The sequence below is a fragment of the Orcinus orca genome, chromosome 12 (genome assembly GCF_937001465.1).
Source record: "Orcinus orca chromosome 12, mOrcOrc1.1, whole genome shotgun sequence".
NCBI classification, from domain to species: domain Eukaryota; kingdom Metazoa; phylum Chordata; class Mammalia; order Artiodactyla; family Delphinidae; genus Orcinus; species Orcinus orca.
In genome coordinates this window covers 30,438,702-30,560,597 of record NC_064570.1, presented here as the reverse complement: position 1 = coordinate 30,560,597, position 121,896 = coordinate 30,438,702, and the positions used below count along the sequence as shown (strand labels likewise).

General features: G+C 38.2%; 2 protein-coding genes across 2 annotated transcripts; one reads left to right on the top strand and one right to left on the bottom strand.

Annotated features, from left to right (window-relative positions):
• Positions 1 to 356: 356 nt before the first annotated feature.
• Positions 357 to 67,921, top strand: ENPP1 (ectonucleotide pyrophosphatase/phosphodiesterase 1). Its single transcript, XM_004263822.4, has 25 exons — positions 357 to 606; positions 32,728 to 32,800; positions 35,028 to 35,144; positions 35,876 to 36,001; positions 36,905 to 36,965; positions 39,129 to 39,226; positions 41,106 to 41,185; positions 42,087 to 42,206; positions 43,736 to 43,845; positions 45,223 to 45,288; positions 45,596 to 45,668; positions 46,820 to 46,928; positions 47,908 to 48,039; positions 50,153 to 50,184; positions 50,940 to 51,067; positions 52,321 to 52,390; positions 53,259 to 53,346; positions 54,811 to 54,980; positions 55,816 to 55,867; positions 57,236 to 57,390; positions 58,923 to 59,052; positions 60,125 to 60,205; positions 61,044 to 61,176; positions 62,783 to 62,945; positions 64,534 to 67,921. The coding sequence occupies exons 1-25, from the start codon at positions 367 to 369 to the stop codon at positions 64,702 to 64,704; spliced, it is 2,778 nt and encodes a 925-aa protein (XP_004263870.1). The 5' UTR covers positions 357 to 366; the 3' UTR covers positions 64,705 to 67,921.
• Positions 67,922 to 109,313: 41,392 nt separating this feature from the next.
• On the bottom strand, positions 109,314 to 112,533 carry CCN2 (cellular communication network factor 2). The gene is made up of 5 exons (XM_004263821.3): positions 112,242 to 112,533; positions 111,911 to 112,133; positions 111,401 to 111,652; positions 111,058 to 111,269; positions 109,314 to 110,659 (listed from the first exon to the last, which is right to left on the bottom strand). Exons 1-5 carry the CDS (start codon positions 112,305 to 112,307, stop codon positions 110,363 to 110,365), a joined length of 1,050 nt encoding a protein of 349 aa, XP_004263869.2. The 5' UTR covers positions 112,308 to 112,533; the 3' UTR covers positions 109,314 to 110,362.
• Positions 112,534 to 121,896: the final 9,363 nt, after the last annotated feature.

The window sequence follows — 121,896 nt, the reverse complement described above, 5'->3', positions numbered from 1 at the left end:
CTCTGAAGTTCCAGTCCAGCCCGCGCCGCGAGACCATGCAGGGCGATTCCTCCAAGTGTTCGGCTGGTGGCCGGGGCGCGAGGCGGGTAAGGCTGGGGGGTGGGAGGTGGGGAGTTAAAGACGCGCCCACGTAAAGGACCCAAAATAACCCACACGCAGAGCGACCGCCATCAGACAGGAAGCCAAATAATCCGGGGCGTTGAGCTGCTTTCCCCTCATTCGCAGCGCCGGGCTGCGGGGGCCGAGCCAAGGGTCTGGCGGCGAGGGGCGGGCGCGGCGGTCGGGGCGGGGCGGGGTGAGGCGGGGCTCGTGCGGAGCCTATTAAAGGAGCGGCGGGGCAGTGAGAGCCGAGTGCCCAGCGCCACGATGGAGCGTGACGGCTGCGTTGGGGTTGGGAACCGCGGCGGCGAGGGCGGGCGCGGCTCCCGGGAGGGCCCTGCGGGGAACGGCCGCCACCCGGGCCGTGGCTCTACAGCCGAGGCGCCCGGGGAGCCGCCGGCGGCCTCGTCCCTGCTGGCCCCCATGGACCTGGGGGAGGAGCCGCTGGAGAAGGCGGTGCGCGCCCGCACGGCCAAGGACCCCAACACCTATAAAGTGCTCTCGCTGGTAGGTCCCGGCCGGCCCGGCGCGCGGGAGGGCGGGGAGGGCGGCACCCGCTTCTGCGCTCCGAGCGGGCGCGGTCAGCACCCGGGGCCCGGAGAGAGACAGCTTTTGTGCCGCTCCTCTTCGCCTTCTCGCTCTCCTCTACCGGCTTTATTGGTGCTCATCACCGCCGAGCCTTCTCTTCCCCCCGGGGGAATAGTTCACTCTCACTTGTATTACTGATGCTCAGAAGGGCCTGTTTATGAAACCAGGCTGTTAAAAATCGAGATCTTTAGAAATCCCATCTCTCCCCCGCCCCAAGAGAGCACAAGGTTTTTCGTGGGGAAAACTGACCAGCCCGAAAATTGTTGGTCTTAGGAAGGACGGACAAGGTGTTTTTGTTTCGTTTTGTTTTTTTAATTTCATTTTTTAATTTAATTTTTTACCTCTTTTGGGGGAATCTGGGTGCAATATTGATGACTTTCCTTGCATTAACCGATTCCACTTGAAAAGATTTAACAGAGCTCTTTAAGTTGTATCAGGAACTCTAGAAAATACTTTTTCTCTTGGCTCTGTGTAGGAATTTCCATGCAGCTGTTCAGAAATTCCGTCAATATTCATGTTATGTGAATGTGAAGAAAAGTTAATGATTCTTCGTCTACTCTTTCAATCATAGGTTACACGGTTTTCGTTGCTAAAAGAAGTACTCACTCTCCCTCTGCTATTTTGTCGTGACAGTTGCAGGATCCACAGTCAATTTTATGAAGTGTGGGGTGGCTTTTCATTCTACATGTATGGTAGGAAGTGCTGGGCTGAGAGTCAGAAGCCTGGGTTCTTGCTTTCATGGCCGCTATTAATTGCTGGGGCCTCCTATAACTCTCCCCAAACCTCAATTTATTCTATGTTAAAATGAGGACAACATCACTTCTATGTGCATCAGATAAGATTATTGTGAGGGTCACTGTGCAACATTGCATGTGGAGGAGTAAATTCGAAAACTACAAGGAGATACAATCATTTTACTGTATTATATGCAAGTGACAGTTCTATGTATAGTGTACCTTAAAGCATATAATCACTTACATATTATGATTAAACAATGCAGTGTAGAGGATATCTTTTCTGATTTTTGAAATCTTTCCTTTCATAAGCATTTCCATTTTCACTACGTCTTGGGTATCGTGGAGATGATACAGTGCTCTGAGGAACCAACATTCCTAGACTAAAGAGATGGTGTCATATAATTAGTACTTAAAAATAAGCCTAAGATTCAAAGGGTAAGTGTCCCAAAGCACATACTGTTTGTATCTCAAGATACATTTCTGCATCATATATCACTGTTTAAGAACACCTGATATTGATGAGAACTTAGTTTTAGTCTTTTGAGTCACCTTTTTTGTTTTTGTCAATGGAAGACCTTAGCTTTTGTAACACTATCACTTAACTTAGTATCAGTACTTTTCAGTGTTTGGCAGGCATTCAATAATTGTACGTCGAATCTGTAACTCCCGTGTGAAATCACTTCAACGTGCCAATCTACAGTCTTGAAAGTTTGGTAAATTGCCAGTTGCTAAATTCCATTTTAAAATCTTTCCTATTCATTTACCCATAAATCCACAATAGGTATCAGCAGAGATCTGCCTTTGGAACATGCATTTCAGTCTTTGACACCTGCAGTCAGCTGGTCAAAAAGCATTTCTTTATGCTCTGATGATGCAACTCTGGGCTTTGACATGGAAGTGTCTTTAGTACTTTTACAAGTAGGACAATCATGAATATTTTTTATGCCATTAGGAGTGGGTCTCTTGCTGTAACACACGTTGAGTTGGACAGAATTCTTACTTCATGACTTTTGATGAAATACAGTGGGCCATTAATGTACACCAAAACTCATTGCTGTATTTTTGAAACTCTTAATTAATGGTTTCAGGTGAAAGTGAAACCTCTTACCCATTCTTCTTTCCCTTCCCTACTTCAATACCCTTCTTCCCTCTAGACTTTCCCAAATGATGCATTTCTAAAGGGAAAAGTCTCCAAGAGGAGCCTGACAGTTGTCATCAAAGAGCTCTGGGACATGTCTTCTAGAAAGAAGCTGTAATTATGGGATTCCTTTTTCAGGTGAAACATCAGCACACTTTTCATAAACCTGAAGAAATGGGTTGACTAGTTGCATCTGGGATTGGGATTACAAGAGCCCAACCACTGAGGTGGTCCTCAGCCACACGGTTGTTATCTAGTAGGATAAACACAAGAGTTGCCTTCTGGAGAGATAGGCAGTGGTGACACGACTGTTGCATTTTTCTGAAAATGTTTCGGATAAACTTAAATGCCGGAGGTATGTGAGAGTAGATGCAGAAGGGACGATCCCGCCCTACGCTGGCTTCTCCCCATTTGATCCCTAGGAAGACCACAGGCTCTGCTCTGGAGGCTTTGGCCCTGGGCTCTGGAAGTACTCATGCCTAGGCACTAAGCCAGACTGTGGAAAACCCCAGAAGGGCAAATAAGTACATGCTTCAGTAGATATGTTAGATCTGGATGCCTTTACTGGTTCCAAGTTAAGTTTTGAACTGAAATGTCAGCTTCCACTGAGGTTGGCCACGGACATTTATTTGAAATAACTTTCCTGTTCCCTGGCAGGTATTTTCAACCACGTTGCAGTACACTTCTCCACTGTACAGTAAGCTCTTCCACGGCATAATTTTGTGTTTGTGACCTTCTGCTGTCCTTATGAATACATATACCTGTGTGTGTGTTCATAAGGGGCCTTGTGTGTGGGTGGCTGTGAGTGAAGACAACTTTCACCTTTTGATGAAACAGTTCTTTGTAAGTGGCAGAAGTTGCCTTGTTTTTTAGAAATTTGAGTGTGAAAGTTATTAATTCTGTTAGCTTTTCTCTCCCTCTTGCATCATATCATCTTATTTCTAGAATACAGCATGGGGAATATTCAAGACAGTCCTCTGCTCTTAATCTGACTCAGAATTGACATTGCTTTTTGGTTTGTAAAATTTTATATCTGTCCAGCTATAGTTGAGCATTTTATTTCAAAAATGACCAGAACATCTTAGGGGCCAGAGACATCTCCTGTTTTCCCTTATGGTGTTTGTTGCACGTGTTCTAATAAAATGTACCCAAGGTTTTTAGGAACCCAGCAAGACTGTTGTGTTTACTTCTGGGCCTAAGATGGTACCTCACACTCAGTGTCAGCTTTTGGTCGAATGAATGAAGTGCACTTTTACTTAGACTGAGTAACACTTTGACTTGGAAAAGGACAAGATGGGAAGACTGAATACACAACCACATACCCATATGGCCAGTTGAAAGTCAGGAATCCAAATACAGATGCATTAATAGAGATGACATTGGGTATCAATTCAGGGATAAGATCAAACTGAAGTATCATTTGTTTAGCACATAGGGAGACGGAAGAGGCAGTGAATGAATGATAAACAAACGTTCCCAACTAAGGCCAGCATACTGAAGAGGCCAGCAGGGCCTCCATGATAACTTGGATTCAGAATCAAGATCTAGCTACTGGGCACGCCCTCAGAAAGAAACAAGGCAGGTGCAGCCGTTTGGCAGGTACAAACAAGGCCATCCTTCAGGTACAAATGGGTCTCCCTTGCTTATACCAAGGCATCTTCTGTTTTGGTGACTTTGCTGTCACACCCCAAATGCAGTCCTTGTGGCTCTTGTGGGGAACTGTTTTCTTCAGCATTGCTTTCTGTGACTTCCTTTCTTCTGCTTTGAGTCATATTCTGGTCTTTCTCTCTCTCACCATTTATATTTCAGCGGTTTCTACTTCATGCAGCCTCTTAGGAATACACAGGCACCCTTTCAACCCCCTTTTTTTTTTCCATTCTATTCCACTTTTTCAGTTACCTCTGGGCACTCAGTTTTGCTGTCTCCTGCCCCATCATATCCTAATCATGACTGTGACTCATGACTCTCGCTAGAGCCATGTTGAGAGACCTTATGCATTTTGTATAATAAAGATCTTGGGACCATTAGCCTTTTTAGAATATTTATAGGAATTTTTTTATCAGCTTCTTATCTTCCTCCAGGCAACTCTTTTTCTCAGATATCAGTATTAAAGGCAAATGAAAGTAGTTTTAAATTCAGTTTTGTTTTTGAGTTTGATCATTTCCATTGCAAAATATCTGTGTTACTCTTAAGACATAGCAAACGTATTTCATCTATATTATGGACATTTTAGACAAACCAAAGAACTTAATCATGATTCATAACTTTGGGGGAGGGTAGGTAGGGGGAAAGCCACTTCAAGTTTCAAACAACATAGGAACAAAAACCTTTTGGAATACAACTTGTAATTAGAGATCTGCCTCTGGTTAAAATAAACATGCCTCCACCAACCATGAAATATCCCCCAAACAACAAAAATAAACAAGAAACCTTTTAGCAGATGAGCCCAAGGCAGAACATAGGTTACTCTTCTAAGTTGTGTGCAACAAGAACTGATACTCAGAGTGCTGACCCAATATGAAAACCCTTTGGCATCAAACGAGAGCTAAGTTATGTATTTACCAAGGAAAGAAAGTATAATAATATATTTAAAAGGGCTTCTCAAAAGAATGACCCGAATGTTCAGCTAAATATTAACTGGAACATTCTGTTTCCTGAGTGTTTTAATTGTATGAGGTTTGATTACAAGAATTAAGATATTATTGCTATCATTACAGAAATCAAATAATGTGACATTTGTCTAAACTATGAAGTATACTAGAAGAAATAACTTAATAGTTAGTGAAAGAATACCACTATTAAAATCTAACATTTCTCTTTTTTTAAATTTCATCTCATAAGGTGAGATACTAATTTTACCTTGATCTTGAGCAAATTCAGAGATGAGAAAAATATTATCAAGCTGTGCATCCGTAGGTAGGGGAGCGTGGGAAGATGTAACCGTCTCATCTTTAAGCAAGTATAAGGTCAGTGACGTAGAAATCAGTTCTGAAAATCCTTTCTAGTTCCATCTAAGTCAGTCTGTCTTGTGCTGGGCCCCCTCCCACCTCCCTGAGAGTCTTCATTAACAAACAAACAAACAAACAAAAATATATTATCGATAGTATTTTTCATTTTATCCTCCCACTTTTGGTTTTTAGAATAACGTTTGGTGGAAAAGTAGGCGGTAAAAGTTCAGATGATTATTACATAGCACTTTGCACTTTCAGAAGCATTTTCTCATATATTTTTAATTGATCCTTGGCATATCAGCAACTCTGAAATAGGAAAGTATGGTGACAGTCAATCCTAGTTTACAGATAAGGAAACTGAGGCTCGCAGAGGTGTTTCTTAAACATTAGGGCGCATAGGAACCAGCTGGGAACTGTTAAAAGACCATAGATTCCAGGACTCCAATCCCAGAGATTGTGATTTAGAAGATCTGAAATTCTTATGGACTGGAGGTTTGTTTCCCTCCCAAATTCTTATGTTGAAGTCCCAACCCACCAATGTGATGATATATGGCAGTGGAGCCTTTCAGAGGTAATTAGATTTAGATGAGGTCATGAGGATGGAACTCTCATGATGGGATTTGTGGCCTTGTAAAAAGGGGAAGAGAGAGAGGAGATCTGAGCACACACACCCATCCATAGAGGAAAGACCATGTGAAGACATAGTGAGAAGGCAGCCATCTGCCAGCCAGGGAAAGAGCCCTCACCAGGAAGCAAATTGGTCAATTCCTTCATCTTGGACTTCTGAGCCTCTAGAACTGTGAGAAATACATTTCTGTTATTTAAGCCACCCAGTCTATGGCGTTTTGTTATAGCAACTTGAGCAGACTAAGGTAGGAATGGATCTAAAGAATCTGTATTTTTTAAACAAGTACCCCAAGTTGTTCAGATGTAGTTGGTTCAGTTATTCCACTTCTAGAAACAGTGGGTTAAATTTATAGGCATAAGTCACATCATTTGTAAGTAGTGAACTGTGATAACTGAAAGGACTTTTAACTACAGACTTTTATTCTGGACTAATGGCTAACCCCCCCTCCCCCATTTATTTCCCTTTTATCAGTGTGAAGTCAATAATCATGTTATCGTGAGCTTCCAAAGTATACAGATTTGGGGAAAAGTGACTTCCTTCTTAATCTGAGTTTCCTTCTTAATATATCTTTAGGTGTACTACAACAGGAAAATAGAGTCATGATAGTCGTTTTGGAGTGAGTGAATTTTCGCAAGCATATCTCATTTGTGGGTCAGTCATTTTCTCACCATACCTTAGGACTTTACACAGATTTAGGTGGCAAATATCCTGTCACTGATGTGGTTTGAGACCCTTAAAGATCACTCTATCTTGGTTTTCAGGGAATAGTCCTGAGAAAGTATTGGGCTGGCCAGAAAGTTTGTTCGGTTAATGAATATGTTGTTCAATAAAGTTCTTGGTGAAAATGAAAAATGTCTTTTATGTTTACTTAAAACCGAAGGAACTTTTGGGCCAACCCAATAGTTTATTCCTAGAGCTGACTTCTTTCCCTTGATAAGTTTTTTGGCATTAGCAAGCATCTGGAGCCTTTGGTCTCTCATGGAGAGAGAGAACTGAAAAACTCAACAGTTTTTTTATGATGCTATTATACAATAAAATAAATTTAGCTATTATTATGTGATTTTTTTTTTTTCCAAATAGAGTTTCATATTACTCCAGAGTACCTGTAAGTGATTTTGGATAAATATGTTTAGAAGCAAAAGGCAAGACAGGTAGAACAAAGCTTCAGCCAGAGTATTTCAAGCAACAGTTCTCAAAGTGTGGTCTGTAAATCCCTGAGGGGTCCCTAAGAGCCTTCCAAGGGGACTGTGAAGTCTAAACCATTTGAACATTGATAGACATTATTCACCCTTCTCACTGTGCTGCCGTTTACACTGCCGGAAAACTGCTTGCCCCTCAGCAGGAATCAGGGCAGTGGCACCAATTGTACAGGTCCTCATGCATCTGCAGTTAAAACCAAAAAAGCCAGTTTCACTTAATGAAGAAGTGAAAATGTCCTCAATGAAGCAGATTTTATTAAATTTGAACCTAAATTACCTTCCTTTCTAATATTCTGTGCGACGACATTGGAAGTCTGCCTTTAGCACGTCTGCTGCAGCCTGAAGTACTGTCGTTTTCTGGAGGGAAAGCAGTCGAGCTGCTGTTTGAGTTGTGAGCTGAGCTAGCTGCCTTTTTCATGGAACACCATTTTTATTGGAAAGAGCAACTGACAAACCAGTGATTCAGACTTGGGTATTCGGCACATACTTTCGCAAAAATGAAAAGCATTAGCTTGTCACTTCCAGGAAAACAAAATGAGGTACCTGCTTCCTGTGATAAAATTCGATCTTTTAGGTAAAAATTGAAATTTTGGAGAACTTGTTTCTGCCACTGTAAGCTTGACAGCGTCCCAATCCTTAAAGATTTTTTGGACGAAATAGATGGAGATAGTAAGGAATGTGATTTTTTTCATCTGGTACAATGACATGTGTCAACATTTGAAAGAAATACGTAGCTCAGTGAACCAATATTTTCCAAAGGACCAATGGATGATTTACAAAATTATGCATGGGTGTAAGTTCCAATCAAACTGCAAGATAGACTAATGAATTTTAATATAATTGCATTTGCCCCTTTCCTACCTTGAACTTAAGAGGCACATTGATTAAAGTAGCCCCACCGCTTTTGTGTCTACAGGACATTTCATACACAGTCTGTTTGTTTCTTTAATTGCCTTTCCTTACCCTGCCTTGGCTTGTCCTTTAATTGCTCTTTATTGCTGTCCACTGTGCCAGTCTTCTGCCTTTGCTGTTATCTGATAACACTCCAATGTTCTTTCCAATTCAACCATCCATCTATCAGAATATCAAGTAGATTTCACTTTACATTGCTCCATCAATAGAACTCTTCAATTCAAAGTTTCCACTTCAGTACATTCTCAACAATCTACAATATGCTTGACATAATACCAAAACAAAGGAGTCTTAGACCAGGGCTTTTTCAAGTGGTGTTGATGTATTGAGTCAGGTTTGATGTGTTTGGCACAGAGTTTACTCCATAATACTTCATCGTCCAAACACACTGGCTTCCTGTAAAGTGCCACCCCGCACCATTTAGATTAGAAACTTCCGAGACCAGGAGAAATAGGTGAATGCAGTATATCAGGTGGGAAGGGTGTAGGTTAGGAGCACTGTGAATAGACTGTTGATCTTATCTCCTTTTGGATTAACCAGAGAAACAGTACAGAACAGCTCTGCTTGTACACTAATTAAATACCTTACTGATCAGCTCACAGGAAGTAAATGTGAAGAACGTTGACATAGGAAAGTATTTATGCCTTTGTCATTTCTTGGAAACTTTCAAAGGAAAAGAGAACATTGATTTTTCTGGGAAGCTTCAAAGATCTTGAGAGACGGGTCATGTGAAGGGTACTAAACCTGGAGTCACAATAATTATTTGCTGTGTGACCTTTGAGCAGTTGTTTCACTTTCTGTGACCATAATATGAGAGTTTTGGATTAGGTGGATTTCTTCTAGGTTTTAAATCTTTGTATAGCGAGCTTATAATATTTTCCCCTTGTTATAAAGATACTATGTATTGCAGAAATTTCAGAAAGTATAAAGGAGAAAATAAAGATTGTGTACTTGTTATTATCTGTTATTAATATTTTGGTTTTTTCTCTCAGGACTTTTCTATGTGCATGTATCACTTTTTTTTTTTTTAACAAAAATGGGATCATGCTGCATATACTGTTCTATTTTCTTTTTTAACTTATATTTCCATTATGAGATTTTCCCATTGCTAGATGGCTTTTTTTTTTTTTTTTTTAATTTTTGGCTGTGTCGGATCTTAGTTGTGGCACGCAGGATCTTCGTTGATGGTCGTGGGATCTTTCATTGCAGCGTGTGTGCTCTTCCTTGCGGTGCGCAGGCTTCTCTAGTTGTGGCGTGCAGGTTTTCTCTTCTCTATTTGTGGCGCGTGGCTCCAGAGTGCCTGAGCTCTGTAGTTTGTGGCACGCAGGTTCTCTAGTTGAGGCGCATGGGTTCAGTATTTGTGGCACTCGGGCTTAGTTGTCCTGCGGCATGGGGGATCTTAGTTCCCCGATCAGGGATTGAACCCGCGTCCCCTGCATTGGAAGGCGGATTCTTTACACTGGACCACCAGGGAAGTCCTGCTAGACAGCTTTTTAATGCACATTTCATGAATGGGATTTTGAGACTTTTATCAACTTTAGTTCATGGGGTAATCTTTGAAAGCATCTCTACTCATACCTCAGACATAATCATTCCCCAAGAATTTAAATATTTTTTAGGACACAGTTTTTGTTTTATTCATCCCTCAACTCCATCTCCATTGCCTATGTTTCTTCTTATGGTTCAATTATTAGTTTTCTGAAAATAATTACTTCCTTGCACTTTGTTTCCGCTCAGAATTTCTCAGAGACTGCCACAACACATGTGGGAAATTGTGTACTCCTAAATGCACTCTTCTTTTCAGCCTTATTTCTCGTCACTCAGGTAACAGTGTTACCACTGAGGGCTTAACACTTACAGCTTCATCCATTCATAGCAATCCTGCAGGCCTGGGACATATATGTGTAGCCATTTATTAGTCCATATTTGTTAAGCACTCAGAGCAGACCCATCACATAGTAAGTGCTGTGTGTTTGTTGAATTCCCATATGCCTCTATTGAGTTTACTATATGTCAGACCCTATGTTAAGCCCTTTATCTGCTTAATTGGCACAGTTGTGTGAGGCAGAAGGGAGCAAACGTGTTGGCTGGTGAGCGAGTCTGGTACGGAGCCCACACCTCAGGGGACTCTATGTCCCATATGTTATAGGGGACTCACACGTGTTATATGCATAACTTGGATTTAGAAGTTCAAAGGGTTCAGGTTATTTTTCAGCTTCTGCTCTGGTGGTACTTTCCAATTTAGAGGGTCAGAAAGGGTCTCAAGATGCCTATCTCACGAAAGTTCCAGCTGTGTTGAAACACACCTTCCATTACAGCTCAGATTTTTACTGTTCCCCAGATACACTTTACAGGGACCATTTCTTTTCTCTACCCCAGAAGTGGTCTTTCACCTCCTTTTTTCTCACCCAACACCAGGTACCCCCTGGAATCCAACTGAATTTATCCTCCCAAAGGAAACGCTCCTTTACTGCTCTTTGGCTTGTATCCCCTGTCCCTGGATCACTTAACCGCAGTTGCCACTTAATCATATAAAGGCCGTAGAGCTTAGAGGTTAAGGGCCAGACTGCTGGAGTTGAATCCTGTCTCTGCCCATAACTGTTGTGTGTCCTTGGGCAAGTCCCTTAACTTCTCTATGCCTCTGTCTCCTCACCTATGAAATGGAGATAATGATAGTAGCTACCTCACAGGTTTGTGGTTTTTTTGGGTTTTTTTTTTGCGGAACGTGGGCCTCTCACTGTTGTGGCCTCTCCTGTTGCGGAGCACAGGCTCCGGACACGCAGGCTCAGCGGCCATGGCTCACGGGCCCAGCCGCTACGCGGCATGTGGGATCTTCCCAGACCAGGGCACGAACCCGTGTCCCCTGCATCAGCAGGCAGACTCTCTACCACTGCGCCACCAGGGAAGCCCTCACAGGTTTGTTTTGAGGGTTATATGAATTAATCTATGTAAACTAATTAGAAAAGTGCCTGAAAGATAGTAGAGACTAGATTAGGGGTTATGGTTATTATTATGGTTATGGTTAGTAACTTTTTCAACAAATATTTAGAGTTCCTATTGTGCGGGCAGTAATGGTTAAGAGGCTGGGGGCTAAATGGTGGTGAGGGGAGAGGAAACACTTACCATGTTCTCATGGTCCATCCCCACAGGACTGGATGTTTATCAAAAAATCCTGCAAGAGTGTCTCTCACTGCAGCTGTGATTGGTGTTGCCTAGAAATTATACGCAGGGCTGTGAGAGAGGGTAGTGAGGGGGAGTTGGCCTAGTCAGAGAGGTCTAAGAAGGTGTCCAGGAGGAAGTGACAGGCGAGCAGAAGAGGATTCTGAAGGGAGGCAGCAGCACATACAAAGGGCCTGGGGTAGCAGTTAACATGGTGTGACCCAGAATTGGGAGGGAGGCAGCAGCACATACAAAGGGACTGGGGTAGCAGTTAGCATGGTGTGACCCAGAATTGGGAGATGACCAGGTAGCTGGTAGGCAGAGAGATGTGTGATGGGTGATGAGGCAGGAAAGGTAGTCAGGGGCCAGGTCCAGGCAGGGCCTTGCAGACCATCTTAGGACTTTTGGGTTTTGTTTTAAGAGCAATTGAAAATCACTGACATATTTTTCTGTTTGCTTGGTTTTGTTTCCACTTTTGTTCATAGTGACAAAGTCTCATTTACATTTTGGAAAGGTCATTTTAGCTTTAGCGGCAAGAACAAATTAAAGAGAGCATGTTGGGTGTAGAAAGAGAACTGTCTTATTTTTTTACTTGGCTATTTCATAACTACTTGTCTTTTCTACTAGATTTTTAAGTTTCACATGTGACTATGCAAATTAAAATTTGCATGAATTAAAGTTCAAAAGCATAAAAAGGAATTCAGTTCCTCATCATGCTGGCCACTTTTCAAGTGCTCAGCAGTGATGTGCTGGTACCACCCTGTAGGGCAGCACAGACAGAGGGAACATTTTATCATCTTAAAAACTTGAATTGAATCATGCCAAAGATGGTGACATCATAGGGTTTTTTACTTTTATGTTTTTTTCCAGCAAGTAATAATGAAAATGTGCATAAAACAAATGTTGTTTGTTGAAGAAACATTTGTTAGAAGAAAAGGAGTTGCTTAAGAGAGCTAAGTTGTGAATGCTTTTACAAATATAATTTTAAGATTCCTTATCCAAATGAATGCATGTAATTTTGTTGACTTAAGCCTAAATATACACATTAAATGGTGACACTTCTCTAAAATTATGGTTCCCTCCTAAATTATAAACCTCTGTATCCATTACCAGATTTTAAGTTCTGTCTTTAAGTTGTGACTGTAATTGTGATTGAGTGTAATTGTGATTGAGTACCTAACCACTGGATCTTTGAAGAAAGTAAATGGTCATTTTAATCTCCCTGTTAATCCCATTCTGTCCTCAGGGAGAATACCAAAAATCCTCTGGAAGTTTTTTTTTTTTTTTTTAAAGTGAATCATGCTGTATGGACACAGCAGGGTTTTGTTTGTTTGTTTGTTTGTTTTTAAGAAGATGTTGGGGGTAGGAGTTTATTTATTTATTTATTTTTGCTGTGTTGGGTCTTCGTTTCTGTGCGAGGGCTTTCTCTAGTTGTGGCAAATGGGGACCACTCTTCATCACGGTGCGTGGGCCTCTCACCATCGCGGCCTCTCTTGTTGCGGAGCACAGGCTCCAGATGCGCAGGCTCAGTAGTTGTGGCTCACGGACCCAGTTGCTCCGCGGCATGTGGGATCCTCCCAGACCAGGGCTCAAACCTGTATCCCCTGCATCGGCAGGCGGACTCTCAACCACTGCGCCACCAGGGAAGCCCCTGGAAGTTATCTTTTTGTTGTCTATTTCCACTGAGCTCATTTTTCAAGAATAAATGCAAGGTGCTCTAGTCATTATGTTCCAAAAATTGTTTCAGAAAAAACTAGAAATCAATCACATAAACTTAACTGAATATGATATTCTTTCTCTTTTTGTGTTTCTTTGTCTCTGACGTACCACCTGCATAGGCAGGAAACCTGCCTAGGCAAGAAAAACAATGTCGTTCAGACAAAGCCCATAGCCCTTTACCTCTTAGTCCATCTGTTTCATCCTCTGCGTGAGGGTGGCAAGGGCTGTCCTGTACCGTTAATAAACTGGTTTCCTCTCTTTCCTGTCTTATGAGCTAAAACAAAACTTAAAACATTTTTTCCTAAAATGACTTAATACTCCTTTTATTTAGTGAGTCATGTCTTTCTTGATTGTAGCTTCTAATGAAACAAACTGTTTTCAGGATTATTTTGGCAGTGCTTTTGTTGTTTCCCCTTGAGATCCAACTGAAGCAAGATCTAATTAAAATATGTTTTGCATCTAGGAGACTGAGAATTAAAAACAAGTAAACTCTCAGAATGAAAAGTTCTTTGCCTATATTTAATTTAGCTTCGTTTATGCCTTGGGGTATGTGTATGTGTATATCTGATGTCTGATCATTTGCTGTACGGCCAATTAGAAAAAGAAAAGTCCATACCTGGTAATTTAATCAAGAGAATTTAATATAAGAAACCAGTTACAAAGGTGTTGGAAGAGCTGAAAGTCAAATATTGGAAGAGCCGAAAGCCAAACGGGATGGTATGGCAATGAGGCAACCCAGGGAATAGTACCAGAAAGAAGCTTGTACTACCTTGAGGGCAGGAAAGGCAAAGGGAAAAGCTGATGAAACCCAGAGCTGGCAGCCAGGACTTCCCTGTAGGAGCTGGGACTCTGGAGAGGTGCAGCCCCTGCCAGGGGTCCTGTCTGAGGCTAGAACAGGGAAGATGTATTCTGACTTCTCCCGCCCTCCCACCCTCCGATCTTCTGTCAGTGTTTCCCATTGGCTTATCCTGGTCTGATGCTGGAGCCAGGGAACCTGGGCAATATACTGATATTTACTAAGAGGTCCTTTCTCTGAGATAGAAGCTCAGGAGAAAGACAGTGTCAGAGTTTGGGTTTCTCAGGAAACTGACTCTGAGATGGAGACTGGCATCCCAGGGGTTTTATCAGGTGTGCCCTTGAGATCAGCTCCTATGGAAGGAAAAGGACTGCGGGGAGGGTGAGGTGAGCTGTGAGGCAGTCTCTCAGTGGAGGCCTCCCTCCGACTCCGTGAACTCTTCCTCCTAGCATGACCATTTAGAGCTGTCCAGGAGGGAGCTGTCTTTCCTGGGAAGGGGTGTGGCATTGGGCAAGTGCGCTCTTCAGTTTGAGGCAGGCCCTGCCGGCTGGCACCCCCAGCAGCCAGGGGAGTAATTCCTTCCTTCCCGAAGGCAAATCCAGGCAGCTTATCACAGTCTCCATCACTGACGGCAGCAGATGTGAAAGCAGCATCTGCACATTGTTTAGTTTTAAAAATCATATAGCACTGCAATATATAAAGCGGAGGTTCAGCTTTTTCACTTAACAATACCATGTATTGTTTAAATGGGTCCATATCCCAACCTATGGCTCTACCTAAATTTAATAATATATATATATTTTAAAGAATTTATTGATAAAATAAGAAATGCTTATGAAATAGTATTACATGCAAAAAAGAAACAAAATTATGTATAGAATAATTTCTTGATTAAAAAATGCATATAGAAAAACTTGTGTACATTTACGTGTGTGCATTTTTTTAAAAATTAAAAGTAGCCAACGTTTTTAAATAGTGGACATTTTGTGGTGGAATAATATGGATTCATGCCTATTTCTTTTTTTCCTTCCCTTTTTAAATAAACTTTATTTATAGAATGGTTTTAGATTTACTGAAAATTTGCAAAGCTAGTACAGAGAGTGTCGATATACCACACACCCAGTTTCCCTGTCACTAACATCTTATATTAGTATAGTACATTTGTCACAGCTAGTGAACCAATGCTGGTACAGCCTTATTAACTAACGTCCAAACTTCATTCATATTTCCTTAATTTTTTCCTGAGGTCCTTTTTGTTTGTTGTTTTGGTATCCAACCCAGGAATACCATGTTACATTCCAATGTCACGTCTCGTTAGGTTCGTCTTGGCTGAGTTTCTCAGACATTCTCAGACTTTCCTTGTTTTTGGTGACCTGGACAGTTTTGAGGAGGCCTGGTCATGTATATTTGTGGAATGTCTGATGTTTTCCTCATGCTGAGACGGGTATGAGGAGAGGTCTGGGAGACAGACCACAGAGGTAAAGTGTCGTTCTCAACATACCATATCAAGAGTCTATGCTATTAATGTGACTTAATCATCGATGATGTTAACTTTAATTACCTGGCTGAGGTAGTGTTTATCAGGATTCTCCGCCTCAAAGATATTGTCTTTTGTGCCTTTCCATTCTGTACTCTTTGGCAGGAAGTCACTGTGTTCAGCCCACACTTAAAGAGGAGAGAGTTCTGTTTCACCTTGAGAGTGGGGTATCTACATAGATTGTTTGGAATTCTTCTGTACTGGAGAGTTGTCTACTCTTATTAATTTATTCAATCATTTATTTATATCAGTATTAACTCATTGATATTTATTTTACACTTTGGATTATAACCTAATAATATGTTGTTCATATTTTTGCTCAAAATTATTCCAGCTTTGGCCATTGGGAGTTGGCTCCTGTGTCCCTTTGACATACCCCCATCATTGTGTATATGTGTTTAGTACTCCCTTACTTTCTGGTGCTAGAAGATGAATCTGAAAGTCTAAAACGTCATCACACATGGTTACAGTTTTTTGTCTTGTGATGACAAATTTTAAGTTCTACTCTCTTAGCAACTTTCAAATATACACTACAGTATTAGTAATTATAGTCACGATACTGTATATTTCATCTCCAGCACTTTATCACTTATTTATTATATAACTGGGAGTTTATACCTTTTGACATACCCCATCATTGTGTGGGCCTGTGTGTGTGTCTGTGTGTGAGTGTATGTGTGCCTCCCCTTATTTTCTGGGATAGGATTTTTAGGCTCCTCTTGTCCTATTTTTTCTCCCCTAAATGTTTACTAACATTCTTGCTGCTATAAAGCTAGTGAGTGTAACCAAAAGTCCACTTCTCCACCTGAAAATTAGAAGTGGACTTATGTAAACATATATGCCTAAACTCTCTGTGCATTTACCAAAGGGAGAAAAGTACACATCACACCACTCACATCCCTTTATCACTCTGTGGAATAGTTTCCAGACATTTCCCTTCTCTGTGAAGTGATGAAGAACCAGGTGGTTACCTCTGAATGAAGCTGGCCAGCTGTGCACTTTCAGCAGAATCAGCTATTAGATTCCTTTGTTTACCATTTTGCTGTGGAAATGGTTTAGGCATAAAGTCTGGGAGAAAGAAAAGCAAGCATGTTCTCTCATGTGGTCAGGAAGCCATGTTGGTTAGTACTACCAGCTTGATAAATTCATCTCTGTTCAGCATCTGGTCATCAGCTCTGTAGACTCAAAAGCCCCTAGTGGTTTTTGATGGGTCAGGGATTCAGGAAAGGCTTGGCTGGGCAGGTGTGGCTCAGGGTCTGTCATGCAGTTGCAGTCAGATGGTGGCTGGAGTTGCAACAGGGAATGGAGCATCTAGATGCTGGCCAGGCATCTCTCTCCCACTTCATGTAGTTTCAGGACTTCCCCACTGGTCTCTGTGCCTGGGATAGTCTGGGCTTACTCACAACATGATGGCCTCAGAGTAGACTGCCGGCAAGGGGGCTGAAGGCTTTAAGAGTAAGTATTTCAGTATGGATTTACATAATTTTAAAGTAATTGGATAGTATTTTATATTGTTTGCGTTTACCATAATGCATTATATTAACTCAGTTGTTTATTAACAGAAATTTAGGTTATTTGCGTGTCTTTGGTATTACAAATAATGCTGCAATAAATAAATATCTCTATGCATATCCTCATCTGCTTATGTGAACCTTTCTATCAGATAAGAGATTTGGAATTGCAAGAGTGGAGGATATGTACATTTTGAATTTAGATAGATTCATCTAAATGACCTTTGAGAAAGACACTTATGCTTCTATGAAGACAGTGTGAAAGTGCCTGTCTCTCCTTATATCCTTGCCAGCACTTGTAATTATCAATCTTTTTAACATTTGTCAATTTCATTGGGTAAAAAAGGGACTCTTTGATTTATACTTCTTTGATTTTTAATGAAGGCGTATGACATATTTTTATTAGCTGTTTTATTTCCTGAAATATCTGGTTTATTACTTTCGGTATTTTACAATTGTGAGTTATCTTTTTCTACTTAACTTTTATACACTCATAATCTATCATGGAAATTAACTTTTTGTCACATGTTGGAAAGTTTTACCTTAGTTTCTCCCACCCTGATTTTTCTTGTGTTAGGGGTTCTTTTTTTTGGGAATTTTTACAGAAATTCCTAATTTTTATGAAATCAAATATATCAGCTTTTCCATTATAATTTTTGGATTTTGTGCCATGCTTGTAAAGGTATTTATCATCCTAAAAAATAAAAATATTTGCCTATATTTTCTTCTAGTGGTTTCATGTTATACCTTTAAATATTTATTTCAGATGTTATTTTGTTGTAAGGCAAGAGATAGAAATCCAGTTTACTATATACTTCCCTCAAGATCTCTTTTCTCAATAGATTGCTTTTCTTAAAAAGCTAAGGTAATTCTGAAGATTAGATAAAGAGAGGCCACAAAAATGTATTTTTCAATACTAACAGTCCTGTTGAAGACAGAAGACAGTTAAATAAGCCATCAGACTAAGAACAGTGTTGATATTTAATAATTCTGTGATCCCTTGTGGGCATTACCCATTGGTGGGTGTAAGTAGAAATTCTAGGGGCAGGAGGCTATATCTGAGGAGTTACCCACCAGCTTTTTAAGAGGATCCTGCTTTGTGTTGAGGTGTTTGCTGTTACTGATCTTGTTGATTAGGTGCTTGCATCTCAAGATTCAGTGAGGGTGTGGGAGTCATGGAAGGAAGCTTGCCATCAAAGCTGAATCTCTGCTGAGACCATTACTTTAAACTACCAAATGGACTTTTATCCTTTGACCTTTAACTTCAGAGGGAAACAGAGGGAAAAGTATGAAGGAAAGTCTTCAGAGGGAAATGTCTGTGAAAGCAGTCCCTGCGATCTGGGAGAAGTGATTTGCTCACTCAAGCAGAAGTTATAAGTACTGGATGTTTTTTCCTTTGAAAATGTTTGGTACTTTTGGAAACAAAAATAAATGATCATGTTTTTCTTTTTATTGTACCTGTATGAGATGATGAATGTTAGCTGAGCCTGTTGTGGTAATCATTTCACTATATATTTAAATCAAACCATCATACTGTGCGTCTGAAACTTATACAGTGATATATGTTAATTATTTCTTAATAAAACTGGGGGGAAAAAATGAACACTATAGGAAAGGAGAATTACTGGCCTAGATAAAGCAGTTCTCTGGAGGCCTTGCAGGGTCCCCAGGAAAAGTTCTGATACGGAGGATACGGCTCAGGTGAGTTTCTGACCCCCTTTCTGCTTCACCTGGGAAAGTAAGGCTTGCAGGCTAGTGTTTCAGGTACTTCTCATGACAGGCCTAATAGTTTATTCCAACGGCCTGTGTTCAACAAGATATCTTAATACATGTATATATTTGGGGTAATATTCCTTAAGAGAGGAATGTGGGGTTAGGGGTGATCCAAATAAAGGTAAGATCAAATGTCAGGGGAAAGTAGATTCATAGATATTTTAGATTTATTAGGGAGAAGAGAAAATACCCAGTCCAACCCAATAAAGGGGCTGTAGATAACGTGCTTTTCTCAGTATCACAGAGCTCCAGAAGTAACTCACATCTTAATTTGGATATAAAGGCATGAGAGTTATTGGTCTCTTTGAGATTAGGGCTACAATTCTGCCAGACTTATATTTTTAATCAAAAATGGATAGAATTTAAATAATTTACTTACAGTTTATGGTAAAGTTCTAACATTGTTTCTGTTTTCTTAAGCTAGAGTTTTAATTTGATATTCCATTTTAACCTGTTCTCCTAAAAAAATATTTTCCAATTATCATTACTAGCTCCCATGGGCCACTAATTTGAGCTTTCTTTGAGACTTTTCTTCAAATGCTTATTTTACCAGGATAATTCATTGAAAATTAGGGAAATGATGACATGACTATTTGGTTGAATATTAGAAGTGCCAAAACCCTTCTCTGGACTATTAGAGTTTAGACAAGACCCTCATAGTTTTATCTGCCCGGGAGACTGGTTCAACCAAGTGTGTACAGCACTGTGCTTATTCAAGATAATTGTTTTGAACTGCACTTTCTATTATCAGCGACTCCTAACAGATTTATGTTTGATTGAGGGCATTATCTTCTCTATCTTTCATGTACATAGTGTCATATCTGAATGGTAAAAAATATGTCTGCCATTATCTTTCTTTCTCACTTAGGAAAGGGTTAAAAGCTCAGAGCTGCTCAGTGACAGATGGGGGGAGCCTTTAAGAGCCAGTGTTAAAAATAATAATAATATAAATATTACATTAAATATTTAAATATTAATTTAATGATATTTTGTACCTCATAAAACTGCTCTACTGCCTTCTAAGTTTATTTCTCCTGTGTTCTTTTTTAAAAGGATATGAGAAAAAAGAATACCAAGGAAGAGTGTGTAGTTTCTCAATGTGAATATATTTCTTTTTACTCATGACTAGAATTCACTTTGGTAAAGTCTATTAAACTCAGCCTGCTACTGATTTCCCCCATTCACTAAATATGAGAAGTAGTTTGTATCTTAAGAAATGTGCCAGATTTCATGGCAATATTTCTGACATAAATTGGAAGAAGTACTGTTGGAAATGATGGTATACATCCAGCAATTCTGTTAATCATTATTGTAAAAAATTGTGTCAATGATGAATTCTTAGAAAGTCAACCAAATTTTCTGTGATACGTCTTTGAAGCTTGTTTTTGTGGACTCCTGTCTTAGCATCTCTCATTTTAAAGGTAATATTTTCCCTTTTATAAAGTTTGTGGAAAATATAGTATCCTCAGAGCAGAGGTTCCTTCTATCCGTAGAAGTAAGAGTCTCTCTGAGGGGGAGTGCTACGGCTTGTGATCTTAGCTTGCTTATAACTCATACAGAGGTCCTAGAAGTGCTTTAGCAGCTGGGCTTGCGCAGGTAGTGACACGTTCTTCCCCACATGTATGGATCTGTCCAGAGTCAAAGGAACCCACCATGGTGTTCCTCTCCGTTATGTTGTCATTAGCCTTGTGACTGGTCCTTCTAGTTACTCTTATAAGCAGTGGTTTGATAGATGGCCTTGATCACCAAGACCCTGGATATTTTTGGGGTTTTGTTGTCATTCTTTGTGTGTGTGTGTGTGTGTGTGTGTGTGTATTATAGTTTAAGAAATTGCTAGTTATTGCTTGAACCTTCATAAAATGACTCCCCCATTACACTTTTATTTTAGCACCTTTTCTTCCCTCTGTCATTGTAATCTTCAACCTATGCTAGTCATAAGTTGGTATTGTGATAATGATTTCTGTGACTCCTAATTGAGACCTGTCAATAAGAGAATAAATATTATCATTATTTTCTTAATTGCCAATGCTGATGTAATTGTGAGGGTAAAGGACATTCAGCTTAATACAGTTGTCGTGTGAGATATTTCCTGGAATAGTACTGGCAGGGACTAATATTTCTTAAATTGAAATTGAAGAGGTTGAGCATGGGCCAGAGAGACAGAGATATAAAAGATATATTTTTGGAAACTATCAGAAATCAGAAATTGAGATATGGTTTTGAAGTCATAATTTCATTTTATGAAGAAATTGTGCACGCTTATATACCTTATAAGCTATGTATTATATTATAAGTGAATTATCTTATATATGTAATATGTTGTATGAAGTTGGAACATCCTGTGGAGGACATAGGTATTGTGTAATTTATGGCGTATCCTCCATATATAAAGATATATGCAAGCTGATCTCACTTTATCTACCTCAAGTTGTGAAGGTGGTCTCAAACTTGAAATTTCCCCAATGTTTTTGGCAGAAGCAAAACATAAATCCTTTTTGGAGGAAAACACCATCATCCTCAGCTTCAAAGAATCCTGAGAATTTTTAACATCAATGAACAGAACACAGTTAAAAACAACTAAGCACACAAAGGAAAATGGCAACATGAGCAAAACCCAGCAGAAGTATCACACAGCAGGAGCAAACAAACAGTGGCTTCAGATGGTAGCGTTATCAGACACAGATTATAAAATTCTTGTCCTTTTTAAAGAAAATATGGAAGAAATAATAGTGAATTGAATTAGAAGGATAATTTCTTGTGACCTTTCTTTGTGATACATGCTAGATAATGTCTTCCGATCTATTTTTCAGCTCACAAATTCTGTCTTCCACTACTCTACATCTCTTCTGATGTGAAGCCTAATCACTTAATTAATTTTGTTCATTTTATTTTTCATTTTATTTCTAAAAATTTTATTTGGTTCTTTAAAAAACTGTCTAGGTTTCCTGATTACTGATAGTATTATCCCTTTTACCTTTTATTTTGGACACTATTTGAAGAGATGACAATTTTCTAGAACTGATGAAAGACATCAGTCCTTAGATTCAAGTAGCTCATTGAATCATAAGCAGAATAAATAAAAGAAATATATGTCAAAAAACAACAGAATAACATTGCAGAATACAAAGGTAAAAATAAAAATCATTGGAGGCATAGGAGAAAAATGACAAATTTTCTTCAAGTGTGACGGACTGACAGCTGAATTCTCATAGTATAATGAGATCTTCACTGTGCTGAAAGAAAACAATTGCCAGACTGGAATTGTATCCCCTGCAGAAATACCATTCAAGAACGAGAATAAAATAAAGACATGTATATACTAACACACACTGACAGAATCTGCCATGAGGAAAATTTTTAAAGATTTCTTTATGCAGAAGGAAGCTGATTCCAGATGTTTCCAGATGAAAAGTGTAAAGGAAAAAATGCATTAAAATGCATAAACTTGTAAATATTTGGGTAAACCTAAATGTACTTATAAAACAACAATGTCTTAGGGGTTTAAAAGTTAGAATAAAAGTAATATTAAAAGAGAATAAAGTCTAAAAAAGCTAAAACCTAAGCGTCCATATCAACAACTTAATAAAAGAAAACCCAGAAGATTAGACCTGGGATATGGAAGGAAAGAAAAAAATAAAGATAAGACCAGAAATCAGTAAAATAAAAAAGAGACTGACAAAGTAAAAAGCAGATTCTTTGAAAAGGTATGATCCCCCATGGTGAGCCTGATTACCCCAAAAAAGAGAGAAGGCACAAATTACATCAGGAATGAAAAAAAGGAACACAAATTCAGTGCTACAGACACTGAAAAAATAACAAGTGATTATTGTAAATCACTTTATACCAATGTAGTTGAAAATGCAGGTGAAGTGAAAAATTCCAAGAAAAACTGAGTCAAGAAAAATGAGAGGATCTAAGTAATTCTATAATCAATGAAGAGATTGAACCAGAAGTCAATAAACTTCTTGCACAGACCTTTCCAGGCCCAGAGAGCTTCCACAGTTAGTTCTGTCCTTCAAGGAAAAACTAACTCTGATCTTATACTTCTTTACTGCTTATTGTGAAGTGAAGTTGGCATAGCCCTTCACTTGAAGATCTTTTTATTGTTAGTGTTCTGGTATTTTATAGTGATGTGAATAAGTATGAGCCTTTGATTTATTATTCTGGTTACTTGATATTAGTAGTATGAGCCTTTTGATTTCAAGATTTGTATGTAACTTCTTGAATCCTATTGAGAATACTATTTAGATGGGTTTGTTTTAAATGTTTATCTCTCTTCTCCTTCCTGTTTTTCCTTTGTGTTGATCTTAGGCCTTTTCTTTTTGTTGATCTCATATTGTAGGCTTACCTCAAATGACTGGTGAATCATGGTGATTCATTGATATTTAAGAATGAGGGATTAGGTAGGTTAAATGGAGGCAGAATTTGTTGATTAGAGTTTGCTTAGAGTAAGTGGGCAGGGAGGACTTCTTGTTATGCTGAAGATCACTAAAATGCCAGAATGAGGTAAACTTTACTCTGGGTCATTAGTATCCATGCTAGCCCCCTGGGTTCTCCAGTATACTGATTCTAAAAGTATATGGGTTCATTGTGGAAACTGGAAAATAAAGGTAAGTACCAAGAATCACTGTGAGCCCATCAGCCAGAGATAAGACTATTTGTAAACTATGTATTATGTGTAACATAAAATTAGCACCATATTGCCTATTCTGTTTTATAGTTTGCAGTTCATACTCAACGGTGTCTTTCCCCAGGTCATTAAATATTCTTCTAAATCATAACTGTTAATGGCTGTATAATACTCATATACATAGTCCATATTTTCTTTAGCCATTTTCCTATTATTAGACATTGTACATATGTCTATTTTTGTTATAAATAGTACTGCATGTATATATTTGTATCTAAATATTTGTACATAATTTTTTTGCCTTAGGATGAAGTGTAGGAAGTGTAGTTTTTGAGAAGTATGTATACTTTAAGGTGTTTGTTTCAGACTTTTTCTAGAGATTTTTATATGCACAGTGCTTGGATCAATCCACAGCTAATCTTTGTTAAGTGTGCAGATATGAATCTGTAGTAATCTCTAATACACAAATTGGTGTTTACATGGATCCCTTTTTCAGTGGCAGGGGTTGGAGAGCTGCTGTATAGGTACAACTAAAGTTACCAGAACAGCCATTCCCTGCAAAATAATAATTTGCTTTTCTTCTCTATTATACCTTTTTGACATATTTTCTTTACCAGTGCATGGTCTTCAACCACTGTTAAACAGATTACTGCAGAATTAACCACCCCCCCAAGAAAAAGGGAAATATTAGTATACTAGTTTATGGCATTTCTTTTAACAGCAAATAAGAAAGAATGCCCTGAAGTTTGATTAAACATTGATAAGGTTATATCGTTCCTGTGGAAGAATCTGTAATGTCTCAGTGCTCTAAGTGAGTTGGATATTCCTAGTAGGAACTGTCATTTATGGAGTACCTCAGTGCCCCAGTCACCAATCTGGGTACTTTCTGTAAATTATGTCCAAGGCTTGTGCCAATTTTTTTTTTTTTTTTTTGCGGTACGCGGGCCTCTCACTGTTGTGGCCTCTCCTGTTGCGGAGCACAGGCTCCGGATGTGCAGGCTCAGCGGCCATGGCTCACGGGCCCAGCCGCTCCGCGGCATGTGGGATCTTCCTAGACCGGGGCACGAAGCCGTGTCCCCTGCATCGGCAGGCGGACTCTCAACCACTGCGCCACCAGGGAAGCCCTGTGCCAATTTTTTGAGGTGTGTGTTATCACTACTTCATAGATAAAAAATAATGTTTAGCAAGGATATGAAACATTTCTAAGTCACATAGTTGGTGGTTGTCTATAAGTCACAAGAAGGTAAGCTCCATGAAAACACTGAAATGTTTCCATTTCCTGGTGTATACCCAGCACGAGACTCTTCTTTTTTTTTTTGGTACGTGGGCCTCTCGCTGCTGTGGCCTCTCCCGTCGCGGAGCACAGGCTCCGGACGCGCAGGCCTAGCGGCCATGGCTCACGGGCCTAGCCGCTCCGCGGCATGTGGGATCCTCCCGGATCGGGGCACGAACCCGCGTCCCCTGCATCGGCAGGCAGACTCCCAACCACTGCGCCACCAGGGAAGCCCACGAGACTCTTCTTAACACGTGGTAGCCTCTCAGGAAATATTTGTTGAATGCTGAAAAAAAGGAATGAACGGAGGTGGGATTTGAACCCTCACCATTTTGAAAGAGAACCCCTTTCTGCCAGGTAGATGTCAACTTCTTCAGCGTGTTCAGGTTTCACTGAGAGGTTGAGCGTGAGGTTTGCCTCTAAGTGATGTGCTTGTCCAGTGCGTAGTATCTCCTTCCCCCTTTTCATTTGACCAGTTATATAAATTGCTTCACATAAAATTTCACTGCCGTTTGGGAGAATCTTCAGTTAAGTCAAGTGTAACTAAAACGATACTGAGTATATAAGAGGCCAAGCAAAAGTTAGAACCTTGTCTTTAAAAAACTTCTCAATACACTCAAGCAGTTGTTCTAACTTCTACACTGAACTTTGTAACACTTCAAAGTTCTTCAAAAACAAGACATTATCTTTGAGCGTGACATCCCTCTGAGCTGCCGGTGGGAGTTTCTTGGCCCTGGGCTCGTTGCATTAGGATCTAATCCTTATCCTCTAGGAAAGGAAATCCCCCGAAGACTCCAGCAACGCATAGGTCTGAGTTCCCACAGAGTCGTTTCCAGAAAGCATGCTGCTTGAGTAAAAGGTCAGAGGACTGACTGATAGGCCATGTGGTCAGCTAATTCATCTTCAAATTGGAGAGGCATCTGTCACATTTGAATACCAAATCCAGCAGTTGTCCATTTCCTAAAAAAATGCTTTTCCCCTATATTTATTATAGGCACCCTTTATATAAAGGCACTTAACAAACTGACTTTGTCAACTCAGATGAAGAAAAGGGGGAGATTTATAGTTTCCCCCCAAGTTGTTTAATTAAATCAGTTTATTGATTTTTCAGGCCAACAGTTATTTTGAATGTCTATGCGCTAGGCACTCTGCTAGACCTAGAAAATACAGAGATGAGTCAATAAATCCACGCCTCCCTGGAGCTCACAGTCCAGTCAAAGACAGACAGATAAACAAATCTCCCAGAGCATGGTCAGGGCTGCAGTAATTGGAAAGACCCAGAGGAGGACAGAGCATCTCCTGAGAGAAGACAGGCAGGTGAGTGGCTTATGGCACAGCCTTTCACAGTGTCACCAAAGGATCTTTCTAGAATTTATAAATCCAGTCATGTCACTTTCATGTTTAAATCCGCAGCAGCTCCACACTGACCGCCCCGAAGGCCACAGCCACCTTTCAGCCACTCCCGTGTCCACCCTCCTGCCCCACTCCCTTTACAATCTGACTGCTTCTGACTGCTTAAGTCCTAATCTTGCCCATGTCGCTTATCAACTCTGTGAATCTTGGCAAGTTGCTAACCTCTCTGCGGCTAAGTTTCCTTAAACTGGGTAAATACAATAATCTGTGTCACAGTGTTATTGTGAGGATTAAATGATTTGATAGAAAACTCTTAGAAAAGTGCCTAGCACATAGGAAGTACTACAGAAGGGATGGTTGCTGTTGTTCTGTAGAAGTGATGGCTACTACTCTAATCACTGTTATTCTCTCTTTCCCAGACTGGTGTTATTTTCTATACTTCCCTGGCTTTGCACAAAGCACCATTGCATAGATTTGTTACTGAATTAGACACCAGGCCCCTCTCTTGGGGCGCTAGCTGAACTGAGGCCCCCTGGCTGGATCAGGGAGTTCTTTCCCGCGCTCAGGTTCACGCTGCCAATAACGAAACTGAGTTTGGTGCAAGCAAGACAGGCTTTTATTCAATGGCCAGAAAATGGAGAAGGAGAGCTCATGCTCTAAAGGCACCATCTCCTCTAAGGGAGGGGAGTGAGGGAATCTTAAGGGTCAGGAGGCAGACAGGTCATCAGGGCACTAGGAAAGGGGTGGAGATTTCCAGGGGAACCCCAGGCATGCGCGGTCTTCCACACTCCTTTGCACACGGCACCAGTTGTGCGAGCAGAGTACCAATCCCCCCATTGGGCAAAGATCTTAGCATGGTGATGAAGCAAATGTAACTCTTGGACTCCTCCAGGTTTCATCTGCACAGATGCGGTCCTGTGGTCAAGTCAGGGCTGGGTTCTGAGCGATTGACCACTGTGTATCTCTCAAAGCATGTATCTCTCCCAGTAGAGCTGAAAACCATCGGCCCAACACCAGGTACTTTTGAAACAAACACAGAGATAAATCAGGGCAAGTGTCCTTCAGCTCTCAGGGGTTGATATGGAAACACAGAGATAAATCAACTCAAGGAAAATGGTGACCATTAGCATACTTTGTCTGCCATCTTGGATCTAGCTGGTTCAGTCTGGTTTTGCTGCAGGCCTTTGTGGCATCTTGTTGATAAAACACAGCTAGCCTGTACAGTTAAAAAATAGTTTCTGTACCTATGCATGGGTGCATGGGTGACACATTGTCACTATGTAGTTTAATTCTTAGGTTACTTCTCACTGTCTCTTGTCTTTATCATCAACAAATTCTAGAGTTGTTGCCCTGAATAGATTATCAACTCAGATTAGGGATTTCACCACAAATTCTTTTTGTTTTAATTTTGTGCTTCTCCACAGAATCGAAGTCCAGTGCATATTGCAGGCACGCCAACATTTGTTTATTGATTGAAGGGGAAATTCCTTTTTTCCCCCCTTTCTCTTTGTGAAGCCTTTTGTAACCATTCTCTCCTTTTCTTCTCTCCACTGTGCTGGTAGCATGTTAACATTTTTTACATATTTCAACTGTAGCTCTTTTCCAGTTCCATTGTAATCATTCATTTTAATGTCCACATGCTTTCTCTGTCAGGGGAGGAATTGCTTTCATTTGCATCTCTGGCCTTTAGCAAAGGCCAGTAGACACATTTGTATGAATACTTGATAAAGAAAGAATAATACTCATTATGTTAACGCCACTGTGTTTGAGGGAATTTGTGAGAAAAAAAATTGAGTGATTTCTTTATATCTGTTTTGGTTCACTAAATGTCCAAGAAATGATTCAGGGACTCTAACTACACAAGCAGGAAACTCCAAATAAATATTGTTCTAACATAGAGGCAAAACATTCCAACAACTTTACTTTTGCTTATATGTCTCCAAGCTTCATGTTTTCTAAGATAAACTATTTTGTCTATAGCTTCTAAGAAAATATCAAAACTTGAAAACTACCTAAATTGTTATAGAGATATGAAAGGATGGTGGATTTTGACATTGTTGGATTAAACTACTTTGAGAAGAAAATTCAAATTGAATTAGATTTCACAGCTCTGATAATCGTTGGAGAGAAATTTCCTACTAAAAACTATTATGATTGGGTGTTGTGTAACAAAGTAGTAGGTAATTTAAATTTCATCATTTTTTTTTTTTTTTTTTTTTTTTTTGCGGTACGTGGGCCTCTCACCGCTGTGGCCTCTCCCGCTGCGGAGCACAGGCTCCGGACGCGCAGGCTCAGCAGCCATGGCCCACGGGCCCAGCCGCTCCGCGGCATGTGGGATCCTCCCGGACCGGGGCACGAACCCGTGTCCCCTGCATCGGCAGGCGGACTCTCAACCACTGTGCCACCAGGGAAGCCCTAAATTTCATCTTTTACAGAGGTGAAATGATTGTTTCTATGGTCATGTTTCAGTTTCATGCTATGCATTATCTAAAAGGTAAATCTAAATAATATATTTTAGTAACAAAGAGGTGATTAAAAAAATCAGCATGCCTCTTCTGTAGCTTAACAAGAGGGCAAAGATTTTCATATATCATGTATGCTTTAAACTCATGGTTGCAATTTAAATGCTTGCTTACCACTAAATCTTTTCATAGTTTTTTTCAAGATGAGACTTATTTGTAGCAGAACTGTTCACAAGTTTTGTTTTATATTTAGTTAGAACAGTAAGGTTATTGGTAATACATCTTCATGACTGAATTTCTTCAGCAGTGAGGGAATATGTATTGTAAGTCAATAAATTTGAGAATATAAATAACTTCTCTTATCATGATTTTCATTCATTGTCAAAAGGTTAACTCCGATTACTAGTAAAAGTAGTAGAACTTTTTCGTCTTCTTACTTCCAGCAAGTACCTTATGCCAATTTCAGGTTTGTACTTTTGGGTTCACCTCCACTCCAAACCGTCCCACTTCTGAGAACTCAGACTCTGAAATTCTCTTCAGAGTCCATAACTTCTGTTCTTCTTCCTTCCTCACTCCCTCCCTCATTCCCACTCCTTCATTCGCTCGATCCTTCACTTCTCACGGTTCTCCAGGCAAATACCCATGTTCACATGGTCCTAACCCTCCCTGTTCAGCTGTTGCAGTCACACCTTGACTCTCGTTCCCTTTTCTGTTTCCCCTCCCTTCCTATCTCCCCATGCCATGTTATCTTTTTACCCCACTCCCCCACTCCCACTCCTGGAATTCCAGGCCTCTGGGTCTTATTACAAACAATTCATAATCTCAGTTAAGCTGGGCCCCCAGAGCTGGAGGGTCTGTTCACTCTTCCATTATTGACTCCATCTCTGTTGTCCCTACTGATTTGCTGCCATCCTTCACGTGGGGTCTCCTAAGCCCCCTTCATCACTTCAGAGCCCCACCTTGGCTTCCTCACTCTCCACAGATGCTTCTTACTTACAGAGAAGGATTGAAGGGCTGCTTCCAACTTCCTATGGCTACCCCTCAGCTTTTTTTGGTTTTTGTATCTTTAAGCCTTCTTCTCACCCACCTATCTCTGAGGCTAATCCCCTGAGAGTATTTTATTGTATGATTAACCTGACTGTTTAAACCAGTTTCTTATAATGAACTTAGGTTGTTTCTGGTTGTTTTTTTTTTCAAATACAAACAGTTCTGAATTAAACATCCTTGGATATATATATTATTATGTTACATACTATATTACTGCCCACTTATGAGAGTACAGGCAGTGCTAGCTTTGCATGGTTCTCTGACATGTACAATTTCAGTTCCCACAGTTTAATTAAATAACACCAGTCTCCCAACAACATGGTTCAAATTTCAGTAACTAAGATTTATGGACCATGAGTAATTGCAAAGTACAATCTTTGCTACTAGCTTTTTCAGTCCACAAAACACTATGCAAATAGCAGATGCATATCATGGTCAGTGACCAATGTCACTTCTTTTAAAGTGTGTCAGTGATTGGTTACTATGCATCTGTTGGTCAGTTCAGCACAGACAGAAAAACAAGTACTTGTGTTGCTTTTTTATCTGCCAGTGGTAGACCTACATCACATTTTATAGAAATGAGTAATTGAAAGAGGGAATTGGCTGATAAAGTGCAGTTAAAAAAAGAAAAGTGATGGGCTTCCCTGGTGGCACAGTGGTTGAGAGTCTGCCTGCCGATGCGGGGGACACAGGTTCGTGCCCCGGTCCGGGAAGATCCCACATGCCGCGGAGTGGCTGGGCCCGTGAGCCATGGCCGCTGAGCCTGCGCGTCCGGAGCCTGTGCTCCGCAACGGGAGAGGCCACAGCAGAGAGGCCCACACACCACAAAAAAAGAAAAGAAAAGAAAAGAAAAGTGATAATGCTGGAAATGAAATTCAGATCAAATGTGGATGGGGTTACGGAAGAGATAGCTGACTGTGGGTAGGCTAACACTGCCGCTGTTCAACAGACTCTACATATGCAGCCAAAGGAACGTAGTGACAGCGAATTTATTGACATGAGAAGCATGGTTGTGATGGAAAGGATGAAGATGTCCCAGAGGAAGCGACAGTGATACAAAGGTTCATATTAATGGAATTTTTGGAGCTATTTCATGATATTAAAAGTACAAAGGTTAAAACGTTGGAAACTTATCTAAACTTAGAAAGGAATGTGACAATTTGCCAAGGCATATAAAAGATTCTCACTCTGTATTGTGAGAAGTGGATAAAACACTGTTCAAACTATTCTTGATAGGTTTATTACAAAGAAATAAAACTTTAATTTTCCATGGTTTAAATTACAGGATACTAAATACAGATTAGTTTTACTATTTTTTCATTTCCCTATATATTTATAATTGACAGTAAGAGAGTTTTTATTGTTTTTGATAGATTCTTTAGAATTACTCTTCCATAAGTTTGTGTTAGTTTACACCACCATTAAAGGCTTAGGAGAATCCATTAGTACTCTTACGACATTGTTCTATTTGCCATTCTTTACTTATTTGTTCAAGCTCTTCTTCTGATGCCTCTTTATTTTAATGGACATATATACATTTGGGTTTTTGATTTCCTAAAAAAAGAACCTGACCTAGACCCTGTTGTATTTTAGACCCACTGTACTTTCACTCTTTTTTCCTTTACCTTCGTTTTCTTTTGAAATGAGTTAGACCTGCTTCCTCAGTTTATTTGCCATTCACTTCCTCTTTAGTTCTGCAGTCCCTTGACAGTAGGCATGCTGAGGACAGAGGTCATGTCTCTTTTATTACTGAGTACCCAGTACCTAAACTACAGATCAGCATACAGTCAATACTCAGTATGTTTTATTGGAGGGAATGAGTTCAGAAAACATAAAAACGCCTCTACCCACCACCCACCCTGTCCCATTCACCCATCCCTCCTGTCTTTAGTATCTCTTCATCTTGGCTTTGGGGAAATGCCACGCCACCTTTCCGTACTGTGTCCATTCCCCTTTTTCATATTCTGGGTTCCAGCCAAAGTAGGCTGTTCATCATTCATCTGCCACCTCCCATATGCCTTCCTTCCTGCAAGCCTTTCCTTATACCGGCTTTTCTCTGCTCTGCCCTCTCTTCCCTTCCATCAGCTCTGCCTGGCAATATCATGCCATCATTTCCCCTCTTCAGAGTCCAGCCCAGAGGCTTCCTCTATGAAGTCTTTTCTGATCTCTTTCTCACCGGCCACCGCAGCCTTTCTTCTTTAAACAGCTATAGAACTCTGCAACTAGAGTCTACCAAATATGAACCATTTGTGCTGTTGCTTTTGCCTTTTCCCAAAAAATAGAAGCTCCTTGGGGGGTCTCTTATTCTTTCCTTCAGTGCATAATATAGTCTTTACACATAGTTCGTGCTCAATGAATATTTTATTGAATTGTCCTGAAATGTGACATTCCAGAGAGCCGCTCCATTCCACTGAAAAATATTGAGGACTATTTTGTAGATTATTCTGCTTTTTTTTTTTCTAACTTATAAATAAACTTCTGTCATTGTTCTTGGGAGTTATATGGTGTAATCGCTTACACCATATTCACCAAATGATCTAGTTAAAGTCAAATGTCAAAGTCCAGAATAGTGGAGAATGAGGAAGTTGCAAAATGTTAGAGCTGGAAAGATTTTTAGGGATCCAAGGAGTCCAGCCCTTTAATTTTATAAGTGAGTCAACTGATGTCTGGAATGTTAAAGTGACCTGCTCCAAATCTCTACACACCCAGTTTGTGGTAACATTTGGGTCCGGGATGTAGTCGTCCAACCCTGTCTGTTGCTCATTCCCACAAGCTGTCACAGTGAATATGAGAATAGTGTTTAGGTTTGTGTAATTAAACTGTTAAAAGAGGCATCTGATATTCTGATATTGCCTTTTATGGATTAACAAGTAGAGAATTGTTAGGTTTTCTTTTCTCCCTACCTTAATTATTATAAGTTTTTGGACTGGATTCATTTACATCAACTGGGAAATTTCTGGCAACATTAACCTAGGAAGGCATAGATTTGTTTGCTAATATTTAAGTAAACTTTGTTGAAGTATGACGTACATACAGAAAAGTACCTGAAGCAAAAATGTGCAGTTTGAATTTTTCCAAGGTGCACACATCATGTGACCAGCACCAGATCAGGAAACAGAGCAGCACCAACAAGTTTAGAAGTATTTAAATAAATAAAACATTTGAAGAAATAAAAGGGCTTGGAAACTACATCTTTTTTTTTTTTCTCTCCACAGGTATTGTCAGTCTGTGTGTTAACGACAATCCTTGGTTGTATATTTGGGTTGAAACCAAGCTGTGCCAAAGAAGGTAATTAGTACAGTAATTTGTGTGTGTGTGTGTGTGTGTGTGTGTGTGTGTGTGTGTGTGTGTGTGTGTGTGTGTAGGGGTACTAGTCAGCCTTTTTCAGAATATGATTGAGATAAGCGTTATGTCCTAATCCCTTGAGTACTCCATAGATAGTGCAAATTTGATGCTGGTTTGAGCCTTTTTCTTGAAGCTCTTTTATTATTTTAGCCATATACTATTTTATTTACTTGCAGAACTTCATCCCATAATGATGAAGAGGGGCTATGACCAAAAAACCAACCAACCAATCAAACAAACAGAAAAACCTCAAAACAGCAAAAAATAAAGAACAAAGACACAAACAAGCAGCTGGCTGACAGGTTCTGGTGCTGTGCTCCTGGAGCCTGTCTCCCTGACTTCCTCCAGTGACTCCCAAACACTTTTTCTCCCTAAGGAGTTAGCCCTGGAGGTTACTAGGTAACCAGTTAGCATCCCTGGGCAACCAGAAACTTATCCTTACATGCTTTTAAGTCTTTTAAAATTGCAGACATTTCAAAGCAACAGTGATATTTTTAAGCTTATATATATATATATATATATATATATATATTTTATTGAGTGCAGAAATCTAGCCAACACTGACAAGATTACTATGAATAATAAAACTCTGAATCACAGTACACTGTAGCAGTCATTATTTTGGCTCTGAGGTAGTTTTTATTTTTTCCCCGTTAAAATCACTGATGGTCTTCCTAGGGAATTTGGTTTTGAAAATTGAACAAATCCTTCTGTTCAACTATTCTGTAATTGTAATATTAGTCATTTAAAAAATTTTAGTGATTGTTAAGCTGTCATTTATTGTTGAAATGAATGAAATGTAATTTTATATATTTAGTCAGCAACTATTCAGAGCAAACTGTCAATGTTTAATAAAATTAAAAAGCTATAGACTTTAGTGTTCACCTGTGTAGCCTTTAGACACAAAGTAATTCCCCTTGAGTTCAGTTTGGCATGTAAAAATAAAACCGAATGATTGAAAACAGTAATTTTAATCTAAACTCAACATGGAATGCATATTATTTTTTAAATGACTAGGAACATATTAGTGAGCTCCAAGTAATAGCTATTATTATAATAGCTTTTTCCCCTTGGGTCAGGAAAGTTAATATTTTTGACCCTAGAAATTATTATTGTCATTTCATCTCCTTAAAATTGCCTAGTTTCCCGGTGTTAAATGAGAGTTAAACTCTGTGGCAGTGACTTCTTGGGTCAGGAGACCATTGCAGTCAAGAGCTAGGATTATTCATTTTTTTCTTTTGGACTTCCATTATTTTATAAGTGGTTTTTTTTTTCTTACCACCCTGAATTTTTAGTAATCCAATAAAAACCTAACTTATTCTAGGTAACTAGTAAAGAGTTACAATGTAAAATTGTTTCTAATGAAAAGTATTTTCCTTCCATATCTGCCATTTATCCATTTAACAAAAACTTATTAGTACCAGCTATAGTCAAGGCTCTTGCTAGGCACCAGGGATACAGTGTAGTGGGTAACTTCCAGATGTGGTCTTTGTTCCTAAGAAGTTTGTGCTCTAGGGTGAGACTGGGATATTAACCAAATGATCTAGTTACAAATGGAAGTAAGTGACTGAGATGAAGGGTAAGGTTTTATGCAAACTTAAGAAAAGGAAAAAGGACCTCGACTGGGAGTTTGGGAAAGTTTCTCAAAGGGAGCAGGCTGGATCTGAAGGTGCAATGGATGTTTTAGGTGATGGTGGGAGATGGGTCCCACAGAACATGTTCTGTACAAACACATTACTTCTCCTTTACACCAGACTGAGAATGATGTAAGTCAGGTATTCTCTGTCTTTCTGAAATATTCATAGATTATCACTTTTTAGAGAACTCTGCATAAAATCTTCAGAACAAGCTCTTCTTATTTTTCTTTTCTTTATTATTCAAAAGTATTTAAGTTTTATTACCCCCAGTAGGGTTTATAACATATAAAAGAAAAAAGTCATCTTTTTTTCCTATGGCAAGAGATAAAATTGCAAACTCTGTAAGGTTACTGCCTTCTGTTTGTGTCACTTTCTACATGTATTTGTGAAAAGATTATTGGTTAACTTCATTGCCCACCCCATCTGTGTTTTCTAAAACAATATTTGAACCTGACTATAACTAGCTTAGGTGTATTAATTGATGTTTGCTTTGTAATTATATAATGATTAGAAACATCTTTCAATATTTTCAGTTAAAAGTTGCAAAGGTCGCTGTTTTGAGAGAACATTTGGGAACTGTCGCTGTGATGTTGCCTGCGTTGACCTTGGAAACTGCTGTCTAGATTACCAGGAGACGTGTATAGAACCAGGTAAAAATATGCAGGGGAAAAGATGGAGTCATGGGCCTTGGTAAAAGAGCAAAGAAAAGTTCTGCATCTTTTAGGTATGTGATTTACCTAACCCATTTGAGATTTTTAAAAATTTGGCCTTTATATTTTCTGAGAGAAAAAATTTACATATTTTGCCTTGTTAAAAGTTTTATGGATAGCAAAACTGCCTGTTTTTAATGTATGCTGACAGCCTATGTAGTCTAATTTGCATTTCACCTAAGTTCAAAAAGGCTGCTTAAAATGTATGAATATTTCTATGGGCTTATTAAAGCAAGAGTTCTTAAGATGTCCACTTAAACTTCAAAGTAAAACCATCAGACTATGGAAATTTTCTGTCTGATTTGGTCTTCTCTACGTATGACATGGAATAACATTTAAATGAGAGCGAGCCAGGTTTAGATTAAATTTTGAGAACTCTGACAATGACTGGTGGAGGAAGCCAAGATGGACCTGGGAGTTGTATAATAAGAATTATGTTTGTTTACATTTTAAAATGATGAGATTCTGGCTTTTTAGTGAATAATAATTACTGCCTGAATATTTTCTCTCAGTTCAGATTGACCACTGTGGTGGCAGGTTCTGTGACTGACTAAGGGTTAGAAAATGGTCCATTGTCTCTTCATGGATCATGTTCCAGAGACATTTCTGTATTCACTTTGGACATGTTGAATTTGGACCATGAAATGTATTATGTTGATATTTGTTTCTAGAACGGATATGGACTTGCAGCAAATTCAGGTGTGGTGAGAAAAGGTTGTCCCGAAGCCTCTGCTCCTGTTCGGATGACTGCAAGGACAAGGGCGACTGCTGCATCAACCATGGCTCCCTGTGCCGAGGTCAGGAGGTCATGCCCTCGCCGGGTTCAGAGGCAGGCTTACATCTTCCTAGGTCCTAGCAGGGTTTAGCACAGATGTATTTTTTACATTAAAAGTCATAGTTATTGACCCACCATATTAGCTGAAAAAATATTTAAAAAACATTGTATTAAGGAAAATTTCAAACATATGTACCTGAATAGAGAGAATATGTGATGAAGCTTGCATCACCCAGCTTAATAATTACCATTATCTAACATGGCCAGTGTTGTTTTATCTGTAGTCCTCACTCTTCTGCTACAACCCCCTCATGTTATTTTGATATTAGCTGCATATTTAACGCTGTACTTGTGGAAAGATCACTTTTGCAGTCCTGGCTGACTATATAACAGGTTCCTTTATAGTAAGTGAGGGCGATGTCTGCTGTGCATTGAGAGAATGGACGTGAAGTTAGGGCATAAGATTCTGTATAAACTGATGTTATGATGATGTCTCGTCTAGGTGTTACAGGGTTCCTTGAAATTCTTTGACAGAACCTGGCTCTGTATGAGAGGAACTAAGACATCAAGGATTTAATACCAGAAGATTTTGTTGGGTGGATAGAAGGAGGGTTGTAAATTTTGGCTGAAAATATTAACAATTTGAAAATGGAGAAGGTGCCTTCAAGTTCTCCCAAATACAGTAGTATGTTTTCGTCTTGCAATTATACATTCATTTTTTAATTCCTGATATCAGCTAACTTTTATTTTGAAACAGAATAACTCCCTTTATTTGTTTTGTTTCCCTAGAATCACGTCCCATATTATCTATGTATCTGTTAACATATTTTGTTTTTGGAATCTGTCCTAATGTGTCTCACAGGCATCACAATCATTGTTTCTATTGAGTATGTTTAACTCATTGTACTTCTTGAAAATGTTTTAGGTGAGAAAAGTTGGGCAGAAGAAACATGTGAGAGCATTAATGGTCCACAGTGTCCAGCAGGGTAAGATTATATTCTGAGATACTAATTTTTTTTAGGAGTACCATTTTTTTCTCTTTCCAAATAAAAATAATAATTATTCATTGCTTCAGTAAATATTATTTTTAGTTAAGCCTTCTTTTGGCACTGGTGGTATAGAGATGATTATGGCATGACTCCCCACTGTGGAAGCTAGTGGAAAAAAGAGAGGTCATAAATATTTCGTATTCATGAGTGTTGGGTGAAAGTATTTGTGTTTTCCTTCTTAGGAAGGAAGGATCTTTACATTCATTTGAAGTTTTTCAAGTTGAACTTACAGCAAATTACAGCTTCTTCTTATTTTTTTTGTGTGTTTTGGTTCATTTATATATTTTTGGGATAACATGTCTGTGAGAAGATGTTACATAATTTTTATAATTTATACTTGTTATTTTTGTATTTAGAGTATTTTTATAATACCTTATGTTTACAAGGTCATCAAAAAAAATTTGTGTGGAATTCAGAAGGTAGAAATTTGGTGACAGTATTAAACATAATCATCTTTGCTTCACTTGAACAAAGATATATGAATTCAAATTCATATAATTTGAATTACTAATCTTCAGAAATATATTTTTATGTCTTTAAAATAATGATTTTTCCAGACTGTTAAACATTTTAAAGCTGTATTTTAGCTTACTTATGTATATAATTTATTTTTGTTTTTTAAATATGTATTTTTGTTTTCTGTTGGATGGAAGAGTTCTTTTCTGTTTAAAACAACAGTAATAGCAGCAAAAACTAAACCCAAAAAATTCCAACAGAAGAGACTTTTTTCAAAGAGGACTTCTCATATATCCTAAGATGTCTGTTAAGTCCAAGGTATATTGGAAATTTTACACTTAATGAATTTTGAATCTTCCTTTTCCTTCTAAACATTGACTATTATTTTCCAATTGTAATGTTGACTCTGTTAGTGGAAAATATAAGTCCTTCTTTCTTTACAAGAAGACCATAATTTAGGACACATTTTATTATATTTTTTATACCCGTATATTTATTTTACCCGTATTATACCCGTATATTTACCTGGAGGCCCAGCAAACTGTTTTTATGTTTTCTGTTGATTGAATAGAAATAATTTTATACAGACATGGACCATTGAGACTATATGCAGCTGATTCTGCAGTCTCCCAGCAGAACTCTGGTACAAATACTAGTTAGTGGAAATTATACACAAATTTCCTCCTTTTTCCATTTGTGTTTGGGTATGAGAGTAAGCTGGGGAGGCAGTAGGGTTGGAAAAGGCAAGGTAAGGTAAATCTTTGTGCTCAGATTTTTAAATTACTGAGTAAACTTTCAGTAGAAAGTTTTTTCATGGTTATCCAATGATAAACGACTTTCCTACTGTCTGTCTATCAGATGTCATTAGAAGCTGCAAAATTTCTGAACCATGCCTGTTTTGCTGTAGCCATGGAATGGTTGTCCATAGTTATTCTCTTTTGTTGGGAATATCATTATACATTTTTTTTTTGCTTCCCTCTTTGGATTTCCATACCACACATGTAAATCTGTGTGTGTGTGTGTGTGTGTGTGTGTGTGTGTGTGTATGTGTACCTTCATTGTTTGTTCATTTCTAGCTTTGGATCATTTCTTTGTTGTTTATATATTTAAATGTAGTAAATACCTCACCAACTTCTCTATTAAATATTAATATCTTTTAAATATGGTAAACTTAAAAGCTAAATATTGTATATAATTTATGTGATATGAGATACTATCTACTAGTTTCAAGTAGAGACAATATCAGAAAATGCTTTTACAGAAAAAAAATAGTGGAAACAAGAAACATAATTTAGAACATGCTATTTGTTAACATTTATTCTCTTGCAAGTTGGGAAAATATGATTACATTTTAGTTGCCTTTGGTCTAGCTTTTGGAATAGCAGGAATCATAAATGATGGTCTCTGTGTGGTGGCTCAGAATGGTATGAGTGCTTAATCAGTACTATTTGATGATATATGTGATAAAATATAAAAGCATATATGTGAATATAGATGCTTACAAAATATTCTTTATGAGGATGTTTGCTGAGCTTGTTAGTTTACCTAAGATTACATACCAACCTCAGTGGAAAATCTTCACTGAATCTGTGTCTTCTTTCTTCTTCTTTAAACAATTTTTTTTCTTTCTTTCTCATTATCCAGGTTTGAAATGCCTCCTACCCTCTTATTTTCTTTGGATGGTTTCAGGGCAGAATATTTACACACTTGGGGTGGACTTCTTCCTGTTATTAGCAAGCTGAGTGAGTAACTTCAGAGTTTACTATTGGAGTGCCACAGTTTCAGTGAGATAGACTAAGGAAGGAGTCTTTTTTTCGAAAAATACTGGCAGAATCTGTTTTACTAAACTCCTCTATTGAAAAAGAGTTAAACCTAATGATAAGGAACTAGTGTTTAATATTGTAATTGTTCTGAAACTGCCTTTTAAATAATTCTGAGATAATAGTAGTTATTTTAGGATTTTTATGCCTTGGTGATAGATGTAGATATAAGGATGAGATAAGATATACTTTTTTTTTTTTAGACTTGGATTCCTTTTATGGACAAATTATTTATATATTTATCTAATATGTATTACATCTTAAAATAGCATTTCAAAAACTGAAGATATTTCTGCTATGTTTCTAGTAGGGTAGATATAGAATATTTGTTATTTATCTTATAGTATCATGTAGCATCCTTCCAACTTCTTTATCTCAATAAAGCCTTAATTGAATGATTATTGTATAAGTTACTAATGCAATAGTAAAATTGTCTTTTCTTAGTATTAATGCCAAAGTTTTAAATCACATTAACCACCAATAATATGGGCATCACTTGTATCATCATGGTTACTGAAAAAAGAAAAAATTAAATATGGGTATAAAAACTGTAGAACATTGCTTATCAGTGATCAGTATTTAAGTAGCCACAGTGTAATGCTGGACTGAACTAGAAGTAAGTAAATACACTGTTTTGGTGTTCTTCTGGAGTTCTGAAACATTATTTACTAGACTTGAGTATATGAGGTTGGTTTAAACATCAAAGTCACTCTCAGTAAATACATAGGTACATTTATTGTACTTCTTTTATGACAAACCAAAATAATATTTGGAGAACTTTTAAAAACTTCAGTTTCCAATTTCTCCTGGGAAGAAAATAGTTTTTATAAATAATCATTTGACATAAAAAAGTCTTTAGCAGAGAGCTTGCATGGGCAAGGAAGGCTCTGTTCTTACCAGCCAGGCTCATGAGCTTTGAGGTTTGAATATGGCCCTTTGTTATCATCAGGAGGAAAGTTTGTTTCCATAGCACCAAATATGAGTTCAGAACCTGAGTTCAGAATTAAGGAGCTGTAGGTACCTATATATGAAGTTGAAAGGAAATCAATACACAGTTAGACTAAGTCCTCTCTTTGGGTAGTTGGGGAATGTAGCTTGTAATTCTGAACTATTTGGAAGGCAGTGAGATAGACAGACACATGCCAATCTGAGGAATATTTTCAGGCAATGGGGTATTGATATGCTAGAATCGTTAGTTATGTATTCCCTCTTCAGTGGTAGAGGCAGAAGACGAATGTGACACTAGGGCTAAATCAGCAACAGTTTGACTTCTGTCCTTTCTTGTACTTGAAGCCAGAAGATGCTTTTTATCTTTAGAGCAGTGTTGAACTTGTCTAGAGTTAGCTAGATTGGATTTTTGGGGTGGGACACTGTCATCCCAGCTACTGCTTCATTCTTGTTTTAATTTTGCAGATTTAGCTACTAGTGCAGTTTTTTGTTGTTAAAATATAACTACTTCCTATAATTTGGTATGTTACCACCAAGTAGTAGCAGACAAAGATCTAGCAAGAATCATTATGGTCCATCTGGAACTTAATGTTATTGATAAGTATGGGATAATTATTTCATTGGCTTAACTATTTTGTTTAATGATTTTCTAAGTAAGAGAAAAACTAATTCTTAACATTGAATTCGAATCCAAAATGTTGCTTTGTAATTCACCCTGAATTTTTATATGGTTGTAAATCCCTTCTAGGTTCACTTTTTAGTACTATTTAGAAGTCTGTGGTATCAAAGCTAAATGAGGGAAACAGATTGTTAGTTGTATTTAATAACAATATTTAATTTTTTTCCCTTGTAGAAACCTGTGGAACATATGCTAAAAACCTGAGACCAGTATATCCAACAAAAACTTTCCCCAATCACTACAGCATTGTCACAGTAAGCTCTGCATTTCAACTGTTATATGTTCACAGAAGTGAGATGTAAATGTAATATTTTTCAAGAGAATAAGTAGATTTCAGATCAGAAAAAAATAACTTCTTTTTCATTGTGTAGTTAAGCAAGGAAACCTAGGATCTGGTCTTAGCTTTTCTACTAACTAGTTGTGGCCTTGGGCAGGTCACTTTACTTTCTGGATCTCCATTTCCCATCTGTGAAAAGAGGTGACTAAAGACTCCAAGAAATGATTTCTTGGTTCCCTTTCAATTTAAGAGTCTCTGATTCTTGGGTCCTGTTTTTTCTCATTAGTTTTTATCTTACTTTATTTGAGCCCCAGACTGTCTGCACTCACATGTTCTCAGCTGTCTTTCCAGTCATCTTGATGCATGAGTTCTAAGCAAGCCACTTTGCCTGACTTTAGGTAGGATTACAGCTCTATTTTTGTTTCACTCAAAGTTTGGAGATTTAATTTGAATCCAGAAAAAAAAAAGTAGAATTCATTAGGCCTTAGGGTTGAAGCCAGAGAATTAATACTTTAGCTTGTGTTGGTACAAGCTATTCTTGGACCCAACCAAAAAGGAGTTTGTTCTGAAGAAATGTTTCACTGAGCAATGCAAAAGGACAACACAGTACATTTTTCAAAATTAGGCTGCTTCTTTATATAGAACTTCATCCATATCATTCCTAATTTATTTTCTCCTATTACATAAATTAAAACACAAATACTCCATAAAATCTCGAGTGGTTGGTTGTGTTTTAACAATACCCATTGTTTTTTTCTCCTCTCCTTAAGCTGGATTAAGTTCTGTGTAGCTAAAGTTGTCTTTTTCTCTTTGATGATTTTGTTCTGTAACTTTAAAAACTTAAAACTTGCATAAAACTTCTATTTTATATTTTTTAGGGACTTTATCCAGAATCCCATGGCCTCATTGACAATAAAATGTATGATCCCCAAAGGAATGCTTACTTTGCACTTAAAAGTAAAGAGAAATTTAATCCTGAGTGGTACAAAGGAGAACCAGTGAGTTGTTTGTTTTATCTATTAAAATTATTTTTATTATTCTCATCTGTTTCTATCAGAGTAAAATCCCAGATTCCCTGGAGCTTTTAATAACTCATTTCATTTACTATGTTTTTTGCCATCCTTATGCAAACAGAGATGAATTCAGGTAACTCTAAATATAGCTTGTATCATTATGTAGTTTATTCCAGAGTGGGGTTTGGGTTATGCTGAGCCAGTTCTCTTTTCTGCTTGATCTTACCTTTTTGTCCTAGTAGCGAAGAGCAGTAGTCTGGGGGTAATATTTTGATCTACACAAAGCTAACTGTTTCTACAGGTGTAAACTTTGACTTTGTTTGCATTTGCTAACTTAGAAGATTCTCTCTGATTGTGATTTAGATGTGCTCTCCTTTTGAGTTTTTATAAATTGCCATGACAATTCTATAAGGTCTATTTGGATAGTCTTGCTATTCCTCTTGGAAGGAGAAGAGCATTTGCAAGTTATAAATTCAGATTTTAGCTCTGACATTTAAAGCTGTGTGACTGTGGGTAAATTATTCTTCCTGTGCCTCAATTTTCTCATATCTGTACTGTAAATAATACTGTAAATACTGTTAACTACCTCATAGAGTTATTGTGATGATTAGTTGAATTGATAATCTAGGATGCCATTAGTTGAATTAATTCATTGATTAGTTGAATTAATAATCTAGAATACTATTTAGAACTGTAATTGGCAATAATAAGTGCTTAATAAATGTTAGTTACATAAGCGAAAATGTCAATAAGTTAAAGATATGTATATTTGTAAATTTTTCTTTTCTTTTTCCTTTCATGAATTTTTCTTCTTTTAAGAAGGAACCTATTCTAGTGGGAAGCAGCCGCATAGCACAGGGATATCAGCTCGGTGCTTTGTGACCACCGGGAGGGTGGGAGGAAGGGAGATGCAAGAGGGAAGAGATATGGGAACATATGTATATGTTTAACTGATTCACTTTGTTATAAAGCAGAAACTAACACACCATTGTAAAGCAATTATACCCCAATAAAGATGCTAAAAAAAAAAAGGGGCTTCCCTGGTGGCGCAGTGGTTGAGAGTCCGCCTGCCGATGCAGGGGACACGGCTTCGTGCCCCGGTCCGGGAAGATCCTGCGTGCCGCGGAGCGGCTGGGCCCGTGAGCCGTGGCCGCTGAGCCTGCGCGTCCGGAGCCTGTGCTCCGCAACGGGAGGGGCCACAGCAGTGAGCGGCCCGCGTACCAAAAAAAAAAAAAAAAAAAAGAAGGAACCTATTAAGTAGAAGTATGACTATAAAAGTTGCAGGAGTTATCAACTGTTCATATTTTTTAGGTTAATTTCTGATTATTTAATTTCTCTTTGCTGCTGTTCACAGTCATATTACATTGTTATTTTGTAGTCTAACTGCTGGAGCTTATTAATGTCAAAAACACTCTAGCATTTGGGAGGAAAGCATTGGGGTTGCGTGAACAGATGTTTTCCTAAGAAATGAATGCTTGCATAATTTCCTAACTTTCCTTCACTGGCTTCCCCAGATTTGGCTTACAGCTAAATATCAAGGCCTGAAGACGGGCACATTTTTTTGGCCAGGATCAGATGTGAAAATTAATGGAATTTTCCCAGACATCTATAAGGTGTATAATGGGTATGTATAGCTGTACTTTTTCTAGGACCTATAACATAGAATTTTTTATTTTCTTATCATAGCCTGAGTTCTCGCATTTGAATGATATGTTGTTTGAAAAATGAGACCTGTCAGAATAAGAACTCTGTCTCAAAGAGTTTTAGATGGATGATAGATAGACAGTAAAACTATGACGAGTTTTTTCCTGGAGGTTTTCTAGAAAGCACTGGTAACATGTTAGAGTTTGCATTCAGATCTTTGGGCAGGAATAAGATAAGTCCTGGTGAAAGTAGAAGTCCTGCACATTTTCACTCTAGGGAGAAAGAACGAGGAGAAGGAGGTGAAAGTATTAAAGGGACACAGGTAGGAGTGACTCTCTGGTATCTGGAAATATTATTTAAAAGAAGATATTAATGGTACCCCTGGATTTGCATTTTCAAATTACTTTGTTAAACGTTCCATTTAATGTGAGAAGTGATTGAAGTAACCTCCCTGTGATATTCAAAATCCATGAGGTACCACGAAAAAACCAGAAACTTCTTTTCTGGAAAACTCTCTTTGGATCATTTTAGGGAGACTAGCAAAATAGTTTCGTCTCTCACTTGGGAAATTATGTCATAAAATCAATACGATAATGTATTTGAGGGACGAAAGGAAAAGTTCATAAATTCCAAACAAGAAATGCATAATGATTTTCTATGGTGACCTTATGCTGTTGTTTATTCCTTAGGGTACACACGGGCACCTTGTTATTTGCCGTTAGTTTCATTCCATAGATGGTTATTGAGATTCTATGTGACAGGCACTGTCCTAGGCCTGGGGGATTTGAAGAGTAGTGATATATGTTCTCTGGCTTCTCAAGGTCTGATAGAGACCTTCTCAAGGTACAACTAAGTGTACTTGAGGTTGGGCAAGCACTCTGATGGAGACGTGTAAGCAAAATCCTGTGCCCACAGGAAGGTGTCGTTAATTCTGCCCAGAAATTGTTGCCTGGAGAACTGTCTGCTCATTAGGTGTCCACTTCCCAATTTTACTAAGAGTCGTCAATGAGTGAGTTCTTCATGAGGTCCTCTTTGAAGAGTGTATTGACGCATGGGTTATTCATGCCATAGCAATTGCTATTCTCAGGTCCAGGAGTAAGATCCTGAGGTAGAGTATAGGAAGCAAATCTTTTAAACCTGGCTACAACTTCCATATGTGTAAAATTTAATGTTCGTTTCTTTGTCGAGAAAACAATTTTAAGTTTTCAGATGAAACTCTTACATTGCTTGGAACACATTTGATGCCTTGAATTGTTTTAGTCTCTCTGAATGCAATTTTCAGTGAGACACACATTTATACCTTAAACCCAAACAGTTGTCACAGATTTGTTTTCATTTTGTTTATCTTTCATATTAGTTCAGTACCATTTGAAGAAAGAATTTTAGCTGTTCTTAAGTGGCTGCAGCTTCCTAAAGATGAAAGGTATGTAGACGATTAATTTCTGTCATAAAATACTCCTTTGTTTTATAAAAACGTCAGAATATTTTAAATAGATGACAGGAAAACTTTGCTATTGGCTATGATGTTTTATATCCAAATGAACTCTTCAGTGTCCTATTACAGCCACATTTTGAAGAACTCTAAACATGTAAATCATTTCTCAGCAATTTTAGAAATGTTACCCCAGTGTTGTATTAACTTTTATTCACTATCAGTTGTTGAATTATTCTTTCTATTCTGTTTTACAATGTGTTCGTAAAATATTACATTTTGATACTGTTTGATTTAGACCACACTTTTACACTCTGTATTTAGAAGAACCAGATTCTTCAGGTCACTCTTATGGACCAGTCAGCAGTGAAGTAAGTACATTTTTATCAGTGACTACTTCATTAAACCTGGTAATATCTAACTGAACCTTGCTTTGAAGCAGGTTTCTAGACCATTCTGTAAGAATCCATGATTTCTGGAAAGAGTGAGTATTAAGCACATTTTTATTAAACCAAAAGATGCACTTTAATCAAAAAGAGTTGGGAGCATTGTTTTACGCTATCTACAGTGTTAAATTGAACCAGTGATGAGTTAAATTCTATATTTTCAATTTCAAATGAGACTTGTCACACTCCACCCTTTGTACTCTTTCCATCAAAACCTATCTCCAGTAATTTCAGTGTAGTTAACAACCCACATGCCCTTGCTTTGATTCTGTCCTTCAGCTAAGTAGAAATGCTCCTTCTTAGGGGTGGGAGATGTGTGGCCGTCAGTGCGGCCATGTCATAATTAGACAAATGGAAGTTTCCTGTAGTTCTTATCTTGGTTTGAACAATTGGCCAGATGCTAGTATAATTTTTATTCTTTCACTATTAAGACCTGTGTCTAGGTCAGTTTGGCTACAAGAAGTCTAAGGATCATTTTGTAATTGATTATCAGATCACATAAGTTTTAAGACCAGTGCTATTTTTTCTATTCACTAAAGATTTCCCAAAGTACCTGCTTTTCTGTTTCATCTTCAGTCAAGGTCGAGCCCCTCGCTTTTCAAATCATATTCATCAATTTATAAACTCAGTTAAACGCTAGTATTATTGGCTCATCGAAACCCACTTTATCTTCATACTTAAAAATTCCAGTCCATGTTGCTTGGATATCTTTGAGTGAAAGAAAGACCATGTTGAAAGAGGTTGTTTCATAATACAGTGAAATACACAGACTATAGATAAAGGTTAGACTGTTTTGATACAGTACCGAAGACACAGGCAAAACTGCACAAGAATTTGCCTCCCGTGGTTTTGCCCGGAGAGAGGAGGAGAGAAGAGCCAGAGGTAATTTGCCAAAATCATACACCATTCTGTGTCCTTGTGATATTCATATGCAAAATAATACAGTTTGTATGGAAACAATGGGCTGTATTCCTAGAATTTTAATTTTAATTTTAAAAAATTAAGTACATAGAACTATAAGAAGCATTTCATGAATACTTTTAACTGCATGACCTGAGGTTATTTCCCTTTCTTAGGTCATCAGAGCTTTGCAGAGGGTTGACAACATGGTTGGCATGCTGATGGATGGTCTAAAAGAGTTGAACTTGCATAGATGTTTGAACCTCATCCTTATCTCAGATCACGGTAACCTGAATTTGCATCATTTTTCCTTCAGGTTAAATGGTGCCCCCAGAAGTTTACTTGATTGATTATTGTTTTATTATTTCCTCTGACTTTTGTAGTTAATTCTTTCTTTTAAATGTGATTTCTTGTAGAAAGCCTTTAGAAAATACTACATTAAATATAAATCACAAGTGAAACGTAGAATTCACAGAAACCTAAGAGCCTATTAACCACAATGCACTCATCTCCTGATTTGGGGTGGGCATACACCAGGAACTTGGAGAGTTAAAACAATTTTTTTAATATTAAATTTTGGTAAATCTACTCTAAAAATTTTAGGTGTAATTTGAATAGATTATTATGTGCTGCTTCTGTTTTCTCTAGCATGATAAAGCTGACTTTTAAAAGCAGTATGTATTAATTTTGGCAATATTTTAAGTTAACTTTTACTTACTGTGACCTTTAGAACATGTATGTGTATAGCCTTGGGACTGTAAAAGCAATGTATATACAAGAAAATAGGAAAGACGTTCTTTTTGTTTGTTTGTTTTTGTTGTTATTATTGTTTACTTCAGAAATAATTACTGAAAACTATTTCTAGAAACAGTCCTAAGAAGCTGTATCCTAAAGAAGCCCCCAGTCCTGGAATGAGGTTGAGAGTTTTATACTCATAGTTAATATGCTAGGTGATTCTGAGAAAGTAACTACGCTTTCATATTCAGTCTAAAACTGTGATATTCCTCATCACTCACATAAAGATACTGTAATATATAAATAAGAAGAAACACTAATTTTGGATGAAGGAAAGGGAAATTTTTTTTTTTAAGTGACGTGGTAGATATACATGAAATTCTGTGTCTTACCTATTAGATGTTCAGCTGTCATGAGTGCTGACCTCATGTTTATTGATTTAAATTCTGGAAGGGAAAGAAATTCTGTCCTACATGTTAAATGTTTTTTATTAAAGTTGTAACATGTTTGGGGATTTTTTTTCTCCTAGGCATGGAACAAGGCAGTTGTAAGAAATATGTGTATCTGAGTAAATATCTGGGGGATATTAAAAATGTTAAAGTTATATATGGACCTGCAGCTCGATTGAGACCCTCTGATGTACCAGATAAATACTATTCATGTAAGTATATCTCTATGCTAATTTTGAATATGATTATATTCACAATACATTCCTCAGAATCATTATGTCTCTAAATTAAAGAGGATCAGTTAATTTCCTTTTCATGATTAAATCTCCAGGGCTGATCTTCTGGGATTTTATGGAACTAGATGTGAGGGCACAAGTCTAACCGCTTATCTGTTATTCATGGCTAAGAATATTATTTGATGAACTTGGTACAATTTTATGTTATCGATGTATCTTTTGCTTGTGTTGGGTTCAAGATTACTTGTACTAGAAAAATAAAAACTTAAGAGAAAAGTTCGACTACATTTATTCAACTTTAATTAATGTCATTTCATTAAAATAATTTACCGATGTTATAGGATAATATTCCATTATGAGGAGGAATGCTGGCAGAGATGATTAATTCTATAAGCAACTAATTTCTATTCTCAGGAATGACTTTCTTAAAGTGTTCCAAAAAACAATGAGAATGTGTTTTTTGAATAGAGAAGAAGAAATTTCACATTCTCTCTTGACCCCATGTTGTACTCAAACTAAACTACCAAGAAATTTTAAATATTCATTCTTTTGAAAGTCAAGCCTATTTCAGAACTGATTGCACCTCTATTATACCCCTCTTTTTGATTACCATCCTTGGTAATTCGCAAATACTAAGGGCAGTTTTGTTTATCTTTTTGTTACAATTACCTTTGAAATGGAAAGAGAAAAGAGCTTTTCTGGCAGTCGTCAGCATTGGATTAGGTTTGGGTATATGCAGTGCTATATGTTTCAGTAGATACTGTTGAATATTCATGAGAAGAAGTAGATTTCCCTGCAGGAAAATAGTTATGCAAATATATTAACATAGTAACCCAAAGCACAGACACTAACTTGTACAATAACAAGTTTTAATTAGTGTTTAAAAAATTTATTAAAGTAGTACATGATTGTTAGAAAACCTGTTATAAAACTATACGGGCAATGGCAGTCCCCAGAGATGTTTAGGATAGAATGGCTAAGCTTAGCCACACCCTTATCTCAATTAGGCCCCTAAGTTTCCCAATTTCAAGTAAAAATTACATATCTCTGTATCTACATTCACACATTAAAATATATATACAGTACATATTCTTTTATCTGGATAATTTTCTCAAACTTATGTAAAGTATAGCTAAAAGAATCGTAGGGAGCTACGCAGTTACTGTTTACATCACAGAATACACTAAGTAAGTACACTGTGGGCTTGCTGTGAAAATTCAGTTTCAGAGCTCTTCTACCTGCCCTCACTTCTAAATCCCCCTATGTCCTTATTTGGAAATTCTGGAATTATCCTTGAATATCAAGGTATGTAAAAAGTAACAGTTTTCCACCCTAGATCCCCCTAATTCACAGCTCAGTTCCTCTCTCTAGAGATAAATACTTAGATTTGGGATGTATCTTCCCAGGTATTTGCTATGTATATGTAAAACACATTCATTTTTATTTTTACAAAGTGACATTATACAGGATCTAGATGGGTGGATGGAAGGATGGATAGATATTTGGATGCATGGACAGATAGATGGATGGATGGATAGGCAGATGGACAGGCAGATGGATGAATGGACACACATATGAATGACAGATGGGTGAACTGATGTTCTATGACTTGCCTTTTCACTTAACAATAGGACATAATTTCACAGGCATGGTGGTAGTGGAGGTTGGGTGGTTTCTAAAGATCTGTCTTATTCCTGTCAATGGCTAATATATAATTGAAATCAGTGGTCCCCAACCTTTTTGGCACCAGGGACTGGTTTCGTGGAAGACAATTTTTCCACGGATGGGGAGGGGGGAGAGTTCAGGCAGTAATGCGAGCAGTGGGGAGCGATGGGGAGCGGCAGATGAAGCTTTGTTCACTAGCCCGCTGCTCACCTCTTGCTGTGTGGCCCAGTTCCTAACAGGCCGCAGACCGGTACCGGTACGTGGCCTGGGGGTTGGGGACCCCTGATTTAAATGATCTGTTTGAAACCAGCTTTGGTATTTAAATATAGGGTTTGAGTCTGACATTATATATTTTTTGTATTATTTTTATTTCTAATGGTAGCATACCATTCAACTATTAATTCTTACCTTTGCCCCCCTTCAGTTAATTATGAAGGCATTGCCAAAAACCTTTCTGTGAGTATCTTTTTTCCCCCATTACTTTGTTATTACTAGTTTTGTATAAAATATATTTAGAAGAAAGTTTCAGTATTTGTTCTTGGGATTGTAGAATTTAATCTAATTTTTTGAGTATCTGGGCCAACATTTAAATGCTCTGTAGTTTTTAAAGATCTTTAAGGACATACCCCAATAATGTAGGTTTCTAAAATTTTAAGAATTTATTTATTGGCATTGTTAAATTTATATGACAGTACAAGAAATAACTGAAAACAATAGAAGGGAAAGCCCTAGAGCTGTACTACCATAAACACTGTTAGCATTATGAGGTATTTTCTACCAGTCTTTCTTATGCCTATTTTTTAAAATAAGCTTTTGTCCTAGTGCTGATTTATCTATACTACATGTTTTTACTTGATAGAAAATTCTTACAGTTTTAAAGAAAATTCTTAAAATTGTTATAAGTGTGTTTGAAAATATGATCATCAGTAGTAACACAAAGGTAAACGAGTGACTCAATCTAAGCATCCTGGGACTCTTATGTAATAATTATGATTTTTCTAGAAAAATAAGAATATTCAGTAGTTGGGAATATTCAACTTGTACTTTATATCGCTAGTAAGAACTCAGGTTATTTGCATCTGACTTGTTGGGCATACTGATTAAATGTTTGTGAGAAAAAATTCATATGGAGTTAGGAAGCAATTTCAAGGGAAGTTTACACTTAAGAAAATATGGAAATAATGGTTTTTCTTTGCCTTCTACAATTTCAGTGCCAGGAACCAAACCAGCACTTCAAACCTTACCTGAAACATTTCTTACCCAAGCGTTTGCACTTTGCCAAAAGTGACAGGATTGAGCCCTTGACATTCTATTTGGACCCTCAGTGGCAACTTGCATTGTAAGTTCTGACAATCTCCCAGGCAAACTTAGCTTGATCTTGTCGTAATTCAAGGTAACGATTGGGCCCTTTCCAATGATGTCGTTATATGAAAACTACAAATATGATTCTCTTCACTCTATCCCAGGGTCTCTCAACCTTGGCCTATTGACATTTTGGATCAGATAATTCTTTGTGGTTGGGGAGTTGTCCTGTCTGTTGTGGGATATTTGAAAACATCCCTGGCTTCTACTCACTAGATGAAAAAACACCTTTTCTGTAGTTGTGACAACCAAAAATATCTGCAGACATTGCCTGAAGTCCCCTGGGGAGGGGAGTCACCTCCAGCTGAGAACCACTGCTCTGTCCCCTCACATCCGTCTTGATTATTTCTTATCTCCACATTTGTGTAACCACTTGCCATTGTATCTCTTCTGCATGTTACAGTTGTGCCTAATAATACCTTCAGAGTCTGACAAATAATTGGCAAAACTCTTTATAATAATGAGCCATTACCTTCTTCATTAGACAAAGCTGTTTTTTCATTCCTGTTATACTAGTCCATTAATAAACCTCAGTTTATTGGTGTGTTCAGCAAATTATTTGGATGGTTCGTATTGTTAATATCTCAAAACTTGATCATTAACTCTGTATGGTTGCCAGGAAGCCAGGGATGATAAATACCCCTGTCCAGCAAAACCTAAGCAGGGAACCAGAATTCAGTCAACAGAACTGCACTGTCTCTGCTTTATTAGAGAGCTGTGCTTTCAGTGTTTAGAAAAAGAATATGAAAGAAGAGGAGGTCCTTACCTTCATGGGAGAACTAATATTAGTGAGCATCTACTGTGTTCTAAGCACTTCTTTAGTACAAACCGTTTAATTTTTATAAACCCAGCATGACAAATTGAAACCACGAGAAGATAATTAAATCGCCAAAGTCACAGCTGAGTAAATAGTACGGTTAGGGTTCAAAACCATGCTAATGGTTTTCTCCTTTATACCATATTGCTTATAATTGATTCGTCTACAAAATGAAAGATAAAGGTGGCTGTCCCTTAATGCTTTTCAAAGACAAGTGGTTTTACTTACTTTTTTTTTGATTCGCTTAACAATAGTTACTTATTTTTTATCAAAGAATATTAAAAAATGTACAAAAATATTAAAGAAATATATTAAGGAATAGTTACTCTTTATTAATGGAAATAATGTCATGATTGTCAGTTTTGCTTTATGAATGGACTTTACATTGTTAATTTATATTATGTGAAAATTAGGAATCCTTCAGAAAGGAAATATTGTGGAGGTGGATTTCACGGCTCTGACAATGCATTTTCAAATATGCAAGTGAGTAAACCTATTATACAGTAAAAATTATGGTTTACATCTGAAGAAAAAAACTGATATATAAAGTTTTAGACTTAAAATCATAGACTGTCATTATATGTCTTGAATGAGAATTAATGAAGCTTATAATTTCATGTAGCTGTTTTACTTTGGACATTAAATAAATTAATAGAATTTTGTTAAATATTTATATTCATGTTTTATGAATGTGACTTATACCTCATACTAAATTTCTAGTAATTATTTTGTATGTATTTGTGCTTCATTAAGAATGTTGCTCCACAGTAAATGAAAGCCAGTAATTTAATAGGTGAAAAGATATCATAGTTATGTTTCAAATAAAGATAATGCTGGGAATTCCCTGATGGTCCAGTGGTTAGGACTCCGTGCTCTCACTGTTGAGGGCCTGGGTTCAGTCTCTGGTCAGGAAAGTAAAATCCCACAAGCTACGCAGCACGGCCGCCCCCAAGATAATAATGCCTTCCATTTACCTGGCACTTTAAAAATTTCAAAATATACTCATAATAATTTTCTGATTTGATCCCTACGGCACTGTGTGTGGTGGGAAGAATGAGATTTAGATCCCATTTCACCATTGAAAAAAGATTTCATCATCATTCTGTTCTGATTGTCACGTTAGGAATTATAATGCAGTTAAGAAAAATAACCTAGATGTCCTTGGATTAAAAGTGCAATAGGGGTTAAAATAATATCCTAGAAAGTCCACTGGGCACAGTATTTTTCCACTTACCGTAATATAACCAGTTTATATATGTACAATGGGGAAGATATAAAATACCTCTTTGGTGACCAACTCCATACATAACTGAAATGAGTAGATAAACTGTTTCTTTTCTGGCCAACGTAGGCCCTCTTTATTGGCTACGGACCTGGATTCAAGCATGGCATTGAAGTTGACTCCTTTGAAAATATTGAAGTCTATAACTTAATGTGTGGTAAGTGTGAACAGGCATCTTTTCTCCCTTCTGAACACAGAGCTGGAATAGGATTATCAAAAGTAGGTCACATGTTGGGCACCTTTCTGGAAGTGATGATACGGCAAGACAGACCCTTATATTTCCACCTTTCTTCTTCCTGACCTAGAGTCATTGAAAAAATGTGCAGAACATAATCATCTGATGACTGACCTGTTCCTTGCACTAGACTGCACAGTGGTAAAGTACAACACTCAGAGTAGGGAGGTCTGTACATCCCAAGCGCCCAGTACTTTGCCAGGCCCTGGACTTCATTAAATGACAGTTGAACCAGATCAGGGTGGAAGCCAGAGAAAAGAGTTTGGGGTTGTGAAAGGTAGACAAAACAGGTGGATCCTCTGGTAGCAATAATAGTTGAATGGATGGCAATGTCAAGGTTATAGAAATGGAGGAGGACATATGGAATATGTTCTTAGTTGACTCTGTACCTTCCAAATTAGTACTTTTATGGTTGAGTATTGCATTTTAAATATTACTTCCTTTTTCTGATAACAATACTGGGCATTTGTAAAACCTTAAATATGTTCTAAGTATAATTATTTTAGTGAGAGCCTGTATACTTAAATGAGTTAGTATATCCTAAAGCACTTAAACAGTGCCTGGCATATAATAAGCGCTTTAGTGTATAAGTGTTTGCCATCATTATTTTCAAGAGCGTGAGTCTTAGACTTGGACAGAGCTGGTTTTGAATCCTAGGTCTACTACATTAGTAGCTTGAAATCTTGAGCTAAGCACTCTGGTTACAGGCACACCTTAGAGAAATCGCAGGTTCAGTTCTACACCACCGCAGTAAAGTGAATACTGTAATAAAGCAAGTCACGTGATTTTTTGGCTTCCCAGTGCATATAAAAGTTACATTTATATTATACTGTAGTCTATTAAGTGTGCAATAGCTTCTGCCTAAAGAAACAATGTACATACCTTAATTAAAAAGTACTTTATTATTAAAACATGCTGGCCATCATCTGACAATGTGGGGTTGCCACAAACCAATTTGTAAAAAATGCAGTGTCTCTGAAGTGCAGTAAAATGAAGTACAGTGAAATGAGGGCTGCCTGTACTCATCTACCAGGTATTGACAATAACTTATTAAATTGTTTTGAGGATTAAGTAAGAAAAATATATTAGCATACTGATCGGCATGTAATAAGCATTTAACAGGAGATAACTATATTTATTGTATACATTAAAATTTAGAAATTTTTATAGAGAAGTACAGCATGCGTATCAGTATTTCCATTGAGAATAGCATGGTCATAAATACAACCTAAGAGAGAGAGAGTTATAGTTTTATTTTAGGTAAAAAGTTAAGGACTCTTAAATAGATTTGGCTTTAAAAGATAAAATTCATAGTGCAAGTCTACTATTTATTTAGTTTTGAAATTTCTAAGTAAATCTTTATTTACCATTCTTGAAATTATGCAGATTTACTGAATTTGACACCAGCTCCTAATAATGGAACTCATGGAAGCCTTAACCACCTTCTAAAGAATCCTGTTTATACCCCAAAGCATCCCAAAGAATTCCGCTCCTTGGTCCAGTGCCCCTTCACAAGAGCCCCCAGGGAGAGCCTTGATTGCTCGTGTGATCCCTCGGTAAGTAGTCCCAAGTTTAGCCCAGTGGGTATGATTTTTTAACACCCTCTGCATAGCATATGTTGTAGAAATACATAATGATTAAATTAAAATTTATGAGTGGGAGTAAACATATATTTATTTTCAATTCCAGTGACACGTGCCGACCGTCTTATTATTTATTTTTCCTGCTCCGGGTGTTTGCACTCTCGCTCTATTTTTATTCCCCTGTGTCGAGACTTGAATTGGCTGCAGGCTGGGAGAGGTCTAGCCGAGTCCTGTAATGTCCTGAATCCCAGAATCCGTGCTGATATCCTAGCAGTGAGGTCTTTTATGAACCAATCACAATATTCCTTTTCTAAAATACATCCCAACCTATTTTAAATTTAGAGGGAAAATATCAGTTTTTGGCACGAAATGGATTTATGACACTTTTCCTTTTTTACTCCTATCATAATATACAGTTGTTGTAAGGAGATGAAAATATATGACAAGTTATGAACAAAATTGATAGTGTCCATAAAAATAGACATTTGAGTAGTTCATCTTATGCTTTCCATTTTGTTTTAGGTTTAATTTTAGGTTTAATTATAAAGACTGTTAGAGTAGATATAAGAATTATAAAGCAGCAAGTACATTCTTGTTTTCGATGACTTGTGTTATGCTATGCTAACAATTTTGTCTTTTTGCAACTGTTATCCCTATTCTTTTATCTCTTCTTCAAAAAAAAAACTTTCACTTGCACAAAATGATTTTAAATTTATCTTTGTTCTATGGCGGAATACTGTAAAATTCATTTATTACAAAATGAAAGCATGTTTCTCAGTCCTTAAAAATTGTATCATTAATTTTTTAGATTTTGCCAATTGTGGATTTTCAGACACAGTTGAATCTGACAATGGCAGAAGGTAAGGCATGCTTAGTCTTGAGCCTGGGGTGTGGAAGCAAGCTTTTTCTCAACAATGTGAACCACAGAATTAGTTTTGGGTCATTGTTTGCGAATAACCAACAAAATAAGGTGGTAATGGAGGACCACCTGATGAACCGGAGAGATTTCTTTGCTTGCTAGTCTAGACTATTAGTCATAAGGAAAGAAGGCGTGTTTACAGTGGAAACAGCATGTAATATAATTAGTGGAAGCTGAATCACTCTTTATGAACTTAGTGGAGTGTTTTGAGATTTTGAAGATATTTATAGGTTTATACACTATTATAATAATAGATCCTCAGATTTCCATTTAAAATACCCATTAGCTTTCTATCTTACCTAATTCTTAGTTAATTATAAGGGAGTATAAATTGATTTATTTATCTAAAGTTATTTCTTCATAACTTTTGAATGAAAATTAAGAATATGCAGGCAGCTGACGAAATGTGGATATTAAGTATCACTTTGACACAGTCTCTGACCCTTAAGTTACTTGGCTCACAGCTTTTTCTTGCTGGAATAAAAAGGTGAATTATGCATTCATATATGCAGAATGAATGAGGTTCTGCATTCATTTATATGAATGAAGTTCTGTTCATATAGAACTTCTCTATATAAAATCTCTGTAAATGTTCAGATTAGAGAAATCTCTGACGGCCCCATGGTGGCAAAGTTTTGTGGTGAAAAGTGACACCTTGGAACTGAGCAGATATGGGTTTGAATATGAGCTTAGGAACCGTATGTCCATTGAAAAAGCATTTACTCCCTATAAATTGCTGTTTTCTCATCTATAAAATGGGCATATAACCTCAATTCTTAGGGCTCTATAAGAATTAAATTCAATGATGTATCCAAAGAACTCTAAAAAAGCATCTGATGCTTGGAAAAAGGGGCAGTAAACGGTATACATACTATTGTTGTTTCATTCAGTGTAGTCTCATCATTTCTGTTTTGAACTTTTGCTTTCCAGGTACACACATCATCCAGAAAATTTTCCTTCTGTAGTGTATCCTGGAAAATAAGTAATAAAGACAATGTTAAAGTATTTTAGTAATATAATTTAAGTCCTAATTGCTGAAATTCCTAGCAATTTCATGTAGTGTCTTGTGATATCTTAGTATTACAGTGATCTTTCAGAATCTTCATAGGCAAAAACTGCAGTGAACTCCTTTTATTGTAAATTGTTTATAGTTCTGCTCTTTGTAATTAGTTTAATTTTATAATTACAAATAATTTTTCAATAGGGTTAAGTAGAGGAAAGAATTAGATCAGTGTATCATTATGTATTATCATATCATGCACACTAAGTATATTTGAATGGTGGTTTCATTTTCCCCCTATGACCCAAGAGAAGGCCATTAAGCGTGGCACTCTACCTTATGGAAGACCCAGAGTTCTCTGGAAGAACAGCACTGTCTGTCTGCTTTACCAGCACCAGTTTGTGAGTGGTTACAGCCATGACATCCTGATGCCCCTTTGGACAGCCTACACCGTCGACAGAAATGCAAGTATTTGTCACCTCTTTATCTCTGTGTGGTTATTTTATATTATCATTAAGCAAAACATTGAAAGCATAGTTTCTCACTGTCAATCTTGGCTCTGTAATCAGTTCCCAAATTAGAAGATCACTGAACTGAGAGTCAGAAAAATTAGATTCTGGTTCTAGCTCTGCTGCTAACTAGCTATGTGACTTTTACACTCAGAGCAAACTTCTTTTGTGAAATGAGGGTGTGCAGTGAAGATTTCTCCCTTGCTTTTGTTTTTTCTCAGTTTTAATATTTGATGATTCTAATTTCTAATTTAACGAACTCAGTTTTACAATCAATTTATCTCAAAATACATAGCTGTGTAAGTACAAGGATCTCCCTTGGCTGCCCAAATCGTAGGGGGTCCTCAGTGATGGAGAAGGCCATTAAAGTTTACTTACCTCACTGTGTATACCACCTATAGGAAGACACCCACACCAGACCAGGGAAAGGTCAGGGATCCTGTCTACCACCCCGACTAGAAGAGTTTGGCTTTGAAAGAAGTAGGGGAAAATACCCCAGAATAAGACCACCATTCCCCCTCACTCTCATCCCTTGGGTGCAGTGGTAGAAAGATAAATGATGAAGGAAATAGGCCTTGAGAAAGAGAATGGGGGGAGGAGATGAGATTTAGATCTTATCTGGAAGTGAAGTTTTAAACTAGGCTGACCAGATTTTCAAAAACTGAAAATGTCTGGCAAGCTATAGGATGCCCTTAAGGGATGGAAAGGGGATTTGAGAGAGCTTAGTTGACTGTAGCAGTTAGATTTTAAAAACAGAGCTTTTGTTACTACTCACTAAGACTGCTAAATAAAAAGATAGGGAGACGTGTATATATATGTAATTTCGGTATATTGAATACACACAGACATTTCACATATTAACATGTTTTTACCTTTAATTTTTAAAGAGCATCTTCAAACACTTTAAACACATTTTACTTGACTTTGTAGTATATAGCAGTTTACCCAGTGTTTTGTAGGTCCCCATCCTATTTATTATTGTTTAATACCTTAATTATGGTGTTCTTGGACTCTGAATTTTCAGTCTTCTTATATAATGAAAGCTGCAAAAATTCAGAGTTATCACTACTCCTGAGATTTTCATATCGAATTGCTGTTCAGTGGCTTTTCTCCACCCCCTAAGCCCCACTACTTTTGTTGTTGTGGCTGTGTTGGATATGAAAGAGTCTGATCTCTAAAAATCAGCAATTCACTACACAGAAGTTTGAAACTGAGTAGACAAAAACATTATAAACAAAATTAGCACAACATAGTAGGAAAATATTTGCACATATATGATTAATACCCTAATATTTTAAAGAGTTCTTACACTTCGGTTAGAAGTAAGATGAATACTCTCGCAGAAAAATGGAAAATGGTGAAGGACATGAACCGACAGCCAGAACTCCATGATTTTATGTTGTGGTTCACCTTTAACTATTTATAAAACTCTCTCTTTTTCTTCCGTATGCCTGATCCCTGATGGTCCTTTTCATTTTGTTCTTCAGGATAGTTTCTCTACAGAAGACTTTTCCAATTGTCTTTACCAGGATCTCCGAATTCCTCTTAGACCTGTCCATAAATGTTCGTTTTATAAAAATAACACTAAACTGAGTTATGGGTTCCTTTCCCCACCACGTAAGTCTCTTCCTCTTTGGCCTTCCCTTTCCCTTATCTTCTCTCTCTCTTGCATTTCCTTTTCTTTCTTATGGGGCAGTGTACGTCTTGTTTATTTATTGGTGAAAACTGTGAATGGGAGATAGAACTATTAGGGAAAATTGTCAAGTGTCTAAAACTTGAGTTTTGGAAACCTTTTTACTTTTGTTTGGAGGGTGATGGATTTAGTGCAGGCACTGTAGGTAGAACATTCTTCACTTTTCTGCATTTCTTTTCAACAGAATTTGGGAAAACTCAGGTCAGAAGGCTGCATCAGGGTTCTTAGGAAGGAGATATCATTTTGTTGTTTGAAAAGAAGAATGTGACTTGTCAAAGAATTAGGTAAAGGGAGAGCCTAAGTGTGCTTGTTCTTTCACTGATACAAGGCCCGCAGGGAATGGCTTTTTTGGAAGTTAAGTGTTCTGTGTTTTCAAGTGGCAGACTTGTATGTGAATGAGAAGACAATTTGAATCTGTCCTAAAAAGGCAAAACTCAGACGTCTCCAGGTGCTCAAATACACTCAATATCCAATCGAGTCCCCAGAGCAAGCTTCTGAAGTCAGAACTTGGCTATTGCATTATAAAAATAGACAGGTCTAAGCCAGAAGTCCATACAAAGAAGCCTTGTACGGCATTTTGGGGCAGACATCCTGTGATGTTTTTTCTAGTTAGTAGGTGTTGTTCTGAAGCCAGATATTCTCTTTTTTTCTTTTCACTCTGAGAGAGTTTAAGGAAAGAAGATTGTTAACACTATATACTTTAGTTGAAATAAGGCAAATGAGGTAAAATTTGAATATGTTTAATTTGGGACCTTCATATTAAAGATTCTGTTTCATTGATAAATTCATCTTGAAGAAGAAAAGATCCAAATATTTTGTTTTTTTTAAGGGACTTGACCAAACACATTGCATTTCCCCTTGACCCAGTACCTGGGAAAGTTTTACAAGTTTAAGATGATACTCAGCTGATGTTTTTAAATGCCTCCCATGAGAAAGTATAATTCCTGGTGTTATTTGTGAAGAATGAAATAGTTGACCTTGTTATTTTCTTTGTAGAATTAAATAAAGGTTCAAGTCAAGTATATTCTGAAGCATTGCTTACTACTAATATAGTGCCCATGTACCAGAGTTTTCAAGGTAAAAAATTTTAATCTTATATCTCATAATTTCAATGAATTTCCCTAAATTATAGGTATGATTTATATGTAATAAGACTGATGCTGTAAATTAAATGACTAAACATCAGATATGTTCTTATAGGTTTGTTTAACTTTGAGAATACCAGTACATAAAAAATTCTACAAGTATTAGAATTATGATATATTCCTATAGTTATTATTATGCTTTGTACTTAAGTGTTTACAAGCATTTCTGGTGGAAAAAGTATGTAATGTTCTTCCTAAGTTATGTAGCTAATACGGTCTACTAACATATATTAAATTTCAGTCTATTGTACTATTTAACTATTTGGAAGTTCTTGATAGTTGTTTTTTATTTTAAAAGGAATAGATTTTACATCATTATTAATTATTGCAATACTTGACTCTTATAAGAATAAGTACACATTTATACTTTGTGACATATAGAATTTCAAAATATAGAGCATACAAGGAAATTTTTACTCTAATTTACATCTAGAATGCTTTTGAATATTTCAGAAAAATTCAGATATTAACAATAAATTTGAATAACCTGCCTTGTTTGTGTTCATGATTTTTTTTTTATGCTTAATGATGATGTGTGATCACAGCTTCATAATAATGCACATGTTTAAGGATGGCTGAAATAGAGTTGAATTCAGCATTTGCTGGTTAGTCCTTCCAAGGGCCAAAGCTGAACAATGTATTTTTGGCCAAACTTGACTTTATCCCTAATTATGACAGACGCTAATTTGGAATCATGGTGTTGATTTATTTCACATGACAACATGGCGCCTTGTTCTTTTGAAACTATACTGTCCTCCTCCTTGTTTCAGTTACATGGCACTACTTTCATGGCACCCTACTGCAAAGGTATGCTGAAGAAAGAAATGGTCTCAATGTTGTCAGTGGTCCCGTCTTTGATTTTGATTATGACGGACATTATGATTCCCTGGAGACTCTGAAACAGTAAGAACGTATTTCATTTCCTCTTAAAAACAGCTCTCAAGTGAGATTACCATCCAGCTGAGTCAGCAGAACCTTTTCTATCTGATACTGTTCATATTTATGTACATGACATTCCTGATTACGCTGGAAGCCCCTTGAAATATCTGATTAATTTTGATGTTTTGCTCAGTGTTAAATATTTTTTAGATGAAAGTAGTGTTTATCGCCCACTCAGCTCAGATGAATAATTCTGTAGTTCCTATTAAATACTGAACTCTGCCTTTGTTAAGAAGATAACATCAGTGTTGAAAATCTCTCTGTGTGGCTGTTGTTAAGATACTGTCTCAACTTGCATACTGCCAATTAGAAGATGAAGAATGATATAGTGTGGCTGGAGGCACCCCGAGTCAAGGAAGCAGAAGGCTTATAAAGCGGTAGTGCCCCAGGGTTGCCCCTGGTCTAATGTCACAGCTTTTACCCAACTCTGCCGGGAGGGGAATGATACAGTGACCTTCTTGAGAAGCCATCAGTGGTGCTGTTTTTATAAAGGAGAGGGGAAGAACATTTTAGACACTAGTTAATCTTTATTAAAACAATAATTAACAATATTTTTGGGAGCAATTTTGTTGCTATTCAGACTGTAAGAAAAAGAGAGTGAAACATCCACTGAGATTCAGCCCCTTTCTGAGAACCACTCTCTCAGGCAGATTTAGGGATTACTGTTACACACATACACCTGTGACCACTTTAGTTTGTAAAATTACATTTTTCTTGTTGTTGTTTTTACTATATCCCTTGAGGCATAAGGGTCCCACGTAAATGCCTCAGAGATGACAGCAGGAGAACGGGTAAAGAAGAGAACTTATACCTTTCCCATTCACAGCTTCAACCAGCGCGCTGTTTCCATCTATTTTATGTATCATGGTTCCACATACGATTATGTTTAAAAACAATGATACCACTACCTTAAATTTTGAAAGATGCTAAAATACCACCCAAACAAATCTAGGTTGTCTTTTTTTAAAATTTCAAACAAGTCTAGTTTTGAGACCAAAGGAAATGGCAGAATTAAGATGAGGTAAAAGTGTCACTTGGGACACCTTTGAGAATATGCTTCAATTTAAAAAAAAAAAAGTTATGGGATAGGAAAGAAGATCCAGGTAAAACATAGGAGAATTCATAGGTTCTCTGAAGGATCTAGAATAAAAAAGTCCCAGACCAGTTCTCTTTCACTCTCTGTTCATAACTGCCTAGAATATAAAAGACTATCAGTAATGCTTTAGAGTCTTGGTTGTACATATTCAAAATTGATATTTTTCTCTTTAGTGTCTCAATTTCAGTTTGTTAATGTAGAATTACGCCCCCAAAAATCCAAAGTTTAATAAATTTCTATAGAAATCACATTATTTGGATTGTGTTTAGCTGTCTTCTAATTCTTATTCTTTCTCTATCTGGCAGAAAATGTTGAGGTATGATAATTATGATAACTAGCTTCTTACAGTATGTTTAATTATTTGACTGAATTTTATTTTGGGATGTATTATATTAACAATATACTTGAGTGAAATATTCAATAAGAGGAAGATAGTTATTTCTTTCTTAAAGTGAATATCACCATATTTTACAGAAACAGCAGAATCATCCGTAATCAAGAAATTCTGATTCCAACTCACTTCTTCATTGTGCTCACAAGTTGTAAAGATACATCTCAGACTCCATCACAGTGTGAAAATCTAGATACCTTGGCTTTCATTTTGCCTCACAGGACCGATAACAGTGAGAGCTGTGCTGTAAGTAACCTTTTTCAATTTACCTTAAACATTGATACATAAATATGTTTGTGTGTGTCATATCTAACATAACTGGTACATACATGTACTTCGAAATTATAGGGTGGTTTTAAATTTGACCCTCTAAGATGACATATCTTCAGAGAAGATCATTCTTGTCTCTTAAAAGCACTAACAGTAAGATCAAAATGTCAAAACTTAGTGACTTCGTATGGCTTAGCCATTAAATCCATGTATGAATTCTGGGCCCTTCCCTGCAAAAAAAGGCAGCAATAGACTTATGCTTACATTTCACTGACCACAGTGATGTTAAGTGCCATGAATTAGTCACTGCGTTTCTTTTCCATCTGTACATTCCAAAAGCTATGGTACCGATATCTTAAATACAAGCGTTTAACAAATTCTATAACGGCAGTGTAATTAGAAGACACTAAATATTGAACGTGATCCAGAAGGAGGATTATTTGAAGGTGTATCACACATACTTACAGAAATGGTGACTAAGGATTAGCTGGATATTGGCCTGAGAGAACAGATCCCTTGTGTGTACTTTTTATTTATTCCTGTAAATATTGGAACAGATGGCAGATATCTACTGGCCAAGTAGTCTATTGAGTCAGAGAGTGAGGACTGCTGCAGAGGAGGAGACCGAGTGGAGCAGCAGTTTTGGGTAGTGGATGATTGGAGGCTAATGGGAAAGTGGAAATTATTGGTCTGTTCCTCTTTATGTGAAACGTCTATATTTGCCATTTCCAACTAACTATCTTAAGGGTACATGAACCTTTATTGAAGTATGCCTTTAAAGTATAATCATAGCACACCAACCAGTGGATATATTCTTCATCTGACTTTCTCCAGTAGCCATTTTCAGAAAAATGTATACCAACACATGGATGTATGATTTCCATCCCTGTTACCTGCCTTAGCTACCATCTCTGCTTCCATGTGCCAGAGCCTAAGGCTTTAATTCTTTTTCGATCTCGTATTAGCTAAAACTTCACTACCTCACCAGAAATGAAAGTGCGTTTTACCACTTCCCCTAATCCTTTCTTCATCACAACCACATAGATAACTGAGTCGGATAAGAACTAGCGTTTGTACAGTGCATTTGCACACATCATTACATTTGATCTTCAGAGTAACCCAGTAAGGAGGGTGCAGGTAAGAGAATTAGGATTCAGATGTTAAATAACTTGCCTCAGTTTACCTGGTAGGATAATGGTAGAAACAGGACTTGAATCCAAGTTTCTTTATGGTAATTTCCATATTCTTTCTACATGGCATGTTGCTTCTGTTTTCTAACATTTTTTAACCCCGTACTGTTGACGTTTCTTGCACCAAAGTAATAGAGGAACATCTGTTCCACATATACTTTTCCCAGATTTGATACATCTATTAAACAAGCATGCATGGTACATATTAGATAGCGAGCTACTCAAGAGCAGGGATTATGCCTAACAACTCTCGTGGTATATGCCATTTAAAAGCCAAGGTGTCACGGCTGATTAAAATGGGGGAGATGGAAAGTTCATAGGGAAGGTTAATTGACTGCTCTCCAGTGACTTTTCTTCCTTTCCCACGCTCATAGCATGGGAAGCATGAATCCTCATGGGTTGAAGAGTTGTTGAGGCGACACAGAGCTCGAATCACAGATGTTGAACACATCACTGGACTCAGCTTCTATCAAGAAAGAAAAGAGCCAATTTCAGACATTTTAAAGTTGAAAACACATTTGCCAACCTTTAACCAAGAAGGCTGATGTTTTTTATTCCGGAACCACGCCATAAATCTTTTTGAAAGAACCTTCTATTTTATACATCCTCTATTTACACTATTGCATTGTTTGGAGACTGTTGACCAGAGTTAGAACTGGGAATCCTCTTGTGATACACAACCATCTCAGGGAAACTTGTGGCCTCCGCATAACAGTAGGAAAGTGTTCCTATTGAGTCACGCACGTGTCTGAATGTGTAAGAATTGTTCAGATTTGGGAATAAAGACAGACCATACCTAAAACTGCTCTTCTACTTCTCTTAAGGGCAGAAGTAGCTGTGAACATTCTCTGGACACCAGATGTTTGAATCTTACTATCATTAATAAACTTCTATGTTGCTGGCAAACACTACACTAATGAGTAGGATTGGAATAGGCCATGTTTCATTCGTTTCTTCATAAGAATTGAAAAGTGATTCTGGATTCTTTTTAACTTGGAGTTTATTTTAATTTTAATCATAAAAGTTAATGGAAGCAACAATATTTGAGGCCCTATTTCTATCTTTTCTGTACAGCCCCTCAAAAGCCAAAGTATGTAATCCTGTGTTGTTTTTTAACTGTGACTGGGCTTCTTCAGATTTAATGATTCTTTCAAGTTAAACTTTGAGGGAAGACCTGTATTGAGTACATCTTTTTTACAAAATTTTACTCAACATGTGTACCAAAGAAGAAAAATATTCCCATCCTTCTCACTGGTATTTAACATAGGTTGAAAATAACTCCCCAAATGGTGGTTTTAGACTGTTAAAAGTGTGTCTTGTCTTAGTGAAGTTTCACAGAGCTTGTCAACTCATGCAAGGTGGCATTTTTCATCCAGATAGTAGGAATGTTTTCCTCTGTGCACAAAAAACGATGCTACCAGCAGCAGAGCTATACTGTTCTGAGCTGTTCAGTTTGAAGTTCCATTGATTTGAAGAGAATGTGTTACCATCATTTTATATCTTCTCGGTAGTCATGATAAATGAACTTGATTTCTCTGCTTCATAGACTATACCCTTTAGTACCAACCTGTGGACTTTCAAAAGCTACATTCACTTTTAGGCTACTTGGGTCTGATATAAGTGCTATATTAATTCAACAAAGATCTGTATTTGTCCTTCATATGATACTTGTTCTTCAAAAGCATAGGGGCCACAAAGACCTAATTTAGATAATACAATTTGCATCTGAAAATTATTTACTAATTTAGAAAGTCTCATTGGTTTTGTTTTAGTCCCACAGATCCCTGAGTTTCTGTACATTTTTTTTCCCCAGTCTGTTTTTTTCTTTGTTGTTCAGATTGGGTAATTTCTATTTTTCTATCTACAAGTTCACGGATTCTTTCCTCTGTCTAATCCATTCTGCTGTTGAGCCCACCCACTGATTTTTATATTTCAGCTATTGTGTTTTTTTATTTCTAAAATTTCCGTTTGATTCTTCTTTGTAGCTTTTATTTCTTTGCTGAGAAATTTTATCTCTTTGCTGAGACTTTCCATTTTTGCATTTGTTTCAAACATGTTCATAATTGCTTCCTGAAGATTTTTATGATGGCTGTTGTAAAATCCTTGTCAGATAATTTCTACGTGTGTCATCTTTGTGTTCGCATCTATTGTCTTTTTTCATTCAAAAAGATTTTTCTGGTTCTTGTTGTAGTGAATGATTTTCAGCTGAAACCTGGATATTTTAGGGATTATGTATGAAACTAGGGATCTTATTTAAACCTTCTGTTTTAGCTGACTTTCTCTGTCATCACCCTAGCAGGGGAATTGGGGGCACTGTTTCATTATTGCCAGGTTCCTTACTCAGCCTCTATTGACATGGGGTAAGAGGGGACCCTTGTTACTAGGCAGGGTGAGAATTCAGCTTCCCACTGGGTCTCCATTGATGCTTCCCTGGCTGAGATGTGCAGGGCACCTTGTTACTGCCCCCATGTGGTCTCCACTGATGTTGTGGACAGGGGTGGCAGGGAAGACTTTATTGTCACTAAGTTGGAATGAAATTACCAGTTTCCTACTCAGTCTTCTCTGATGCTATGCTGGCAGAGGACTTGGGGCACCTTTTCACAACCTGGCAAACCACTGTCTTTGCTGGCATGGGCGGGATCATGGTCTTTTATGTGGTGTGTAGTTCGAGTGGAGCAGTTACTGTTTTCTCCCTTGCTAGGCCACTCCTCTTCTGGTCCTTTGGCTGGTGAGATAGCAGGCCTTTCTTGGGACTTCTTTTTGTCCGTACTCGTTGACATTTCCAGGTTGCTGACTTCTTCAGCAACAAGTCTGGCATATATGAACTAAAAGAAAACCCAGCAGAACTCATTACAGTGTTGTTCCTTGGGTCCCGAGATCCCTAGCCTGTCTGCCTTCTCCTCTCCACCTTTCAGAATCTTCCTATGTTTGTTTTATATATAATAACGAAGATTTTTATCTGCACTTAGCAGAAGGATATCTACTTCTTTATAGAAGTGTCTCATTGATTTTTATATATTTTTCAAAACACATGCAGACACAGTTACCTCTACATAGAGCATCTTAGCAGATCTTAATCAAATGGATAGATGCCTTTCTCCGTTGCCAGACAGTGAGAATACAGAGAAAAGCGAGTTACGATCCTTCCAGTCTTGGTGAGAGAGAGGAGGCAGCAGAAGTGTAAAGGATCCCTAAAAGATGGTAAATGTTACAATGGAGCCATGGGCAGGGTGCCAGGGAGTACAGAGCAGGCACTGGGTCCTGCTTGGCAGTATCAGCAGTGGCTTCCCAGAGGTGGTAATGATTGGGCTAGGACTTGAAGGACGCATTGGAGCTCTGCAGGTGAATAGGTGAAAAAACGGCATTCTAGCCTCCCTTGGGTGGATACATTTGGGGCATTTTTCCCTTGACTGCTACTTCCGATACTTTCTAGAAGTGTCACTGTGACCAACTTACAATATACAACTATTTCATTTTTCTTACTTTGTTAATCTCCCGTTCTTAAAGGAAATGTCAGACTATAAATTCTGGGCTGATTCTTTAAAGGAAAAGGCATCCACATCTGTTCCTGCTTAGCTTTCAGTTGCTCTTATACAATATGCTTTTTTTTCCCTCTTGTCTTGAAAGAGACCCTTTCTTGCACTCTTTCATCTACTTAAGACATGTGACTAGTCCCCAGTTTGAATGGTAAATTCACATGATCATATATGGAAATGTATGTATCCTACTTTTTTCAATAAAGGCTATTCTTTCCTTTTCAAATGCACAGCAAAACCTTTATTTATCCCTAATTTTGCTGCCATGCCTCCAGTCAGTACTTCTTAAATGAGGTAAGTAACTCTCATGCATAATTTTCTAGCTGGTTAGTTTATTCATGGCAGAGCAAAAAATCAGGTGAAACCTAAAGATATTTCCAAGAATCAGAGAAAAGAGGGCAAACCTTAGGGGGAAGAAGGCGAATGTTCAGGTTCTAGCAGGGTAAGGAGGTATGCAGAGCATGGTTAGGCCAGTTGGCCTGGTTGGTCCTGTTTAAGGAGATAAGACCCACCGGGATAGAGCTGAACCACTGAGTCCTCCAGGATAGGCTACGGCCACCCCCCCTTGACTATTTTCTGCCACTAGCTGCAATAACTGTCCAGCCCGGATCTGTGGGTATGTGTTTATCTGTAATTGAAACTGTTGTTTGAACTTCGAAACTAAATGTGATTATACTTCACGCTGAAGCCTGTCACAGGAATTTGGTGTGTGGGTGCTTTCATAAGCACCAAGTTAAATTTTATCATGGCTGTAGTCCAAGGGCATTTTCCCTGATTTTTTGGCCAGTCTAAATATTGTAAGGTAGGGAAAAAAAACCAAAAACCAAAAACCAAAAACTTCTATAGAATAAGTGTCTCTAAGCTAAGAAATGTGAATTTACAAATAAAAGTTGTATATACAGAATCTTGGCTGCTTTCCTGCCTGGACGTGGGTGTGTGTTTGGAGGGTGGGGTCAGGAAGGGCGGGTGGTGGTGTTTCTCCAGGGATTGGTGCTCAGTACAAGGGTTGTAGACAAATAACTCCAGCTGTGTTGTCAGGAGGAGGAAAAAAGATCTGAAGTTCATTTCAGGTTCACAGAGTTAACCATTTCTGATTTGTGACCTATATCCTTGTTTGTGTTATTTTAATTACATTTAGTCGTACTTCTAAGTAACAGCGAGTGACAGGCATATATAAATATCTTTCCAGTATTTCAAATGGTCTGAAACCAGGAGGAAAGTCTCCAACTTGTAACTTCCATAGATTTTTTTTCAACATAAAATTTTTGCATTTATCCTTTCTGTGATAGATAAATAATGAGTGAAAGAAAAGATATTTGCTAGAAATCATATCTGTACCAGAAACCGTAGAGGTATGAAATACGTTTTAGTGTACTAGAAATGAAAGAATCTCTGGAATAGGTATTATACCCATGGGATGGCAAAAGGAAGCAATGTAATCCTACCCCAACGTGGTTGTTTTAAATTTAACTTCATACTTTCACTCAAATCCTCAATTCAAGGGACTATTTGAGGATTTTAATAAAGATATCTAACACATTACTTTAAAAACTCATATCCAATTTCATTATATATCAGAAATTCAGAACTCAGAATCAACTTTGGCTTTCACAGAATAGAGATACAAAACAATTCAATAAACATCCAGGAAATGAGATTTTTACATCTCTTGATAATTTTGTCCCGTGATGTCCAGGTATTTTTCACTATCAAAAATCATTTATGCCTACACTTAGATGGCATTGCGCTGGGTTTAAATAAAGGAAGCAAAACAGGTCTCAGAACTGAACGTTTATAAGCTAATAAAAACTTGAAACAATTTTAAATAAATGAGAACAAAATTTTCTCAGTCCAATGAGTAGATCTCATTGCTCAAATTTTCACAATTTAAAACTCAAAATTCTCAATCATAAACTATTCTATACCTTGACACAATTTCACTCTTTTGAAGAGTTACTCACTTTTATTAAGGTCAAAACAGAAACAGGCTGGTAGATCTATGGGGCTTTTATTTGTGGACTTGTTTGTTTTTAAGATAACGCCACTTTTTAACTTAATAGCACACTTTAAGACACTGCAACTAGATTAGATTCAATTAGATCAAGATTAACAATAAATTTCAAAGCTGTGCTTACTCTGTTTCAAGGAATTAGGCATTAGAGATAAATTGGGGAATAGGACAGATGGGATGCCTGCACCCCTGGTACTTACTTATCAACTTCTTAAGTTCTAGCCCAATGCACATGTCCTTTTGAAACCTCGTCTCTATCCCGCTAAGGGATCGATCATGGGATCATACCCTCCTAGACTTTGGAGATTATAAATAGCACATGCCCTCAAGGCTAGACATTCTTAGGTAATTGCACCCAGCTGCCCATGTTCCATAACCTGGGCACAGTGTTGCTAGATGGCATTGAGACCTACTAAGAGATTGTCCCCAACCCCTCTCTTCCCCACCGCCCCGCCCCCCCCCCCCACCCCATGCTAGGTCTAAATACATGGCTTGCTAAAGGCAACCTGCAACCATAAAAGGAAATAAAATGATTTTAAGGTGATGTGGTTATAGGTATAAGAGGATTGTTGGCTTCTACTTGGGGCTTCCAGGGAGGGACCTGGCAGGATTGTCTCCTAAAGAGAACACATTACCACAAACCATACAAGGAAAATGAAAAGTCCCAAGAAGCTGCATCATCTATACTTTTCCCAGCCTGTGATCTTCTGTTAAATTTGCTAAGATTGTATCCTTTGAGCTTATCTCCAAAAGCTATAACTTTGATGAGATATATGTTGAGTGATGTTGAATGTGCTCTTTCGCCAGGAGTGCAACTCTATACTGTGAGATTTCTTTCCTCCCAGTGGTTGTAACCGTCAAAGAAAATTAATCAGTCAATCTAAGAAAGAATTGGAACATTTTATTGGAGCCAAATTTGAGGATTATAACCCGGGAAGAGCATCTCAGAAAGCCATGAGAACTCTTCTGCCTGTTAAAAGTCAAGACACAGTTTATATAAGTTTTTTGAGACAGATGGCTGTACATTAAATGATGCATTATTGACAGTTTACATAATCCAGATTTAAGTGCCATGATGGTGGGTCATGTGATCCTTTACAAGATTAAGAAGGAATGTTATCTTCTAAGGACTTGTCTTGTTGATGCTAGGAGAATGTTGTTGTTTATGGTTGAGCAGGTATTCCTGCTGAAGGGGAAGGTTTGGTAAATGCATAATGCTGATACACAATGCACAGTGGGGGGAGAGGGGAGGACAAAGGGCAGAAAAGAATTTTTATGTTTAAATTTTTCCTGTCTTGCCATAAATATGAATTTTATTTCACATAACTCTCATTTGGTATTTAGCATGTTTCTTAAATTGATATATTCCTTTCATGTATTTATTGTCTTGTCTGCAAAGTCATCTGTCACTGAGAACAGAAATAATCTTTATATCCTGTGTTTCTAGCACAATGCCTGGCACATAGTAGTTGCTCAATTTAAAAAATGCCCAGGTGAATAAAAACCAATGAGATGATCCTAGCAAAATATCCATTTAAGATAGCCAAGGAATCACAGGTTACAGAAATGCAGCTGGAGGACAATCACACTGAAATTAATTATTCTTTGCATCCCTAGTTTTTAAGCACCAGATGGAATTTTCAATGGGATATTTTTTAAAAAGAGTTCATCTATAGATACGTTTCTAGTGCACAACGCAGATTTTTTTAAAAAATAATAAAAGATCAAGAATGCCTTTCAAGGGTCGTTCACAGTTGTTTCATTGACTACATCCTGTGGAAAGTATGATGTCTGGTGAACTGAAAACAAAACAAGGAACTCTTCAGAGTTTTGACATGTCAAACGAAAAACCTCTCCGTAAAGCACACAGCGTTTCTCCAGTAACAAGCTGCTGTCATAAACATTCAATGGCAAAGGTGAAGGTGCACAGGAGTGTCATCCATGCTATGTAGCCCAGGCCCCAGGAGCAAAAACTGTTTTTTTAACCATACAGGCTAGTTGTGTTTTATCAACAGGCTGCCACAAAGGCCTGGGGCAAACCAGACTGAACTGGCTTGATCCAAGATGGTGGACAAAGTAGGCTAAATGTCACCACTTTCCTTGCCTTGATTTAGCTCTGTGTTTCCATACCAACACCTGAAAGCTGAAAGACACTTCCCCTGACTCATCTCTGCTTGTTTCAAAAGTACCTGGTGTTGGGCAGAGGTGCTTTGCAGCTGTACTAGGAGAGATACATGCTTTGAGAGATACACAGCAGTCAGCTGCTCCAGACCTGGCCCTGACTTGACCACAGGACCACACCTGTGCAGATGAAACCTGGAGGAGTCTAAGAGTTACCTTTGCTTCATCCCCATGCTAAGATCTTCGCCCGATGACGGGGGGATTTGTACTCTGCTTGCACAATTGGTGCCGTGTGCAAAGGAGTGTGGAAGACCGCGCATGCCTGGGGTTCCCCTGGAAATCTCCACTCCTTTCCTAGTGCCTTGATGACCTGTCTGACCCTTAAAATTCCCTTACTCCCCTCCCTTAGAGGAGATGGTGCCTTTAGAGCATGAGCTCTCCTTCTCCATTCTCTGGCCATTGAATAAAAGCCTGTCTTGCTTGCACCAAACTCAGTTTCATTATTGGCAGCGCGAACCTGAGTGGGAAAGAAGCCCCTGACGGAGCTCGGGGGTGGCGGTGGGGGGGACCTTGGTTCAGCTAGGGCCCCAAGAGGGAGCCTCACATCTCATACAGGAGAATATCTTAGTTCTCATGTTCATCAACTCCAGGTAACACCTTCTGCTGTGGGGGAAGGCAAATCAGCCTGGAAGAAATAGGTAGGTGGCAGCAACCACACGAGAGCTTCTGGAACAGACAGACTTCAGGCAACGTCCCTTTACCAAAGAGGAGAGATTTTCCTCTTTCCCACACCTTCCTCCTATCTTTGAAATTTAGGGCAATGGAATCTAGCATTGGCTAAGATAGTAGTGAACCAAGAAGTGTGAGAGGCGGGTGAAATCATCCCATCCATCTCTGATGGAAGGTTGACAAATGATTAAACTTAAGTTTAATTTAAATTCAAATAACCAATGAATCAGTAATATTATTACGATAACAAAGATCTTGAGATCAATCAAATATGATGTTAATTATAATAAATACCCATTACTGGGTACTTATTTTGTTCCAGACATTGTGATAAATGATTTACATATATATTCTCAACAATCCTGTAATGTGAAAATACTCATCTAACCGTAGCTAGTGGGTTATCCCTGGCAGGGATTTGAACCCAGGTCCTGGCAAAGTTCATACATTTAAGGAGTATGTCATATCGCCTTCTTAATAAACACAATGAAAATGTTCAAGTTCATCAAGTTGTACTCCATCAGTAATTGAACTCTGAAACAGTTCTTGAAATAAATTTATTAATAGTGTATTAATAGTACGACATCACCAATTTAAAAAAAAAGCACTTAAAATAAAACAAAGATACGTTAACCCTCAATTGAAAAATGGGCAAAAGTCTGGATTAAGACATGCACAGGAAAGAAATGAAAAGGGCAAACATAAATTCATTAATTAATGTATTTTTGTGCTTACCACGTGGGAAAAAGATTTAAAAGATGCAGATCTCCAGTGTTTCAAAGTTATAGGCAGTCAGACCTTGAGGAGGGCAGCACAACATAAGATGCTATGACATCTCTGACAGCAATTTGATAACTCTGTTCTGAAAGTCTAAAAATTGTCCACGAACACTTCAGTCTTCGGTATGAAGAACTTTTAGTTCTTCAAATTTGTTCTGAAGAAGCCATGATTCAACTGCTGGAAGATACAAAGTAATGCTCAGTCTAAATGGTTGACTATTACTAGAGAAACAGTAATGGTGTAGTATATTCATATAATAGAATAAACTCTTAAAAAGTGATGCTTATCTAAATTTACTAAAGTGGAAAACTTCACACCATAGGAATTCAAAATGACAGCTTCTAAAATAGCATATGATAATTTATCGATTCTGGTGAAAGGAAAAATAAAATCCCTTTTCCTCCTCTTTCCCCTTCTTCTTTCTTCTCTTCCTTTTCTTCTCTTTCTCTCCTCTTCAGTGTCACCCCTCTCATTGTTCCCTCTGGAAGTTAATGCCCTAAAATATTAACAATATTTGTATCTGAGTGGTGGGATATGGGGTGATCATCAGTTTCTTGTTCCCCTATAATGCATTAATTTTATAATCTGGAAAAAAACAGTAAAATTCATTTAGGCAAAAAATATTTTGAAAATTCATAAAGTATTTGAAGTGTCTTTACCCATGTCTATATAGGTGGTAATAAATGTCTGAACAGCAGAAAGGATCCAGTACCAAAGGATATTGACTAGGTACAGATTAATAGTGTGTATGTGCCATTCCCTCATTACATTGCTGTCTGCCATGGCGATGCTAACGCAATTCCAAGAGGCCCATTCTGACTTGAATTCTGCCATACTGCACAAGACATGTGTCTTTTATCATCTTCCTTCCTGTTTTCTGTGTGCACACCTGGTCCAACTTCCTTCTAATCCATCATAGAAGAAGTGTGATTCTTTTTTTTTTTTCCCCAGACCTGACTCCTCACTTCCTCCAGGGCTTTGTTTTCTTAATGGTTAATTCTTCTTTCTCACACACACATCTGTGATTCCTGCCTCTGAACTGATTCCACATCTCTGTTTTGACTATGCATGTGTCCTTCTTCTATTTTTCTAAAGTATTTACCCTGTGGCATCTGTTCCCTCTGGCTCCCTCAATCTTCTCCTCTCACTGTAGGAAAGGACAGATAAGTGATTGGTTTTTATTTCCTGTTATTTCTTCACCAACCTCTCCCCTTTTTTGGAAACTCCAATAAATTGGTTTCAGACCACCTCTCCAAACTTCACTACTTCTTATAACCTCTCTTAAAAAAAATAACAATTTCCTAATTGACAGATTTTATTTTTATTTTGGCAATTTAAAAAATATATTGTAAAGTATAAGGAGGAAAATAACAATCATCCAATGCAGCCACGCACTGTTAACATCCTTTCTAGTTTATTATTGATAATTGCATTAATCTTTTTGTTTTATATTTTCAAACACTATGATTATCTTAAGCCTCCTTACATGGCCCAGATTCCATTTTTCAGTAATGTTTATTTTCTTCTTTCTTATTTGTAATTTATTATTTCTATATTATTACTTCTTTGAGCCTACTATCCCCTCTTTTAAAATCTCCTCCTATTGTTTTATTATACCTTCCTTAAGTTTATTTTTATTTTTTGGATTCACATTTCTGTTAACCTGTTCTGTAATGGGAAACATTTCTTTTGACCTATGTGTTTTTCTTCTAGATGGGATTGATGTAATGAGCTCTTCCTTTCTTCCCTCCTTCCTTCCTTCGTTCCTTCCTTCCTCCCTCCCTCCCTTCTTTCCTTCCTCTCTCCCACCCTTCCTTCCAGCCTTCCACCTTTTATATCCTGTAGTAATTTGCTGAGCTTAATGCCATTTCTTTTCATATTACTCATCCTATTTTGTTCTGAGATGAAGCAATCATCTTCCAGTGGTATCTGAGAGTTGTTTGTGTTTTCCTTTAAACTGTGTCAGGGAGGAATATTTTATGTCCTATCCAATTTTCTGAAGTCCAAGGGGAGTGTAGGGATGGGAGGAAAGATGGACTGAGGTTGTCTTAGACTTTCTAGGATATTTGAGATCTTTCCTTCTTCAGAGATTGTGTCTCAGAGAAAGGTACAATGCACCTTAGGTTAAAAAATCCTATGTTGGATAATTTTAGACTTTGACTTATTTCTCCAATTTAGTGCATACCAAAGAGATTTCACATATCTGTCAACCGTATTTTCTCTTTCTCTGTTTCACTGGTTTTCCTCCCATTATGTCCCTATTTAACCATTATAATAGATGGTTGGCTCTTTCCATTCCGAATGCCTCTTTGCTATGTGACTTTGCTGCTCCATCCCTTGAATGTGGGTTAGCCTTGTGACTTACTTTGACCAACAGAATGTGGCAGAAGTGACACTTCTCCACTGATGAGGTTGTCCACCAATGAGGTCACCTTGCCACTTATGCTTCTGGCTCTGAAAATGCTCCTACTACCATGTAAGGAAGTCAGTGCTTAACTACTGAATGATGAGTAACTATGTAGGAAAGAGGCTCAGCTCACAGTCTGTTCCAAGGGCCCAAATGAGAGGATGGCCTCTAGCCCCAATGGAGCTGCCAGATGACTGCAGGTGTATGAGTGGCCCCAAAGGAAACCATCAGAAGAACCACCCAGCTGATCACAGTCACAGAATCATGAGAAATATTAAATCATTATTTTAAGCTACTATGTCTTAGGGAGGTTTTTATGCAAAAATATATAATTGATACCTGAACATGGATGGTATCATAAGGCCAACTTGAGACATGTGACATTGGCTTTGGGACCAGGCAGTGGGCAGAGGTTGGAAATGGTAGAGACTGTTGAAGGTAGAAGAAAGGACTACTTGTGTTATACGATGTTGCTGTTCTTCAAAATCTGTCTCCAGTTGTTTGTGAAACACTCTGAAGGGGACAAGGCTGAGTGAAAATTGAGACATAAGGCATTTGTGTGCGAGTGTTGATTCCATATTTGAAAGGACACATTGCTGCACATCAGTGTTCATTGAAGCATTATTCACGATAGCTGAGAGCAGCCCCAATGTCCATGGACAGATGAATAGATAAGCAAAATGTTGTCGATACATACAATAAAATATTACTCAGCCTTAAAAGGAAAGAAAATCTGTTACATGCTCCAACATATAGGAACCTGGAGGACATAGGCGAATAAGTCAGTCAACAAAAGACAGTATTGTATGGTTCCACTTATACGGGGCTTCTAAAGTGTCAAATTCACAGAAACAGAAAGTAGAATGGTGGTTACCAGGGGTGTGTAGGTGGGGGAAATAGGGAAATGTTAAATGGGCATCTGTTTTGCAAGACAAAAAAGTTCTGGAGATCTGTTGCACAACAGTGCAAATATATTCACCACTACTGAACTGTACACTTAAAAATGGTTAACACGGTATTTTTTCTTTTTTTTGTGGTATGCGGGCCTCTCACTATTGTGGCCTCTCCCGTTGCGGAGCACAGGCTCCGAACGCGCAGGCCCAGCGGCCATGGCTCACGGGTCCAGCCGCTCCGCGGCATGTGGGATCTTCCCGGACCGGGGCACGAACCCGTGTCCCCTGCATCGGCAGGCGGACTCTCAACCACTGCGCCACCAGGGAAGCCCAACACAGTATATTTTAAGTAAGGTGGTTTTTGTTTGTTTGACCACATTTTTTTTTTTTTTTTCAATCGAGGGGTGAGGAAGGACATGGTGACAAGATAGGTGGTAAACCCTGATTGTAGATGGGGAATTTGCAAGTTTACAGTTATGCTTCACAGCAAAAATAAATATAGCAGGAGCAAAAATAACAAAAAAAATTGTCATTTTAGAAACATTGTTAGCTCTGTAAATGTAAACATGGGATAAAACTGAATATAGGAAACTCCTGTAGCCACGGTACTTGGTAGATTTCAGCACTAAACTAAGGAGCAGTTCGCCTCCTGCTGGCCATCTTGGAATTGTTCCATTTTAGGAAATAACCAGGACTGATGGAATAAGCATGTTCCCTGTAAGATTAGGTGCTTTCATTTACCAAAATATTTCCGGTGGAGACTCTAAACTCCCATAGCTGTTATCTGCAATTATTCACTCATTCATTCTTCCATTTTTTAAAAATGAACGTACAGTTCATTTGGATATAGCTCACTCATTCACCAACCTTTATTTAACCCCTAATAGGTGCCAGGAGCTGTGCTATACTCAGGTTTCAAAGATGACACTGGTGTAGAACTGAATTTGGCATCTAACAGAGTGACATTGACACGTAAATCATTAAATTCAGTAAAGAGTTATAAATGTGATAGAATTTGTCTGTGTATTAGAGAATAAAAATTGGGGCATAAAGCGACTCAGCAGAAGTATAATTAGTAAATGGGATCCCTGCCCTTAGAATTCACTAAGAAGAAGTAATCTGATCATACAAATATTAATACATTAATTGTACATTAATACATTCTCTTTTTTCTCTAGTTGGCTTTTTCAAGAACGGCTCTTTATTTTGAAATAATTATAGATTCACAGGAAGTAGCAGAGGCAGTACAGATAGTCCCACGTATACCTCATCCTGTTTTCCCAGAGACTGCATCTTCAAAACAGAAAGTTGATAATGGTATAAAGTGTGTGCATAGTTCTGTGTCATTTTATCAGATGTTTAGATTTCGTAAGTGCCACTGCAATCAAGATTCGGAAGTATTCCATCACCACAGACCTCCCACAGCTAACCCTGGAGAGTCACACTCACCTCCTCCCTCCATCATCCCTAACTCCTAACAACAGTTCATCTGTAAAAGATGACATTGGCCCCCAGAGAGAACAACTAATAGAAGGATATAGACAGGTAGATCATGTAAATCAAATTCAGGAGATATATACATATATTAAGGTAGTTTGTCATTTCAGGAATGTTATATAAATGGAATCATATAGTATGTGGCTTTTTGATATTGGCTTTTATCTCTACACAGTACAGTGTCCTTGAGATCCATCCTAGTTGTTACATATATCACTAGTTCTTTTTTTTTTTTAAAATTGCAGAGTAGCATTCTTGTTATGGATGCACATGGTCTGTTTAAACATTCATCTATTTTGGTTATTTCCAGTTTTTAGCTACTACATGTAAAACTGCTATGAACAATCACGTGCAGGTTTTTGTTTAGACATAAGTCTTCATTTCTCTGGGGTAGATCCAGCAGGACAATTGCTGGGTTGTATAGTGAGTGTATGTTTAGTTTTTCTGAGAAACTGCCGAACTATTTTCCAGAACGACTGTACCATTTTACATCGCCACGTGTCATGTATGAAAGATCCAGTTTTCCCTCATCCTTGCCAACAATCTGGGTGTCAGTATTTCATTTTTGCCATTTTGATAGGTGTGCAATATCTCATAGAGATCTTAATGTGCTTTTCTTTATTTGCTAATGATGTTGAATGTTTTCATGTCCTATTTGCCATCTGTATATCCTCTAGTGCAATATCTCCTCCTGTCCTTTGCCCATTTTTTAATTGGATGGTTTATTTCATTAATTTTTTTACTGTTGTGTTTTGAGAATTCTTTTAAAAGTCTGTATATGAATTCTTTATCAGATATGTGGCTTGGAAATAGTTTTCTCTTGGTCTGTAGATTGTCTTTTCAACCTCTTAACAGGGCCTTGTGAGGAAGTTTTGATGCACTTACTTAGCAAAATTAAAGTGCTTTTAATTTTGATGAAGTCTAATTTATCCTTTTTTTTTTTTTTTAAATGAATCATGATTTTGGTGTCAGGTCTAGGAACACTTCACCAAGCCTTAGGTCCTGAAGATTCTCTCCTGTGATTTCTTCTAAAGCATTATCATTTTATGTTTTACATATAAATCTATGATCCAAAGCCTTGAATTAATTTTTGTACAAAATGTGTGTTTAGTTTATATTTTTGCCTGTGAGTATTCAATTTCTCTAACACTATATGTTGAAAAATCTATCCTTCTTCCATTGCATTGCTTTTGTACCTTTGTCAAAAACTAATTAGGCATATTTTTGTGGGTCTATTTCTGGGTTCTCTATGTTTTTCCATTGATCTATGTTGTTTACTGAACCTATATAGTAAATGTTGAAATCAGGTAGAGTGAGTCTTCCCATGTGATTCTTTTTTTTGTTTTTCTTCAAAATTGTTTTAACTATTCTAGTTACTTTACCTTTCCATATATATTTTAAAATAATCTTGTCCTTGCCAACAAAATATCTTCTGGAATTTTGACAGAAATTGCAATAAACCTGTATATCAATTTGAAGAGAATTGACATCTTTTCTATGTTGTTTTCCAGTCCATGACAGCAGTATGTCTCTTCATTTATTTAGATCTTTGATTTCTTTCATTTATATTTTACAGTTTTCATCATGTTTTTATTAGATTTACACCTAAGCATTTTTCTTTTTTTTAGCAGTTGTAAATAGTATTGTATTTAAGATTTTGATCTCCAAGTGTTCATTGCTAGTGTATAGAAATACAATTAGTTTTTGTATATTGATCTTGTATCATGCAATTTTGCTGAACTTTTTTACTAGCCCTAGGATTTTTTTGAATAGATTTCTTGGAATTTTTTATGTAGATAATCATATCATCTGCAAATGAGGACAGTTATATTTCTTCCTTTCCAATCTGTATTCCTTTTATTTCCTTTTTTGCTTTATATCACTGGCTAGAACATACAGTATTATGTTGAATAGCGGTGGTGAATGGGCATCCTTACCTTGTTCCCAGTCCTAGCAAGCAAACATTATTTTTCACCCTTAACAATAATGTTAACTGTAGGTTTTTTGACAAATGTTGGTTGATAGAAATGCCATTTTATTTAATTTTTCTCAATCAGATTAAATCTGAACGTTAGTTGCTACGTTTTTGATGAGCATCCACTTTTTATGTTTATAAAAACAGTAGGTTTATATAAAACAATTAGAAAAAATAATAAATAATACTGTGTGGAGAAAGAATTTTCCTCTACTCTTCAAAGTTTCTTTCAGCTCATCTAATAATCAAATTGATGTGAAACAGATAAACAGGAGAAAAACAAAGTTTAATTTTGAACATATGAGGACTCCACATACATGAGAGGTTCAAAGACAGAAAGGTAAAATGAAGTCTCTATGCCATTCTGAGCTAAGGAATGGCTTAGGGGCCTCAGCCTTCCAAGGTTAGGGGGGTCATTCCCAGGACAATAAGAAGAAAAGCAGATGTTGGGTAATTAGATGTTTGCCCTGCCACACAGATGGGCCACTCAAATAAAACTGATCTCTGGCAATAACTCTAATTCTGGGAAAAACTCCTAATTTAAATTCTTCCAGGTACTCACAGGAGGGGCAAAAGTTTCTCTTGAATCTACAAGTTCTCCATTGTCTTTAGTGCAAAATAATCCACATACCACAGTGGCACATTTTGGGGAGACTTGTTCTGAACCCCTTCAATACAAAGAAAACTCATACTCCTGGTAGAATTTTTCACCTTGCAGTGATTATATGAAAAGCAGTGATCACATTAATAATTATCTGACCAATTACTTTAAGATATCTTTTGTATTTTCTCTTGGTTATTGTTTTTCTTCTTATAACAAAATCCTCATTATTATGAATTAGATTAAAGTAAGAAAAGAAAAAGTCTGCAACTATAGTTGGCCCTTGCCATTATGTTTATGTAGAATTGATAAGCCGAAATCACTTTGCCAAAAAATTGAGGTGACTCTCATTTTGTTGATAGGATAAAGTGGATAATCAAAACCTTTAAAATGTTATTAGATCACAGAGAAATATCACCATAGGATCCCTTCAGCTTGGGAAATATTAAGGGCATATGGTGCTCATGAACTAAATATACAGATGCCATGGGAATTCCTTGGGAAGCACTGCCTATCATTTTGAGTATCCGTTAGAGCACTGACCACTGAGAGGAACTGTTTGCAAGAGTGTCATATAGGAGAAGTATCTCCCCTTGTATCTCACAAGTCACTGAAGTCTGGGCCAATCAGCAGAGACCTTCAGCAGGCATGTAGAAGCTCTCAGAACAGCCAACGATGGCTGCAGATGTCCGTGGAAGATGCCATTTTTCTGAACTGTCTGTACTATCTTTATTCAGCTGGCTTTTGCTTTAACAACAACAGTGACAGAGGACAAACAGCCCAGAAGCTATAGCTACTTAAGAGTTCAGTTTGTCCTTGAGATACAATTTGTCCTTGAGCGCTGCTTCTCTTCATCCAGCAGGTGGCGATAAGTGATTATGGGAAATACTGTAACAAGCATCAGCGTGAAGGACCTAGGAGTTTACTTAGGCTGCTTAGAAAGGGTAATTCTAAGGGCATGTGGAACATAATGCTAATCTGAAGGTATCTTTTAACTTGAATATCACCTGAAACCCTGTTTTATTTGGTGCCTCTAGTGAAGTGGTACCTACTGCTTAAGCATAAAACAGACTTAGAGCTGAGCTACTTTAGTTGAAGAGGGGCATGAAGCCACTCTCCCCCAATACAGCAGATCTGTGGGGCTTTGAAGACCCTGCGTTGGCTTAGCTTCTCATTGGAACAATTGACCTGTAATTCTTACGACTAGGTGACTAACCTCCGTCTAGATGTCTGACAGTCACCTCAAATTCAACATGTTCAAACCAGGCTGTTTTGTGTTGTGTCCAGCCTCAGTAGGCTCATTAAAGCTGATTGATAATTTGTCAGAGATTTTGCAAGTGGGTTGACTTTACATTGGTAGCTTGAAATTGTCTATCACAGAAGCATTTACAATAGAAATTTTCTGTTGTTACAAACCAGTACCTTCCATCTCTTCCAGCTAGTTGTTAAATATTTACCAATATTCTGCTGATCCAAACACACTTGCTTTGTCCCTTAACAATACCTCTTGTCTTGCTCACACATCTTATCAATCCCCAAACCTCTGATTGTCTCACTCTCCAAAGCCCAATTTAAATTCACTTCCTCCCATGGTCAACTAGTATTTGACAAGGGAGCCGAAAAGACAGTCTCTTCAATATGGTGCTTGGAAAATTGGATATTCACACGCAAAAGACTGAAACTGGGCCCCTATCTTACACCACTCACGAAAATTAACTCGATATGGATTAAAGACTTAAATATAAGGCCTTAAACCATAAAACTCCTAGAAGAAAATATAGGCAAAGAGCTTCTTGACATTGGTCTTCACAATGATTTTTTTTTTTTTTGGATATGATACCTAAAGCAAAGCACAAAGCAACAAAAGCAAAAATAAGCAAGTGGGACTATATAAAACTAAAAAGCTTCTGCACAGCAAGAGAAATGATCAACAAAATAAAAAGATAACCTACAGAATGGGAGAAAATATTTGCAAACCACATATATGATAAGAGGTAAATACTCAAAATATATAAGGAAAGCATACAACTCAATAGCAATAATAATGAATAATAATAATAATAGTAAATCCAATTTTAAAATGGGCAAAGGACCTGAATAGATATTTTCCAATGACCAACAGGTACATGAGAAGGTGCTCAAAATCACTAATCATCAGGGAAATGCAAATCAAAAACACAATGAGAATGACTCTCATCAAAAAGGCCACTTTTTGATGAGAGTACAGCCACTGTGGAAAAGGTATGCAGGTTCCTCAAAAAATTACCAAGGTACAGCCACTGTGGAAAACAGTATGGAGGTTCCTCAAAAAATTAAAAATAAAGCTACCACATGATCCAGATATTCCACTTCTGGGTATATATGCAAAGGAAATGAATTCACTGTCTGGAAGAGGTATCTGCACCCTCATGTTTATTGCAGCATTATCTATAATAGTCAAAACACTGAAACAACCTGAAGTGTTCCAATGGATAAAGAAAGAAATTGTGGTGTAAATGTAGAATGTTATTCGACCAAAAAAAAGGAAATCTTACCATTTACAACAACATGGATGGATATTAAGTGAAATAAGTCAGAGAAAGACAAACACTGTATGTTCTCACTAATATGTTGAATCTAAAAAAACTGAACTTACAGAAACAGAGAACAGATAGGTGGTTGCCAGAGTTGGAGACTAGGGGAAATAGGCGAACAGGGTCAAAAGCTAAAAACAGAAAAAATGAATTCACCTCCTCCTGCAGTGATACTGAACTTGCTTCTCTGACCCCTGCACTTCCCCCCATGCCTCTGGCTTCCTAAGACACTTGGTTTATGCCACAGGGTAAAATACCCTTATTTTATGTTGTGTGTTTCTGAAAAGTCTAGTGAGTAGATGCTAGACTGTGGGTTCCTAGAGGGGACTTTGAGCCCATGCCTGAGACATCATGGTAACCTCAGTGGCTATGGTAGAGCTTGGCACATAGTAGCTACTCAAATGGTTGTGGTTTGGTTGTTGCCACAGAATAACTTTGCAATTCTTTTACGTTGACCATCTGACCCCAACCAGATCATTAACATCACTTTTTACTTCTCATCTTCATTTATCCTGTTATATTTGTTACATTTTGCTCAAACCATGACCCTTGATGTACCCCATGGCCACCTCCGATTGTCTCCATCTTTGTGTGTGCTCTGCCCTGTCCCCATGGAGTATCTTTATCCATTTCCCTCAAGGTCCTGCTCAAATGCCTTATCTTCTGTGGAGCTTTCTTTTTCTCCTTATTCTTTCGATTCTGCCACTCTAAGTAATCTGATCTCTCAACAGCACGTCTTCAGATTTGTCCACTAACTCCTAAAATTCCGTGAAAAGGGGAAACTGAACTAATCCACTGTGGTTGACTGGACCGCAAAGGGGAATGCCAGAGTTCATGAATATTCTGAGAGCCTTGCCAAAGTCACTCCCTTGTCCAGACCAAACAGGAGTGTGAGTGATAGATAGAGATTTTGGATGTGGGGTATAATGAAGGGAAGGAGGGAAGGGCTTGAGTTCTATCTCTTTAAACTGGTTGCCTGTTTGGCAGCCCTCCCTGGAGGTGAGAGGGGCATTTGTGCTCTCACCCGTATCAAAGGTACCGTTAACACCCTCCAGGCCAGGACTGTTAGCCTTCCTCATAAAACCATGTTTGGAGAGATATCTCTGGGGAGGGAATTTGGGGTTGAAACTGGAAAAGAAAAAGAAAGCCTGAAATTTAATTGGGAAGTAAGAGATATATCAAGGGGAAAAAGGCAACAATTTTGATGTGGAAAATATCTTATGAGGAATAAAAATAGTAGCTTTTAGGTGGCACATGAGGCAGTTGGGCTGCTAACCCTTCCATTAGCTGACTTCCTGTGTCCCAAGGGGACTGTCCTCTGAAGGCTAATTGCTGCCTTCGGCACATCTAACCATTTGGTATCACTACCATGGCCATAGAATCTGGGTTTCCAGAAAGACAGGTAGATTAGCAAAGAGTTAAAGAGCTTTGTTTTGAAACAGCTGATCTATCAATCACTTATCAAGAGTTTGTTAGAGGGAGATATACAAAAACAAATATGTGATTCAAATTTTGTTTGTTTGTTTTTTCCTCTTTGGTGCTTTGGATAAAGTGAATGGTTTTCGTTTGTCTGGCAAGACAGCATAAAGAATGAAGTGGTTGCTTATGCCCCATCGCTCACTCCTCTCCCTCAGTTCAATTCAGCACACTTTTAGTAAACCCATGCTCTGTGCTAAGTATTTTGATAGGCCCTGGGTATACACATTTGAATGAAACATCATCTATTTTTCCTTTAAGGAGCTCACTGCCTAGTACAGGAGGCAGATCTGTACACTTCTAATATTAGTCCCTGATAAGTTATAATTAATGGATGTACAAAGTGCAGTGGAGACTTGTAGGAGGGAGTAAGTTGGGGGAGGCATTATGGAGGACTGAGAATGCTTCACTGCTATTTTTGTCTCTTTTAGTTACATACTTTATTATCTCAAACTACTTGTTAGGCCCTCGAATCCCTGATCCAGAGAGATAAAATAGACAAACAAACTTTTCCAATAAGAAGAGAACACTACATAGGACAATCAGGCTTTTCCACTGAGCCTGGACGCGGCCTCAGAATCCTCTCGACTCAAGAGCTCAGGGGAGCCATTCACAGCCATTGCCATTTGCACAGAGTAGAGACCTATTTCTCACCCCAGAACCCCTCCCGAACTGATATGCTACTCCCCCATTACATTAATTTCTAGGGGTCTAAAATTCCTGTTTTTGTGCCCTAACATTCCCTCATGAAAGATTATTTAATCAAGGTTTTATAATTTTGAACTGTGAACACACATTCCATGGAAATTCTCCACAGCCTGACTTGGGAATCTGCCGCTCCAAAATTGTTTCCCGTTTGCTTTAGTCAGGCACACTGAAGATATTAGCATTTTGGGACTAACCTTTATATTAATCTCCTAGCTTGAGGGCTCCCAGACTATGTAAGTAGTGCTCCTTCAAACCTCAAACGACTTATGGGAAAGCCCACAACTATTAATGCCAGAAGAGACCTTTTTTTCCTATCCAGTCACACAAAACTGTTCCTCTTGTGCTAGTAGTTTGATTTTTTTTTTTTTCTAGACCACCCTTTCAAGTGTTCTGGCTTTACTGGGAGAAGAGCTTGGGGTGGTGGTCTTATTTTCATCTCCACTTCCTGGCATCAGAGCTTCATATGCTGTGTTCATGTGAGTGCTAAGACTCCAGACTTACGGTTCCCGGGGCTGGAACCCTCTTCCCTCCCAGGATAACCTCAGTGTTATTTTGCACTTATAGCTTTAGTTTTTAATATTTTATTATTTGAAGGGCCTATAGAATTCCTTCTTTTCTTGAGAGCTCAACCATGCATTTTAAAGATTGTTGGCTGTATTTTACCCAGAATTTCTAGGTTTAGACATGGTTGGAGAATGTTCAAGTTGTCTACTGCCCAGAAACAGAAATCCATCTGGCAAACACTTAAAACCTAACACCATTCAAGCCGTCCTTAGCATGCATAGACATACATGAAAACAGAATGGGACCTGTGACAGTGTCTTCCTATCTGATTATTTGGACCTCTACAGGCTTAGATATAGAAGACTGAGTCCTGCCTTCTACTCCTCATGGCAGAAACAATATAGTTCAGACATGAACCAAATCACCAATTTTTAGTGTACAAATACAGTCACATTTCTTTATTTTTCCGTGGAATCACTTTAAATCCAACTGCCTTTATTGAAAAAGTCCAATGTCTCTCTTCTGAGGCCTCACCCTCTCAGCAAATTATTCAAGAACTCCTAGGGATTATTTAATGCAAAGGGAGTCAGTCCTCTTCCAGCCCCAGGCAGAGAGAACTGCCCTGTACCTCAACACAGCTATTGTCAGTCATTGCCACATGGTGTCGCTGTTGAGCGCGAGTCCTGCCGGGTCCAGGAACGGTTGTTTACTGCTACAAATTTCTTCCTTGCTGGTAGCCTCATTTGGACGGCAAGGTTACAGCTCTTTTAGTTCACTCTCAGATTTTCAGCAATTGTTTTCTAAAGCTGTGACAGAGTAGCTGGTCCTTAGGGCCTTTTCGCCTCAGCCAACCACTGTGCCAACCGGCTTATGCTCACTCAGATTCTTGCCCTCCTGTTTTGCAGTGGTGTTTAGACTGTATATTTTTCTCAAGGATATTAAGCTCCCATTCTTTTCACTTCTCACTTATACTAAAAAAGAAAAAAAAACTTTTTTAATATAGTGATTACTATTTAGTAATTTACTGATACTCAAAACCCACTCTATGCAGGTAGCACCGGGACCCAGAAAGAAGTGACTTTCCCAAGAGAATTCTACCAATTACTGTTAAAACTGAAACTCCACTGTTCTCTGCACCAGTGTCACGTCTTTCAGACACTAACTCTTGCCACGCAGTAAGCTGTTTGAGTACAAATCAAACATCTCCTGTATATCTTCACACGTTTGCTTATTTAAGTGCAGTCCCCTCACTAACGGTCTGCTCTAGATTGTCTCCATTGTAGTAGTTACAAACACAACACTAATGATTCTCAAAGCGTGGTCGCTACACTAATAGTATCAACATCACCAGGAAACTTGTTGGAAGTGCAAATTCTCATATTCTACCCAGACGGGCTGAGTCAAAAACTCTAGGTGCGGGGACCAACAGTCTGTTTCCACTAACTTATGAGAAACCCCGCCTCACAACACATACAGTCTTTTATCTGTTAGATACTCTGATACAGTGCTTGCCCAGGTACATAAGATTGTGAAGGCCTACAAAAACGTTTGTAATTTGAAAAACAAAGTTTCATCTACAAGTCACAAAAAGAAAATGCCAAACTGTAAATCAAAATTCATAAATAGGTCACTATCTACAACACAAAACAATATGTCAGTCAACCAAACCTCAATTCTTATAATTATCTATATGTTTAATTAGGAATGTGGGTGCATTTTAATACGTTTGATATGATGTGCGCCGTCAACATAAGTGTATACTTTGGTCTTGTTTCGTTATTTACTTCTTGAACATAGAGACTCAACTCCTCGTATGGCATCCCTGCAGATGAAGGTTAAATATGCAGACGGACAATCGTCAATTTCCAGACATGTGTTCAGATGACCACAAATATTGGTGTAATTAAAGGAAAGAACAAATGACTATGCTGCAGTAGACTCCCACTAAAATGTCTTTCAAAACTAAATAATTACAGGCAAATGAAACGAGAAAAAAACCCAAACTATATAGCCCTATTTGTCTGTTTTGACAGAGTATCATGCTTGATTTCTATTTTCTTCTTATCTCTGCTGTTTTTCCTGTGCGTTCTCTAATGTAATGACATTAGATGTTTAAGTACCGTAAGATGAAAAAGAATATTTACTGATTTCTTACCTTATATCAGCTACTATGTGCCTGCTACCTAATAGACGATCGAGAGAATTCATTGAATGCAATACTAAATTTGATATTCACATTGACGAAGGAGGCATGTACTATTGTTACTTTTTAAGGATGGGAAAACTGAAGTTTAGAAAGGTTAAATTACATTCTAAGGCCACACAACCATAAATGTCGATCCAGGAGTTAAATGTCTTAGACACTAGAAACTCATGATTTTTCCACACTACCATGCTACTTCTCTGAGAAGTAGCATTAACAGTGAATGTTGTCTCTGGACAGTTTTTACCGTGCAAGGCATATTGTTGCCATTTACTATTGCTTTGGGATCTGGAAACTTGTGAAGTAACTAAGCCTTTCTATGCCAGTATATGTAGGCATATGTACAAAATAATTATTCTTTATGTATGAGAAGTCCAGATTTGCTATATTTGAGTTGAACTTCAAAAGTTGACATTTAAGGGGAAAGTTTCTTATAGGAAAATCTATTTTGAGACTTTATTATTCCCCATTCTCTTATAAGACTTTAAATGCAGCACGTCCCATCAATCTGTTTTATACTGGTTGCTTAGAGGCAGTCTGTAGCTATTTATGCTTTGTCAACTCTACAGAGTCATCTCCTAAAAATAGTATGATTGCTTGATGATAAGCTTGTACGAGAGAATAGCCCACAGCTACTACTGACAGACAATAGTCTGTTATTGTTACTGCAACTAGGGCAAGTGTAATATGAAAGGTTTAGCTTACAAACACTCCTTTCATCCAAGCCTCTACTCTGTTTCCTAAAAACACATCTCACTGAATGGTCCAGGACTCCCCCACCTACTAGCTCTCTGCCATCAATATTTTAGGAAAAAGTCTAATTAAGGAATGGAGATTCAACTCATAATTTGCTCCGCAATAAGCTCACCCAGCAAACAGGGATCTCATTTATTTTAGTCCTGATGAGGTTGTAGATGAATATCTATTCATATGACAAAATGTTCTTAACGTCGAGAAGTGGAAAAAAGTTATTAAAAAGTTTGCATAGTACTTGGCCATTAAAAATTATGTTTATTTAACAATCTAGAGGATATACATGAATACATAATATAGCAGCACTGTTCAATAGAAATATGAGTCGCATATATAATTTTAAAGTTTCTAGAAGTCACATTTAAAAAGCAAAAAGAAATAGGTGAAATTAATCGGAATGATGTATTAAATGTTCTAAACTATATTAATTTTACATGTATGTATTTATGTAATTATATATTTTACACAATATATAAATGTTATATTTATATTTAAATATGTTAATTTATTCTATTAATAATATATTTTAACAATATATTAATTTATATAATAAAATTATTAATGATACATTGACTGATTTTATTTATATGTGAAATCAATATAAAATTATATATATATAGATATACTTTACATTTTTTCATACTTAGTCTTTGAAATCGGGTGTATATTTACATTTACAACCCATCTCAATTTGGACATTAAATTTGATGTGTTTACATTTCATAAAATTTATAGCTAAAAATAGGTTCATATACTGAGTTATTCCATTTCATAAGTCATACATAAAAGTTTTCCAATAACTGAATTGAATGTCAATTTTAAAGTTAAATTAATTAAAATTAAATTTTAGGGCTTCCCTGGTGGCGCAGTGGTTGAGAGTCAGCCTGCCGATGCAGGGAACACGGGTTCGTGCCCCGGTCCGGGAAGATCCCACATGCCGCGGAGCAGCTGGGCCCGTGAGCCATGGCCGCTGAGCCTGAGCGTCCGGAGCCTGTGCTCCGCAACGGGAGAGGCCACAACAGTGAGAGGCCCGCATACCGCAAAAAAAAAAAAAAAAAAAAAAATTAAAATTTAAGAATTAGTTCTTCAGTTACACTAGACACACTTCAAGAGCTCAATGGCTACATGTGGCTAGTGGCTGCCTTTCTGGATGGTGCAGTAATAACATTATTTTCATGAAGTCTCTGACTGCATAATCACTTCCAGACCGCAGAGGATGGTCTTCCTGTTCTGAAGCCCAGGACAGCTGAGGCTCTGCCCTCCGCTAGCTTGGCCTGCTCCCAATGCCATTTCTCTCTTAGCAGACACAGTTCCCTTTGTCAGGCCCACAGTATACAGTTACACAGATGGCATGCAGCATAATTCCAGGGGATACCACTCGCCCTGTAGTGCCCTGCTAGTGGACTTTGATGCTGCTGCAGGTCAGTCTCACCTAAAGACCGTCCTGGTGGGCGGGCCATCCAGAGCACCCTCAGGTCCAGGTTTTCCCTCCATCAAATCTCTCTTGTGATGTGCTCTGCTCCAGCTCCTCAACTTTCCTCCAAGTCTGCCCAGAATCCAGGCAGGCAGCCACGTCTCCTCTGAAGATCTCTTTAACATGAACGGACACCTCCATAATAGCTCTGTGATTAGAAATTGATTGAGACAATGTCCTTATGTTCCATGATGAAGAAGGGATGAGATTAGACCTGGGAGTCAGACTCATAATCTTGGTCCTCATCAATCAAGGTACTGAAGGTGAAAAAATATTTTTTTTAAAAATGTGAAACAGTAATTAGATTCCAGAAGTTCTCTTGCTGGAATTAGGTGAAGAGTCACCTGATTTTATCATTAAAGAGAAGCTATGGAAACAGTTTTACTAATGGTATATCAATCACCTCTGCTTCAAAATCAAGAGGAAACCTAGTGGTGTCTTCTTCAGACTGGAAACATGAATTCAACGGGAAATGGAAAAATCTAGAGGGCTGAATGCTCCATCACAGTAAGAGAAATCCATTAATTATTGAGGTCCCATGACTAAAAGTAGTAGAGTTAGTTCTGTAGAGTAATAAAGTGAGAGTGGAATGTAGAAATCACTTTGAATCTTGGGAGCAGAAATGCAGCTTTACTTACAGAAGGAATCTGCCTCAACAACTGAACAGTTGCCATTGGACAAGTTAAATCAGGAAGAGGAACTAGGCTTTCCTGGGATCAGAGTCAGTGACCCTTCATTGAAAGTTCAGGACAGCCAAATGCCCGAGGGAGAAACCCTTGGGGCCACTCACGAAAAGAAGTACCTCCTGCAAGGAGCCCAGAGGGGAGCTACAGAGATCTCTTGGAAAGATGGAGAGAGTGAGAATGGTGTCAGTGCAGGAGTTCTGGAGTCCGGGGGAGCAGTCATTTGGGGCCAGAAAGTTCAAGGCACGTTTTTGCCCTGGGTCAACCACAAAAATGTGCTGGACTTAAAAGCCAGCTTTTCAGCAGCTCCCACCTCCCCAGAGGCCACGGAGCATCTCACTGCATAAGCATCTCTTTCCACGCTTCTCCCATTCACTCATATTCCTCAGGTTCAATCTCAAATTTCTCACTTTTGTCCTGCTGTCTCACACATAGATTCTACGCTTTGATCTTTGGATGATATCTGACTTTTAATTTCTTCTCGAAGCTCTGTCTTTGGGCTCCACGTTTTGAGGATGTGTTTTTCCTCACCCAGAATAGCTCTAGGATAGAGCATTTAACCCGCTGGGCGGCGTATGCACAAATCCTGGAGCCTATAAGCATTTTAGAGACCTCTCCCCCATCCCCCGCAAAATATTTGAGTCCTGAAAAAAACACGTATGGCTCCAAATAATATAAGAAGACTGGAAAATTGAAAGTAATAAGTGTTTAACTAAAATCTACAAATATAGCACCATGTCAACTGTATTAATTGTCAAATTTAGTATTTATACCAATTTCATTGCCTTTGAATATAATTTTGGTATTTGGAATTTCTTACTTTGAAATACTTCCTAAGTATACATGGTGATAGCTGACAAATCATAGTCAACCATCAATCAAATTCTATTTGTAACCAAATAACTTCAAAGGTAAAATTATAAGCATCCTTTTTTTTAAAAAAAAATTTACAGCTGAAAATTATATTTAGTGTGGGATGCGGATTTGTTTTGATATGTTTTATGTGATGCAGTGTGAAGCCTCCATAATAAAAGAACTCAGGGCCTACCAAGGCCTTAAAATGACCCTGAAGACCCCTCTCCACCCAGCCCATACCCGGCCTTCCCTGTTCCTGGATAAGACAAGTCCACATAGCAGACAGCATGATGTGTTAGAAAGTCCATGAAATTCACATCCTGGACAAATCAATTTCTAGCAGTGAGAAAGCTGGCAACTTCATAAGCCTCTCAGACCTTTCATTTATTTGAATATTCAGAGATTCCTGGGAGGATTACATAAGATGACAATTGAGTTCAGTATCTAGCAGGTTGGTAGGACAGTCTAGAAAGAGAGAGGATAGGTTAAATCCTTGTATCCCATGGCAGAACAGAAACAGAGGAATAAAACTGAACTCGTCATCAAGGACTTAACTAAGGAGTTAAAAACTGCAGGAGGTTTCAGGACCACAAACTTTACAAAATTCAGCATCATTTACTGCGAGAAAGATACACTTAAGATACCTACGTTAATTGACTCTCGTGGTAGTTGCATCACTGTACCCACGAGTCAGTCCCCTTCCCTGTAGGATAATTATGCATTCTCACCCATTGCCACAGGACTTGTAGAGCCACCCTATGGGCTGAATACACTTGGCCACCATGTCAACTTGGCCATGTGGCTTGTTTCAGCCAATGGAAATGCAAATGCCACATCCAAGTAATAGCTTTAAGGGCAGTTGGGTGGTTTGGCTCTGCGTCTTGCCCTTTCCCCTTGGACTCAATAATGATGTAGTGTCCCAGAGAGGGGCTGCTCTTTTAGCCCTGTTCCTGGCATGATAAGGCACATGGAGCAAAGCCACAGCAGCCAAGGCAAAGCTACTAACATGGAACTGTGCGAGAAATAAACATTTGTTGTTACAAGTCACTGAGATTTGGGACTTGTCTGTCACCACAGGAAAGCTGATTAATATAGGCATTTAGGAGGTAGACACTTCCAAGTAAGAGGATTATTCGCCTTGTTCTTTTATTGATCTAATTTGAAAAAGACGATTTTTGCATTAATAAGCAGTAAAGAACACCAGCATGTTTCACTCTCCCCAGAATAGTGTTGTGCATAATTTATAGTAATTAACACTTTAAGAGAATTAGTAAATTAACATTAAAGGTATAATCCCTGTGCCACATGCCACAAGGGTCCATGTCAGGATGGAGTCATAGAGATATTTGAACTCCAATAAAATTACTTATTTGTCCCTAATGACATCTTCTGGGATTTACTGACGTAGGCATTTTATGTTTTTCAATTATAAGTGTGAAGTATTTTTGTTGCCAATTTTGCTAGTGTTAGGAATTCTTTGCAAGGTTCTTTCTGTACTTAGAAAATCAGCATTAATTAAATCAACTCATTTCCCAAAGGCTTAATTTAGCACACTACTTATTTCTTTATGGTGAGAATCTGTTGTTTCTTCTCTGAGCTCTAGATAAAGTACCTTGACTCAGAAGAATGTAACTTTTCATTAATTAAAGTAGCAACTACTAAGATTATTTTTTTGTGGTTGTTGTTTCTGGTTTACTTTTATTTACTGAGTGAATGCTACTTTTAATTTTTCTTAGTGTAGCTCTTGGACCAGACAGTAAAACTTTATACAGAGGGATGGTCTGTCTTCTTGTGGAACCTTGGAATTCTTGCACTAATCTGAACATTTCTGCATTATCCCATTGTCTCTGTGTCTGCCCTTATTTTTCTCGCCACATTTGCCTCATTCATTCATTCAGAAGATATTTATTGACTACATGTCAAGTACTGTTGTATACCCTACCGATATACAAGAGAAACAATATCTTATTCCATTGGACTTAACATTGTTAGAAAATTCGTAGGAAAAGATCTGCCTCAGTAGAGGGAATAGAAAGTCAAAAAGCCGTGAGACATGGTTGAGCTTAGACCATTTAAGGCATAGCCAGAAGATAATGTTGCTGAAATAGAGCTAAAAAGGGGAGAGTGTTAGGAGATGAGGCTGGGAAAGTTGACAAACTCTAGATCATGGGAGCCTTGTGAACTATGTTAAGAAATCCAGATTTTTTTCCAAGCATAATGGGAAGCCATGGGAGGATTTATATTTTCCAAAGATCACCCCACTGCTGAATAGAGAAAGGAGAGTAGAAGGGCAAGAGGACATAGGGAGACCTCTGGGAAGGTGGTTAGAGAAATCCAGGAGAGGGACCGTGATGATGTGACATGGACTGGAGTTGTGGCAGTGACAGTAGGAAGAAGGAGTCAGATTCAGAATGTATTTTGGATGTAGATCTTGCTGACTGGCTGACTGTGGGGTGTGAGCAGAAAAATATGCAAGGACGACACCTCAGCTTTAGGTCTGGATGATTGGCTAAAAGGCAGTAGCATTACCTGGCATGGAAAAGACTGGGGAAGAAGCAAATTATTTGGGTGTGGAGCAGTGGGGAGAGATTATATATCTTAGCACATGAAAGTGTTGTATCCAGAGGCATATTATCTGTTGCTGGAACTGGTACTTGTTATCATGAAGGCTGTCACCTTTCTTCCTGGGTTCCAAGTATTTGTAAGAGCCACCTGGGCACTCAGTAGACTATTTTAATATGAAGCCAGGTGGACTTACAGGAAAAGCAGCCTCCTGAAAGTCATCTGTTAAGATTCTCATTATAAAGAGGGGGCAGGGCTGAAGACTCAGAGAAGCAGGTGTACCTATATTGTACTATGCGTGTCGTAGATACCTACTGTTTGTTTTTTTGTTGCCTGACTTCCATCCTGATAATTGTATTCAATTTCTCTCTAGTACAGGGCCTGCCTCCTGATTTTGTAAATAAAGTTTTATTGGTATGAGGCCATCCCCATTTGTTGACATAATGTCCATGGCTGCTTCTGAGCTACAAATGACAAAGTTGAATAGACAGAGACTGTATGTTCCTCAAAGGCTAAAATGTTTATTATGGGGCTTTTTACAGAAAAAGTTTGCTGATCCCTGCACTGGTGGAATCATCATCCTCCAGCTTTCAACCCAGGTGCCTTGGGTAACGCTGATTCCACTCATAGACTCCAAGGTCCGCCTGAGTTAAACCACTCTCCACATTCCCTTCCGCTGGCATGAGTGACCAGTTCAGGAGTGAGCGCTGACCTCAGCTGGTCTAATTTATGAGAACTCAGAATTTTGCCTGGAATTCTGGGTCAAAGACTACAGCTTTTTGTGAATCCAGAAGGCTGTAGGTCTAGAAGTGCTGGTACCTCTTTTGTTGGCAACAAAAGAATACAAGATGGAAAATAAGAGTTCTGGAGAGAGAGGGGAAGAGGAGGTGCAGAAGGAGGGGGGTGGGGGGAGAGAGAGAGAGGGAGAGAGAACCAAACCCTGGTCATGTACTTTGAGTTCTTTCATCCAGTCCTGTCTCAAACCAGTGTACCTAGGACTTTTCTGTTAAACTCCCTTTTTTTTCAATAAATCCCCTTTTTGCTTAAGCCAGGGTAGACTGAGTTTTTGGTCATTTGCCACTGAAAGAAACCTAATAGATGTAAATGGTTATCATGCTGGGTCATAATATATGTGATTTGTCTGATACTGAGATGACATTAAGAAATGTATGCCTTAGACATTTTATCTTTCCTAGAAAACCCAACTCAAATGGTTCCTTTGTCATAAAGTCTCAGCAGAAAGTGAATTTTCATTCCTTTCGTCTCCTATAGGATTTTTTTCCAGTGCAACACTTGGGAAATTTAACATGTTCTACCTTACTTTGTGATTAATTGAGAAATATTTCTACTCTGTACATAGGTTTTAAGGTCTGTGAGAGCAGAAACCACATCTTACTCACCTATGCATCTCCCCTAGAACCTAACACAACGCATAGCACTACCATAGTAAGGACTTAAAAGAGGGTAAGCAAAACACTGAGTGCGCCTTGGTAGCAGTTTAATTTGAAGCTACAAATTAAAGATGAGGCAAAATGAAGTAGAACAAGTTGAGTGAAAGAGAAAACAAGTGCCACCTCCCTCCCCACCACCCCTGCAAACTTTGCTCCCTACTTGGAAGGAGAAGATATTTAAATTAGATGCAGATTATAGTTTTGATTTAGATTGGAATAGATTTTTTTTAAATACCTGAATATAAAAATTGTATAATAGCTAAAAATAAACCAAATCTCTGGGATCTACCTAAAATATAAAGAAATAGGATCAGGATACTTATAAAAAATGTGTAATGTCTAGGGGTTAGGGGGTGGGTGAGAAATTAAACTATTTCCTAAGTGTACTCTACTGAATTCAATCCATTCAATAAGCTATTTACATATATTATGCCTGATTTGTCTTGCATTTCTAGCTTTGGAATTTAAATGCAAATGATCAACTCTTTAAAAAGATATTTAAATTTTTAAAATTATTCACAAATAAACATGAGACCTGATTAATTTAAAGATATGACCCATATATTTATGTACTCGCATAATTAAATAACCCATTTAATTTAACCCATGTTTATTGAGAATCTTCCATGTTGAAGCTGAGTTTCTGAGCTCAAGAACTTTGGAGTTGATAGAGAAAGTAAATCTATGAACAACTAGAATGGTGCTTTCAAGTATAACTTTCTGTGATGATGAAGATGTTTGCGATATCTGCGTTGTCTGATCTGGAAGCCACTGGCTTCTGAACATTTGAAATAATGCTAATGTGAGCGAGAAGCTGAATTTTACACTTTATTTAATTTTAATTCATTTATGTTTAATAGCCACATTTGTCTATTGGACAGCAAAGAATTAGAATATGGGTAAAATTGACATAAGTGACACAGTACAGATATAAACAGAATGTTTGCTAGATAGTTTTAAAGAAAAGATGGCTGCTGATAGGTCAAGGGAACCAGGAAAGGATTTGTGCAAGTGACTTCTGGGAAGGGTTTTAAAAGATGTGTAGGGTTGACATATATAAATGTATTTATGCATTTACACACATACACATTATGGAAGAATCAGGGGAAGAATTTTCCAGGCAGAGGGACTAGACTGAATGAAGGCAAAATGTGGAAACTATTTGGAAAATATGGTAAGCCCAGTTTGGTTTTGGCATAAAAAGTATGTACAAGAGTAATATGAACTTGGACTTCCCTGGTGGCACAGTGGTTAAGAATCCGCCTGCCAATGCAGGGCACACGGGTTCGAGCCCAGGTCTGGGAAGATCCCACATGCCGCAGAGCAACTAAGCCCATGTGCCACAACTACTAAGCCTGAGCTCTAGAGCCTGCGAGCCACAACTACTGAGCCCACATGCCACAACTACTGAAGCCCGCATGCCTAGTGCCCATGCTCTGCAATAAGAGAAGCCACCGCAACGAGAAACCTGTGTACCACAACAAAGAGTAGCCTACGCTCGCCGCAACTAGAGAAAGCCCTCATGCAGCAAGGAAGACCCAATGCAATCAAAAAAAAAAAAGCAAAAAACAAAGTAATATGAACTTATTCTGAGTAGATGCTTTGATGTTATTTTGTAGATCTTGAATACCATCCTGCAAACATGGTATTTACCTTGATAATAACTTTTGCATCTTTTTCAGAGCACAAAACTTATGTGACCAGAGATGATAATCTGATGGCAGTAATTAAGAAGAATTGTGGAGGAACAGGAAAACTAGTTAGCAGACTCATACAAATATTGCTGGCAAAAGTAGTGAAATCTGTAATAAGAATGACAGAAATGGAAAGCTGGAGATGGTTTAGAATTTTCTGAGTTTGGAGGCATGTGAATAGAAATTGGTACCTACCATTTGTCTATAGAGATTTGTGAAGGTAGGCATGCAGTAATAGCTGCCACCATTAAGGTAAGAAGGGATTTTGACACCTGGGAATAAGACGGAGGGAACTGCAACCCAATTAACAGTTTTATGAAGATTTCAGAGAGAAGGAAAAGAGGACTTAGTAGTTTCCACTGTTCACTGAAGCATCTGAGAGGTTAGAGAAGTGGAAGAAATAGTAGAACTACCCAGTGACTGCTTGGGCCCCATTAGGAAGCCCTACTGAGAGAATCATTTAATTCAAAATATTTTAAAATTTCTCTTGAGAGTCCTTCTTTGACCCATGTGTTATTGAAAATCTTTCTGTTCTTGATTTCTAGTTTAATTCCATTGTAGTCTGAGAGCAGACATGATATGACTTCAATTCTTTTAAACTTGTTAAAGAATATTTTATGGCCCTGAATATGGTCTATACTGGTGTATGTTCCACGTGAGCTTGAGAAGAATGTGTAATATGCTGTCGTTGGATGAAGTAGCCTATAGATGTCAATTATATCCAGTTGATTGATGGTGCTGTGGAGTTCAACTATGTCCTTACTGATCTTCTGCTTGCTGGATCTGTCCATTTCTGATAAAGAGGTATCAAAGTCTCCAAGTATAATAGTGGATTCATCTATTGCTTTTCATAGTTCTATTAAGTTTTTGCCTCACATATATCAATGCTCTGTTGTTAGGTGCATACACATTAAAGATTTTTATGTCTTCTTGGACTGCTGACCTCTTTATCATTATGTAATGCCTCTCTGTATTCCTTATTTTCCTAGTTCTAAAGTCTGCTCTGTCTGAAATTAATATACCTACTCCTGCTTTCGTTTGATTAGTGTTAGCATGGCTTGTCTTTCTCCACCTCTTTACTTTTAAGTTACATATATGTTTACAGTTAAAGTAGGTTAATTGTAGACAACTTATAGTTGGGTCTTGTTTTTTGATTCATTCTAATAATCTATGTCTTTTAATAGGTTGGAACACTGACTTTTAACGTGATTATCTATATGATTCCATTTTCACTCCTTTCTTAGCACATCAGTTATACTTCTTTTTAAACTTTTTTTCGTAATTGCCCTAGAGTACACTATACATTTAAAATAATCCAAGTGCATTTTCAAATAACACCATATTACTTCATGGGTAGTACTTTATAATAAAATAATCCTAACTCCTCCTTCCAGTCTCTTGTATCATTGATGTTATTTAGTTCATAAACATAAGCACGCATAAGTATATTGTTGACAAATTATTATTTTTAGATCAACTAAAGAAAAGCAAAAGTTTTAATTGTACTTTACTTACTTCTTTGATGCTCTTTCTTATAGATAGCTTCACAAAGTACAGAAGTCTAGGTTTGTGGGCTTTTTGCTGGAAACGCATCGATTGTTTCACTCTACTCTCTTCTTGCTTGCATGGTTTCTGGGGAGAAATCAGATGTAATTCTTAACCCTGCTCCTTTATAGGTAAGGTATTTTTTTCCTCTGGCTTCTCCCGAGAATTTTTCTTTATCTTTTATTGTCTGAAGTTTGAAGATTATATGCCTAAGTATAGTTTTTGGGTTTTTGTTTGTTTGTTTGCTTGCTTTTGGTATTTATCCTGCTTGGTATTTTCTGAGCTTCCTGGGTCTCTGGTTTAATGTCTGACATTAATTTATGGGAAATTCTCAGTCATTATTGCTTCAAATACCAATTCTGTCCCTTTCTCTCTTTATTCTCTTTGGTATTCCCATTATGTGTATGCTACATCTTTTGTAGTTGTCCTACAATCCTTGGATATTCTGGGTTTTTTTCCAGTCTCTTTTCTCTTTGCCTTTCAGTTTTGGATGTATCTATTTCATATCAAGCTCAGAAACTCTTTCTTTAGCTGTGTCAAGTTTACTGATGAGCATTCTTCATTTCTGTTTTTTGATCTCTAACATTTAATCTTGATTCTTTATTAGAATTTCCATCTCTCTGCTTACATTGTCCATCTGTTTTTGCATGTTGTCTACTTTTTTCATTAAATTCTTCAGCATATTAATTATAGTTTAAAAACATTTCCTAGTCTGATAATTCCAATATTTCTACCATATCTGACTCTGGTTCTGATGTTTGTTCAGTCTCTTCAAACTGTTTTTCCTTGTTTGTTTGTGTTATTTTTTTTTTTTTGTCTTTCAGTATGTTTTGTAATTTTTTATTGAAAGGTAGACATGATGTACTGAGTGAAAGGAACTTCAGTAAATAGGCCTTTAGTAATGTAGTAGTAAGGTGTTGGGGGAGGGGAAGCATTTTATAGTCCTATGATTGGGCCTCAGTCTTTTGGTGAGCTTGTGCCTCTGTAAACATCAACAGTACTTTCAGTCCCCCCTGTCTTTGGTGTGATCACATAGCTAGAGGGAGCTGAAGTTAAGTATTTTCCTTCCTCCATGTAGGTTAGATTCGAACAAAATCCCAATAGGTAAGGCTCTAGTAAAATAATTTCTCCTTGGGCCTGGCCTTGTTAAGAAGAACAGAGTGCTCTGGCGTATTTTTAAATGGTTACTTTTCCCTTTCCCCTGCATGAAGCAAGAGGGGATTTTCCTCCGATATTCACAGAGCTCCTGGAGGTAAGGTTCACAAAAGCATGGGACTGCCCTTATGACTGGGTCTGGGACTACTTTCTCTATAAATAAATTTCTAAATTGAAGTTAAAATATTTGAGTGTGAGTAAAAGGAAAGTGGAGGATTCCATGATAATGGAGTGTTCCCACCAGGGTAACAAGTAGAGTAATAGTGCTATTAATAGAAATGCAGAGTCACATGGAGAAGTTGATTTTGAGAGAAATTATGATGTTCTCTTAGTGGGGAGCATAATAAGACCAATAGTATTCCTCTTTTTTCCCTAACATCAAGGATGATTCACCTAAGCATATTTACACAAAACAAACAACATCCTCCCTCAAAAAGCTCTTCAAGCAGATGATCCCTGGACCCAGCTCTCTATTAAAAACACCCAAGGGTGCTTCCAGTCAACATCTCCCAGGAGAGCCTCTTGACTGTTGCTCTTGGCAATGACCACTTCTTGGCCACTACTTCCAACAGTGGTCAGCCAGAATTTCCATAGCAGCAGCTTCCAGTGGCCACCCATATGGTCACAGATGCTAACCAGCAGCAGCACATCCCAGCAGGTCTTCCTTCCTTCCTCCAAGAGATTGCCAACAGTTTTACAGCTTATCCTTGGAAGCCCATTAAATTCTAAAAGATTTAATTGTAAAGGATCTCAATCCCATACATCTTCTCAAAGGTCTTCTGGTTTCCCTCAGTGACTAATGGGAGCATTAGACTTCCAGCATCACTCCTCAAGCCCATATCTCAATAGGCTGTCTATTAAGCCCTTTAGGGGCAGTTAAGATGTCACACTGTTCTTTCAAAGTCCTTTATATCTCCATTGGTTACTCTACATACCTGGTAGGAAAGTCCCATAGACAGAGATGCTGGGCTTCTGGCTTGAAGGACTGATGGGTGTTTACTCATTGTGGGGTCCTCTATGGACTCCAGTTAGCCGAGCAATCTCTGGGTATAGGAGGTCACTAGACAATCATGTTTGGAGCAGAGAAACAGAAAGACTACCTGGAAAAGATAGTTAGAAAATTGACAAAGACTCAATCCCAAAAGGATGAAAGCCACCAGAAACCAGAAATGAGAGAACTGAGAATATGTATACTATTCTGTATACAGGACACCATTTTCAGTTGTCTTTCCCACTTTCTTTTGCTGTTCACCAAGGCAGAACACATGAACTGACTTCCCCAGACTTCCAGCCAAGCTCCCGTCTTCCTTAAAATGTATCTCCCAATGGTCACATTATAAATCTCATAACTCCCTCCTCAAATCTAGGCAATTTTAGTGTTTGGCTCATGCCCCACACATGTCCCATCTCTCACCACCTCCCTATTTCAAGGTGTTTATGCAAATGGAGTTCTGGGAATTTCTCAGACTTCTCAGAGCTCCTTAATATAAACATGGAAACTTGCCTAGAGTTACAAATTATCAGTGACATGAAACAGTTTTCATATTAAGATTCATCAGCCCAAATTATAGGTAAAGTTTAAAAACCAGCAAATAAGCAAAATGCAAAAACAAACAAACAAACAAAAAACAGTCATGTAGAAAATATTTCCTAAGCCCTTGGATTTAATGTCATTTTCAGTATTTCATAATAACTCACTAGAGAGGATACAACAAATACTGACCACGGATCAGAAAGAATCCAGGAAGGGAAGAATTGGGGAGAAAAATAAAGAGTTGAGCCTATGCTTAGTTAAAAAAAAAATTCCTCTGGAATGATATAAAAGAACATTTGAAAAAAGAATAAAATAATTATAGTTTGTCTTTTTTTTAATGCTAAGGGTTTCAATTTTAAAGGACTTCAATCTCAAAAATAGAATAAATCAATATATATTGGATTGAAAAATGGAGAATATAAACATTGTTAGCAGTTAACGTAGAAGTATAAATTTAAATTTTGATCTCAGTTTCCCAGTTTGAATTAACCCAATTGTGTTAACTGTGCTGACAAAAACTGTATTAGAATTTGTTGACCTAATGCAAATCTTACATATGTTTTATATTCTTGAGACATAAATTTGAATTAATCAGTGACATTCTACATTTCTTACTATTCTTTGTCTTTTAAATATCTAATATGGAAGAGGATCTCCATGTCTACTGTTTTGGATTCTATATTTAGATTTGGAATGTGACAGTATTTTAAGAATACATTTTACATTGCTTACTTTATTCTTAGTCCTAGCAACAGTCTAAATATAATCAGTATGATTCATGAGATAAAGAATAGTTATTGTAAATTTACAGAAGAAAATCTTCCATGAATTTATTTATGGAATTGGAAAATGAGGTAAGAGAATACACTTAACATACATGAATACATGTAGCCTAGAGGTTATATGTGTGTTGCGCATGCTCCTGGGAACCTGGCACATTAAGGAATAGTGACTTGAATGGCTTAGCCATCTGTTTATGTATCGTGAGCTGTTTATCTAAATCTGAAATCATGAAAAACTCTAACACTTTTGGGCATATTCTTGCTATTTTTTTAATGAGGAGTTAAAAGATTTGTTTTTTAAAACTTTTTCTGATTATAAAATAATGCATGTTCATTTTGGAAAATTATAGAAAATTATTTTTAAAGAATATAAAATTACTTTAAATTGAATATCATGAGATGAATACTACTAAGAGATTTATTTCTCTTAAAAGTCATCTCTGGATTATGTCTGGAGTTGGTACAGATTAAACCAATCTCTTCTGAAGCACCATGAGCTGTGTAGAATAACAAAGATGTGAACAAAGATATGAAACCAAAGTCATCATGGAAGTATTACATTTAGTGTATAATGAATAGGTTTCCTAATATTCTCAGGTGGTCAATTAGGCTTTTTCTTTAGCTATCATAATGAGCCAATCAATTTAAGGATAGATGATAGGCTTAATACACTGCAATTCTTATTCTCATAGAAGCTCAAATTGCCCCATCTTTAGTAGGAGTCTCTTCAATTTGCCTCCTGAATCCTTTCAGTATGATCTTAATGGTCCTTGTTAGCTTCATTATTATCCAATATATAAAGGTGTTCCCTGCATAAAAGTATTTATCTTACACATTTACTGCCCCAGTTCTGGAGTCAGCCATTCTCCAAGAAGCCTTAGGTTCTTTTAGTGGAAAATAACAAGAGCACAATCTGGACTTAGGGATGCTCATTGCTTTTTAGTTGTCATTGTAGCTAAGCTTTTTCAGTGAGCAGACGTAGGAAGAAATGTACATACATGTGTGTATTTTAAAAGATAAAATACATCATAAGTTTACACTGATATTTCTAATTCAAAGTCAGGACTACAGAATCTAACTTAATCACTTTTATATTACATCTATATTTTCTGACTTCCTCACTAAGAATCCTAGGAACTCACCACCACTTGGGATAGTGTTAGAAAGTCCATAATGGCTAATTTGCTTGATTTCACCTTACACACCCCACAGTCTAAGAATAACAATACCACCACCACCACCACCAATAAAAGGAGTTAAATGTGTGTGCATGTGGCATATGCTACTTTCATTCTCTCCCCAAACATTTTATGGTTGCACTCCACACTATCAGAGTATATAGCCACTGTATACTATACTTTTTCCTCTTTAGCCTTTATTTAGTCTTAGTTCTAAAGATAAGCTATATTTAATGCTCACCACCAGTCCTTACGTTAACATCTCTCAGACATTTTTGTTTTTTGAGCTTCTTCTCAGGTAGGCTCCTCAGAAAGTGTTCATAGGAACAATATGCCCTGAGGTCTTACATGGTTTTGATGATTTCACTGTGTCCTTTATTCTTGAATATCAGTTTTGAAGGGTAAAAATTCTTTGGCTCACATTTTCTTTCCTTCAGTATCTTAAACATGTTATTGTAATTTTTCTGATTTGAAGTGTTGCTGTCATTATCAGAATAATGAATTAATTTTCTTTTACTTATAATGTTCATGTTCCTTTTGCCTAGATGTCCCAAAAGTTTTTCCTTTTTCTTTATAGTGAAGCAATTTTACTAGAATATGTCTTAGTGTTGGCTGATTTTATTAAGTATATGGCATGCTTTTTCAGTATCACTTTCTTTCTTTCTTTCTTTCTTTCTCTCTTTTTTTCAGTATCACTTTCAAATCACTTTTTATTTCAGTTTTCTTGATTTATAGTTTTTGGGTTTGTTCTTCTTCAGGAACTCCTACTATTCATATGTTGGACCTTCTTTGCCTATCAGTAATATTTACCACTTTTTCTTGAAACCATTTAATTCTTTTTTTATTTAAAAAAATTTCTCTCCTCATTATCTCTTCTTCTTAAGGAATTAACTGTTGTCTTTGTTCACTCTTGTGTTCCTTCTATTTTTCTAACATTTCTTTAATTTCTAATTCTTTCTTGAGTTTTTATCATCATATTTCCAGGTTTTACTAACTCATTTATGTTGTTATTTTATGTCATTAGTCATTACCTTTTAATCATTTATGTCCAGTGTTATTTTCTTAATGTTCTTTTGAAATAGTAGGTTATAGTTTTGACATGTTTTCTGGGCATGTATTTCTGGCATGCTTTTACTATCTGTAGATATGTTATTCTGTCCTTTATTATTTTTTTCATATAAAGCATTGTATGCATTTGGCTTTTTTTTTTAAACATCTTTATTGGAGTATAATTGCTTTACAATGGTGTGTTACTTTCTGCTGTATAACAAAGTGAATTAGCTATACATATACATATATTCCCATATCTCCTCCCTCTTGCATCTCCCTCACACCCTCCCTATCCCACCCCTCTAGATGGTCACAAAGCACCAAGCTGATCTCCCTGTGCTGTGTGGCTGCTTCCCACTAGCTATCTAGTTTACATTTGGTAGTGTATATATGTTCATGCCACTCTCTCACTTCATCCCACCTTACCCTTCCCACTCCCTGTGTCCTCAAGTCCATTCTCTACATATTATGTGTCTTTATCCCTGTCCTACCCCTAGGTTCTTCAGAACCTTTTTTTCTTTTTTTTAGATTCCATATATATGTGTTAGCATATGGTGTTTGTTTTTCTCTTTCTGACTCACTTCACTCTGTATGACAAACTCTAGGTCCAACCACCTCACTACAAATAACTCAATTTCGTTTCTTTTTATGGCTGAGTAATATTCCATTGTATATATGGGCCACATCTTCTTTATCCATTCATCTGTCAACGGACACTTAGGTTGCTTCCATGTCCTGGCTATTGTAAATAGAGCTGCAATGAACATTGTGTTACATGACTCTTTTTGAATTCTGGTTTTCTCAGGGTATATGCCCAGTAGTGGGATTGCTGTGTCGTATGGTAGTTCTATTTTTAGTTCTTTAAGGAACCTCCATACTGTTCTCCAGAGTGGCTGTATCACTTTACATTTCCACCAACAGTGCAAGAGGGTTCCCTTTTCTCCACACCCTCTCCAGCATTTATTGTTTCTAGATTTTTTGGTGATGGCCATTCTGACTGGTGTGAGGTGATACCTCATTGTAGTTTTGATTTGCATTTCTCTAATGATTAGTGATGTTGAGCATCCTTTCATGTGTTTGTTGGCAATCTGTATATCTTCTTTGGAGAAATGTCTATTTAGGTCTTCTGCCCATTTTTGGATTCGGTTGTTTGTTTTTTTGTTATTGAGCTGCATGAGCTGCTTGTAAATTTTGGAAATTAATCCTTTGTCAGTTGCTTCCTTTGCAAATATTTTCTCCCATTCTGAGGGTTGTCTTTTCATCTTGTTTATGGTTTCCTTTGCTGTGCAAAAGTTTTGAAGTTTCATTAGGTCCCATGTATTTTTGTTTTTATTTCCATTTCTCTAGGAGGTGGGTCAAAAAGGATCTTGCTGTGATTTATGTCACAGAGTGTCCTGCCTATGTTTTCCTCTAAGAGTTTGATAGTGTCTGGCCTTACATTTAGGTCTTTAATCCATTTTGAGTTTAGTTTTGTGTATGGTGTTAGGGAGTGTTCTAATTTCATTCTTTTACATGTAGCTGTCCAGTTTTCCCAGCACCACTTATTGAAGAGGCTGTCTTTTCTCCACTGTATATTCTTGCCTCCTTTATCAAAAATAAGGTAACCATATGTGCGTGGGTTTATCTCTGGGTTTTCTATCCTGTTCCATTGATCTTTATTTATGTTTTTGTGCCAGTACCATACCGTCTTGATTACTGTAGGTTTGTAGTATAGTCTGAAGTCTGAGAGCCTATTTCCTCCAGCTCTGGTTTTCTTTCTCAAGATTGCTTTTGCTATTCAGGGTCTTTTGTGTTTCCATACAAATTGTGAAATTTTTTGTTCTAGTTCTGTGAAAAATGCCATTGGTAGTTTGATAGGGACTGCATTGAATCTGTAGATTGCTTTGGGTAGTATAGTCATTTTCACAATGTTGATTCTTCCAATCCGAGAACATGGTATATCTCTCCATCTGTTTGTGTCATCTTTAATTTCTTTTGTCAGTATCTTATAGTTTTCTGCATACAGGTCTTTTGTCTCCTTAGGTAGGTTTATTCCTAGGTATGTTATTTTTTTTGTTGCAGTGGTAAAGGGGAGTGTTTCCTTAAGTTCTCTTTCAGATTTTTCATCATTAGTGTATAGGAATGCAAGAGATTTCTGTGCATTAATTTTGTAGCCTGCTACTTTACCAAATTCATTGATTAGCTCTAGTAGTTTTCTGGTAGCATGTTTAGGATTCTCTATATATAGCATCATGTCATCTGCAAACCGTGACATCTTTACTTCTTCTTTTCCGATTTGGATTCCTTTTCTTTCTTTTTCTTCTCTGATTGCTGTGGCTAAAACTTGCAAAACTATGTTGAATAATAGTGGTGAGAGTGGGCAATCTTTTCTTGTTCCTGATCTTAAAGGAAATGGTGTCAGTTTTTCACCTTTGAGAATGATGTTGGCTGTGGGTTTGTCATATATGGTCTTTATTATATTGAGGTAAGTGCTCTGTATGCCTACTTTCTGGAGGATTTTTATCATTATGGATTTGGCTTTGATAATTTTGTTTTTCTATTTTTTAGGTAAAGTTAGTTTTCCTGGACTTTAATTAGGAAGGAGGCTTGGTTTAAATAGCTTTTCTGACTTCGTAGAGCTCCCTCTTTGGTTGTTTTCATGCAGCATTAAAAATATGGTCATTTGCTTCCTGAGATTTTGAATCTGTTTCTATTCTCATTTTTACCTGGACCCTGTCTCTCAATGTTTTTGCTGTCTCTGACTTGCTTAATTTTTATTTTACTCCCAAGAATGTGGAGTCCTCCCTTGGGAGAGAGCCTTGGTTTCTAAGTTTTGTTGGAATGGGCAAAACTCCTACCAGTTTCATAAGCTATCCTCAGATTGATCTCCTATATTTCACTGTTGGATATTTTGGAGCTCTCCCCTTCTCAGAAGCATCAGATACTCTGCTGCATGCCTTTGCTTTTTCTCACATTTATGCTGACATAGTGTGGGTCTTGTGGTGGTTGATGATTTTCCCCCTCTCTTATCTTGGGGCAAGGGATGCTTTGTCATCTAATTTTGTTGTAAATATGTCTCATGGTGTTTTGATTTTGTAATCTAGTTACTCTGTTTTTATGTAGAGATTTGGAAAATCTAAAATCTATGCTTCTGTTATTACTACTATCTTCCCGGAATTCTCAAATTCCTTTTTAAACAGTTAGGCTCATTTACAATGGCCCTTCATCTTTGCAGCTAGGAGTCAACTGACAGAAAGGAAATGTAAAGCAAACAGTGTGCTGTGTGTGTGTGTGTGTTTGCATGTGGGTTTATTTGGGGAAGTGGAGTGCAGCTACTGATGGCATTGCTGTATACGTATGTAGGTGTATGCTAAAAGTCCAATGTTTTGACCAGAAATACTTTTCACATTTTGAACATGGGAAGCTTTCCCTTTGGTTTGTGGCATGGGTACTGTTTGTAGAACTAGTCTTTATTTTCGGATGTATTTTTGTCTCTTAGAATGACACTGGCACTACAACATTGCTAATTACCCTGTGAGGGCTTTTTCTGCCTCCAACTATTTTTTTTCCCCTAGAATCCACAGCTATTCTGATCTAGAAAAAAATGGGCTTTTAGTTGTCCCTGGAGTGTTTCTTTTGTTTGCCACTTATGTCAGTTGATTTTTCAGTGGAGACCTGGTGAGGTCCAATATCATTTCTACACAGGGCTTCTTGAACAATTTCATTTTGTCAAACCATTTGCTAAATTATTGATTTTGAGATCTGATAAAGTGAAAAGCTTGGGGAAATGGAGGAGTTGCTTTTAACTTAAGGCAAATTTCTATGATACAAATGAATGGAAGATTTGCTTATCCTTCTTTTTCTACTTATGCCATCATGTATTTGTGATTTGTTTTCTGGCAACTGAAAGCAGAACTATGCAAAATAAGACTTATTAAGTTGTTCCACTTTAGTGGAGATTTTATACTTTTCCAGACTTAACAGTAAGATATTAAGGTTCAGAAATAGATCTACAGTAGAGCATACAAATTCAAAAAATTTTTCTATGTGCAAGGCACATGGGCTATTGTGTGATGACAGGTTGGAAATTAGATGCCTACAATGGCCAGAGAGGTATTAAATGTAAACAGGACCAAGTGTAATACAACAGGGGTTAGTGGAGACTGAAATAATCTAGAGAGAATTGAAGTGTTTATAAAATACTGTGAAGATAACAAAAAAATGCCTGTGTACTCAATACAGTGTATATGCCTGCAAATTTGTGACACCTGATTCAGTGTGATGTGTATTCATGTAAAAGTTCTATTGAAGGGATTAACCAATTGATTAGATGATTAAAGATATCTAGAAAATTATAAGTGAATTGTTTTAAGACAAACAAAAGCTTTCCATTTTTACTCAAGAAAACTCAGAAATGTTTAGAGAATAAATGAATAACCAAGCCCTTTGTAGAAAAAATATATACTTTATTTTCAACTAGAAAGGTGCAAACATGTAACTTTTGGTCACACTCTCAACAAATAAACTGTCCAAAAAAACAGTCATAGTCAAAGTAGAAACAAATGCTTCCAGGTGGAAAAACCAATCAGCTATACAGAGCCATTCATTTTTTAATAAAGGTCATTTGTACATTAAAAGTGAGCCTACCACATTTCCAACCTACAAATCAGACTTCCAAGGACATTGCTGCCTCACCTTCAGCAAAAATCCTGTTTTGATGGACTGCTGCTCTAACTGAGCAGAATTTCCATTTGAATATCCATTTCATGCTTTGAGTTATCAGACAAGCTTTACGTCCTACCTATGGTGTTCAGAATTGAGGCTAACATTTGAAATATCAAAGCATTAAAAACATAAACAAAAAGGCACAAACAACTTTAAATTAACTTAGATAACTGTACAAATATATATATATTTATATATATATACACAGTATTTACAATATCAATAAAAAAAAAATCTGGCTTGTTACAGGCAAATTAGCTTGCCACAAGCTGTCCAGTCTAATAGACAGGATTCTGATTCCTGAACACTGTCATCCGAATCAGAAGGTCAGAGCTGAATCTGCTGTTATGACCTAGAGAAGAACTTGACTCATCCTCATGAACGCACATCCTAGCTGTCACTGGAGCTACAGGCAGGTCAGTGAGTCTTCCTTCCCAGTGACACTCCAAATAGCAGGGACATCACTACTGTAAGATGACAAGGCTTTCTATTGGTCCCCTCCCACTGCTCCTAGCATACATGCTGGTGCTATGCACTAATGCAGTCCCACAGTCAAGTCTTACTTCCTTCAAACCAGTGTCTGGGGTTGACAGACTGTTTGAATGTCATAAGGCACAAGATTTTGAATTTGGTGGGAATTTTTCTTTTCCCCAGTTAGAAAAACAAATTTAAATAACCTGTGCTACTGAAATCATGTTTACACAAAAATGAGATGTGAATCAGTTCAAGTGACAGCCTAAAGAGTTCATGTCTCACACTTTCTCTGGCTTTAGGCCATGTCTCCATACATCTTCCTGTAGTACAGTGACTCAAAGATGTCATTGTCTCCGGGGCAGTTGTAATGGCAGGCACAGGTCTTGATGAACATCATGCTTTTCTTCATGACCTCGCCATCAGGACACTTGAACTCCACGGGAAGGGTTGCGGTTCTGTGTGGGGTGCAGCACCGCCCATCGGTGCACACGCCGCAGAATTTAGCCCGGAATGTCTTTACGCTGGTGCAGCCAGAAAGCTCAAACTTGACAGGCTTGGAGATTTTGGGGGTCCGGATGCACTTTTTGCCCTTCTGAGGAAGACAAGGGAGGAGAGAAAAATCAATGACTCTGCAAGGGGTGTGGCTTTCTTCAACCTCTGTGTGTTCTCGCCTTAGGGCTGTCTGACTTCTGTTTTATATTTTGAGGATGGGAAGGTTGAGTCTCATTTGCCAGTTTTCCAAAAATAGACATGGCCTCTTCTGGGATATCTTGAATGAACTAACACTGTGGAGGATTTCCGAGTGGAAAATTGGTGGCTCCTATTACATAACATCTCATTCCATCAAAACAGTTCAATGGTTGGATATTTTTGGAGATGACAGGCCTATAATAACAAGGGTGGTAAGAGACCTAACTTTGGTCCTGTCCTAACTTTGGTCCTGTCCACTCTTGTTCCATGATTATGAGTTAATTGGAGGAGAAAACGTACCTTAATGTTCTCTTCCAGGTCAGCTTCACAAGGCCTGACCATGCAGAGGCGGCTCTGCTTCTCCAGCCTGCAGAAGGCGTTGTCATTGGTAACCCGGGTGGAGATGCCCATCCCGCAGGTCTTGGAACAGGCACTCCACTCTGTGGTCTGGACCAGGCAGTTGGCTCGAATCATGGTTGGGTCTGGGCCAAACGTGTCTTCCAGTCGGTAAGCTGTGAGAGCAGGGAACACAAACACGAGGTAAGACCCCAGGCTAAGACATTTCCCCCTGCCCTTGGCAAAGTCAGGACTCAGCCCCAGGGGGGAGAATCACGAGGCTGGCTTAGAGGAAGACTCAGCTCACCAGCGAGGGCAGGGCCGACCACGGTGTGGTCCTTGGGCTCGTCACACACCCACTCTTCGCAGCATTTCCCGGGCAGCTTGACCCTTCGTGGGAAGGGGCAGTCGGGGCTGGGCAGGCGGACATCCATGCTGCACAGGGGCACGCAGCCCACCGCTCCGTCCAGGCAAGTGCACTGGTATTTGCAGCTGCTCTGGAAGGACTCTCCGCTCCGGTACACCGACCCTCCGAAGACGCAGGGGGCACCATCTTTGGCTGAAGGAGCGGAAGGGAAAAAGGGGACGTGCAGGGGTCAAACATCGGTTCTCGAGCCTGAACAGGAAGCGCGTCGGGGATGCGAGCTGGGAGCAGGGCTCCAGGGAAACAGCCTGAGGAAAGGACGCAATTCGAGCGGCTTTCTTTTCCGGAGGGACGGTGAGCGTGAGGGAAGAGGTGGTGGGACATCGAGTGTCCCCCGGCGCCCCGGTGGCGGTGGCGGTGGCGCGGGGCGGGGAAGGGGGCTGCAGGTCTTACCGGTGCACACGCCAATCTTGCGGTTGGCCGGGGAGCCGAAGTCGCAGAAGAGGCCCTTGTGCGGGTCGCAGGGGTCGCGCTCGGTGCACAGCTCGCCCAGCTGCTTGGCGCACACGCGGCAGCAGCCGCAGCTGTCCAGTACCAGGCTGACGCCGGCGGGGCAGCGCGGCGCCGGGCCGGCAGCGCACTGGCACCGGCCGCCGCAGTCCTGGCCGGAGGTGGGCTGCGGAGGGAGGCGGCTGTCAGCCGGACGCACGCCCTTCGGCGCCGCCGGGGTCCCTCCCGGTCTCCCGCCCGGCCCCGGCCGCCGCGGGGGGTCTCCGGTGCTTACCCGGCTGCAGAGGACGAGCAGGAGCACGAAGGCGCAGCGGACGGGGCCCAGGCCAGCGGCGGACATGGTCGGGGCGCTATGGGCGGCGGGAGGCGGCGGGGCGGGCGTGGCGCGGCGGGCCGGGCTGGCGGCTCGGGTTCGGGCCGGAGGCGGGGTCGGGACGCGCCGGGCTGCTGTCTCGGGAGCTGTCGGCCTGGGCGGCTGCCGTCGAACTGAAGGCAGTGGGTCGCCGGCGGTGGGAGTCGTACTGGCTGCCTCCTCTCGGCGGGGAAGAGTTGTTGTGTGAGGCCAGGACGGGCGGCCCGAGGCTTTTATACGCTCAGGGCGGCCCCGGCTCGCCAATGAGCTGAATGGAGTCCTACACAAACAGGGACATTCCTCGCATTCCTCCCCACCTTCCTGCCTCATCAACTCACACCGGATTGATCCTGACCCCTTGACACTCAGCATTCCTCCCGTCTGAAAAAGCTGGCACACTCCAGTTCACCAAAAAAAAAAAAAAAAAGGCTCAGTATTTCCAGCCACCAAATAGGATTTTTTTTTCTCTTGCCTCTTCGCATCACTCCTGATTTATATCATTTAAAAAACACATCGGCAGTGATTATCATTATTTTTATGCCACTCACTTCTGTTTCTAATAGCTGTGCCTGTTCTGCACACTGACATAAATCCTTTGTAGGAGGTAGGTAGCTGAAGAGGCTAATAGCAGGGATTCCTAAAAAATTCGAAAGGGTTTCCTTTTTTATTGGTTTGGTAATGATTTTTAGTTTTAGAGGCTGTCTGCCTTTGAAACTCTTCAGAGAGCAGAAAAGGAGTTCGTTGCTTTTAACTGCTTGAAATTCCCTAGAAGCAGAAGCATACCTGCAAATTCCTGAATCCCACATTGGAGATGCAGGAATTTGATCATTTGTCACTTGGAATAACGGTTTGGATGCCCATGCCAGACGAAAAGGAGAATAAAGCTGGGGGTCTGAGTATGGATGCAGTTTTCTGGGAGGGATTTCCACCACTCTTGCTTTGTTTTCTCTTAATATGTGTAGCAGTTTTATCGTTGGGGCTATAGAGAGGGAAAAGGGATGAGTGGACATCAACACTTCCAGAAAAATCCATCTATTGTTATGTCAGAGCAATAATGTTGGGTAGGTAGAAGCCCTGGGTGTTGGGATGGAAAAAGGGGTGGGAAGACAGGGGAACCATATAGGAGGGGAGCAGCAAGAAGCTTGGGGTTCACTCGGGGAGTTTTAAACACATTGGTGGGTCTTTGAGAAATGAGTGATTTTTCTTATGCTAAAACCTATAATCTTCAAATGTGAAGATTTAGTTGTCTTGCAGTTAAAAAAAATCTGATTATATAACGAGAACACTACCCCCATTATATTTGGTTATAAACTAAGAGTGTCAGTAAGTAATATATTTTAGTGACTCTCCACACATCTGTGAATAGTAATTGTTACTTCTTATTACCCAAGGAGCCTGTAGCCTAATGGAGGGAGATCAGGACAAGGAAAGAATAGGTTTTATTCCCTCTGCTTGTGTGCAGATGTCAAATATGGCCAATAAAGTCTAAACATATGTCCCTTTCCTAATATTGCTATTTAGCTTCAATAAGGAGTCAGTTAATTAACTGTGCTTCCCTCTAGAATCTATAGTTTAGTTTTTTGTTTGTTTGTTTGTTTTTGCGGTATGCGGGCCTCTCACTCTTGTGGCCTCTCCCGTTGCGGCGCACAGGCTCCGCACGCGCAGACTCAGCGGCCATGGCTCACGGGCCCAGCCGCTCCGCGGCATGCGGGATCTTCCCAGACCGGGGCACGAACCCGTGTCCCCTGCATCGGCAGGCGGACTCTCAACCACTGCGCCACCAGGGAAGCCCAGTTTAGTTTTTTTTGTTGTTGTTAATAACTCCAGTTTCCACTTTATGTAAAGAGAATGATTCCAGGGCTATGCCATTTTTTCCTATTGTAATGCCACATCCTTTGATGCTGGTATTACCCATGAGTAGATTCATTTTAGTTGCTGATGCTTCCTTGTATAGGCTGAAATTAACCTATCTGTTTCAGATGCAAAGGCAAGCTTTCAGAAGCATTATAGATTTATAATTTGAAAATAGCCTGTTTAAACTGGCCACATTTTTTCAAGTTTCATTTCATTCTGTTGAAAAAGAGCCAAGAAAAAAAAAACTACTCCAACTTCAGCACAGACCACATCATCTGTGCACAATTACCTTGTTAAGCAGTCCACATGTTGTACAGTGTAGTTGCATGTCAACAGTGGGATTAGCCAGCCAACGATGGGGGTCTCTGAAGCTCAGGAAGAATTTTCATCATTGTTATTTCATGTTCTTTCCAAGCATTCCTCAAAGAGAAGCGGCCTTAAAAGTTCCTATTTAAAGAAGGAACATTCCGAGTTATGTTAATAGCTACATGTGTATTAAAGGCAACTTGGCCCCCAACTTTTTCTTCCCCTGTGGATGATTTTAAAAGTCCAAAATATGTGGGAAGCCACAGTGAAATCTTTCAAGACCTGAACCCCCAATTATATCTACCACTAATGGTTGGAAAGGTGTGGTGGATGGAGAAGCGGAGGGATGTGAAACTGGGACCTCACCCAAAGTGACATGTGGCCTGGGCCATGAGCTCTTGTGGCTTGCAGGGTGAGGTAGATGGGAGAACTGGTTGGGAATTTCTGAATACTCTGGAGAGTCTAAGAGCCACCACTTCATGCCCAGCAGAGTGGAGACTCTCATTCATGGAGGGGCTAAATTGCTGGACTGGGTTACAGCTGGGTGACCTGGGTTGTATTCTTGGAGCTGCCATTCACAAATCTTAGGGAAGTCACAAGTAGGAGTCATATTCCCGAGTTTCCGTTTATAAAATGATGGTTTAATGATAGTTAATTAGACTACAGTTCTCAGAGAACTGGTGCTTTATTTTATTTTAGTTTATTTTTAAATTTAATTTAATTTAATCTTTTTGATCTTTCTTGATTTTCTCTTTCTCCACAAGCATAACAAGTGTATTCCTATTCTGCTGTGTTGTTAAAAATATCGGGAAGTATTATAAAAAGAATTTGGTTTTAATAAAATTCACGTGGTCCCTCAAAGTCTCAAAAGTCCATAGTTAGCTCCAGTTGGATGGTTTTAATATTGGCTAAGAGAAAATAAGCATATCGAAATATACAGAACATGGAATCTCAGAATAGAAAAATATGCCATGCATGTAAGGTTAGATTGGGACTTTATGATCAAAACTCTTTTGGAAGGTTTAAAATGAAAGATTATTAAGACAGTGACAGACAGAGGGCGGGAGAGAAAGAATGAATACACCCAAGACATTCATAGACTCAAAAGTATGTTTATATTGTGATATGGACCATCAAATGCCAGGAAATTCAAAGGGAAAGGCTGACACTCTGTCCTTCACTCATGCCATGGGGTTTGAATTCTTGCACTATTATAAATGACTCAGCAAATGTTTGTGTGTGCCTGGGCAGTAAAGTGGAGATCGTGGCTTCTTATAACTTCTTCCAGCTCTGACTTATCCCAACCCTTTTGATCGACAGCAGGTCAGAATTGGGAGAAAAAGCCCTTTGAATTTGTGTGTAAAATGGTTAAGATGCACTAATTTTGTCTTGTAAGCAAGTGTTTATCTAGCAAATGCTTTTTAGAGAGCATTTTTTCTTTTTCCTGGTAGAATGAGGAATTCACTGAGCTGGCCACCGAGTCCTATTTACAGAGCTATATAAGGTACGTGTGTGTCTACTCAGGCATCATTTGTACAGGTCGTTTGCTTAAGGCTTGTAAGATGTTCAGCTGCGGATGTACTACATTCCTTCTCATATGTTTTTTGTTGTTTTTTTTTCCCCCTGAAAAAAAGGTTACTTGATCAGGTATCAGACAGAGAGAAAACCTGGCAGGACTACAGGAAAGTGGCCAGACTTGGAGTGTTTGTGTACTTGAAGAAGGAATCTTGCACATTTCAGCTTTCAGTCGTAGACATTTTCTTATAAGAGCAAGCAGGAGTCTGTGCCAGCCCTCAAAGCGGAAATCAAAGCTCCCAGGGAATGTGACTCAGAGCCAAGACCCATACGCAATGCATACACTAAGCCATCAGATTTATAGGAAGTCTGGCCGTATAAGGACATCTGGACGGGGAACGATTTGTCGTGATGGTCAGTTGGGAGTGGGCTTCCGATATTTCTGACATGCCTCAGATCCAATCATGTAAATGAATTCCAGCAAAAAACATGGTGTGCCAGAAGGCTTTTTGAAAAATAGTCATAAATATTATCCTAAAATCTTCAGGGACCCTGGCTTGGCTTACATTTCCTTGTATTTGCTTAAAACGAAGGTTAAAGAGAGGGCGTACTCCCTGGGAGTTCAGAGGTGGGAAAGAAGCACGGGTGTTTACTATCTAAATTACATTCATTTCCTTCATGTTTTTCCCTCCTTATAATTAGTTCTCTGACTTTCTTAGGATATTTTCTGATGCAAAGTTATTTGTCAGAAGGTAGTCAAGACTGTTGCATGTGGTCTGTTTCATGTTTGCCTGTTCATTTACTTGCTGATAAATGGAACTGAGGGTTAGACGAGTGAGGAAGGAAAAGAATTTTTAAAAATATGCTATTTCCTTCAGTTTGCTACTTGTCTCACTTATCCTGTTCGTGTAGTTAGAATCCTGTGTTGCCTGTAGTCTGCTTGCATTAGTCTGAGATGGTGCTGGAGAATACAGATGCTTCTACGTGGAGGCGTCTCTCTAACACTTTTCCTGACAGATTAGCAACTCAAACGTATTACCACAGCAACCAGGAGTATTTACAACCCCTTGTTTTCTCTACCTAAACAGGTAGAGTCCCCTCGGTGATACTTAAGGAGATAAGTGAGTAGGAATGAAAAGAATGGAGGTAACCATTCTTTCAAATGTGTGATTTGGGGAAAGCAAATCAAAAGGTTTAAGAGGAAGACAGAATTGAGATGAGAATTTATTTCAAAGAATGGGAGTAAATGAAAGGATAAATATTTTGAAAGCCCCTTCTCACAACTTCAGGGCTTCCTGGAATACTTTTTGAAAATCACTAGGTAGGACCCAGAGAACCGGCTAGGAGGGTGGAGGTGTGAGTTCCACACCTGCCATTTACCTGCCATGGGAGCTCAGTGTCAGACCTAATCTTCCCTGAGCCCCCAATTTCCCACCTGCTCATAGTTATTTTCCAGCCCAAGGAGACCATGTTTATGAAAGTACTTTTAGATAATGTATGAGGATTTTTTTTGATATCTTTATTGGAGTATAATTGCTTTACAATGGTGTGTTAGTTTCTGCTTTATAACACAGTGAATCAGTTATACATATACACATGTTCCCATATCTCTTCCCTCCTGCGTCTCCCTCCCTCCCACCAGCCCTATCCCACCCCTCTAGGTGGTCACAAAGCACGGAGCTAATCTCCCTGTGCTACGCGGCTGCTTCCCACTAGCTATCTATTTTACATTTCGTAGTATATATATGTCCATGCCACTCTCTCACCTCGTTACAGCCTACCCTTCCCACTTCCCATATCCTCAAGTCCATGCTCTAGTAGGTCTGTGTCTTTATTCCCATCTTACCCCTAGGTTCTTCATGACCTTTTTTTTTTTTTCTTAGATTCCATATGTATGTGTTAACATACGGTATTTGTTTTTCTCTTTCTGGCGTACTTCACTCTGTATGACAGACTCTAGATCTATCCACCTCATTACAAATAACTCAATTTCGTTTCTTTTTATGGCTGAGTAATATTCCATTATATATATGTGCCATATCTTCTTTATCCATTCATCTGTTGATGGACAATTAGGTTGCTTTCATGTCCTGGCTATTGTAAATAGAGCTGCAATGAACATTGTGGTACATGACTCTTTTTGAATTCTGGTTTTCTCAGGGTATATGTCCAGTAGTGGGATTGCTGGGTCGTATGGTAGTTCTATTTGCAGTTTTTGGTTTTTTTTGGCGGTACACGGGCCTCTCACTGTTGTGGCCTCTCCTGTTGCGGAGCACAGGCTCTGGAAACGCAGGCTCAGCGGCCATGGCTCACGGGCCTAGCTGCTCCACGGCATGTGGGATCTTCCCGGACCGGGGCACGAACCCGCGTCTCCTGCATCGGCAGGCGGACTCTCAACCACTGCGCCACCAGGGAAGCCCTATTTGTAGTTTTTTAAGGAACCTCCATACTGTTCTCCGTAGTGGCTGTATCAATTTGCATTCCCACCAGCAGTGCAAGAGGGTTGGCTTTTCTCCACACCCTCTCCAGCATTTATTGTTTCTAGACTTTTTGATGATGTCCATTCTGACCGGTGTGAGATAATATCTCATTGTAGTTTTGATTTGCATTTCTCTAATGATTAGTGATGTTGAGCATTGTTTCATGTGTTTGTTGGCAATCTGTATATCTTCTTTGGAGAAATGTCTATTTAGGTCTTCTGCCCATTTTTGGATTGGGTTGTTTGTTTTTTTGTTATTGAGCTGCATGAGCTGCTTGTAAATTTTGGAAATTAATCTTTTGTCAGTTGCTTCCTTTGCAAATATTTTCTCCCATTCTGAGGGTTGTCTTTTGGTCTTGTTTATGGTTTTCTTCGCTGTGCAAAAGCTTTTAAGTTTCATTAGGTCCCATTTGTTTATTTTTGTTTTTATTTCCATTTCTCTAGGAGGTGGGTCAAAAAGGATCTTGCTGTGATTTATGTAATAGAGTGTTCTGCCTATGTTTTCCTCTAAGAGTTTGATAGTGTCTGGCCTTACATTTAGGTCTTTAATCCATTTTGAGTTTATTTTTGTGTATGGTGTTAGGGAGTGTTCTAAGTTCATACTTTTACATGTACCTGTCCAGTTTTCCCAGCACCACTTATTGAAGAGGCTGTCTTTTCTCCACTGTATATTCTTGCCTCCTTTATCAAAGATAAGGTGACCATATGTGCGTGGGTTTATCTCTGGGCTTTCTATCCTGTTCCTTTGATCTGTATTTCTGTTTTTGTGCCAGTACCATACTGTCTTGATTACTGTAGCTTTGTAGTATAGATTGAAGTCAGGGAGCCTGATTCCTCCAGCTCCATTTTTCGTTCTCAAGATTGCTTTGGCTATTCAGGGTCGTTTATGTTTCCATACAAATTGTGAAATCTTTTGTTCTAGTTCTGTAAAAAATGCCAGTGGTAGTTTGATAGGGATTGCATTGAATCTGTAGATTGCTTTGGGTAGTAGAGTCATTTTCACAATGTTGATTCTTCCAATCCAAGAACATGGTTTATCTCTCCATCTGTTTGTGTCATCTTTAATTTCTTTCATCAGTGTCTTATAATTTTCTGCATACAGGTCTTTTTTCTCCTTAGGTAGGTTTATTCCTAGATATTTTATTTTTTTTGTTGCAGTGGTAAATGGGAGTGTTTTCTTAATTTCACTTCCAGATTTTTCATCATTAGTGTATATAAGAATGCCAGAGATTTCTGTGCATTAATTTTGTATCCTGCTACTCTACCAAATTCATTGATTAGCTCTAGTAGTTTTCTGGTAGCATGTTTAGGATTCTCTATGTATAGTATCATGTCATCTGCAAACAGTGAGAGCTTTACTTCTTCTTTTCTGATTTGGATTCCTTTCATTTCTTTTTGTTCTCTGATTGCTGTGGCTAGAACTTCCAAATCTATGTTGAATAAGAGTGGTGAGAGTGGGAAACCTTGTCTTGTTCCTGATCTTAGAGGAAATGGTTTCAGTTTTTCACCATTGAGGATGATGTTGGCTGTGAGTTTGTCATATATGGCCTTTATTATATTGAGGAAAGTTCCCTCTGTGCCTACTTTCTGCAGAGTTTTTATCATAAATTGGTGTTGAATTTTGTCGAAAGCTTTCTCTGCATCTATTGAGATGATCATATGGTTTTTCTCCTTCAATCTGTTTATATGGTGTATCACATTGATTGATTTGCATATATTGAAGAATCCTTGCATTCCTGGAATAAACCCCACTTGATCATGGTGTATGATCCTTTTAATGTGCTGTTGGATTCTGTTTGCTAGTATTTTGTTGAGGATTTTTGCATCTATGTTCATCAGTGTTATTGGCCTGTAGTTTTCTTTCTTTGTGAAATCTTTGTCTGGTTTTGGTATCAGGGTGATGGTGGCCTCGTAGAATGAGTTTGGGAGTGTTCCTCTCTCTGCTATATTTTGAAAGAGTTTTAGAAGGATAGGTGTTAGCTCTTCTCTAAATGTTTGATAGAATTCTCCTGTGAAGCCATCTGGTCCTGGGCTTTTGTTTGTTGCAAGATTTTTAATCACAGTTTCAATTTCAGTGCTTGTGATTGGTCTCTTCATATTTTCTATTTCTTCCTGGTTCAGTCTCAGAAGGTTGTGCATTTCTGAGAATTTGTCCATTTCTTCTAGGTTGTCCATTTTTTTGGCATAGAGTTGCTTGTAGTAATCTCTCATGATCTTTTGTATTTCTGCAGTGTCAGTTGTTACTTCTCCTTTTTCATTTCTAATTTTATTGATTTGAGTCTTCTCCCTTTTTTTCTTGATGAGTCTGGCTAATGGTTTATCAACTTTGTTTATCTTACCAAAGAACCAGCTCTTAGTTTTATTTATCTTTGCTATTGTTTCCCTCATTTCTTTTTCATTTATTTCTGATCTGATCTTTATGATTTCTTTCCTTCTGCTAACTTTGGGGTTTTGAGGATATTAAATGTACCCATCTCTTCTGTCTTTCAGTGGCTCTTCCTCCTCTTATGTCCAACTAAGCCTTGATTTGAGAATGCCCATCGCAGTCTGACTTGATAACACCATTCATCTTTGCAGGTATTTCTGAGTGTTAAAATTCCGTGAGAGCTTAGAGAACATCAAATCTGACTTCTTCATTTTTTAGATTAGGTGCTCAGAATTGGTAGAGACATTTAACAAATGAAACTTTTAGGTAAAATATCATGTGGAAATATTCAAGAGACAACTAAAAATTTATTATTATTGCCTGTTTCAGTGAAGTTTTCTTTAGGTTATTTATTCCTCAGAAACCAAGATGGTATTTTTTTGCTTAACATAATGCCAGAGACATTTTACACTCTACATTAGACTTTCTTCTTTCATTTACTTTTAAATGTGAACTATGCTACCATGATAGTGACAAGCAAGTTTTCAAATTGAATGGAAACTGGTAGCCAGTACATGCTAAAGTGTTAAAAACTAGGCTGTTCAGGGCTTCCCTGGTGGCGCAGTGGTTGAGAGTCCGCCTGCCGATGCAGGGGACACGGGTTCGTGCCCCGGTCCGGGAAGATCCCACATGCCGCGGAGCGGCTGGGCCCGTGAGCCATGGCCGCTGAGCCTGCGCGTCCGGAGCCTGTGCTCCGCAACAGGAGAGGCCACAACAGCGAGAGGCCCACATACAGAAAAAAAAAAAACAAAAAAAACCAGAAAAACAAAACTAAACTGTTCAAATTGTCCAAAGAGTTTCGAAAATATTCCTCTATGTGGGAATTTTTAAATAACTATGCCTATGGGAATCATATATTAAAATCTGAACAGATGGATAAGGCTTTTTGTGAAGGCACCAGGCTTCTAGGTCAGAGCTTAACACCATAAAGGAAGAAAAGCCACTCTATTTAAACTCTTGACATCATCAGTTTTGAAGTAAATGTGAACTAATGCATT

Excerpts from the sequence above, each read along its gene's own strand:
- ENPP1 (XM_004263822.4), top strand. The coding sequence starts at position 367 with ATGGAGCGTGACGGCTGCGTTGGGGTTGGGAACCGCGGCGGCGAGGGC. Across the intron at positions 43,846-45,222 it reads ATCTATAAGGTGTATAATGG|TTCAGTACCATTTGAAGAAA; the intron begins GTATGTATAGCT and ends CTTTCATATTAG. Across the intron at positions 50,185-50,939 it reads GCATTGCCAAAAACCTTTCT|TGCCAGGAACCAAACCAGCA; the intron begins GTGAGTATCTTT and ends CTACAATTTCAG.
- CCN2 (XM_004263821.3), bottom strand. The coding sequence starts at position 112,307 with ATGTCCGCCGCTGGCCTGGGCCCCGTCCGCTGCGCCTTCGTGCTCCTG. Across the intron at positions 112,134-112,241 it reads TGCTCGTCCTCTGCAGCCGG|CCCACCTCCGGCCAGGACTG; the intron begins GTAAGCACCGGA and ends CTCCCTCCGCAG. Across the intron at positions 111,653-111,910 it reads CAAGATTGGCGTGTGCACCG|CCAAAGATGGTGCCCCCTGC; the intron begins GTAAGACCTGCA and ends CCGCTCCTTCAG.